The sequence below is a fragment of the Brassica napus genome, chromosome A10 (genome assembly GCF_020379485.1).
Source record: "Brassica napus cultivar Da-Ae chromosome A10, Da-Ae, whole genome shotgun sequence".
NCBI classification, from domain to species: domain Eukaryota; kingdom Viridiplantae; phylum Streptophyta; class Magnoliopsida; order Brassicales; family Brassicaceae; genus Brassica; species Brassica napus.
Window position 1 is genome coordinate 10,144,090 of NC_063443.1, and position 111,838 is coordinate 10,255,927.

At 35.8% G+C, this 111,838-nt stretch overlaps 21 protein-coding genes and 2 long non-coding RNA genes across 35 annotated transcripts; 9 read left to right on the top strand and 14 right to left on the bottom strand.

The window, feature by feature from the left end:
- Positions 1–8,521: 8,521 nt before the first annotated feature.
- LOC111198887 lies at positions 8,522–10,533 on the top strand. The gene is made up of 2 exons (XR_002653005.2): positions 8,522–10,117; positions 10,214–10,533. It is a non-coding gene; the product is annotated as an uncharacterized LOC111198887 (long non-coding RNA).
- A 545-nt stretch (positions 10,534–11,078) lies between these two features.
- On the bottom strand, positions 11,079–13,609 carry LOC111197952 (phenylalanine--tRNA ligase alpha subunit, cytoplasmic-like). 2 transcript variants are annotated; one of them, XM_048742857.1, is made up of 10 exons: positions 13,395–13,609; positions 13,097–13,311; positions 12,920–13,021; positions 12,747–12,837; positions 12,624–12,680; positions 12,485–12,540; positions 12,299–12,394; positions 12,122–12,206; positions 11,867–11,948; positions 11,079–11,663 (listed from the first exon to the last, which is right to left on the bottom strand). In XM_048742857.1, the coding sequence occupies exons 3-10, from the start codon at positions 12,988–12,990 to the stop codon at positions 11,503–11,505; spliced, it is 699 nt and encodes a 232-aa protein (XP_048598814.1). In that variant the 5' UTR covers positions 12,991–13,021; positions 13,097–13,311; positions 13,395–13,609; the 3' UTR covers positions 11,079–11,502. The 2 variants fall into 2 exon arrangements, with proteins under 2 accessions (XP_048598814.1, XP_013665782.1); XM_013810328.3 differs by having other exon boundaries at positions 11,079–11,696; positions 13,395–13,588.
- Positions 13,610–25,122: 11,513 nt separating this feature from the next.
- On the bottom strand, positions 25,123–25,945 carry LOC106370291. The gene is made up of 2 exons (XR_001274260.3): positions 25,522–25,945; positions 25,123–25,455 (listed from the first exon to the last, which is right to left on the bottom strand). It is a non-coding gene; the product is annotated as an uncharacterized LOC106370291 (long non-coding RNA).
- Positions 25,946–26,144: 199 nt separating this feature from the next.
- On the top strand, positions 26,145–28,356 carry LOC106371403 (pectinesterase QRT1). Its single transcript, XM_013811468.3, has 5 exons — positions 26,145–26,692; positions 26,996–27,191; positions 27,276–27,479; positions 27,562–27,797; positions 27,890–28,356. Exons 1-5 carry the CDS (start codon positions 26,331–26,333, stop codon positions 28,035–28,037), a joined length of 1,146 nt encoding a protein of 381 aa, XP_013666922.1. The 5' UTR covers positions 26,145–26,330; the 3' UTR covers positions 28,038–28,356.
- LOC106371402 lies at positions 28,151–31,610 on the bottom strand. The gene is made up of 6 exons (XM_013811467.3): positions 30,710–31,610; positions 30,500–30,591; positions 30,291–30,413; positions 29,395–30,171; positions 29,083–29,293; positions 28,151–28,982 (listed from the first exon to the last, which is right to left on the bottom strand). The coding sequence occupies exons 1-6, from the start codon at positions 31,002–31,004 to the stop codon at positions 28,501–28,503; spliced, it is 1,980 nt and encodes a 659-aa protein (XP_013666921.1). The 5' UTR covers positions 31,005–31,610; the 3' UTR covers positions 28,151–28,500.
- Positions 31,611–31,717: 107 nt separating this feature from the next.
- On the top strand, positions 31,718–33,788 carry BNAA10G09780D. The gene is made up of 6 exons (XM_013811466.3): positions 31,718–32,027; positions 32,318–32,672; positions 32,754–32,838; positions 32,927–33,013; positions 33,149–33,400; positions 33,491–33,788. Exons 1-6 carry the CDS (start codon positions 31,888–31,890, stop codon positions 33,565–33,567), a joined length of 996 nt encoding a protein of 331 aa, XP_013666920.1. The 5' UTR covers positions 31,718–31,887; the 3' UTR covers positions 33,568–33,788.
- Positions 33,789–34,083: 295 nt separating this feature from the next.
- LOC106369592 (protein RRP6-like 3) lies at positions 34,084–40,428 on the bottom strand. Its single transcript, XM_048742150.1, has 6 exons — positions 40,084–40,428; positions 35,697–35,783; positions 35,360–35,620; positions 35,032–35,267; positions 34,394–34,931; positions 34,084–34,323 (listed from the first exon to the last, which is right to left on the bottom strand). The coding sequence occupies exons 1-6, from the start codon at positions 40,426–40,428 to the stop codon at positions 34,084–34,086; spliced, it is 1,707 nt and encodes a 568-aa protein (XP_048598107.1).
- LOC106371398 (F-box only protein 8) lies at positions 39,774–46,351 on the bottom strand. 4 transcript variants are annotated; one of them, XR_001274531.3, is made up of 10 exons: positions 45,121–46,304; positions 41,552–41,642; positions 41,426–41,466; positions 41,298–41,350; positions 41,195–41,223; positions 40,973–41,097; positions 40,769–40,871; positions 40,606–40,694; positions 40,491–40,520; positions 39,774–40,409 (listed from the first exon to the last, which is right to left on the bottom strand). XR_001274531.3 is itself a non-coding variant. In XM_022687429.2 (1 exon), the coding sequence occupies exon 1, from the start codon at positions 46,109–46,111 to the stop codon at positions 44,912–44,914; it is 1,200 nt and encodes a 399-aa protein (XP_022543150.1). In that variant the 5' UTR covers positions 46,112–46,351; the 3' UTR covers positions 44,772–44,911. The 4 variants fall into 4 exon arrangements, 1 of the variants encoding a protein (XP_022543150.1); XR_001274530.3 differs by lacking the exon at positions 41,195–41,223; XR_001274528.3 differs by having other exon boundaries at positions 40,973–41,223.
- A 1,009-nt stretch (positions 46,352–47,360) lies between these two features.
- Positions 47,361–52,834, top strand: LOC106370288. Of its 4 annotated transcripts, none has more exons than XR_001274258.3 (9): positions 47,361–47,814; positions 47,923–51,102; positions 51,173–51,285; positions 51,394–51,445; positions 51,581–51,649; positions 51,837–51,893; positions 52,023–52,102; positions 52,192–52,379; positions 52,525–52,834. XR_001274258.3 is itself a non-coding variant. In XM_048742858.1 (8 exons), exon 1 carries the CDS (start codon positions 49,473–49,475, stop codon positions 49,776–49,778), a length of 306 nt encoding a protein of 101 aa, XP_048598815.1. In that variant the 5' UTR covers positions 49,339–49,472; the 3' UTR covers positions 49,779–51,102; positions 51,173–51,285; positions 51,394–51,445; positions 51,581–51,649; positions 51,837–51,893; positions 52,042–52,102; positions 52,192–52,379; positions 52,525–52,834. The 4 variants fall into 4 exon arrangements, 1 of the variants encoding a protein (XP_048598815.1); XR_001274256.3 differs by having other exon boundaries at positions 51,197–51,285; positions 52,042–52,102; XR_001274257.3 differs by lacking the exon at positions 51,173–51,285 and having other exon boundaries at positions 47,362–47,814; positions 51,316–51,445; positions 52,042–52,102.
- Positions 52,835–58,042: 5,208 nt separating this feature from the next.
- On the top strand, positions 58,043–59,820 carry LOC106371396 (two-pore potassium channel 1). Its single transcript, XM_013811461.3, has 3 exons — positions 58,043–58,189; positions 58,488–59,408; positions 59,487–59,820. Exons 2-3 carry the CDS (start codon positions 58,489–58,491, stop codon positions 59,638–59,640), a joined length of 1,074 nt encoding a protein of 357 aa, XP_013666915.1. The 5' UTR covers positions 58,043–58,189; position 58,488; the 3' UTR covers positions 59,641–59,820.
- Positions 59,821–59,833: 13 nt separating this feature from the next.
- BNAA10G09820D lies at positions 59,834–60,930 on the bottom strand. 2 transcript variants are annotated; one of them, XM_048742860.1, is made up of 3 exons: positions 60,619–60,930; positions 60,359–60,490; positions 59,834–60,269 (listed from the first exon to the last, which is right to left on the bottom strand). In XM_048742860.1, the coding sequence occupies exons 1-3, from the start codon at positions 60,628–60,630 to the stop codon at positions 59,997–59,999; spliced, it is 417 nt and encodes a 138-aa protein (XP_048598817.1). In that variant the 5' UTR covers positions 60,631–60,930; the 3' UTR covers positions 59,834–59,996. The 2 variants fall into 2 exon arrangements, with proteins under 2 accessions (XP_048598817.1, XP_013666916.1); XM_013811462.3 differs by having other exon boundaries at positions 60,359–60,456; positions 60,619–60,924.
- A 2,697-nt stretch (positions 60,931–63,627) lies between these two features.
- On the bottom strand, positions 63,628–64,861 carry LOC106369591 (pentatricopeptide repeat-containing protein At4g14850-like). The gene has a single exon (XM_048742859.1). The coding sequence runs from the start codon at positions 64,616–64,618 to the stop codon at positions 63,971–63,973; it is 648 nt and encodes a 215-aa protein (XP_048598816.1). The 5' UTR covers positions 64,619–64,861; the 3' UTR covers positions 63,628–63,970.
- A 15-nt stretch (positions 64,862–64,876) lies between these two features.
- LOC106371394 (heat stress transcription factor A-4a) lies at positions 64,877–65,518 on the bottom strand. The gene has a single exon (XM_013811460.3). The coding sequence runs from the start codon at positions 65,463–65,465 to the stop codon at positions 65,001–65,003; it is 465 nt and encodes a 154-aa protein (XP_013666914.1). The 5' UTR covers positions 65,466–65,518; the 3' UTR covers positions 64,877–65,000.
- A 1,573-nt stretch (positions 65,519–67,091) lies between these two features.
- Positions 67,092–72,505, top strand: LOC106370287. Its single transcript, XM_048742861.1, has one exon. It carries the CDS (start codon positions 70,119–70,121, stop codon positions 70,620–70,622), a length of 504 nt encoding a protein of 167 aa, XP_048598818.1. The 5' UTR covers positions 67,092–70,118; the 3' UTR covers positions 70,623–72,505.
- A 1,136-nt stretch (positions 72,506–73,641) lies between these two features.
- Positions 73,642–78,292, top strand: LOC106371393 (DEK domain-containing chromatin-associated protein 4). Of its 4 annotated transcripts, none has more exons than XM_022687432.2 (12): positions 73,642–73,825; positions 74,309–75,452; positions 75,539–75,572; positions 75,990–76,072; positions 76,250–76,309; positions 76,398–76,508; positions 76,590–76,670; positions 76,763–76,837; positions 76,944–77,451; positions 77,527–77,627; positions 77,708–77,738; positions 77,850–78,292. In XM_022687432.2, exons 2-12 carry the CDS (start codon positions 74,358–74,360, stop codon positions 78,002–78,004), a joined length of 2,334 nt encoding a protein of 777 aa, XP_022543153.1. In that variant the 5' UTR covers positions 73,642–73,825; positions 74,309–74,357; the 3' UTR covers positions 78,005–78,292. The 4 variants fall into 4 exon arrangements, with proteins under 4 accessions (XP_022543153.1, XP_022543152.1, XP_022543154.1 ...); XM_022687431.2 differs by having other exon boundaries at positions 73,743–73,879; XM_022687433.2 differs by having other exon boundaries at positions 73,777–73,931.
- A 575-nt stretch (positions 78,293–78,867) lies between these two features.
- LOC106371392 (cleavage and polyadenylation specificity factor subunit 6) lies at positions 78,868–81,786 on the bottom strand. Of its 2 annotated transcripts, XR_001274526.3 has the most exons (3): positions 79,531–81,786; positions 79,414–79,454; positions 78,868–79,240 (listed from the first exon to the last, which is right to left on the bottom strand). XR_001274526.3 is itself a non-coding variant. In XM_013811455.3 (2 exons), exon 1 carries the CDS (start codon positions 81,554–81,556, stop codon positions 79,544–79,546), a length of 2,013 nt encoding a protein of 670 aa, XP_013666909.1. In that variant the 5' UTR covers positions 81,557–81,783; the 3' UTR covers positions 78,868–79,240; positions 79,531–79,543. The 2 variants fall into 2 exon arrangements, 1 of the variants encoding a protein (XP_013666909.1); XM_013811455.3 differs by lacking the exon at positions 79,414–79,454 and having other exon boundaries at positions 79,531–81,783.
- A 603-nt stretch (positions 81,787–82,389) lies between these two features.
- On the bottom strand, positions 82,390–84,604 carry LOC106371391 (fasciclin-like arabinogalactan protein 1). Its single transcript, XM_013811454.3, has 2 exons — positions 83,899–84,604; positions 82,390–83,238 (listed from the first exon to the last, which is right to left on the bottom strand). Exons 1-2 carry the CDS (start codon positions 84,547–84,549, stop codon positions 82,609–82,611), a joined length of 1,281 nt encoding a protein of 426 aa, XP_013666908.1. The 5' UTR covers positions 84,550–84,604; the 3' UTR covers positions 82,390–82,608.
- Positions 84,605–89,540: 4,936 nt separating this feature from the next.
- Positions 89,541–92,272, bottom strand: LOC106401991 (pentatricopeptide repeat-containing protein At5g55740, chloroplastic). The gene has a single exon (XM_013842622.3). It carries the CDS (start codon positions 92,116–92,118, stop codon positions 89,644–89,646), a length of 2,475 nt encoding a protein of 824 aa, XP_013698076.1. The 5' UTR covers positions 92,119–92,272; the 3' UTR covers positions 89,541–89,643.
- Positions 92,273–92,565: 293 nt separating this feature from the next.
- Positions 92,566–93,205, bottom strand: LOC106401992 (chitin-binding lectin 1-like). Its single transcript, XM_013842623.2, has one exon. It carries the CDS (start codon positions 93,146–93,148, stop codon positions 92,678–92,680), a length of 471 nt encoding a protein of 156 aa, XP_013698077.1. The 5' UTR covers positions 93,149–93,205; the 3' UTR covers positions 92,566–92,677.
- On the bottom strand, positions 92,566–96,371 carry LOC106397812 (transcription termination factor MTEF18, mitochondrial-like). Its single transcript, XM_013838437.3, has 2 exons — positions 94,225–96,371; positions 92,566–93,797 (listed from the first exon to the last, which is right to left on the bottom strand). Exon 1 carries the CDS (start codon positions 96,138–96,140, stop codon positions 94,485–94,487), a length of 1,656 nt encoding a protein of 551 aa, XP_013693891.1. The 5' UTR covers positions 96,141–96,371; the 3' UTR covers positions 92,566–93,797; positions 94,225–94,484.
- Positions 96,372–96,507: 136 nt separating this feature from the next.
- Positions 96,508–98,502, bottom strand: LOC106399417 (nicotinamide/nicotinic acid mononucleotide adenylyltransferase). The gene is made up of 9 exons (XM_022692995.2): positions 98,337–98,502; positions 98,140–98,213; positions 97,794–97,879; positions 97,580–97,663; positions 97,401–97,485; positions 97,163–97,242; positions 96,962–97,063; positions 96,827–96,885; positions 96,508–96,746 (listed from the first exon to the last, which is right to left on the bottom strand). Exons 1-9 carry the CDS (start codon positions 98,384–98,386, stop codon positions 96,650–96,652), a joined length of 717 nt encoding a protein of 238 aa, XP_022548716.1. The 5' UTR covers positions 98,387–98,502; the 3' UTR covers positions 96,508–96,649.
- Positions 98,503–100,473: 1,971 nt separating this feature from the next.
- LOC106371386 (probable L-type lectin-domain containing receptor kinase S.7) lies at positions 100,474–104,253 on the top strand. The gene has a single exon (XM_013811450.3). The coding sequence runs from the start codon at positions 101,016–101,018 to the stop codon at positions 103,014–103,016; it is 2,001 nt and encodes a 666-aa protein (XP_013666904.1). The 5' UTR covers positions 100,474–101,015; the 3' UTR covers positions 103,017–104,253.
- Positions 104,254–104,406: 153 nt separating this feature from the next.
- On the top strand, positions 104,407–109,008 carry LOC106397311 (pentatricopeptide repeat-containing protein At5g55840-like). Its single transcript, XM_013837894.3, has 5 exons — positions 104,407–104,672; positions 104,767–108,086; positions 108,166–108,264; positions 108,358–108,537; positions 108,629–109,008. Exons 1-2 carry the CDS (start codon positions 104,507–104,509, stop codon positions 107,994–107,996), a joined length of 3,396 nt encoding a protein of 1,131 aa, XP_013693348.1. The 5' UTR covers positions 104,407–104,506; the 3' UTR covers positions 107,997–108,086; positions 108,166–108,264; positions 108,358–108,537; positions 108,629–109,008.
- Positions 109,009–111,838: the final 2,830 nt, after the last annotated feature.

The window sequence follows — 111,838 nt, forward strand, 5'->3', positions numbered from 1 at the left end:
TTTTTTTTAAAATTATTTTTATTTTTAAAAGTTAAAATTTTTAAAATTTAAAATTAAAATTAAAATTGAATAAAACATAAAACATTAAAACATAGTAGATAATATTAAAATTTAAATAAAACATTCAGAGTTTTTAGAAAAAAAAAAAAACTACTGGTCTGGAATGTTCGGGAACACCTCGTTCGGGTACATCCTCTTCATCATCTCCATCATCTGCTCGTTCAGCCTCTTCTGGGTCTCATAGCCCGCCTGTTGAGCTGCCATCTGGGTCTCCAACGCAGATATCCGATCATCCTTGTCCTTCAGCTGAGCCGTAAGAACTTCTGGATCAACATACGCCTGTGGTGCAGAAGAAGGAGCAGCCGACCAGGAGCGACGACCCAAACCGACCAAACGTCCCTTTTTCTTTGGAACCGACTGAAATATAAATAACCAAATTTAGATAATATAAATTGATGATAAAATAAAAATCAAGAAATAATTAAATTAAACTTAAAAAAAAATAAACTTACCGATTCAACGATTTCGTTGATTCGAACCCGAGAAAAGTTGGTCGAGACCGTCGAATCGTCATCATCGGTTTGAAGCTGAGACACTTCGTCATACACCTGAGTTTGGACCAGGTCGACCACGTCCCTCACAAGACCATCATCAATCTGGCCGGTCTTCTTGTTGGTATACGCCCTTTTCATAAGGACGAGATCATCAACCGGGTCGCCCTCATTTTCTTCCGCCTTGAAAAAAAATAAATTAGACAAACATTAGAAATTTGAAAAAATGCAAAAAAAATAAAATTCTGAAACTTAAATAATTAAAGGAAAAGTGGTTGAGCTTACCATGCGATCCGCCAGAGTGGCAATAGATTGAGCACCCAAGTTATGCTTGTAGATGCCCTTTCTTTTACGGTCGCTCCTGCGGTTGTTGGAGTTGGTGGAAGAAGTTTCTTTTGTCTCTTCTTTATCCCAATGCGCACACAACTCCTTCCAGACCGTGTCGTTCATCGACTTTGGGACCTTTTAATTTTTTTTAAAAAAAGTTTAATAATTTAAAAAATAGTTTAATAAATTAAAAATTGTTAATAAATTAAAAACTACCTTGTTTACTTCCCACTTCTTCTTCCACTCGTACATCTGCTTCCCATAGTTGTCCATAACTTTATGGACAAAATGGTGATAGATAGAGAGTGTATCATCGGAATTCCAGTTGAATTCTTGCTGAAATAGTTTAAAAATAGTTTTTAAGCACAAAAATATAATAGTTTAATAATTACAAAAATAAGTTTTAATAAATAAAAAATAGTTTAATAATTAAAAAAATAGTTTAATAATTAAAAAAATAGTTTTAATAATATTTAAAATGTCTAAAAAATATAGAAAATAGTTTAATAATTACAAAAAATAGTTTTAATAATATTTAAAATGTCTAATAAATATAGAAAATAGTTTAATAATTACAAAAAATAGTTTTAATAATATAAAAATATAATTTAAAAATTAGAATACTTACCGCAAACTGACGAAACCGCAGATGCTGCTTCTCGACAGGGAAGTGAGTGAAAGTCGGATGTCCCCTGTCGAGGGCCGAGTACATCATACGGTTGATCCATGCGCTGATCCCGTTCCCGGATCGGTTGAACCTAATAAAAAAAACAAATTATTAATAAAAAACAGTTTAAATAAAAAATAGTTTAAAAAATAAAAGTTTAAATTACCATGTTTGACCATGTCCATGTGGATACTCAGTGAGATAGGGAAGATGGTCACGACCGGGCTGTCGAACCAACTCTGCAACACTCATCACTCCCGGAGGACCGGGTGCAGCAGCGGGAGCAGGAGTGGGTGCAGCAGCGGGAGCGGGAGCAGCAGGAGCGAGTAATGGAGAGGGAGATGTATGGTATGAGCTGTGGGGCGAAACGGAATCCTGAACATGTCTGGAAGAACCCCGAGACTGGCTCCCCATACCACCCCGGCTACGACGCTGGCGAGGCCGGATCTGATCATCATTAGACCTGTAAATTAAAAAAAAACATATTTAAAAATTAGTTCTAATAATTTTAATTAAAAAAACAGTTTATAGATTTTAAAAATGTTTAATAAATATATAAATGAATTTAAAATGCAAAAAATAGATTTTATATACAAAAAACGTTTTATAACCACACAAAAAATGTTTTTAAATATTATATATATGATTTTTAATCTTAAAAAAAGTTTTATAGATTTTAAAAATGTTTAATAAATATATAAATGAATTTAAAATGCAAAAAATAGATTTTATATACAAAAAACGTTTTCAATATATATATATAATTTCAAATTCGATTTTTATAACCACAAAATTAATAAAAACTAAAAAAAAAAATTCAAATCAAGTGAAATACATAATCAAACTCGATTTTACACAAATCTACCATTCACCCTAACAAAATCTATAAATCTCATTCCAAAATCATCAAATCTACTTAAAAACCATACAAATCTAACCTAAAAGAGTGGGATAGGGTTTTTACATGATTATGGGGGAGGATTAGGGGAGATTCGCCAGAAAAACGCGAGAGAGAACGGTGGAGTCGCCGGAAATCGCGAGAGGAGAGACTGTGCGGCGCGGAGAGAAAGAGAGAAATGGGGAAGAAGATCGGGCTCGCCCTAATATTATGAGGCGTCCGACGGAAACTATCCGTCGGAATTTCCTCGGAAATATTTTATATTTCCGTCGGAATTTCCTCGGAATTCTTTGATTCAATTTTCCCGAAATATTTGGCGGCTTGGTTTACCCGGTTAAATGAAAATATTCCGACGAACCAGGATTCCTCGGAATACCCTCGGTAATCACCGAGGAAATTCTGAGGAACCAGGGTTTGGGGTTTTAAAACATCGATTATTTTCGCCGTATTTCATTTCTTATACAATTATAATGCATACCATTGAGGATTCTTTGTATAGATGATCATAAACCATGAAATAACACAATTTCAAAAATAATTGTAAGTATTCCCTTTACCGTTTATTAAAGTGTATAAGTGTTGCTCTTATGTTGTGTGGTTTTCGTTCATGCAATCGTAAAAGTGTTTGTTATTGGATAAAACACCAAAGTTCCTAGTTCCAAACATCATAATCTGGTTATGACACTTAATGAAGGTTATATACGTGTTATTCAATCCGTAAAACGTTGTTTTCGATTTAAAACCCCAAGGTATCCGAGGAAATTCCGAGGAAATTCCGAGGAACTTGGGGTTTTAAATCGAAAACATCTATTCCGAGGAAATTCCGAGGAAAACCTATCTGTCCTCGGAATTTCCTCGGTATTTATATTTAAAAAAAAAAAAAAAAGGTCTACGCTAGTCTGTTTCCGAGTCGTCATCACCAGATGAATCTGAATCTGGATCTTGGTGAAACTCTCCAATCACTGGTTCATCCTCTACGTGAACGGCGGCTTCCTCTCCGAAGTCGGTTAAATCGACTACAAGGCCAACTCCACCTAAATCTTCTGCTGCACTTAAGTTGCCGGATGTGCTTGGTTGTAGTGGGTCTTCCAGCTCAGAACTTCCCTGAACTCGGCCTCTCGGGTTGAGTCTTGTAACAGTAACCCATGGATCATCTCTGTTCCTTACCCGGGGGTACTTGATATAACAAACCTGATCGGCCTGAGAAGCAAGAATGAAAGGATCATAATATTGCAGCTTCCGTCTTGAATTTACTGATGTAACACCAAATGCATCTGTTCTCACACCTCGATCTGGAGTGTTGTCGTGCCAGTCACAATAGAAAACAGTACAGCGCAATCCAACCATGCCCAAATACTTGATTTCCAAAATCTCATTTATGTGTCCGTAGTATACATCATCTCCTGATGCAGAACAAACACCAGCATCGTAAGTCGTACTCGAACGTCTCCTCTTCTGAGTTGTGAATGCATATCCTCGAGTACAAAATCTCGGATATGACTTCACAACAAAGTTTGGTCCAACGACCATCTCGCGTATCCAATCGTCAAATGTTTCACCTCTGGCCAAACCATCACTCACATAAGTAAACATCCATCCACCAAATTCTCTCTGCTTCATTTCTTCTAGTTCGTCCTCTGTGGCGTATCTATATTCTAACCGCTTTTCTGCCATGAAAATCCTTTTATTGAAGAACATCTTCGCAGTTGGTGAGTAAATATGTTTGCAAATGACTGCGCTCCTGATCAGTAAGTCGACGGTCCTTTGGTTTTCCGCTAAGTCGTCCAACGTCTGTGAAAATGTCTGGAACCTTCCAATGATATGTTGCCCGTTCGCCTCTATCATCATGCCGAGCAGGTCTTCTGTTTTTGGTCTGAACTTCTGCTGGAAAGTAGTACTCGGCAAAGTTTGAAGTTTCTTCATTGATCATCTGTGCGACTATAGACCCTTCCACCCTACTTAAATTTTTCACCATCTTCTTCAAATGGAACATATACCGCTCATACAGATACATCCATCTATACTGCACAGGACCACCAAGTTCCAATTCTCTTACCAGGTGAATAACAAGATGCTCCATAACATCAAAAAATGAGGGAGGAAATATCTTCTCAAGGTTGCACTGAATCACAGCTATGTTAGTCTTCAAATTTTCAATACCTTCAAGAGTCACTGATCTTGTGCATAAATCGCGGAAGAAACCACTTATCCCTGCAATTGCTTCATGAACATTTCGTGGTAATAGTTCCTTGAAGGCAAACGGAAGGAGACGCTGCATCATTACATGGCAATCATGGCTTTTCAAGCCAGTAAACTTTCCTTCCTTTCTGTCGATACAGTTACGCAAATTAGATGCGTAACCGTCTGGAAATTCCACATCGTTTGAAATCCAATCAAAGAACGCATCCTTTCCCGCTGCATCAAGTCGGTATATGGGAAAAGGAGCCCTACCACTCTCATCAACATGAAGTTCTGAACGAGCACATATATCGACTAAATCCAGTCTTGACTTCAAATTATCCTTTGTTTTACCTTGAACATTAAGGATCGTGTTCATGAGATTGTCAAAAAAGTTCTTCTCGATATGCATGACATCTAAATTATGCCTTAGTAGATGATCCTCCCAGTATGGCAGATCCCAAAAAATACTTTTTTTGTGCCAGTTATGTAGGTTTCCAACACCATCTACCGGAAAATGCTCATGTCCACCGACGTCTGGCGTCCTTTCTGCACCAAAATCTCTAAGTTGTGTCTTCAAATCTTTCCCACGAATTTCCGGAGGTGGACTGTCAAACACCCTCTTGTTCTTCGTAAACAAATTCCTACTTCTACGATATGGATGATCTGGTGGTAGAAATCTCCTGTGACAGTCAAACCAACACGTTTTCCTTCCGTGTTTTAGTTGGAAAGCATCAGTGTTATCTTGACAATATGGACATGATAGCCTTCCATGCGTTGTCCATCCAGATAACATACCATATGCTGGAAAATCACTTATTGTCCACATTAGTACTGCCCGCATTTGAAAGTTTTCTTTATACGAAACATCGTATGTTTCAGCACCTTGAGTCCATAGTTGTTGCAACTCATATATCAGTGGCTGAAAAAACACATCAAGTGATCTCTTACGATGCTCTGGTCCGGGAACGAGAATCGAGAGAAACAAAAACTCTCGTCGCAAGCACAAGTTTGGGGGTAGGTTGTATGGTGTAAGAATGACTGGCCATAGAGAATACTGTCTTCCACTCTTGCCAAACGGGCTGAAACCATCAGTACATAATCCAAGGTAGACATTTCTTCTCTCATACGCAAAGTCGGGATACTTTGATTGGAAATGCTTCCACGCTTTTGCATCTGAAGGATGTCTGATCTCACCATCTGTTGAGTGCTCCGCATGCCATCTCATTGGTTGCGCTGTGCGTTCAGACAGATACAGCCTCTGCAACCTTTCCGTCAAAGGCAAATACCACATCCTTTTATATGGTACTGGAACTCTTCCACTCGTATCTTTATAACGAGGCTTCCCACAAAATTTGCATGAAACCCGCTGTTCATCCGCCCTCCAATAAATCATGCAGTTGTCTCTGCATACATCTATTACCTGATACGATAAACCAAGACCAGCTACGAGTTTCTGAACCTCGTAGTATGAGCCAGGAGCTACATTATCTTCGGGTAGAATACCTTTTACATAATCAGCAATCGCATCCACACAGTCTTCAGCCAAATTATAATCCGTCTTAATGCCCATCAATCTTGTAGCAGATGATAAAGCTGAATGACCATCTCTGCAACCTTCGTACAATGGTTGCTTTCCAGCATCCAACATATCATAAAATCTCCTAGCTTCGGCATTGGGTAAATCTTCCCCTCTAAAATGATCATTTACCATCTGCTCAGTACCTACACCGTAATCTACATCCGTTCTAATTGGATCTTCTATTCTAACCGCTGGCTGAGGTTCGCTAGTACTACCATGTTCATAATCAGTTTCTCCATGATGATACCAAATTTTGTAACTTCGTGTAAACCCACTCAAATATAGATGAGTCCAAACATCCCATTGTTTAATAACTTTTTTATTTTTACAATTAGAGCAAGGACATCTTAACATACCTGTTTTTGCTTCCGGTTGTCGGTGAACTAACCCCATGAATTCGGTTATACCTTGTTGGTATTCTTCCGTAAGCAATCTCGTGTTCGGATCCAAATGAGGGCGATCGAGCCAAGAACGAAAATAATTTGAAGAAGACATATTTTTTTATGAATCAAATTCTTGTGTAAAGAAAGTGAGAGGGAGGATGAAGATATGGAGTGAATGAAGAGGAAGAGGGGTGCTTGTATTTATAGTTGAAATCCTGCCGACGGTAAACGGCTAGTTCGTCGGAATTTCCTCGGAATTTTTAAAATCCCCCAACGGCTCTCCAACGGCTCTCTAACGTCTATAATATTTCTTCGGAATTCATCGGTTTTTTCCGAGGAATACTAGTTTCCTCGGTATTCCGTCGGAATATTCCGACGAGATGCATTTTCCTCGGAATTCCGTCGGAATATTCCGAGGAAATTCCGAGGAAGCCAAATTTTGTGTTTCCTCGGAATTGCCTCGGAAATCCCTCGGTATATTCCGAGGAATTCATTTTCCGTCGGAACGTCCGTCAGAATACCGCTGTTTTCTTGTAGTGCATACCTTACGATTTCAAATATGATAAAACACTACTTTATTAAACAAAGTTGACATATCCACTTCGATTCATGCATAACAGCCCATCGAACTGGTATATGCAAATCATGCATTTCTCTTTTCTTCCACCTACAAATAATAAACACGAACAACCAACTTTAAAGCTGCAACATTAAAATGTTATTAGAAATCATTCGAATTGTCATATAAAAAAGTTTTATGACAAAATTAAACAATACTTTTAGTATACACAAATCAGTAGAAAAAAGTTTTAGCCACATATGTTATTATTTAACATATAATTACTCAAAATTATAGTATAACAATGTACTACAATAATATGACTATAACCCATCAGGATCATATATATCAAATTTGACCACATGATATATTATTTTTTAAGAAATTAAATAAATTTATTCGAGACCACGGGTTTGTTTTTTTTTTTTTAACTTTGTTAGATTCAAATCATTTTTTATAAAGACTACTTCCAATAATAGTGGGCTCTTCGAGTTTTTACCGGATTATATCAGATTTTTAATTAACATTTTTTTTAAATCCGAACCAGATTATATACTGGGTACCAGGTATACTGTTTGATCACGGCTCCGAGTCGGATAGGAAAACGCTTCTTAAAATTCAAACATCATAACAAAAAACTCTTAAATTATTTTTTCTTATAAAATTTTATAAATTCATGCAAATTTTACCAAAATTGTCAACAAAAAAAGATACTCGTGCTTTGAAAACGGGTCAAAAAAATAGTACCTTTGAAATTGAAAATAGATAAAAATAGTATATATTGATGGTTATAACTATGATACAAATATGTAACAATAGAAACTCATTTTTAATTTAAAATAAGCAACTCATATCGTTACTACATTTCAATATTGAAAACACATTGTTCTTCAATATAGAATATATATATATATATATATATATATATATATACTATTAAATCACACATATAATCTTTAAATCTACTTCGAATAAATACCACAAATTGATATATTTTTGAAAAACATAAATTTGTAAGATTTGAAACAAAAGATAAAAGTATTTTTCCAATCAATATTGGATCAATAGGTGAAAAAACAAATCCGCACTTAAAAGTGCGGGTCAAAATCTAGTTTTTTTTTTTAATATTCTAGTTTGATTTTAATTTGGTATATTTATTTTCTTATTGTTCTACGTTTTTTATTTATAATTTTGTATTTTCTATATTTTGGTTTATTATTTGAGTTTATGATTATTTGTCAAAGCACAAAAAATCGTTTATAATTTATGAACTAGCAAAATTAAAAAATTAAAAAAATATATTGTATGTGACCAGTATAAAATTCATTGTTTAATAATATGACATTGCATTAAGAATTTATCAATTGAAGTGAAGATTTATCATTTTAATCATATTTTCAATCTAAACACTAAAATATATTTTTAAACACATAAACATGAATTCAATGAAAACTGCTTATTATTTTATAAAATTCATTGTAAACAACTTATTTGATTTTTTTTGTGAAGGTATTATTAAATAGAAATCATGTTTTTGGCGGAGTAACAAACATTATAGGTATTAAGACCAATTAGATGATTCTATTACATATTATAACTGTTTCCTCGAAAAAAATTGTAATCAATGAGTTATTTGAAGTTTTCTTCATTATATACTTTATAATATTCATTTAGAAGGTTTCTTAGGTTTACAGTAAGACGATCATAAGAATACACACAATCTCTCTCCCTCTAGAATGTCAAAGATGGGTTTTTATTACCAATTTCATGTTGCATACTCATAACATATTTATTCTTTTTGCTCTCTGCCTTGGAAGCATAAGGCGCTTTCTCCTATGTTACACATTCAAACAACAACAAAAATCTGTAGTTTTCTTCTTCCTTCCTATTATTTGAAGTATGAAGAAATCGAAATCAAATACAAGTGAGAGAAGTTCTGAAGATATTAGATTCATAAAACGGAAAAAGAAACCTATGATAGGTGCTCCTAAACGGGGCCAGCTTAACATAACCAGAGGCCCCAAGGCAGAAAGTTTTTTTGGGTCCCCTAACTAGTCGGTTTTAAAAATATTATGTTTCTTTGACTTTTCAACTCAGGCATAGCATCATTTAAGAATTTGTATTTGATTTTCTAGTTAAAAAAATCTGTAATATTATGTTTTTATACTATCCAAATCTAAACAAAACATGCTAAAAAAAAGAATGAAAGCCCTTAACATAACATGATTTGAAGCAGGCATGGGATGGTCGCATTAACCGACATCCCTCATAAAACGGCCCAGCTCATCGCTTTAGCGTTCGATTTTGTCTCCGGCCATGTCGAGAAGAGACGGCGGCTGCAAAAGTCAGAGGTAGAAAAACTGAAGATTATAGTTTTTTCGTTTGTTTTTTATTGCTATTAATATGTTGAAGGGTATTATTGTCTTTTGACCTGTTAATAAAAGTTATATTTCTGATATTTAGTTTGAGATACTATTTTGGAATGAAAATTGAAAAATGGTATTGACTAGAATTGCCCTTTTAAATAAAATTACTATATTATTATAGATATTGCCTTTTTGATAATAAGATAATTTGGAAATAAATATAAACAAAAAGTTAATAAAATATATTAATAATGATATTTTAATAATAAAATTAACTCAAATTGTAGTTATCTATAAGAATCAATACGAAAGTGACACATAAGATACTGACTTATCATATAATATTATACAGGTTTTCGAAAATAAAGTTAGTCAAAACAAATTTAGTTGCAGATCTTTTCCATTGACTACTACACGAAAGACATACCAATAATTTGAAAAATATATATATATATATATATATATATATATATGTTTATATGTATTGTTTTGATCATCATATAACAAAGGCAAACTTTTTGTGAAAAGAATTAATCATCACAATGTCGTCTTCCAGTTGCGCTATCTTTTGCATCATCTTCGTTTTGCTTTTTGGTTGTCTTGAAAGTAAGTACATATGCATGTTCTTTTAGGGTTTGTTCATCAACTTCATATCATTATCATTGTAATCACACTCATATCATTGCTTTAATTCTACAATAGGTAGAAACATGGAGGGGCTTGAGGAAAGCAAGATAGATTTACCAACGTGCTTTCCATCAACTTGTCTACCTGGAGACTTTAAATGTTATTGCTGCAATCTTGTAAAGGAGATCAGATTCTGTACACTTACCTACGATGTGTGTGCGGAGGACTGTCAGCCCAAAGCATAATTAATCAAGCAACCTCCTTCAAAGATTCAAGAATTATGAAGAGCATTAAATACATGTGTTCTTTGTAAAATGTGATCTTTAAAAAAAAATGTGTTCTTTGTGAGTCTGTATGATTAATAAAAATATAAGTGACTCCAATACTTATGCCTATTCTTTTCTCCAAATGATCTAAGCGAGATCACGTCCTTTACTTTTGGAGTTTGATGATTTGATTGCCGAACCATAACTTACAATCTCTAGAATTTAGACTTTAGTTTCATAGGACTACCATAGTACATTCACAATGCAGTATTACATTCACTAGATCTTTTATCCGCGCGTATGTTTGGTATAATTAAACTTTTATTTTATTAAGTAATTTATATTTATTTTAATAATCTATATTGTAATTTGTAAAGTGATTTTTGGCCTCTTAACTTTCATACTTAAAGTTAAAGCAACTAAAAAAGATTTATTATCATTAATAAATAAATAGATTTGTTAGTATATAATTAACAATTAATTAAAAAGAAATTTTATGGATTTGATAATTATAATTGTCTAAAAATAATTTATATTGTGTTATAAAGTCTTCATATCTCAAAATAAATAATTAGACTTGTTAATATATTATCATAAATTAAAATGATTTTTTATTTGGTAATTATCATTATATAAAAATAATTTATATTGTGTTATCCAAAATAATATTTTACATCATTATTTTCCTTAAATAAAAGAGATATATCTCTCTATATATATTGTATATAATTTTATATATACATAAGTGTTTTTAATATTGTTACACGATAAAGGATAATTTTATTATAATAAATGACTTTGTGATACGTAAACAATTTGATAATTATTTTTATACTAAATATTTCAAATGCATGAGTATTTTTAAATTGTATTTTACGTGATAAAAATAATTTTTCTATGATAAAAAAACTATGTATGTTTGATTTAATATTAAATATTCTGAACATATGAAAATAATTTATTCTAGTGATATTTGAAATGATAATATATTTATTTATATGCAATTATTGTGTTTGCAACCAATGTACCGTTGCAACAAAACTTTTTCTTGAGGTAATTAAGTATCTTGCTGTAAAAAAAACATGAACCTGTCCAAGTTCAGTCATGAACCAATGTACCGTTGCAACAAAACTCTTTCTTGAGGTCCTTAAGTATATTGCTGTAAATATACTCTTTTTTCAACCCTTGGACTGTTGTCAAGCTTTTCCTACCATTGCGCTGCTGCACACAGATGTGGACGTACTCCTTTGTTCCCGCACCTGAGTCCTCAGCATTCGCATCAGCAAACGGGTCAGCAGGTAATTAAAAAATAAACTGATTAGCAAATGATAAACATTAACCATAGCCCATGTTCCAAATATAAAAAAAACTGTAACCAAAGATCTAAGATAAGTCTTAAATGGACATATGAGGCAGATAAGCAGAGGTATTTTGATAGACTATGGATCAAAGTGGAACTTACCGAAGGCAGTAGGGACCTGGGAATCAAGTTCAGACATGAAACTTTGTTGATCTGATGGGCAAAAGGACAGAGAGGCTGAGACCTGAGCAAGAAGACCAATGTCATAATAAGAGTTTAACACACTCAGATGGGTACAAAACACCATGATATAAACAGAACAGTTAACCATCAAGTAAACTACATTTCACAATGAGCTACACAAAACACTAAGATACATTGTGCTTGAAGTAAACGATTTCAACAACTCCTGAGTACCTTAAGAAGGGGATGGAGATGGCCAGCATCAAGAGGTTGTCCCTTAGCATTGAAGTTATACTCCTTGAATTCCAACTCTTTCCAGCTGCATGTGAGTACCCATTTTTCTCTTACTTTTCCAATGCCAACAACATAATTAATACGTCTAGAAAACAAACATTAGGGATTAGTACTCACTTGTGTAAATTTTCTCGAGTCAAGTCAGTAGCGATAATCTTCCTTTTGGGAGCATAATTAGGACCTTTCTCAACATCAGAATATCCCGTCCATCCCCTAATAAGAAAGGAAAGGAGGTAAGCTTTAAAAACAATGTCTCCCAAAAGATAAAACAATTTACAAAAACGAAAAACCGCAGGTAGTTACTGTGCTACTAAGAGTTTCCTGGTTTTGAGAGAGCTGAGACTTTCTTTGTCAAGTTCCTGAAAGTGAGAAAGGCCAACTTAGTCTCATAAATTATAAAAAGCTGGATTAGATTCTACATAATAGTTCTGAATAAACAAACTAGTCCTTGTTGTATTTGTAGAAGAGACTCCTTCACTTTATCTTCAACATGTTGAACCTAAAACAAAAGATTACAAAGTCAACATCATGAATAAAAAGAAGCCAAAACAATTCAATTCAATACCTTCCTAGAGACTTGCTTTCCCATTGCAACCCACCTCTTTTTAGCAGCTTGTGTGCTTCCAATTTTGAAAACAGAAGGATCTAACTTTTTTCTGAAACAAACAAAAATAACAATCTTTAAGACACACACCAGTGAAAGATAAAAGAGATTATCAAAAGCATAGTAATCATTACCTCAAGATCATCCTTAGCCGAGAAAAAATGAATCTCCGGCGACCCTTCCACCGCATATTTCTTCCCGTCATCAGTCAAAACCAATGTCTCCCGTTTGAGCTCCTGCACATCAATGATTAATCACTAAACTCCACAACGCATAGATCCGTGATTATCAATCGAAAGTGGTGGTGATACCTTAGCTTCGATGTAGCGGAAACCTTGTAAGCTCTTGATGACGTTTTTTACTTCTTCGTGGTCGAGATTGTGCTCCGCTGCGAATTGACCGGAATCTAAGATTGATTCGTTGGTCTGCAGGAACCCTAGAATCGCGGCCTCCGACATAAATGAGATGGGTAAACAAATTGCTCATGAAGTTCTTAAACCTCTCATATTAATTTCAACTTCGTTACCTAAATTTTCAAAGAAAACAATCTAATAAGGATGACAATATAATCATCACTAAGAGGGAAAAATATCAAAATCCAGAGCATACCTTTGAGCCCAAGTTCGTAAATTAAAATTGATATTGAAATTGCTGCTTATCTGGGACCGAAGAGAATGTAAAGTTATAAAGAAATTCAGAGGGAGAGAGGCCTCATCTTGCCGTGTTCCGTCACAGGAGTTGATGAACTTAAAAATCAACTTCGTATTCGTTCATGGCCGTGTATGCGGAGTTGGTGGGATTTTAAAATTAAAATCCTTTGAGTATTATAAATTTTTGGACGGGGTTTGAGTCTCTTTCCGGGTCTGGTTAGGTTCGTAAGAAATTAAAAATATCCAAATAACCTATGGATTTAAAAAAAATCATTAAAATTGTATAAAAGAAAAAAAATTAAAATCAAAACTCGCGCGGATGCGGGGTCAAGCTCTAGTTTTTTTTTTATAATGCATATACTTAATATACGTATAACCACTAAATTAGTCTATAAAAATCAGATTTCATTTACATTTTTGGTCGTTCATTACATTGCAGTTGCACAAGACAATCATATACCTATGGCCCATTAAGTTAAGTCCAAAAATTTTTATATTTGTTTTTATAATACATGTACTTAACATAAAGAGAAATTTCCTGAGATAACCATTTTTAATTTTTTTTTTCTCACAAAAATAGTTTTCAATGAAGTAAATGACCAAAAGAGGTTTTATTAAAAGATAAAAATACATTTACACCGTAGGGTTAACTAATCTACACTTAGAGTTTAGAGTTAAGTTGTGAGGTTTTGAGGGCAAGATTTCAAAATTTTAAAAATTAAATTAAACTTTTCAAAATAAAAAGGGACTACAAATTAAATAGTTTTGAGAACTGTTTTTGTGACAAAAACTTAAAAAAAAATAGTTATTTGAGAGAATTGTCCTAATGTAAAAGACCTTTAAATATTTTCTGGTTTTATACCTATATAATTAAATGTTTGTTAACTGAAAAATCAATAAAGTAAAACTAATTTTTTAGAAATAAAATTACAATTATGTAACATAAACTAAATATTTAACCATGCGTCTGGCACGTATCACTCCCTAGTATTTGTTATTTACTATGTACGACATACAGTTAAGCGACCTATATAACTGACATCTCTAGTATTAAAAGTGAAATACCAATAAAAAATATCCCTTAGTTTTCAAAGTTATTTACATTATTATGCCACTGAGTAATTATGGAACTTACGTATTTTAATGTTTGTATTTTTCAGTTAGATTAATGTATTATCCTAAAATAAATAGTATCAACTAAATCATTGTTATCGAAATTATAGCTTTCCAAAAGACATGATTCACTTCTCTACTAAATCAATATCGAAATCATTCATTCTTATCGTAGGATCAAACCAAAAATATCATGACCCCAAGTCCTATGTTATATGCGCAGTCTACATCTTTCTTTCGATTCACACATATACTACACATATACTTTTTAAGATCCAATGTTCAGTCATGCCACATAGAGCTAGGCCTCAATAAGTCCAATGGTATCGCATGGATATATTATTTTCCTGAATGTTATATATGCAGTCTACAACTCTTTTTTTTCATATAAGTCATAAAGATATTAATTACCTCTAAAAAACTACATTTTATCATGTTTGTTGTACTTCTGATATTAGTTCGTTTTCATATCAAAACATAATATATTCTATTAAAACTGAAATAGAAAATAATACTTGCATATTTTTAAGTGGTTTCTTACCGATTTTCATTCTCTTTTTAACTAATTTTAATTACTTCATTTATTGTTTTTACTAATTAATTTGACATCATTTATTACGAATCATAAAACAATAATTACCTATTTTAAAGTATTTTACATATTATTTTCATTTTTTCACTCTTCTTAGCTACTTCGCTAATTGTATTAACTATAGTCTTTGAACATCATTTATCTTATGTGTTAAACCTAATAATTTTACAAGTTTGAATGAAATTGCTTCATTCGTGACAAGAATTCAAATCGGCTAACTATTTTTTTGTGTACATAATCAGTTAGACATAGACATCCAAGTTCATCCGAATATAAATCAATTTTATTTGGATATCGAGTTTTTGGATTTTAAAATTAAAATCCATTTGAGTATTATAAATTTTTGGACGGGGTTTGAGTCTCTTTCCGGGTCTGGTTAGGTTCATAAGAAATTAAAAATATCCAAATAACCTATGGATTTAAAAAAATCATTAAAATTGTATAAAAGAAAAAAAATCAAAATCAAAACTCGCGCGGGTGCGCAGATCAAGCTCTAGTTTATTTTTTATAATACATATACTTAATATATGTATAGCCACTAAATTAGTCTATAAAAATCAGATTTCATTTACATTTTTGATAGTTCATTACATTGCAGTTGCACAAGACAATCATATGCCTATGGCCCATTAAGTTAAGTCCAAAAATTTTGATATTTTTTTTTATAATACATATACTTAACATAAAGAGAAATTTCCGAAGATAATCATTTTTTTATCACAAAAATAGTTCTCAATGAGGTAAATGACCAAAAGAAGTTTTATTAAAGGATAAAAATACATTTACACCGTAGGGTTAACTAATCTGGACTTAGAGTTTAGAGTTAAGGTGTGAGGTTTTGAGGACAAGATTTCAAAATTTTAAAAACCAAAAATTAAAATTTTCAAAAGAAAAAGGGACTACAAATTAAATAGTTTTGAGAACTATTTTTGTGACAAAAACTTAAAAAAAAATAGATATTTGAGAGAATTGCCCTAATGTAAAAGACCTTTAAATATTTTCTGGTTTTATACCTATATAATTAAATGTTTATTAACTGAAAAATCAATAAAGTAAAACTAATTTTTTAGAAACAAAATTACAATTATGTAACATAAACTAAGTATTTAACTCTGGCGCGGATCATTATCTAGTATTTGTTATTTACTATGTACGACATACAGTTAAACGACCTATAACTGACATCTTATATTTTGTTACATTTACTTTATATATGAGGATAATGATGAGTTATAGATAATGATGTATTTAGAAGTTGGAGTTATCTAACTAGAAGTCGGTGATTATATTGTAGTATATAAACGTGAGAACACAAATCAATAAAGAACAACTTTCCCATTACTTGATTCTTAGATTTACATGGTATCAGAGCATCGATCTTAAAAGTGATTGTTCAAGGAATCGTTTTTGAGAAGATTCTAGCTTCACAATGGGAGATGCTGACGATGGGAAGCAAATGGTTGCAAAACCAAGTGAAACGATGGTGAAGATGTCGCCATATTCTTTGTTTAGCTCCGATAATCCGGGAGCGTTGATTACGTCTGTTCAATTGAAAGGGGATAACTACAATGAATGGGCGTTGGAGATGATGAATGCTCTTCGAGCTAAGAAGAAGATGGGGTTCGTTGATGGAACTCTACCAAAACCGACAGAAGATAGCTCTGACCTAGAATCGTGGTTGAGTGTCAATTCGATGATAGTAGGTTGGATCCGTTCTTCTATTGAGCCCAGAGTTAGGTCAACAGTGACGTTTATCACTGAAGCTCACAAATTGTGGGAGAATCTGAAGAAACGTTTCGAGGTTGGGAACAAGGTACGGGTTCATCAGCTGATGGAACAAGTGGCTTCGTGTCGCAAGAATGGACAAGCTGTGATAGATTATTACGGTCGTTTGGCGGTGATGTGGGAGGAACTGCAAAGCTATCGACCACCTCCGGCTTGTACTTGCTCTGCGGCGGCGGCGTATGAGAAAGAGAGAGAAGAAGAACGGGTTCATCAATTTATTATGGGTTTAGATGAGTCTCGTTTCGGTAACGTGGTAACTGCCATCATCGAAGCTGACGAGCTACCAGATTTGGGAAAAGTGTATGCCAAAGTAATAAGAGAAGAAGCTCGGTTGAATTCAGCAAAGGCGAGAGAAGTGGTTCCTCAAGAAGCTATTGGCTTTGTGGCTCGTCAACAGGTGTTAATGCAGAACGACGCAAGAGACACACGAGATTCTAATGGCTATGCGGTGAGAGCTGAGAACAGTAGTTCTAACTATGGGAACAGAGCAAGGGATCGTGTTTGCTCACACTGCAGTAAGACTGGTCATGAGAAGAATAATTGTTGGCAGATCATCGGGTATCCTGAGTGGATGAATGAGAGACGTGGAAGAGGATCAGGTCGAGGACGTGGTGGTTCAAACTCAAGAGGAGGAGGACGTGGTGCTGCGCATACAGCTCATGCAACGAATTCTCACGGAGCTGGTGGTTCTGATCTGACTCCAGAGCAGTGGAAGGCTATCACACAGATCATAAACGACGGAAAGACAAGTTCTCAGTCTGAGAAGCTTTCTGGTAAGAATCTTGGTGATGTAATTATAGATTCGGGAGCTTCGCATCATATGACAGGTGACGTTGGACAGCTGGTCAACGTGAGGAAGACTCTGCCGTGTATCGTCGGGTTCGCTGATGGTGGAACTTCGACATCAGTTCAAATGGGCGATATGATACTTACTGATCGTATCTCGCTCAAAGATGTGCTATTTGTGCCCCGATTGGATTGTACTTTGATCTCTGTATCAAAACTGTTGAAACACAGTAATTGTTTTGCGTTATTCACAGATACAATTTGTATTTTGCAGGACCGTTCTTCGAAGACTCTGATTGGAGCCGGTGAAGAACGTGGTGGGGTTTACTTCTTCAAGGATGTTAGAGTCGCACTTGCTAGCAGAGCAGATGGAAACAATGGTCAACTCTTGTGGAATCGGCGGCTTGGACATCCTGCATTTGGTGTTTTCTCTTCTTTACATGAGCTTTCTGGTGTTATGAATAAAGCTTGCTCTAGTCCTTGTGACGTGTGTTATAGAGCAAAGCAGACAAGAGATGTTTTTGGTGATAGTATTAATAAAACAAACAAGAGTTTTCAGATTATTCATGTTGACGTTTGGGGGCCTTATAGAGTGCCTGCATCGTGTGGAGCTGTCTATTTTCTCACGGTTGTAGATGATTTTACTAGAGCTGTGTGGACGTATCTGTTATTGGCTAAGTCTGAAGTGAAGAAGGTGATGCAGCGATTCTGCGTATATGCAGAGACTCAATTTGGTCACTCGGTACAGACAGTGAGAAGTGACAACGGGAAGGAGTTCATGTGTCTGGCAGAATTCTTTCAGGACAAGGGAATTGTTCATCAAACGTCGTGTGTAGACACTCCGCAGCAGAACGGTCGAGTCGAGAGAAAGCACAGGCACATCCTGAACGTGGCAAGGGCGTTGTTGTTTCAGTCAAAACTGCCTGTTAAGTTTTGGGGTGAGGCCATATCCACTGCAACGCATGTGATAAATATGACACCGTCGAGAATATTGAAAGGAAGCTCTCCATATGAGAAATTATTCGGTTTGAAGCCTTCTTATGAGTCACTGCGAGTATTTGGTTCACTTTGTTACGTTCACAGACGAGATAGAGACAAAGACAAGCTGGGAGAGAGAAGTAGGAGATGTGTCTTTGTCGGATATCCATTCGGGAAGAAGGCTTGGAGGGTCTATGATCTGGACAAAGAAGAGTTTGTTATATCAAGAGATGTCAGTTTTCATGAGAACGTTTTTCCTTATACGGAAAGTAACACTGACTTGGCGTATGAGAAGGAGATTACAAGGTCGCTAGATGAGGATTGGGTACTGAATGCAATAGTAGAAGACAGGGGGAGTGTGACACAACAAGTAGAAGAACTGTCACAATCGAGAGTAGAGCTCCCCGAAGTTGTTGCTACAGATGTCTCGACTAATGCGAGTGCTGTGGATCCTGCGCCTGGAAACAAACAAAACGGTGATGATGATCAATTGATGGGTACTGAAAAAGAAGCTGTGACGACGACAGAAGTTGTGACTGAACTAGGAAGAGGATGCCGAGAGAAGGTTCCTTCCACGAGGCTTCGCGACTATGTGAGCTACAATGCTCAATACTTGAAGAAACCCCATCACGACTTTGCTGCGCTTACCACACAGTCAGAGTCCTCGTCGACGGCTCGAGGTAATTCACAATATCCTCTTGCAGATTACATATCTGATGAATGTTTCTCTCCAGATCATAAAGCTTTTCTGGCTGCTGTAACGTGTGGGAGAGAACCGCGAAGCTACAAAGAAGCGATGCAACATGAGATTTGGCGTGATTCTATGAAAAAGGAGATAGGAGCGTTCGAGGAGAATAAGACTTTCAGTGTGGTCGACTTGCCACCGGGAAAGAAAGCTATTGGCAACATGTGGGTGTACAAATATAAGTACAATGCTGATGGGACGATGGAGAGACCGAAGTCTTGTTTAGTTGCACTGGGAAACAAGCAAGTGAAGGGAAGAGACTTTAAGGAGACGTTTGCGCCAGTTGCTAAGATGACTACAGTTCGAAGCTTATTGCGTGTGATAGCAGGAAAGGGATGGATTGTGCATCAGATGGATGTTCACAATGCCTTCTTGCACGGTGATCTTAAGGAGGAAGTGTACATGAAGTTACCACAGGGTTTTCAAGTGTCTGACCCTAACAAGGTGTGCAGGCTGCATAAAGCAGTGTATGGATTGAAACAGGCTCCGAGGTGCTGGTTCGCCAAGTTAACAGACGCTTTGAAGAAGTATGGGTTTAAGCAATCTTGCGCAGATTATTCCCTGTTTGTATATTCAAAGGGTGGAATCGATCTCAGAGTGCTTATATATGTTGATGACCTGCTAGTGTGTGGAAATAGTACGGAGAGAGTTGACAGATTTAAGAATTATCTGAGCAAGTGTTTTCATATGAAGGATCTAGGAAAGTTGAAATACTTTTTGGGAATAGAAGTTGGACGTGGTGGAGAAGGATTCATGCTTACTCAGAGAAAATATGCTTTAGATCTAATTGAAGACACTGGGTTACTTGGATCAAAACCAGCGGCTACTCCAATGGAACAACATCACAAACTCGCGTTAGACACAAGTCCCGTTCTTCGTGATGCAGAACGGTATCGAAGATTGGTGGGGCGGTTGATCTACTTGTCCATAACAAGGCCCGATATATCATATCCTGTTCACATTCTTTCACAGTTCATGAAGGCACCTAGAGAAGTGCAGTGGGAAGCTGCGTTACGAGTAGTGAGATATCTTAAAGGGACTGCAGGCCAAGGAATTCTAATCAGTTCAAATGAGGATCTCAGCTTGTCAGTTTATTGTGACGCAGACTGGTCGGCGTGTCCGGTTACCAGGAGGTCATTGAGTGCATATGTTGCTTTGGTTGGTGGGTCGCCTGTGTCTTGGAAAACAAAGAAACAGAAGGTGGTATCTCATTCGTCGGCAGAGGCGGAGTACAGATCCATGGCTCAGGCAACTCGAGAGATTAAATGGCTGCGGCGTTTGTTGTTTGATTTGGGAGCAAAGCAGCTGAAGCCATCAAAGTTGTTTTGTGATAGTAAGTCTGCGATTTACATAGCAGCTAATCCTGTTTTTCATGAGCGAACAAAACACATAGAATCAGATTGTCATCAGGTGCGAGACGCATTACAGGATGGTATCATCACAACGGTCCATGTTCGTACTCATGAACAAGTAGCAGATGTTCTTACCAAGGCGCTTGGACGTGTACAGTTTGAGACATTGTTGTTCAAGTTGGGAGTGAGAAATCTACACCTTCCCAACTTGAGGGGGAGTATAGGAGGATAATGATGAGTTATAGATAATGATGTATTTAGAAGTTGGAGTTATCTAACTAGAAGTCGGTGATTATATTGTAGTATATAAACGTGAGAACACAAATCAATAAAGAACAACTTTCCCATTACTTGATTCTTAGATTTACACTTTAACTAACGAAAAATTGGTTGATTTATGTAAAAGCCGTATTTTGTTATTTTGTGTGTTGAATTTTAATTAATTAAGTGTTATTGTATATATCATTTGTGCATATACTGATCGGAACTGTTAGATTCTGATATATGTATCGGTCGATTTCTCCTTTCTCTTAAATTCAACACCTGCAAGAACGAAAGGTGTGACTCCACCTGCAACCACCGGCGTAGCCACCTCTTGGCCAGGGGATCATATGACCCACATGGTTTTTGTAAAAAAATAAATTACTTGTTTTTTTTTTTTTTTTTCCGCCAAAATTTTATTTGATAAACGGGCCAAGCCCACAGTCTTACAAAAACCCAAAATAAGAACGGGCCAACTTAAAAAACACAACAGGCATAAGCCCAAAAGGGGTGAGCCCTAGGCCCAAATGGAGGTGATGTCGGCCTTCTTCCTTGCGAACCGCAGCATCACCTCCGCCTCGCTCACCATCGGAGAACCACCCACCGATTCATCGAGCCACACCGGAGCTCTTCCACTCCATACTCTCTTAACCACGACCGCCAAACTCTCGCATGCATCTAAATCGGAGAGAATCAATCGAAGCTTCGAAATCTCATCCACCATCGATCCGCACAACCTTCAAAGAGAAGGCTTCGCGCACACATCACTCCTTCCATCGGAGCGCTACACTCATCCTCCGACGAGGTCTCATCCACCGCAACCGCACCGAGAACACTTAACTAAACCATAAGAAGACAATCTAAAAGAGTGAAACTAAATCCTAGAGCGAACCAAGGAACCAGAGCCGGCGCGCAAGACACATGACGCCTTCACCCCCCGGAGACAAAGCCGGCAACGTTGGAACTGTAGGAGCCTCCACGTTCCGGAAGCTTAGCCGGCGTCGCAAAGCTAAAGAAGCCTTCACCAACCCGGTATCTTTATCGGCGATGTTAGAGCTACGGAAGCCTCCACATCCCGGAACAGACAGAACCTGAACTGAAGATCTGATAATCCTACATCCTCGCCGTGAATCCAGAGGAAGACGAGTTGCCAAGAGCGGAGCTCTTCCCGGGACAAAACCCTAACCCAGATCCACCAGCATGTCGGAGAGAATCACAGATCCGAACCTACCGCACGAAGAAATGAACGAAATGAGAAGGAAGAGAGCCACCGGCGCCGGCACGCGCTCAGACGCGCAGCCGGACGCCGGAGCTACCTTATACGCGATTCTCTCTGTGTGTGTATATAAAAATAAATTACTTGTTTACTGAGAAGAAAAATAGAGAAAAAGCTATAGTTTTAGCTTAATGACCCATGTAATAATTTTTATCATGAAATTGACCCTAGTGCTGCCCGCAACATCCATTCATTAGGAATAATCACAAGATTTACGAGCAGTAAATTAGTTAATTACTGACAGCTCCAACTATAATTTGCCACGTAATCTCCAAGTTTTCCCATCTCCGACTATATTTCGGAAACTACCTGTTTGAATCAGTCCAAGTCGACTGACTTTTGGTCGGGAATCGCGTCTTTGTATGAAGCTAAATCTCTTTAGAAGATTTGCTTTCATAATACTTGTCAAATGGATCTTAACTCAAGAATGAAGTGCACATTTTCACTAATTATCCAATGTACTTGAGCTTGTTCTTGATCAGAGGATACGGCCGCCCCATTCCCTGTAATCTCATTGGTTCCAAACAATGAAAACTTTTGTCGGAAATGGGCTGTAAGCCTGTAACTAGTGTAGATACGTATTTCTCCTTTAGTCAGAGACTATTATTACTCAAGGAACAAGTACGAGAAGAGAGAATGATCAAGGACAAAGGACAGAAGTATACTTTAGCTATCCACATTCGTCAAAACGATAGTGGCTAAATGAGCATTACGCGTCGTCGTTCAAACTGCATCCACGATTTAAGCCCACTGAGGTAATGACCCAACCCAATACAAGAAGTAATGCCCAAATAAGTTTATCAGTGTCGATGATGCCTATTGCCTACATATCATAATGATACCTTGCTACTTTAAATTTTTATAAATCACTCGATGTCATATAAAACATCTTTGCATTTGAGTATGAACACGTAAATCTTATGATTAAACGTAACTCTAAATATTGATTAACATTAACGTCAGAACTCAAGACCCCAAAATCATGTTTGCAATTTCATTCTTCTTTAATCACACCTCTAGTTAATTCTCTTCTGATTTGCCTTCATCTTTTCATGATTCATGATTGTTAATCTAATCTTTTAGGTACTACGATAAGAAGTTGCACTAACTTGATCTTACTATTATATATTTGTCCGCATTATCATACTCTGCTCATAAGTTCTTAATTTCTGCTATTAGTTCCTTCAGCTTTGGATCTTTATCATTCAAATTATTGGTTTCCCTTAAAACTGAGAAAAATAGTCAAATCCACAATATGTATTGTTTTCAATTTGATTATTTAATTTCTTAATCGAGCAAAAAGTATTCAAACCAAAATCAACCTGTAAACTGGACGACGCATCTCTAAACTACTCTAGTAACGTGGTACCATTTCAAAGCAACCAATTTTATACGACTATTCTTTCTCGACATTTAGAATATATTTGATCAACTATATGACATGTCAGAAGACAGTACAAGTACAAATAAATAACACTTAGAACACAACTAATTTCTCAGTTTGCATAGTAAAGAACTTTTTTTCTTCAAAAAAAAAAAAATCATACTGATCATAATATATTGATGTTTTAAAACTTAGTACATTAAAAAAATTAGTCAAGAAAACTTCGTACATAACTATTTTTGTTTTGTAACACTAGTAAATAACTATTTATCTTCTATTTTTTCTTTCTTTTTAAAAATACATAACTATTTATCTTTTGGATCCCAATCGGGTTTCGGTTTGATCCAATTGGATCTTGGTTTTTCAGATTTATCAAAATCAGTCTCATTCGGGTTATATGAAAGTTCGGTTTGGGTTCTATCGGATTCAGATAGGGGTTAGTAAATCTTCAAAAAACCGGTACAACCCGATGTACTTTTGGGTTCGGATCCCAATGGGTTCTTCGGTTTAAATGTACCTGATTTTTACATATTTTGTAACCAAAACATAAGTAAAATCGGTTTTCGGTTTTAAAATACATGATTTGTACCTATTTTGTAACCAAAACATAAGTAAATTGATTCAAAAATAAGAAAAGAACATCAAATGTGATCATTTAAAATCAAACAAAATGTAAACATAGTTATTGATAGATAGAAAACCAAATAAATGAATCATAAAACGAAATCCAAATTCTCATGAAATGAGAAACATTATTGAATAAAAACAAAGCCAAAATCTAAAAATTTCAAGCTTCAACCGCCACCTTCAATTATCAACATTCATGTAATAGATAATTATTTTAGATGTTCAATAATATTTTAGTGTACTTTGGATATATATTAGGAATTGAGATCATGTTTGGTTAAGTTCTTTTTTGGGATTTTGAATGTCTCAGGTTCTATCGAATATCCATTTAGGTTTGGGTTCAGTTCGGATAATACCCATAACCCGAAATATCGTAAAACAAGATTCATTCGGTATTTTTTTTGTTTTTAACGCTGATTTATTATGATCTTACAATTATGATATAAGAAAGATTACATAGACGATTCGACAACCGACAATACTACCTGCTTTATGAAGACTTATGCCTAACTGCATCACCTGAGCCGTTCTATGAAGATCCACGCCTGGCCAGATTTACTTGCACCATGTTGAAGATCCCTTGCAAGCCTTTCCCCTCTAGTCTGCATAATTGTTTAATAAACCGCTCTCTCCGGGACTTGAAACCTGGATTTCTTGTAATTTGCAATAAATTGCATAGTCTGGGATTCGAACCCCAGACCTAGATGTAGAAACCTTTAAACCTTAACCAATAGGCTACAGTGTTTCCACAAAATCCGGATTGGTTAGGATTCCGTTTATTTGCCCAGCCCTATTTAAAATCCGTTGTTACTCGGATAAATTAGGAGAAATATAACTCTAAATAAACATAAAATCATAACTATCAAAGACATGTATCCTTCTCGAGCATATGATTGTTGAATCCTAGTATATCACATTTAAATTACAAGACATGTATCCTTCTCGAGCATATATGATTGTTAACATATTATCTCTTTAAGAGCATGTCGACCCACATCAGCTCCCCACCGCGTTTGACATTTTTCGCCTCCCAGAACCGCAGAAGCCGAACCTCAACAGCGGATGAGCACTTGCCGGACTTGAGGTCTGAGAAGAAAACTCTCGGAGTAGACATGACAAAACTGAAGCAGAATCTATATAAGTAATAAGCAACAAAGATTGGATGAGTTGAGGATGAGAGAACTGACATCTATTTATACGTAAAAATCCCACCGCCTCTGAGACGCAAGGATCGCATTGAAAACACATCGTGGAGATACCAATCAAGGGGATTAAAGGCTGAACCGTTTCTCTGCGGAAGGAACCAGAAACGTCAAGCCAGTGCGGAGGCGACGACCTGCTGAACATGTGAATTAGGGTTAGTCATTTTGCAGAACATGGGCCTTTCTTCTAATGTAAACCGAAGCCCAAACGAAGAGGTCTCGTCTTAAACAAACTTAAGCCCGGGTTGGTGCACAAATGAGAACACGTGTTGTCTCTGTAAAGAAAGAGTTTCCACGTGGACACACATGAGAGACACCAACAATTTCTATATATATATATATATTTTTTTTTTCAAGATAAATAGTCTAAAGATTCTTTTAACTAAAGCAATATTTTCCGAAAATATATAAATTGACTATTACAAGATGATAATTACAGATGTTAAATGTAATAAAATTGAGGATAAATTTTAATTACAAAGATGATAGAGTTATATCTTATGAGGATTTAAGAGTTAAAAAGAAGAAGACAGAACAAAGAGAGGCTCCTCGTATTTAATAAACCCATCTTTCTCACACGACCTTTCACCTCTAAAGACTCTCCAACATAAAAATAAAACTTGCAAGGGAAAATATAAACGTAAACTTTGCCAAGTTTTCTTCTCTAACTCACACTCCCACGAAACCTTAAAACGTTTTTCCTCCACAACTCAGGAAAAAAAAAATACACTAACGTTTTTTGTTTGTGTTTGGTCTTCTGACTACAAGGTTTTTTTTTCTCACAGACATTCTCCATGAAAGACAAAGCCTTTGTTCCCGCGGTTTTATTGCTCTGTTTTTGGGTTCTGCTGAGTTCAGGGTCGTCGAGACTGTTGCAGAGTGATGATAAAGGTAATGAGTTGAAGAATTACATAAGCTGGGAAGACATGAGAGTTGTGGAAGAAGTTGGAAGAGAGAGGAGGAGCTCCAGCGTTAAGGTGAAGGATAATAATATGGTAAACCAAGAAAGTAATATGGCGACTGTAAACGCGAGCAGGGTGATCGTGGTTGATAAGAGAGGAAGAGGAGACTCTGTTACAGTTCAAGGAGCTGTTGATATGGTTCCCGATTCCAATTCTCAAAGAGTTAAAATCTTAATTCTTCCCGGCGTTTACAGGTAAAATCAAACAAATCTGATGAAACCGTGTTTTGATCAAAAATTAGAAACGTTTTATTTTATTTTTAAAATATAAATAAAAGCAGTTGAAGCTAAGTTCTTGGGTTAGTGGGGGTTATCTTACACATCAGCTACGTGGGGTAGTTTTTGTAATACAATCTCTCTCTCTCTACATCTTTTCCGAAATTCTCGGTTTTTATTATTATTACAGAATCTGTGTCTGTGTCATAATACTCTTTGTTTCACAAAAATTCTGTTTTTGTGTTATATAAAAAAAAAAACGTTATGTCTTGGTCGTTGCAGGGAGAAGGTGATAGTGCCGAGGACAAAACCGTACATATCCTTCATAGGCAATGAGAGTTACGCGGAGTACACAGTCATTACTTGGAGCGATAAGTCCTCAGACCCTTATAGCAATGGTACTGAACTCGGCACTTACAGAACCGCCACTGTTGCAATCGACTCTGATTTCTTCTGCGCCACTGCCATCACTTTCGAGGTCCTAAAACCATTCTATCTTGTGTTCTTCTTCTACATGCATTTTGAATTTATGTTCTTCAACGTTATGGATAATGAGTTGCAGAACACGGTGGTGGCAGAGGCGGGAGAGGAAGGGAAGCAAGCGGTTGCGCTAAGGGTAACAGGGGACAAGGCAATGTTCTATAAAGTCAGGGTTTTGGGATCACAAGACACTCTTAATGATGCAACTGGTTCTCACTACTTTTTCCAATGCCACATCCAAGGAAGTGTCGATTTCATCTTCGGCAACGCCAAGTCTCTTTACCAGGTATAATAAAACATCAATCCATCTTCAATCCTTTTATAGTATATAAAAAATGTACAATGTTTATCTGAGGAAAACATCACAGGACTGTGATATCCGCTCAACCGCAAGGAGATTTGGTGCGATCGCAGCTCACCATAGAAGTGAAGAGAGTGATGATACTGGTTTCTCCTTTGTGAACTGTGACATCGGTGGAACCGGGAAGGTTTACCTGGGGAGAGCTTGGGGTAACTACTCGACAACTGTTTATTCAAACTGTTACATTGCTGATATCATCACTCCTGTGGGCTGGAGTGACTGGGACGACACTGACAGGCAAAGGTAACTGAAGATCCTCAGCTACCAAACTAAAACCTGTTCTGTCTGAAAAACCAACAAAAAGACTGACTTCTTTTTTTTCTTTGTTTGTGCAGTAAGGTGCTGTTCGGGGAGTATAACTGCAGGGGAAGAGGAGCAGAGAGAAGAGGTCGAGTGCCGTGGTCAAGGAGTCTTACCCAAGATGAAGTGAAGCCTTTTCTTGGGAGGGAGTTCATATTTGGAGATCAATGGTTGAGACTCTAAAACACTTACTGACAAAGGGTACCGTTCAGCTAACAGGAGATGATGACCTAATCATACTTTTAATATACATTGTGTAATTAGTACTAAAACTGAGCGCAGAGAGAAACAGAATCTGCGTGCTTTTAAACTTTTATTAAAAGATTTGATTTTGGTTTTCAAGACGAGAGATTTCTTACAAGCTGGTTTATAAACCAAGTCACCAAATAATCCTATTCTAAGATCAGTTGAAAGCAAATGCAACCACCAAAATCATGCCTCCTCAATTTTTCTATACAACCTTTTACCTACTCGTCTCTCCTCAGCACCAACCAAGTCAAACCCACAATCACTTCGTTCTTTTCTTCTTCTGCAAACTATGTCAATATATATCTATACATAAAGAAAACACTAAAGTTTCCATAGACGTGGCACGTACCAGAATTACCATCATTATATATATAAGCTCATCTCAAGAAAGCATCTTTTACGATGTCACTAGCGTGGTAGTAGTTTTTGACAGTGTGAAGACTGTTTCTGATTTACGAGCTTTCTCATCATTACCGTTAACATCATCCTCGTTGTGGTCCTCCTGCACGGTATTAGTTTGGTTACTTCCAAGTCCAACCTCTTTATCCTCTTCTTTCGAAAGTATACTTTCATCATCATCATCATTCTTAACAACCCCATCATCTTTATGCTCTTTGTTCTGTTCTCCTAAAAGGGAAATGTCCAGTATATCGCCTTTAGGTTCTGCCTCCTCGACAATATCTTGCATTACAATGGGCTTTGCCTTGGCATCTTTTGAAAGAGTGGAAGACACGGAAAGCTTGGCTTCCGGGCTAATATCATCAGATGATACAAGAGAGAGTATTTCCGGTTTAGGATCGATGTCAATCCAGCAGTCTCCCACCCAGTCTCTGGAAATCCTAATATCCTTCCTCTGCACCGTTAAGCATAAGTTCTCACCTAACATCACGAAAACCAAAACACATGTCAGCCCTAAGAGAAAGATGGAGATAGACAACTAGTGAGTGAGAGATAACAATAGGAAAACACTAAATCATACCAGGGATATATATTTGCAAGTCCGGTTTGTCAGTGGCAATCACAACACCTTCCCACCAACCATCATTCCACCATGCATCAACAGCTTCACCAATTGTAGGATCAAAGTCAGCTGATTTAGCATCAGGAGGAGCAGGCCGGATTGTTGGGCGGTTGGAAGACCTCATACCAAGCTTATCAGGCATCGCAGGTTTCAAAGCTGGCACCCATTCCTACTCAAAACATGAGAAAGAGAAAAAAAAAACATTAGGAGACAACCAGAAGACTATATATCAAAATTTAAATAGGCAATGGCTGTGGAAGCATGATATACCTCAAGGTTTCCATATCCATCCTCGTCGTCTATATCATCATACTGGAGTTTAACCTGTTTCCTTGATACTTCCAGAACAGTGCACCTAAACCAGCAGCCTCTTATACCGCTATCTTGACACAGAAACTCTATTTTTGCATCGGCCTTGATAACTCCATTAGAACAATGATGTTTATGAGCCTTTGGGGAAGAAAGTCTTTTTCCCGAGGCATCAAGTTTGAGTCTTTTACATGAAGATTCATATGCTGTGAACAGATGATCAGACATCATTCTTCTTTGTTTTTTCTTGCTCCGCTCAGCGCCAACCATTACATTCTCACCCTCGCTCCACGGTTCATCTTCCTCTTTATTCATCCCACAGTCTACAGGACCAGACTCCATCGAACTTAAGCAAGACATTATCGGTTGGTCTAAATATCCACGCAATTTACTCAAGTCAAAAGGTTTAATTTTGTTGCTCCTGAATTGCCGATAGCACATGTGTACCCTTTCCAATAAAGAATTAGGAAAAGACGCTATACACTCCTCATAATGCTCACGGGTCAAGACAGTGGCAGGACCGTCAACACATTCAGCACTGATGACCTGTGAGTGAGGGGTGATGAAAACCTCTTTTGGGTGTGGGTTTTTGAGAGCAACTGCACCCTTCACTTCTTTTGTGCAGTGGAACCACCTCACTCTGACCTTTTTTAGGCCACGCTTGTCCTCATACATATCTTCAAGATACGCAACGTACCGGTCGTCCCCTTTGCTCATGACAAATACAAAAGAGTGCACCTGAAAATCCAAAAGAAGAAATACACCTTCAAGTGAGTAAACAGAGTTCCATCCATGCTCAAAAACTTAACAGATCCAAACACAATGACAAATCAACATATAGCGAACATTCAACTTACCCCTATAGTTGTCCCATTCCTACAGAATGATGGGTAATGTTTGAGCTGTTTGCCACACATCCAGGAAGCTCCTGACCACATAATATCCCAAATGTGAACCCTCAAGTTTATGGGAAGCCGGGCCTGTGAGAGAGATTCATCCATCAGTATTACAGGAGAGTAAAAATGCAGTGACTTATTGTCTAAAGCAATAAGCAGCTAAACATCACCTCTTCTGTTGCTTGAGCTCGCTGAGCAGCAAATCCATTGCTTGGAAATTCAGGAGACCCATTAGATTCCCCTGAATCACATTTTAGCGACTCTGTAATCAACAGTAAACAAGTTCTATAAATAACCGGTTACAAAGTTAGAAGAGACTCCCTCCTAGACCCAACAGAGAAAATTGTCACACATGGTACAAGATAAAGCTAGATACGTACTCGACCAGTTTCCTTGTGCATTTTGTTTAGACAGCATTGAAGTGAGCCAGTCGACAACCTCTCTCCTGGACCTCCATTTGAAGCCAGCATGGATCGAATTCTCGGGACCATAGAAACGCACAAAATCCTCAGAGACAACATAGAACATGTGTCTAACACTTCTCTCAGTCCCAACCACAGCTAAGATGGATTCACCAGCAGAATCTTTCAGGAAGTAATGAACAACACGGTTCCCTCTCTCCTGTGAGACAAAATGCTCTTTCCACTCCACAAAATGATGATCATTCTCGCACATATTGAACTAACTACTGGATGTTAACAGGCCTTGACGCCAGTTCATAGCCTTACCCCTAAAACGACCCAACAATAACCCTAAATCCCCTATGCCGTGGAAACCCTAAAGCAAACTTCTTTAAGCCCTTTTAATGCATAACAGCTAAATTGTCGACGTCTTTGTAAAGTTTCCAGCTTGGAGGGAAATCAAATAACCCGGACGAAGAAGAAGTTGGGATTAGAGAAAGCGGAGAAGAATCCAGTGAGTGGAGAGTCACGAAGATCTGCGGAGCGACCAGAGACGAAGCCGTGGAGACAGTGATCCAAGCTGGAGAGCGCCGCAAAACACCAAGATACGACTTTGACTGCGGTAATCAGCTGAAGCATGACGAATACGAAATGGGCATCTCACACGAGAAAAACAAAGGAAGATGATTAAGGGTTTAGTTCGTCGTGGAACAAACGTGTAATAGACAGCTCAGAAAAGCGGCGACAACACAAAAACGGCGATCGATTTCGAAGATCGGAAGAAGGGTGAAGAGGAAGGAACTGAGTTGTGATTAAGGTGAAGCTGAAGAAAATAGGGTATTCGTATTCCCATGGATGATCTCTCTCTCTCTCTCTCTGAAAGTTGCAGGCAAAAGCAGCTGCTTGTTGAAGAAAGAAGACATACTGGGCCTTTAATGGGCTTACAGAACTCTTTTCTTTCTAATCTCTTGTCTCTTTGGCTGTCCGAGAAACACAGAAGTTGTTTATAAACGTTTTTTATTTTCTCGAGAAAATTATTCTTTTAATGGATTAGAAAATCAATCTACAACTACAACTAAGCAAGCGTAGATTCACTCTTTCTTCTTCTTCTTCTTTTTGCTGATTGACCTTGGGGAGATTCGTTTAACCTTGTAATAATGGCGGGAATAGCTATAGTCTTAGATCTACTCAAGAAATCTCATAACAAACACGCTTTTCACTCATCGTCTTCTCTGTCTTCCGCCGCCGCCGTATCTGCTTTCGCCACTGCTCCCTTCGCGTCTAGGTTTCTCTTCGGGTATGTATCGTGTCTTGATTGATGCTCTCTTTCGATTTGTATTGACTAGATCGTGATGGATATGATGATTGGATTGATAAGTAGGATCTCTTCTGAGATTAGGATTGATCTTAAGCCTAGATTTTAGGTTTTGATTGAGCTGAAACAGCACTATAGCCCAACGTTACATCAACTACTAGTAGCCAAGATCATGTTTTGCAATCTAGTAGGATGTTATCAACGATGTTTGTAATCTATTTACAATCTCTTAATCTTGAACATGTGTTTCTCTTCTGTTAATGTTATTACAGTTCTTTTGAGCCTAGAGTTGCGTATTGTGATGCGGCAGCTGCAATAGATGATGATTACCTTGCTGCTGCTATACGAAAGATGTCTGCGGATACTTTGCAGCTTCAGACGCCTACATACATTCCTACTAGCTCTAAGGTTTACAATATCCAGCCAAAACCACTCTTCTCCGCCTTCGAGTTCAGGGCACTTGCGATGACCACAGTGAGATCCCTCCTCATGTTTTATCTGCCTCTTTTGGAGCCTAAACCGGCTTCAGAGGACGATGATGATTTCCTTAACAATGCCGCGGAAGAACGCCGTGGCGCAGACTTGATTGTTCCTCTTAAAAAGTCTGTCAAGCAAATTGCCCGTGAGGTTAGTATTTGTTTGTATCAAAGGGTGCTTCGTGGTGTCATGATTTTAACTGATGTTTTCGGGTATATATATGATCCACAGACCACAGTTGTGACTACTCGGAGAGTCCTTGAAAGGCTGGCTATTAGTTATGTCTCACAGCGTATGGCATGGAAGCTTCTAAAGGGTAACGTCATCTTCTATTACTTTGCTTTCCCCAACAACAAACTTGTCATCACATAATATTAATGTATAACATTGTGTACATATGATAGATGTGCCACAGTCTACTTTACGCAAGGCTGGGAGAGGGTGGCCCACACATGTATACATCTATAAAGTCAGCCAGACAACTCTTAGAGGTATGGTAACATATTCTTTGGACCGGGACCTTTCCATCAAAAGCTTGTTCTGCTTGAGATCGGTCATTGTTTAGTTTTTACCATAACTTTTTTAACGTGTACATAAATATGTTTGGTCATTGGATGTGTTTTCAGGACACTTCCTCGGGATTGCAGCATCGTGGACAGTTCAAGTAGGAATAGAAATCTACAGATGTGTTAACCGTTATGTTAAACCCAAACCCGAAGAAGAAGACGAGGAACAAGTGGAGATAGCAGAGCAAGCCAAGGATCTTGGAAACAAAGTTGTGGGTATCACAGTAAGATGTGGTGCTTCTTTAGTATTCGCTGCCATTGGAGCTGGTATCTGCTCTTGCCTCATGCGTCCCTCCACTGGACAATGGATCGGTAAGCCCCCGACACTGATAAATCTGGTGTAATGTCTCTTTTTTGGTTTGGAACAATGATTGATGTGTATGGTTTTTATATATAATGTAGGCTGCACGCTGGGGGACTTGGCTGGTCCGATGGTTGTTTCGATTTGCTTGCAGAAGACTCTTCAAGCTGATGGTTAACTTTATATGTGGAGATTGAATTCTTCAGCTTTGACCATCCAAAATGAAATCAAAAGGTTGCTTTTTCTGAATTTTTTCTACTGAGACCTTGAAAACGTTTTGATCAATACACTCGAATGATTCACAAATTGTACCTACTTTTGAGAACATCTGAATAAGGCAGGTGTTTATTTTTCACTGGATTTAATGTTAAATTTGTATATTATTTTCTTTTAGCTCCACATTATGTATGCTTGAAAGTAAATCTCTACATAACAGGTAATGAATGAACAAAAGCAAAAGTCTGGAGTAATCTCATCTATATACACTTAGTTCATGAGCACGAGCTGAAATGCTCACAGTCAAAGTCACAAACGACTCTTGACTAAACCAACCCAACCACAAAAAAAAAAAAAACATCCTTGTTAAGTGAGTTTTACATGCCCCAGTCATTAGGTAAATTTCTAGGATGAAGTCAAAGTCACAAACGACTAAACTAACCACAAAACAAAAGAAGACATCCTTGTGAAGTGAATGTTACATGCCCCACTCACTAGGTAAATTTGTAGGATGAAGATCGTTCACGAACTGTTGCCTCCATTCTTCACAAAACCTTTTAACTCCATCTTCTCCGGAGTTCTTTAACAGATTATCAATGATCTGTTTTTCTACACTTGTTTCATTTTTTTCTTCCTTAGAACTCATCAACCCAATCTTTCGAACTCCTTCCAAATCCTCGCGCGAAAGGTTGCTTCGGCCATAATGCCTCTCTACGATCTAACACCAATTGAAATTATCAAAGTTGGTTCATAAACTAAATGTTTCAGTGAAACTATTTGACACGTACCTCCATGTATTCCTCACGGCGAGATTCTGGGATGGTCGGCCTATCCAAAAGCGCTGCTGCAGCTCTTCGAATATTTACATGTTCTTTAGCTTCAACCATTTTCTGATGAGAAGGTTGGGAGACTTCATATCTTGAACTCATTGTTTTCTTGTAACGCTCTCCAGCTTCTAGAGCAATTTTCTGACACTTTTGACACAGCCACACCATATCACGAGACTGATCCATTTTAAGTGTCTCTGTGAAATATTTCCGGTATGATGGTGGTACTATCCGGTGACGATTCAATTCGATCCCTTCTTTGCCGCAACTATTACACAAATCCTTTTTCTTCTCAACTTTTTCAGGACCACCCAAAGTTTCAGTCTTCAACTGTAAAGCATATTCTCCATGAATTTGAGTCTGTTCTGCAAGCCCCATCTTCAGATACCATTGCCCTTTTCCATGGTTACACCGAAACTTCAACGTTCCATCACTCTCGTACACAGCAACGTCAGGCTTGCGTATAGGTATCTGTGATACCTTTGAAGTTTGTTTTCCACTTTTTTTTGACCAGAAGGGAAAAAGGAATGATTATGAAATTTCCCAGAAGAGAACAATTCAACAGATTAATCCCACACGTTCCATTCATACCCAGACACTTTTGAAGAATAAGTGGAAAAGCGGTCTCAAGAGCTACAGACTTGTCACTCATGATCTGGTTGAAGTAATCGTCATAATGACACAGGAAAATTACCGACACCTCATCAATTTTCCCCCCTCTTTGTTGATCAGCGGTTGATTTAAACACATCGTATGTGGTTGGAACTTTCCGAGCAAATTCAAGCATAACCTCATTAGATAACACAAATTCTCTGCTTTCATCGTGGATCCGTGCCTGAGAAAGAAACGGACATTAAATTAAAACTACAAAACTTATTTATGAAATTCTGAACTGAAACAATTAAAAAAAAAGCAAAGGAAACTAACCATCAGATCTCTCCATATACAAAGTTTCCAAGCACGTTCACGACAATCATATTGTTCCCGATTAGCTAATTTGAAATCTTCTTGTCCTTTGGCGTATAGTGTTAAGCACACTTTGTTGCACCTCCTAATACACTCATCATACTTTTTAAGTTCTTTGAGCTCGGCAGCCAAAACATCGGCAATCCAAAGCAAATATTGCGTATCCGTTCTTGCATATCGCAACATCTTTGGTGGGAGTGGTCGCTCTGTCCAATCACGAGTCTGCAGTGAAAGGTTTAGCATAGATAAGACGGATGATACAACTGAAAAAAACACACACACAATAAAATATACTCACCCGTAATGTTTTGTCTGTGTCTACATTACAAATAGTTTGTAGCAAACCCTCGAGTGATTTTTGAGGCTTTTCCAATACCAAACATGCCTGTAAAAAACCAAATTAGGAAACAGAGAAAACAGAGAAACTACATACATAAATAAAATTAAAAAATAAATAACAAACACAACAAATGTAAGAAATTTTCAAACAATCTAAGGTAATAATCATGATACCTAGTAGTGATCACTCTCTTCTTCACTGAAAATTTTCAAAACCTCTGTTTGTGAAACGCGTCGGAGGTGCAGACGTGAAGAAGAAGAAAGTAGCCGTTGGTTATTTTTTTTTATAATATTGTTCATATTTCTATTCTGATTAGTATAGTATGTTTGGGTACATTTACATTATTGGGCTTCGTTTAATTAGTTAATGCCCAAACATTTACATTATTGGGCTTCGTTTAATTAGTTAATGGGCTGGAAGGTGGTTTTGAGGGATTTGTATTCGTTTCCGTTTCTATTTCGTCGGCTGTTGGAGACAAATAACGGGAGGACATTGAAGCTACTTGAGGTTGAGATACGCCAGCTTTGCTCTGCTTCCTTTTTAATATCTGCTTGCTCGTATTATCTTGCATTTGTTCTTGTGTTGTGTGTTTTTGATTAACTGCAACTTTTTTCAAATGTAAATGTTTAAGCTTTGTTGAGGAAGCTTAGCTTTGTTTGTGAGCTGTAGGTTTTTACTTTGGGTATGTTGTTGTCATTTCAAGTAATGATGGTGATTTTGAGTAGTGAAGATGTGACATGTAACTTCTTGCGTTGTGGGTTTTTGATAAGGTCATATGTAATATTTAAGCTTTGTAAGTATGTTGTTGAGGAAGCTCAGTTTACTTATGAGCTAAGTAATATCACTTCAAGTAATGGTTTTTAGTGATCTTGAGTAGTAAAGATGCGACTTTTAACTTTTGTGAATCTCCGATTAACCATGTTCGTTTGACCTGATGGCATAACATGAAATTGGAATCTAGCCTGACATATTACTTCATTCGATAGTTTCTGAGTGTATGATACTTACCTGTACTTGCGTTAAACCTGCTAACATAAGTTTCATTATTGTTTACGTTTTTTTTAAGTTTAACTGTTGATGAGCAGGTGATGTTCATTGTCAGTTCCCAGACCGCTTGCGGTTGTTTGAGCATGGTGGATATCCTCTAGCTGCGAACGGGATTGGATCCGATGGTGCAGTTGGAAGTTGGAACTTCACTGATAAAAAAATGTACACCAAGTGTAGAAGCATCGAGAGTGCTTATTATAGGTCTCAGATCAATAAAGCATCATTGGAACTAACTATTCAAGCAGATGCAAAAGAGCGGTATCGGGCCCAACACCCTCACCTTTTTCGCTTGTAGCCTTGTTGGATATATAAAAGAAGCTCATCATAGCCACTTTGATTTGATGGAAAAAGAGTTATGGAGTAGGGCGAGCATTAGCGTTGCCTAGTTATGCAGGACGGGGCATCTTCAAGAGGACAAAGCACTATTATCGATAAGACCAAACAAAGTAATCTGGAGTTACTAAGAGTTGTTGGCTCCAGAGTGTCTCTGTCGAAAATGGGAGAAAGTTTCAAAAGACTGTGAGAGAGAGGATTCAGAATAAAGCTGGACAAAGTTGTGACTGGCAGAATTTATTGTGGGAGACATTTCACATCCAGAAATAGAGGAAATATATGCAAAGTTAGAGAAAGATAAATGAGGGAGTAGACACAGGTCCTGTTGCGGATTGAACAAGAGTAAAAGCAAGAAGTTGAATTGGAGAGGCATAGTGAGACATCCGCCAAACTAAAGCTTACTGTCTACTAATTAAGTTCATCAAACGGCAAGTAAAAGTAATGATTGCCATTCTGTAATTAAGTTACTGTCCTTGTATCTTTCAACGAGAGATATTGTTGTGAGAATTCCAAATGTTGTGTGATTCACAACATTTTGCAATTTACCATCTCAAACTCAAACCAACTGGAAAAAAAGAAAAATCATCTATTGGATTGTTCAAAGTTACACACTCTACTGGAGTTGAATCAAGACAAAAGCATATACTGATCCACCAGAAGACATTGCTTTGCTCAATTTTTTGGCCAAAGAAAAGAGTAGAGTAAACAGTATATACGATTTCCAAGGGAAAACAAGAGGAGTGCAATGAGGCTATACACACAATTATTACATACTAGGGCCGGCCCGCCCTACGGGCGGGATTATTTTTTAAAAATTATGGAAATAGTTAAAGTAAATATTCAATATAAATTATTATATTTTAAAACATACATATTAGTTAAATTCTGTATATATTATTGTATTTGAAGATTAAATATATTATGCCGTATTGATAACCAAAATTTTTTCATGGTGCCATCACATAATTTTTAGTAGTTTTCTCGAGTTGGATGAATCTAAAGAGTACCGTGAGGAAAAAGACGAACTTGTAATTATAGATTAAGTAAACATTTATAAGTAATTTTTTTATTAGGTCGGTTAATTATTAGTTGTGTAAACCGGAAAAAATAATATTAAAGTATCGTATCTTGATACGTTAAGCAGCTTAAATTTGATAAGTTTGGATTATCATCTTTTTTCCGTACTCAATATATATTATGTGTTGAAATTGAAAAAAATGACTATAAATTAATAAGCTGTTAAATTCTCACTGAAATTTTGTGATTGATGTTTAGATAATTATAACATAATACAAAAGAATACAAAAGCGTACGGAAAATATTTAACAACTAAATATTTATTATATTAAACTAAATAACTATTCAAAATTTGATCTAAATAGATGCATTGTAATTTTAATATCAATTGTTAATTAGTAAAACAATCACCGTTTCAATTTTTTATCTATATATATATAGTTTTCCATCAAAATATACGAACGACTATTTCTACTAAACAATAAATATTTATAAAAAATATGCAATCCATTATTTTTTTTTTAAAAATACTACTATTATTTTTTTAGTTATACGTACTTTTGATTAGTTTTTGTTGTATGGTTAATATTTTATGCGGTTATGTTATTCATCAGTTGTGTCGACTTATTTGAAATATATTTATTTATTTTCTGTGTAAATAAGGTAGTAAATACACATTAGGGACTTTGTATATGAAGCCAATTATTTAATTAATAGGGTCAGTTTTAATAGGATGTTTTTTCATCAGAACTGGAAATGTAGAACTGCAAGATAAGTTAGTGTCATATGTCGAACATGAATATGTTTTCATGAAAGAACATAATATTATTGAGTCATAGGCCATTAATCGATTTTGGATGTTTTTAGTTTTGGTTATGCTCTGATACCATGATAAATCTTAGTTTGGGATCAAAGTTAACTTGAATATTATTGAGAATGAAGCTTGGTATTTATACCAAGAGAAGTAATTCGAAAACAGGAAAACTTAAAGCCAAAACTATCTAGAAAAATAATAGAAAACCTTATCTAAATCATATTCATATGATTCCTAATTCACATAGAAATCCTACTCCAGTAGAATACATACAGTACTATGTTTAGCCATATCCATTTCTTGCTTGCTGGTGCAGACAGAAAGAATTACATAAAATGGTTTTCAATAGAATCAAAGCAGAGATGGAGCAAGTAAGAAGACTACAACACTGTTAGATTCACTGCTCAATTTTTATAAAAAGATAACTTGGGAGAATTAATCTAAAACAGTGTTATAGACCAGATCGTCAGATTCAAGCACATGTAAATGTAAAAGGCCACACTTTTATAGAATCATGTAGATGGGGGGTCATAAAACCAGTTATGACAGTCTATAGATGACAATCAGTTTACCATTAGGATCCAAAATTCCATTACAGCCTTGACCACAAAGGAATCCATAAGTTGGTACGATATTATTAACGGATAAAGAAACATTCTGTCATGGGAACATAAGAAACCATATTAATCTTTCAGAGAGAAAAATGCTAGCAAAAATCAATGTTTGTATTTTTTGAAAATTTGTGAAACCATATTATATTTATGCATAACCTGTTAGACAATGCTTCTACAACACCATATGCCCAGCAGGAACTACAGTGACCATAAACAAACCAAAAATGTTTTCATTGATCTGAGAAGGCACTTTTGAATATAAAAAACCAAGCAAACAAAGTTAGCTGGTCTTTAATGTGATAATCAAGGAGATAATTAGATACATGACATAAGAAGAGTCAGTATATCATCTTTTGAAGACAATGAAATAAAGACATAGGTATCGAAGTTAAGATTGACCTAGGATCCTTCAAATTGCACTGTGACCAAGCGGTTCTAGCATCAACATCATTTGGAACATTAAAGAACATGAATCTGTCTATAGTCAGCAAATAATGATATTATTCATGATGATACCTACGTTTGATGATGGAGTCATGGAGATCTTCTCATGTCCATACCCAGTGACGCTCTTATCAATTTTGGCACCCATAGAGGGGAAATCAAGCAAACTGTTAGCAATTCTGATGTGGGGCTTGAAGCTCGGCGACTCTAAAAGCTCTAGAAATGGAGACGGTGGCTCCCGAACTGGTGGAAGTCTCACACGACCTCTCTGACAACAAAGACTAAACTGCTTGCTCTCTTGGTTTGTCTGAACTCGAGGTGCTTCAGCATTCCAGAACAACGCTTTACAGGATGGACATGAGACCAACTCCCATTTGTCATATGTCTTGAGATCATTTTCACCTAGATATAACAAACGCATAATCGGTTAATTATGAAATTATAACCGAATCTTGAAACGGTCGTAAAGTGTGAGTGACATACGTGGTCTTTTTGAGCTTCCGGAAGTAGATGCTGTTGTATAATGTCAGATTCAGCTCATCAGGAAACAGAAATTTGTTTTTAAAATGCTATTAATAAGACACAGAATTTTATTTACCAGATGCCGATGAAGATCCAGCTATCTGGGCCCTTTTTTTCTCTTTACACAAATCTCCATTCGTAGCTGTCTGGCACTTCGAGCAGAATCTGCAGTTGTTATTTTGTTGATTGGCTGATATCTTAAATTTATTATTAGTTCGTGTAAAAGAATGCGACGATACCTTTAGCTATGCGGCGTTCTTGATTTATAGTAGTCAGAGTGTCTGATTCGGATAAGTTACCGTGTGAGAGAACCGGTCTGCGAAGATGATGCTGCAGGAGGCACTGATTAAATCAACTAAATTAGTTAGATATACCTCTATATATATATATATATATATATAGATCTATATATATATACACGTATACATTCACTTATTCTGTACCTGTAAGAGTAATTGGTCTTCCCATTTTGCGTTTCTTATTAGGTTGCTAGTTAGCTAAGAAACATCAAATTTCAGAGTACTCTTCTCAGGCTCAAAATCTCCCAGGAGATCTTCCACCAGATTATCTGCCCAGACAAAATTTAAACAATACACTGATGATTACTAATACAATCTCCTTAATCAAGAATTCAAAACAAAATCATCGGGTAAGCCTTCCCTGACCTTCCCTTAGCTTTAAACAAACTAAAACACTGAAAAAAACGAAGCAACTAATCAAAGACAAAGACATCAACAAAAAAAGTAATTTGATGCTTCTCTGGCTGACCTGTGTTCCCATGATTCATTACAATAAACTGAAACCGAGGTTCTTGTTTACTTCTGAAACAAAACAAAATCAGATTTTTAGAAGATAAAAGTCAACATCACGCATAGCTGAAGACCTAAAGTACTCACCTTTTGACAACAAACAAAGACCCTTCAACATCCTTACGACTCTGATTGAAAATAAGAAAACCACACAGATCAGTCAGTAACAAAGCATACATCAACAACCTCATACGATTAGTGATTGCAACTTACCCATTGACTGATCTCAATGTTGAATTCATAGAAGGTAGCATGAGCTGCTGTGATTAGGATCTCCTCATGAAAGGATCGATTCGCTGGAGACCTGTGAGATTAAAGAGGATAACTCCGTTATATGTATTGTTTCAGACAGTGAAGAAGAAGATGAAAGAGCGTATTAGAAACTTCAATCGCCATTAGCGCTGGAGACAGAAAAGAGACGAAGAAGAACCTAATGGAAAACGCCGTGTTTCATCAAGTATACCCTTATGGGCTAGAGAAAGAGATGATTTGGGCCCAACAAAATGCAAAGCCCGTGCGAATGCAGTGTTTTTAAAAGAATGAGACACGTGGCAGCGTTTTCTTCCTCCACTTAGTGACGTGGCATCACCAGGAGGGAGACAACATATTTTTATAGTAATAGACTAGGGAAAACCCGCCTTACAGGCGAGCAGCGAATGAATGAATAATATAAAAGTATCTTAAATTGTAATGAAAATGTGAAACTATAAACTATTATTAATTAAAATAACATACACTTTAATTATTTGTTTTGTTATTTTTATTAGAGAATTTTTTTCTAATCATTTTAAATAATTCGATGAAAATGATAATGGCTACATTTGATGTTTTAATATTTTTTTTTTACTTGGCTATGAAAATACGTTTACAATTAGGTATAAAAATTAGAAATAACTTTTTATAGTTGTTTCATTTCATTTATACATAATATTTAAATTATTTAGGACGATAAATATTTGTTATATTTAGTTCATCCATGATCTAAAATCCTTAGATTAAGATATTGAAATACTTTCACGTGACTATATAAAGTCTTATAATGGTGCTAATGATTTTCAAACGAATGTTTGGCATACATTCAATCGATGACTGAAAAACATTATTTTTGCTTTGAGTGCTGTTCGGATGATTTGATCAATATTGAAAATGGATTCAAACAATGTTATGTTTCAGCAGATTTTGATTTTTTTTCAAATATGCTATGATGGAATTTAAAATATCTCATTCATATAATATGAATTAATAATGTTAACTTATTTTCTCAACGCAATAATGTTAACTAAACAAATTTTAGAGAAAATTGACCGCTTGGCTCCCTTCTCTCCAACAGAAGGGTGATCTTGTTTGTTACTAAGAAAACTGGTCACTCAAGGAACATTCTTATCTTCTCTGGAAAGAGAGGAAAAACAGGTTACACTCATGCGTTGCTAAACCTCATGGTACTACCTTTGCTCACATTGACAGGCTCACCCGGAACATCCTTCACAAAGGTTCAACAAAGGATGTGCCAGTCTCCTTGCAGTCTGGTTAACTTATAGCTAATCCAAGTTTCTCGTACTTATTTTCACGTTTAGCTTCCTTTTTTTTGCCAACGAAGCTGTCTGCACCTAGCTTGTAACAAACATTTACTTCTGATAATATAATTTACATTTTATCCAAAAAAAATACATATAAGATATTTTACCCATGTGTGATCTCGGTTCTTCCCATCTCATGTTTGATGAACCCTTGCAACTATAAAGAATCAAAGCAAAGTTTAGTTACGCATTATATATACGATCTAAATCATAGACATGATGAGATGTAAAGATTATGAAACAAAACCTGGTGGTGGTGTCTAGTAACAGTAGCCCAGAAGATATTTTACTGAGACAGGGCTTATGTGAGATATGATTGCACAAAGAGAGAAGCTTTCTTTCCATCCCAATGAACATCAAATGCTTCTTGAACTTTGGGCAAATGTTTTCCTTGGATGTCACTAATGAGCTAAATAGAGATATACGTAATGAGAGGCTTATAAGATGATTAAGCTACAGTAAAAGCTTTTAGACTTTAAGTACGACCGCTGAATTCTCCAAGGTGCAGTAGGGAAAAACAAAATGATCAACTTTGGTAACGAGTGAGTACTACGGTTAGAACTACTTATCACAACTCACAAAATCCAATTGCATTGAACACTACTTATCACAACTCACAAAATCCAATTTCATTGAACGACAAACTTTAAAGCAAAAACTAAAGACCTGTTCAAGCTGCTGAGCCTGAATCCATTGCTCCGTAATTACTTCGGTGATCTAAAAATAATTAGAAACGTAGCTCAAAACAATAAGTTCATGACACATTTTGTCAGAGCAATTATATGAAAACTGAGTTACATACAAACCATATTAGAACCAAACTTTTTACCAAAAAAAAAAAATATTAGAACCAAACAGATTATATTTGATACCACAACAGCAAAAAACCTCAAAGCCAGACAAATCTGAGCAGCCGCACCTCCACCGTGGAAGAACACCGGCCGGTCCTCAAATCAAACCCGACGACATTAAGGGATGGATTTAGATCCATCGGGCAGGGATAATCATTCTGGTCCTGGGAGAGGTGAGAAGTACTGAAGAATTACCATAATACTGTAAATAAAACTTCTCTCGATATTAAGAACTGTAAGGATGATGCTAAAGGGAAGAAGGCATACCTTTTTATACAATCACCGCCTGGATGAAGGATAAGAATCATTGAATGCACGATCGTGGTTGTAGTGGACATGAAGAGTCAAGCTTTTTAGATTTGTAACTGTTCAGAGATTAAGAAGAGAGACCGAAACGACATAAACAGGCACTGACTTGACGTTTATAGAGGAAGTCACACGCCTTTTCAGAACCGCCATGGATGGCACACAAAAAAATTTACGCAGCGACGATGAATCCTAAGAATCAAATTCATGAAGAAGAGGGTAGAGAAAACAGGCTTTTTTGTTTGTTAGTCGGCCCAGAATAAAGCCCATCAAAGTGAAGTTTAAATGAAACGGTGTGTTTTGAATGTCCTTGACACGTGTCACGCTCTCAAAACACGAATTTCCTAGCTTGAATCCTATTTGGACAGCCTAGGAGGGATCCAAACCCTCTTTTATATATATAGATATGAAGATTATTGAAGTCAGTTATGTTGTAGGAAAAGGAAATATAATGAGTCACCTTCTCGCAAGCCGTGAGCTTAAAGTAGTTTAGACATAAAAACTAGCATCTTCAAACCTTGGTTTTAGATTTAAGAAGAACATGATATTATTTGCCCTTTTTTTTTTTTTGATTTCGTAAATGTTGAAAGAAAAACTTTGGTTTGTTTTTATGAATAAAGTTTGTTAATGCAGATTTGATAACAAAAAATACGCATAAAGGAAGAGATGGAAATAAACAAAGCCAATGAAGAGAGCAAAAGGCCAAGAAAGAAATATAACATATTAAATTCAAAGGGAAGTTACCTAGTTACAAAATAAATAAGTTTTAGCTAAACAAAGAGAAAGACGAAACAGGATGATCTGATCGAAGAATGCCGTCGTCATCCTAAAAAGCAGGATCAAGATTCGAGGTACTTGACATTCTCAGTCGGATCCATAAACTCCACGTCAAAAGATTTGAAAAAACTATCCATAGTAAACCAGTGATCCGGTATCCCACTGATTTCAACCTTTTTGAGATGATTGAGTTGGAAATCATAGCAGAGAAAGTAAAAGGGAGGAATCAAGTATTGTGGTACCAAGAGAACTTGACCTTTTAGAGTTGTACCTTTTGCCGTGAAAAAACAGTGAGTGACTAAATGCATTTGACAAGGCTGCAAAAACAGAGTCTTCCTTGACCATTCCTTGTTCCTCCAATGTTCCACAACCCACAGATCCACCAAGCCATTCTCTTTGAGCAAAGAGAAGTCAAAGACAGCTACTTTGCCACCGTAGTTTATTAGAGCCAACCTCTTCCCAGGGGGAGGAGGTAGTTTAATCATACTCAACTCTTCAGACCTGATGTCGAAACTCACAAGAACACAAGTCTGTGAAGAATCAGTGAAAGCCATATAATATAAAACATTGTTCATAGTCACTTGTTGACGGGAAGGATGGTGAGGAGTTCGAAAATCTTCTGCAACCCTTTTCCACGAACCACCAGCTTCTAGTACAAAGACCCAATGCTCTGAAATAGTCTCTGGGACACTTGCTAATTCTTCCTTTTCTTGTTCGTCTAGTCCTTGTCTAGAGAATAAGGCCGTAATTACGCAGAGTAGCTTGTACTGATCGCTGACTGGGTCGTGGCAGATAAAGTAGAGACTGAAATAATGGGGATATCCTTTGACAAAAGATTCTTGTATGCAAGGCAAGATGACAAGTTGTCTGGTGCTGGGGTTATAGATACGCGCCTCTGACTTCACCGTGAAGCAGATGAAGCCATGGAGAACGCGTAGTAAGTTGCCCACCATCCCACCACCGATGGTGAGGTCTTGGTGGAATTCTAAGGAGGAAGACGGACATGGACATGGACATGTGGTTGTTGGAGTGGATGATAGAAGTAGAGATTTTGTGTTTTCTAGGCGGTGCACTAACGACATGTAGAAACGAGGTTGCTGGGATTGGTACGTCAGGAAACGGTTGCAAAAGTGTGTCGACAAAGGGAGAGATGACCAGAACTTTGAGATGCACCTGAACCTCATCACCGATTTCGCAGGCAATCTCGCCGCTATTTCGATCATGAGATCCTCAGGAATCTCCCCTGTTTCCGAATCCTGCATCTTTCTCTCCACCTCCTCTTCCTGCAAATACTCAATTCACCCACCACTTTGATCTTAAACAAGTTTTGGAGATTCCAAGGAAACATATATATATATATATATATATATACAGATCTAGATCTATAGGAAAACCGAACTTAACTTTTTTTTTTTTTAATTTAGGGAAAAAAGAAGGACAAAGAAGAAAAAGGAAAGGAATATGTATTTCATACCAACTCTACCTGGTTTGGGGCTTTTGGCTTATCAATGAATTTAGACAAAAAATGCTCTACTTCCTCTATTTTAACTAGGCCTAGGATTGAACATTTTACCCGAATTCGAAGATCTGATCCAAAATCGTCTCGTAAAAATTCGATCCGGATAGTAATCAAACCGATCATTTTACTCTATTAAATCTTGTTATAGAGAACCTGCAAGTCTTGCATCTCACCTGGCTCAAATCCGAGATCGGATAGAATATCTGAAATATCCAAAATTTTTGGTATAGGTTAGGTGCATATAAGTGTTTCAATATATTTTTGGTATTATGGAATATTTTTTAAGTTTTGATTTTGGGTTTCAGGGTATGTTTTTGGGTTTTCTGATAAAATTTTAGATTTGTAAAAATATAATTCGGATAATCGAATAAAATTTCGGGTATTTTTCATATCTTCGGATCAGATTTTAAATAAAAAATTCAGATACTTTCGGATAATTAAATATTTTCAAGTATTTTTTGTGTGTTTTAGATATTTTTTGGGTTAGATCAGACAAGACCCTAACCGAATCTAATCTAAATCCAAACTGAATTCGAACCAAATAATTCTAATTATTCTATTAGATTTAATTATCTAAGATCCGAAAAGGATCCGGACCCGACAAGACTCGAATGCCAGGCTTAATTTTAACTTTCGATTTTTAGCTTTTTTTGTTAATATTTGATACATATCTATTCTAAACTTCTATTCATGTGTGATTTTTTAAATTTGGATCTTCTAGGAATTTTACTAAACATATTTTGTTTAATCTATAAATATATCAAATTTTAACCCTTAGTATAGATGAAACATTTGATTTTCTTTACCTTACATCAATCCAAACATTATATTGTAACCATCTATAGATCCATACGGTAGAGAACCGGCAGAGTTGTGGAACCGAAAATAAGAAAAACAGTTTATATTTTTGTTTGCATATACGTACCTAAACTTGGTTTGGAATATTTGTTTAAATTTTATGAAATCTAATAATTTATAAATTTTGTAATATTTAAATTTAATAATTAAATTTCTAAAAAGAAAAAAAAAATTAAGAACTTCATAAAGATTTTTTTACAAAACTAATTTCATTAGTAGGGATTCTAAAATTTATAAAATACACAAAAGATTATAAAATTAATTTTAAGAGCCCAGACTTTAAGCAATGGAGATGGTTTTTAGCACCAAGAAATCCGAGCTTCAGGCTTCAGCCATCTAAAACCATGAACCGAATCGAACCGATCTTGAAAAAAATCGAATCCGATTTTGGTTAAACCAAGTAGACAATGAACGCCGAAGCTTACATTTAACCCAAAACCCCTTTTCGCTGTTTAAAATCTGTGAAAATGTTCTTTATCTCTGGAGACGAAGAGAGGTAATAAGCAAAGCTCTCGCAATGACCGAAACTCCACGCCATCGAGTAGCTGCGTCGGAGATTTTCCTCCATTATCTGACTGTTCTCGCAAGGTACTGTCAAAACCTGCTTACCATCAAAGAAATGTGTTGTTCTTGAAATTCCTTTTGGTGTTGGAAGTGCTGGTAAAAGCCTGTTGATTATCATATGATGTGTAACAGGACTGGTGTGTATAGTTTACCTATAGGCAGAAAAAAGCTCATCTTAATGGGATTACAAGCACAAGAAGCTCTGGCATCATGCCACTGATGGTGATTATTCAGATATCAAGCAAGAATATATAGCAAGTCAAAGGGCAATTTGGCCTCTAGATTTGATAGGGTGGATGATGATCAACAGGGTAAAGTGCAACGACTCAGAGTTGGTGGTAGGCCCCCTGGGTCAGGTGATGGAACAGCCACAGTCTGCTACTGTCATGGACTGAGAAAGCTGGAATGTGGGGGAAAGCAGTCGTGCTTGGTGGAGTTGAACCTCCAGAGCAAAGTTTGTCACACAATGATGAGACTTGGATAAAACAGCTACAAGGAAGACTTCGGATTTACAGAAAACTTGGGTCAAACAGCCCGTGACCAAGTGTCAGAAGCTTTACTGCTTGCTTGGTCAGCTCTTTGAGGATGGATTTTCTGGTATCTGCGAAAGTTGATGGATCCTTGGAGAAGCTTTAGTCAATCTGGTGCATTTCAGCAAAAGTAAATCTATAGAGTGACACATTAGCTAAGCATTGGACAACAAGAAGTAGAGGTGCTGACATAGTGGCTAGGACTGTCATATCTGCACAATTGGTCGAGACTTTTTTTGCTCTATCCAAATGCCATGAGGAGTTGTGTTGTAATTTGTAAACAGAGTACTCACCTGGATCTCACTGTTTTCTTCTTCTTCTTTCTTTTTTTTTTTTGTCTGTTTCCCACTTGTTTGTAAGTTCAAGATTTAACATGTTATTTTCTTACCCAAACCGACTCTCTTTGGACGAATCATCTCGTACTCTTGAAATTCTCTCACAAATAGAAAACAAACAAAGAGGGTTAGGCATGCTCATGCGCTGAATTGGTAATGTGACTGGTGAAGTAATTTCACTAAAATATTAACTACACAATTATTTTATTGCTAACATGTCACTAATAAAGTTACAACATTTCACTAATTACTTTTAAGGATCAAATTAGTAATTTCCTCTCATAATAGTTGTGAGTTGTGACAACCAAAATTTTATTTGCAGTGTAAACGTAAAAGTTGGATAAATCCCATGATCATAGCTTAAAGGAGAGATATTTTCAATTGTAATGTTGTAAAGCGAGACACATCATCACCACGACCACAGAAACATGAAACTCATATGAATGGCTCCCAATAATTCGATTGTCTTAATTGTAAAAGGGGCCTCCCTCTTTAATATGTAATGCATTAAATACTTTCGCCTACTTCTTCTTCCTTCTCCTTGCACACCAAGCCACAATACACATTACACTCCAACCGTTTTAGTTTTGGCCCTACATAGAAAATCAATGCATCAGCATGTACCATCATTGGTCGATGCTAGTACAGCCACGGGGACTTTATATGTGTATAAATACGATTCCTTGGCCACCTTACTATAACCAATTCTCCAAGCTTCCCTTTGAGCTTGAGCTTCTTCTTCTTCTCCCTTCCTCTTGATTTTGATCTCAAAACCTCCTTTTTGTAAACACTTACAAGTTACAACCAACCAGACACAATGGGAATGAAATGCCTATTACCCCCGGCTCTCACTCAAATGTTTGGCTACCCTTCAAACCAAATCAATCAAACCAGCAACTTCGTAAACACCCACAACAAAATAAAGGTGATGGAGAGAGAGGAATTTCCAGGTGGGTTTCAAGTTCCTCTTCACTACCCTAAATACTCCAAGTCTGATTATGAAGCCATGGATGATCTTAGCCTTGACTTGCTCCTCAAACAATATGGAATCTCCTTCGAAGGATCTCTTGAAGACAAGAGGGTCTTTGCAATGGAGTCATTTCTCTGGCCAGATCAGCTTTAGAGTTTATTTATGTTTGGTGTTTGTATATTCAAGTCACATCTCCACCAACGTCCGATCCTATCATGAGCCTAAGATTAAATATTTTAGAATTATGATAAATCATGACATATATCAATCACTTTGTAATCAAGTTTGTGTATTATATGTTTATATTTGGGGGCTTTATATATACATGTATGAAAAACTTTTGAAGCATGTTATTTACACCTATGTATCACCATGATGAGTGCATTAACTAATAACATCTTTCTTGTTTTTAAGCCCTTTCTCAAGAAAAAGAAAAAAACATGAAACTAATACATCTTTCATGTATTATACATTCTAAAGATGTATGAAAAACTTTTGAAGCATGTTAGTTACACCTATGTATCACCATGATGAGTGCATTAACTAATAACATCTTTCTTGTTTTTAAGCCCTTTCTCAAAAAAAAAACATGAAACTAATACATCTTTCATGTATTATACATTCTAAAGATGTGATCTATCGACTTATGATAATCTAGTTATCTATTTTCTTAATCGGTCTAAACGCGGATTAATTTATGGACTACAACACATGAATACTGCACTCGACAAATGCTTACTATTAATAATTGTTTTGGTCAAGGATAAATCGATCTGACTGAAACTAGATTTATTAAAATATGTTAGGCATTACATCATTGATTCATTATAGACGTGGTTTAAGCGCAATAGTAAAGCTAAACTGCTTAAACACGGTATGCCAATATAATCATTTACGAATAATAAAAATAAAAATAAAAATAAAAATTTAAGTTGATAAATATAAAATATTTATCAACTACAGATAATATTATTTTGGTGTAAAATCTCTCGTATTAAAACATCTAATTATATAAAGTAGACCTCGACTCTCTTCTCCTCTTGCCACGTCACTAAATAGTGAAAGGAGGAGATGACACGTGTTGTTTCCTTGGCCGAGATTTCTTGCGTTTAGTTTCATTTTAAATGGGTTTCTCTTATTGGGCTTTTATGTCGTTATTAAGTTTTGTTAATGTTAAAATCAAATCTGATAGAGAGACTGATATCTTCTTCGTCAAAGTCGATATCAAAGATTAGGGTTCATCTTCTGCATCGATCTCTGCGGATCTACACCAACAATAGAGTTTCGGGATGTTGAGTGAGACGAATCGTCATGTATAATCTCTGTGTAAAGCTTCGATTGCGTCGTTTCGTCTTCGGTTCTAATTCTACGAAACGTTATGAAGTATTGATTCATAAACTTTAACAAACATCTTAACTCCATCGAACGACTTCAATCACGATTTCACATTCAATGTTACTTCTCCCCCTATAAAAAGGTCAGTCTTAATCACTTTAACACCACAGAAAACTTATTTAAAGTAACCTATCAATCCTTTTTATTTGAAGTCGGCCTATGGTCTTCCACCGTAGAGGTGCGACTGCTCAGATTTTTGGAAGCAAGGAGCTTCAAAAGCGGTGGCGAGCAGATAGGCGTGGTTATATTTCTCATGGATTCTAAGGTTATGTTGTTCCTGTCTTTGTATTTGCAGACCCTTGAACTAATTTTCCGACAATAACTCTGCGGCGGAGTTTCTTACAATTGTGGGGTTCAATAATGTATATTCCAGATATGGTTGCTTCTGTCGGGCCGGTGATGGATGTTCCTCCTCGCCATCTCATGTTAGTATTTGTGCTCTGCTCCTCACTTTCACGGGCTCGAACGTTGTGGTCAATGAATTTTCAATTGATTTGGATTCATTTGAGATATCGATATGTTTGTTCACGATTGGCGTTGTGATTCCTTTTTTTTCCTAGGGATTGGGGAGTAGTTTGATATAATATCGATGAGTGACATGGGTGAAGGAGTTCCCGAGATCGGAATGGGTACGTTGATTTGATTTTGATCTATAGAAACCTGATTTGATTTTGATCTGTAGAAACCGATCATGAATCACAGATGTTCTTCTTCGTTGATCACCTATCAATCATTATATGTACCTGATGTTACAGGATTGCTACCGTATTATCTTTGTAAAAGATTGATTTGAGATTTTTGTTTTAAATTGTGTAGATTACAAAACTGCCTCAGGTGTTAGCAGTTCTCTTGATCATCATTGAAAAAGGCAAGGTAAAATTAAACATTGATAATGAGAAAAGCTTCGCATCGACTATCAAATTATCTTTTTCAGGACTACTTTACTAACTTTAAAGATTTACTGAACTGTTTATAATGCACCAGAGTCTAACTTACCAGTAGATTGTTAATATTCCCTTAGGAGATGGATCTATGAGACGTGGTCAGGCCCTGGCGGTTAATGGGGAGAAAGCAATGGCCAGGTTAATGATTCTTATGTTTTACTCTAATTTTATGTCTGGTTGAACACGGGTTCATGTGCCTTCTAATGTTAATCCTAATTTGGTTGCAGGTAGAAGAGTTCCCAAAGGTTAACATAACGAAAACTACATGTTTGATTGTTCTCAATCATTCACCATGGTACAACAACTACGATTACTCTTAATGGAAGGTGAAACCATGAGAATCATGTATGAGCTGTGGTTTGCCAATCACAAAGTAGATGTTTTTTTTCTAAAGTCATGTCCACACATACGAGAGGTTAGTAAGAACACAAAACTTTAGCTCATTATGTTTCCTTTTAAACCATAGATCGGCTAGCAAGTATGCTATATAATGAAGGACTTATAATCATTGCAATCAACCTTTTTGATTAGATTTTTGATGTGTGCTATGATTTCTGCAGAATGACTGAGCCTCAGCTTAAGTACTCTGCCACAGAGAAGCAAGCTTTGGACACACTATAATCTCGATAAATAAATGGACCCATGCGCAGTATGGATAACACAGGAACAAGTTACGTTGTCGAGGCTGACCCCATGTGGTTTTACCTCAGGTTATGGCTTCCTGATGTTGATTCTCTTTCTTTTTTCTTGAAAACCTTAGAATAACAAAATAACAAAGTATCAAAATACAAGGTTAAGGTGAATATGTTTGTATGCATTATTATGGTTGAATAACGATGAATAAGCGCAACGTGGATTAGTATTTCTGTTTTTCCTTGAGTAAGCGCAAACAATAATCAGACAGTGTTGAAGAAGTCATAGGCTTTAGTGCGTTACGATCCACTGCAAGGTTACATTTTTACGCTAGGGGTCTTCATGTTAAAGATAATGGCAAGAACGTAAGCGTCACAATAGAGTGTGATCTTAGTCATGTTTCGTTTCCCTAAGAACCTTCGTGGTTGACATCAACAAATCCCAGTCGGCCGGACTTTGTTAAACTGATAATCACCTTTTTCTATAAATGATTAACTGAGATAAACTTTTAATCCTCATTCCAATCATTAGTTAAGTAACTTCATTATTTTGAAAATAATTACTATACAAAAATTCTTATTAGATTATATTTACTATATAATACTAAACTAAACTAATTTTTAAGAAATATATATATAAATGTTGATAAGCTTCATGGAAATTCACATATACCAACAAAAAACCTATGTTTCAGCTGAATTCATATTAAACAGGACATGTTTGGTAACCAAATAAAAAAAAAGCCACAAGCAAAAGTTATAAAACTATTACTCTTTCTTTTTTTGAACGCCACTATTAACCTCACAAAAGAATATAATAGTTAAGAGTATTAATTATTCATTTCCAAAATTTTAAGTTAATAAAAATACATATAATATCTATTATATCTACACAATATAAAATATTAAATATAATATATACATATATATCATCAACTTAATTAATAAAAACAAATAGGGCCAAATCAACATGATACACTATAAAAACCACGTTAACCTCACCCAAACTAAATAGTATTGTATATACATAAAACTCTTAATATAAATACAACCATCAAAAATCTAACTTAGATAATCTTAACATTTATAAATTATTCACGCCCATATATTCTTAAAAACCGCAAAGTTATTATATACACTGCTTTCAAATCATAACATAAAATACACGCAATGAAAATATACAACAATATAGTTATATTGATAATAATATCAATTACTTACATTCATCAAAACAAACTTAACACTATAAATTCTTACAATTCGGGATTAAAAAACCAACAATACTAATAACTCAGTCATCTTTGGTTATATAATTCAAATTTTGTGTACAAAATAATCATATTCACATCCAACATCATAAAAGAAAATTAACATAAAACTATATCTTTTATATAAACCGATCCATCAAATCCCGCGCGAAGCGCGAACCTCCCCTAGTAATTCTATATTTGGACCTACCATTTCTTTGGTAAGTTTTTAAATTAAATATACAGTTCTACTTTATAGTTAAACATACTTTAAATTAGTAATACTTCTTCTTTATACTACTATCTATGTTTCCAAACAATATTATAATTAATATTGCATCTAAACAATATTAAATATTAGATCTAATTTTTTTTAATAACTTTTTAACAACTTTTATTCAAATTATTAAATTGAAAAAACATCAAATAATTTATAAAAACAACGGAAACAAATATAACTTATTTTTGCAACTTTAGATACTACAAAAAAATATTTCAATCAATGCCAAATCAAATAAATTAACGGATTACTTTATTTATACTTTCTAAATAATGGTTATATCATTTATTTGAGTAACATAATAATTCAATAATAACAATTACATAATATATATATAAACACTATAACTACCTAGTACACTAAATATAATAAAAATAATAATTATGAAAAATGCTCAAAATATATATTATTTGAAGTAAAATGCTAAACATTAATTGTAAACAACAGATTTAAACCGATTATATTATGAACCAAATTATTAACAAGATAAATTACACAAAACAATTATTATAAACTTAATTAAGCTATATAAAAACGAGTAATGTGATCAAGACATTTTTATAGTTCTTAATTATTTTATATCTATCATTTTACTTATCAAAATTTTGTAGAAACGTCATATTTTCATAAATTGCAAAACAGTGAACTTTAAAATTTGGACTAAAAGGTGATAAATTATGAACCTATAATAATTTAAATCAAATTGGATTACATCTCGGTCGTCCATCAGTTTAGTCGGTTAGTTTTGGGGGTTAGTGATTTTTAAAGGTTTAGAATATTGCTTTATTTGAAAAACTAAACGAATTACCGAATCACCGAATTAACCGCTTTGACACGGATCATAGTCGAATTCAAAAGCACAAAGTAAAATGCAAAAATATTTTAAATATATAATATTTTTACAAATTAACAAAATACTTTTTAAGTTACTAGTGAAAATTTTATCATAAAATATTATGTACTTGCAAAACGCGGCTCAAAAGCTAATTTGGTGTTATAGTTAGAGATAAAAAAATATGATACTAAATCATAAAATTTGGTGTGATTTCAACATCTACACGTAAAACAAAAATTGTTGTTTTAACTTATCTTATTACAAATTTAGTATTTCAACGGTAAAAATGCTTCCTTTTCTTATGGTCAAGCGGTAAAAATGCTTAGTAGACAAAGTTTAATTAACTCTAACATCATGTATATCCCTATTATTTCAATAAGGTTTATAAGAGATTTTTTTTAGTATATTAGTGATCTCATATCTCTTATTTCATATAAGATATTCTTAAGCTTTATATATTTAAATATTTTCTTATATTTTTTCTTTATTGATGGCATTTTTTTTAGAAAACAAGAATAAGGATGTTTCAACGTCAACCTTTTTTTTTTGCAACAAACAACTTTTTTTTTTTTGAGAGGTAATTTAGATTACCTCCTCAACAACTAGTTGAGATTACACCAGACTGAACTGGGAAAGGTCATTCAACGTGTGGAAGAAAAAGCTGCACAGAGTCACTTCCGACGGACAAACACCAGATTATACTGGGAATGTCTCGAGAATTAATTATAATTCTCGGAAAGGGGTACCAATATGGAATCGAACCCTGGTGGAGAGTTGTAATTAAAGTGACACTCAAACAACTATTCTGTTACTCAAATTTGAGGTGATATAAGTAACTAGACTATAAAAGAACAATCAATAAAACAAAAAGATCTATCAAAAGAACGGGCGTTCCTAGCTAACGAATCAGCAATTTCATTTTGCGCCCTTGGGAAGTAGTTGATTTTGAAGTTCGAAAAACACATCTGGAGAATTTGAATGACCTCCAGCTCAGTTGTGAAATTTGGCCAAGCTTGTGGGTCCGCTATCATTGCAATCAGGTCTTTGCAATCTGTCTCAAATCTCTGACATGCCAAGTGATGTAACATGCTCTTCATTGCCCATCTTAACGCTTCCAGTTCAGAGTGTAGTATTGTCTCACGCCTTTTTAAGTTTCGTATCCCAATAAATTAGATTTTCCTATGATATCCTTCCACACCCATCAAATTCCACTAAATTGATCTGTGGAGGTCCATAAACCATCCACCATACAAATATTATCCAAACTTAAGGCTTGTGTTTCTTCAACAATTTGTGTTTGTGGAGGAACATGTATAGTATCATTTGCATTGTACCAGGCCTGACACTCACTCTCTGCATATCTGACTAGCTCCAATGAGTTCCTATCTATACTTTTGAATAGCTTATCATTTTTAACCTTCCAAATGTACCAAATTATTCAAGGATAATGATCTCTATCATCTTATGGCTCCATAATATTATTCTTCCTCCAAAATAGATGGTCCATGTTGGTGTATACCTCTTATTACTTCATTTTTTGGAGGGTATACTAAACCCCTCAAATAGTCCTTTTGAGTTTTTGTCACAAAAATAACTATGAAAAAATAAAATGGCTAACATAAGCCTTTTTATTTTGAAATTTTTAATTTTTATTTTATTTTTTTTAATTTGAAACTCTATTCCCAAAACCTCACATATTAACTCTAAACCCTAAATCTATATTAGCTAATCCTAGGATAAAAATACTGTTTACCTTTTAATAAAACTTATTTTGCTCATTTTTTCGTTGAATGCTATTTTTATGACAAAAACTTAAAAAGATTAAGGAATTTCTCAAAAAAAATGTCCCTTTCGAAATTTATATTAGTGTATACATTTTGACATTGACGAAATAAGAGTTGGCTAAGTCGTGGTGCAGCATTATGAAATAACATATTAATAAATGGAAATGGTTAGTTGTATACTTGTTTTATTAACTACGAGATAGTGAAAGGACATTGAGAATATTAGTTACAACTAGGTTAAGACCCGCGCCTTGCGCGGGATGAATATTATATATATATATTATTTTATATATTATATGTTTCTAACCTATTATGAAAAAATAAATATATATTGAATAATTAAAAAGTCAGTAACTATTACCTATATAATTAAGTTGGTGCAAACATATAAATAAATTTTATTAATCCAAAAGAATATTTTTTCTATTTGATATGGTATATAATTAAATTTAAATGATAGTAACATATATATAGTATATTTTAATATTAATATTTATTAAATGATGCTGTTTGCTCATGTTTTTTTTATCATTTGTATCTATTATAGCAAAAATTTTAAATTACTGATAACAAAATTTTGACGGTGGGATTAATAGTTTATGTAATTTAATAATGCTGTAGATTTAATAATGCTGTACCACAACTTAGCCAACTCAATTTATATTATTAACTTTTTTAATATGTTAGCCTTGAGAGGAATGCGGTACATAATTAACCGGATATGATACTACGGTTCTGATATATCATCGAGTTTGGATTGATTTTCGATTAATGCTAAGGATAATAAGATTATGGGCAATTCTCTCAAATAACTCCTCTTAAATTTTTGTTACAAAATAATCTTCAAAAAAATGATCAAAATATTTTTTTTTATTTTGAAATTTTTAATATTTATTTTCTATTTTTTACGATTTGAAACTTTATCCCTAAAATCTTACTCTTTAACTATAAATCTTATGTCTAGATTAGTTAATCCTATGGTAAATTTTTACCTTTTAATAAAATTTATTTTGACTATTTTCTTCACTAGGAGGACTACTTTTATAAGAATAACTAAAAATAGTTATCCTATCGAATTTCTCTAAAATGATTTGTTACGGAACTCTACTATATTAACTGTGTAGGCTGAAATCTAAATTAGTCTAAGAAAGAATCGAATCCAAACTGTTTAAAATTTTGCTCCAGACTAGTGGTTACTACCACTATTTGATTGAGATCGTTATTATTTATTTTCCAATTTCTTAATTTTATTAAACAAAATGACTATAAAATTTGAATAAACGTTTACTTATTAGATGAATATAGAAAATACGATGTACTGTAATGTAAAAAGTAGGAAGTTGAATATGAAAACCATTATACATAAGTCGTACGAACAAGAACTATAATTTCTGTGTGAAGTGGGAACATCACTGGAGAAAGATCGCGAGATCCAAGCAAAATCGCGGTAAGTCTCAAGTCTTCAGCTCCCCAGAGTTTCGGATTCTGGTCTGAAAATAGTCTTTGGTTTTAAAACATTATGTTTAATGTCTTGTCTCTTCCCACCCAAACAGCTTATCATTTCTTTGTTGATGGTGCCTTTTTTTTCTGTAGCTGTGACTCATTTTATGTCTTAGTTGTTTTACAGTTTCAGTATTTGTATTCGAACTGATACAGCTCCCACAGTTTATATATCATACATGAATGATTTATGTTTTAAAATCGATAACTGACTAAGAGGTTTGACTGATCTGGTTTGGTTATAGGATGTCATCAAGTGCCGATTCAGCTCGTGAGCCCTTGCTACCTAAGGAGCAGTTAGATCCCATGAACACAACAAAATCAAGAACAACCTCTTCAAGCAAAAGAAGACTGCGTCGCTCTAGAAGCGCTCCTCGCGGTGATTGTACGTACGACGACAACGATGTCAAAACCGATGAACCCCCTCTTCATCCCAGTCAACTGTTCAATCTAAACCCGAACCTCAGACGAGTCATCATGTTCTTGGCTTTATATCTCACCATCGGTACTCTCTGTTTCTACCTCGTGAGAAACCAGATCTCCGGTCACAAGACCAACGGTGTGTTGGATGCCGTCTACTTCTGTGTTGTCACCATGACAACCGTTGGATACGGTGACCTTGTCCCTAGTAGCTCTGCCTCGAGGCTCCTCGCTTGTGCCTTTGTCTTCTCAGGAATGGTCCTCGTGGGTCACCTTTTAAGCCGAGCGGCGGATTATCTAGTGGAGAAGCAAGAGACTTTGCTAGTCAGGGCTTTCCATTTGCGTCAAAGCTCTGGTGGTCCACTAGACATTCTCAAGGAGTTGCAAACTAACAAGCTGAGATACAAATGTTATGTCACGTTCATTGTCTTTGTAGTCCTCTTCCTTGCTGGTACTGTTTTCCTTGTAACGTTTGAGAAAATGCCTGTTATTGAAGCCTTCTACTGCGTTTGCTCCACGGTTACTACACTGGGTTATGGAGACAGAAGCTTTAACTCTGGAACAGGACGCCTTTTCGCTGTGATTTGGATCTTGACGAGTACTATATGTTTGGCTCAGTTTTTACTCTATGTAGCTGAGCTAAATGCAGAAACCAAACAGAGGGAGTTGGTGAAATGGGTTTTGACAAGGAGGATTACAAACAATGATCTTGAAGCAGCTGATCTTGATGAAGATAGAGTTGTGGAGTGAGACATTCTCTGATTTGATTCTCTCTTATGTTTTCTTCTTCTTCTTCTTATCTTTGTCTTTTGTGTGTGTTTCAGAGCTGCAGAGTTTATTGTATATAAGCTGAAAGAAATGGGGAAGATTGATGAGAAAGATGTAGCTGGGATCATGGAAGAGTTTGAGAACCTCGATTACGATGAATCTGGAAACCTGACCAATTCTGACATCGTTCTAGCTCAGATCCAAAGGTAAAGCAGAATCTTTGTCAAGTTACATACATGTATGCAAGCAACTACAAGAAGGAAAAGAGAGTGAACAGTTTTCTTTTGGAAGTGTTGTTTGTGTTCTGTTTGTGTTTTTGTACCGTAAGACTCACTCTATAACTGTTTTGTGATGTCTTGAGTGTATAATATACATGGATTTTTACACGTATACACACACTGTCTAAGCAAACGGGATCTTGCTATTGATCTGATATGGAACTCCTTAAGAACAAGCTGCAGACCAAACTAAGAGTCTTACATGTTTGTTTGATAATGATGATAGTTTTTATTGCATTGAAATCTCTGGGTATTGATACAAAAGGTTTACAAAGAGAAAAAGGAGCGTTACAGTTGTTGACGTTTCTCGAACTCAGACTCATGGCAATGTGGGTCAAGCCAGTCTCTTGAAACATCTTTTGAAACGTTACTTCCTTTCTCGACGCCGCCTACAAGCTCTCTCAAGTTAGCCACTTTGTTTTCTCGACCAGAGGCATTCATTTTCTGGTCTGCTTCCTTGAGTTTCAGCTTAAACCGCTGCTTCCTGCTCGATGTGTCTTGTAGCTGCGAGGGAGGAGCGCCTCCACGCGGTCCTAGGTAGATGTTATCTTCAGCTTTAATCTACAAAAACATAGAACAAGAGCTAGCTAACACCATTGAAACTACTCCTCTATTGATCTTTTTTAATATACAGAGGAGAGAAACCATACATTGACTTTAGGAGAAGAAGGTTTTGAGTTATCAGCTTCTGAATCATTAACCTTTTCCTTTTCAATCTCCAAGCTTGGAATCACAAACCCATCAGTGTCTGTCAACGGATCAAATGATCGATTCAACGTTCGCTACTGAAGAAAAAGATGCAGAGAGATTGTAACAATGCTCTGCTTTTTGTAATGGAGAATCACAAAGCAGAGATCTTTTGCTTGTGCGATCACATGATTTGGTTTTCAGAGAAAGGGAATAAACTTACCCCACTCATCATCGTTTTCTTCTTCCTCTTCCGGAGGCAGAGTCGTCGTCTGCGTTACACAAGTGTCCATTGAAGTAGATCGACCTTCAGTGGGATTCTCAGACAATAACTGATTTCTCTGCCTTTTTATTATTTAATTTATCAAATAATCTGTTTACTGATTCACCCTTGCTGGATTCTCCAGTGGAAACCCTAAAAATTGTAGAGCTTGGATGGAAAGGAGTTACTGTGTTGAGGATCCGGATCGGTGAGCCAACTTCTCACGTGCCCCTTCCCATATCTCTAGAGACAATTTCTTATGGGCCTATCAAATCTACTATACTCTCATTACTTTAAGGACGCGTATAATTTTTGAAACACTAGATTCTGACCCGCCTTTTTAAAGGACGCGTATAATTTTTGTTTTAATTTTTTTTGAAAAATTTAAATTTTTAAATTTGTGTTTTTGTAACTATATTTGTAACTAATATTAATTTAATTTAACTTTTGGTAACTATATTAAATATGTCAAGTTGTATAATATATACTTGTGCCATATATATTTCAGAAACTATTTTTAAACTTTATTTTAAAAGTTTGCAACATATTATATTTTTTTAGTAGTTACCTAACATAATTAATCAAGAATATTCGTATCAGAAAACTTGACCCAAAAATTAAAGTCTCATACTTATGTTTTAAAATTCGATCCGAATCCGCGGTTGAACCGGTAAACCTTGTGACCCAAGATAAATCTGGTTTGAGTTTTGTGGAAAAAACAATATCTAAAAATCCAATAAAATTGGCAAAAAACAATAAAACCCAGAACCCGGTTAAGTTGGCTCACTGGTTGAATCAATAGATAACGTTTACTTCTTCTTTTTAGTTTTTAATAATGTTTTTAAAATCTGCTTTGTATAATTTTTAATGAAGAAGTTAGGTTTTTCAGTTTTGTTATCGAAAATTTATTAACAGTGTTTTACTTTTGGTTTAATTGGATTTGAAGTTTAATTTTATGATTCACATTACACATATAAATATTTATGAATTTTTAAGTCTTGATATTTAAAAACCCAATAAACTGGCAAAAAATCACTAAAACCCGGAATCCGGTTAAACCAATGATTGAACCAACAAATAAATTTTAACTTTTTTAGTTATGTTTTAAAAATCTGTTTTGTATAATTTTTGATAAAGAAGTCAGGTTTTTCAGTTTTGTTATCGAAAGTTTATTAATAATGTTTTACTTTTGGTTTGCTTTGGATTTTAAGTTTAATTTTATTATTTACATTACACAAATAAATATTAATTAATTTTTAAGTTTTGATGTTTTTTGTTAGATGTTATCAATCTTAACTTGTTACAAAAATATTTAAATAATTTAAACTATTTTTGATATTTTGTACGTCAAATGAAAATAAAAATATAGAAACTACAGTTAAATATTTTCTAAATATTTTTTAAACATAAAATATATACATATCTAAACTATTATTTTATGTATTAATTGGAACAAACATCTATTAAAAAAAGAACATATTTACTTAGACTTGAATCAAGGTATTAATTAATAATTTAGCTAAATCAAATACACCAATGTTATGTATATACGTATATGTACATATGTGTTTTGTTTTGTCAACATACGTATATTAATACATTTTAGTTCACTTTAGTTCATTGGACGTAATATATTAATCTATATTTTGACATATTCGTATCCCTTTAAAATAGGACTTTTAGTGGTTATTGAATGTGGGGCAGTTATATTTTAGATGCAGTTATAGTTTACTTTATGCAGTTATATTTTAGATACAGTTATATTTTAATTTGGACACAACATGTATCAACTGGTCATGTTCCTAATTTAATAGTATTGATGAAAATCTGATTTTGCCATTTTCATTAACGAAACTATTTTTAATAAAAATTTCAAAATTTCAAATTTCAAATTTTCAAATTTTCAAAATTTCAACATTTCAAAATTTCAAATTATACGGTATAGTTTTACTTAGTTTTACTGAGTTATATTTCGTTCTACTGGGTAATAACAGAATTATACTGGTTATACTATGTTAGACTGAGTTATATTGAGTATTACTAAGTAAGTACTACTGAGTGGTACTACTAAGTGTAGTTATACCAAGTTATAATGAGTTATACTGTGTAAAACTGATTACAACTCGAGTTAGTTATACTGAGTTCTAATAGTTATACTGAGTTCTACTAAGTATTACTCAGTTCTACTAGGTATTACTGAGTTCTATATTGAGTTAGTTGTACAGAGAGTAATATCAAGTTATACTGAATGAAGGAACAAGAACAATAAGAACCCTAAATCATAAAATCCCATAAATATATTTAACAATCCTAAATTGAAAACATCTAAACAATAAAACCCCTAAAACCAAGTAGATCTTAAGAGATTCCGATCTCTTTTTCTGCTTTTGTCGCCTTCTTCGTCGTTACATCAAGTTGTATACGTCACCTTGAATCTGATTCGTTTTCGGATTTTCAGATCTAATCACAGATTCAACGATTGCTGCTACTGTTTTCATCATTTGCAGAGTTGTTGATTACGGTTTTCATCAACACCGGAGTTTCCATCGCCTGCAACAAATGGTAGAGAAGAAAGAGAGAGAGAGAGAGAGAAATAAAGAAAGGAGAAGAGGGAATCGCAGAAAACAAAGAGAGAGAGAAAAAAAGATAAAGAAGAGAGTTCACATAATCTGTCGGCGTCTTTCTTTTAGTATTAGGGTAAAGGGTAAAAGTGTAAATGACTTAATTTTTGAATTAAAAATAATTCAAAAGAATATTAAAAATAAACTGGGTCCTTGGAAAATTTGGTTATGAGACTTGGGGGGACCAGAAGATTTGTCTCGGATCCGGATTCGGTTTTTGCATTTGGCAAGGTGGAGAGGAGACTAATAAGAGCATTTCTTTATAATTATTAAACTAATTTTTTTTTTAGAATAGTTAAGGATCCTAATCAAAATAGTATGTCTAATGGTGTTTTCCAATTTGGAGTTATTAGCAATAAAAAAATATTAAATTTAAAAACATGTAAAATGTTTGGACACAATTTGGAGACGGACCAGAACCATGTGGTGCCATTTGATCAAATAACGCCAATGCCATATCAACCTGACCCTGATGAGCATATCCACCGATCAGTGAATTCATCGTCACTAAGTTCTTTTTAGGCATCTCACCGAAAGCTTGTTCAGAATCTTGTATACATCCGCATTTTCCATACATGTCAACTAGTGCACTTCCCACAAAGATAGTCCTTTCAGCGCAAGCTTTCACAGCGTGAGCATGAACCGATCTCCCCAACTCAAGACCTGCCATACCAGCACACGCACTCAGAGTGCTAGATCATAAAATCAAAAGTCTCAACAAACTCCTTCCTTGAACATAGGAACAACAAAGACGCCTTCTCGTTTTCATGATTCTGCACATACACCGCCACCAAGGAACACCAAGAAACATCATTTTTTGTCCCCATTTCAGCAAACACAGTCTCACTGCAGTGAATCTTCTTACACTTTCCATAGAAGTTGATCAACCCATTACACACTGACACAATTGTATCGAACCCACTACAAAACACAAGCACATGCAACTGCTCACCTAGACTAAGTAACAACTCATCTGAGCAAGCATTAAGGAAAGCGCAAAAAGTTATGGAATTGGGGTGTCCACCAATCTTCCTGAACTCAATAAAAGCTCCAACAGCTTCCCTAGGCCTTCCATCAGTGACAGAGTTAGATAAAAAAGCATTCCAAGTTGCAAGATTCCTGTGAGGAATTTCATCGAACATCTTGCGAGCATCACCCCTAAGCTTGGTCTTACAATACATATCAAAAGCACTACAGCCAACAAAGACATCAAGTAGACGTCCACACTTCACAGAAAGCCCATGAATCTGTTTCCCCGTAACTGACAACCGCAAAGAAGCCGCGGCTATGAAGGCGCAAGGGAAAGTGAAGTCGTTTGGGAAAACACCTTCTCGTCGCATTTCCAAGAACTCAAGCAACACGGAAGAGAAGTGACCGTTTTGAACTAGCCCGAACACGAGTGACGTCCAAGAGACGACGTTTCGGGAAGGAGTGAGGCGGAGAAGGAGTGAATTGTTTTTCTCTCCAAACGAAACACAATACCCTCCCCACCCAATGCCAAGCCGCCATATCTATAAAGATTTGGTCCTTAAAATTTTTATTTACGGACCAATCTTTAGTTAACTAAGTGTTTTTTTTTTTTTTATAAAATGCAGAGCGACTGAAAAGGCTTGATGAACATTATTCAAGACAGGAATAGATTACATAAAGACCTGCAACCGAAATATTTTAGCAAGCAAAGTATAGAAAGCAACTGATGACAAAGTTTTGTACTATAATGCATCACTCGTAGATTGTCTCCAGTGGCGTTATAGCTTTAGCTTTCTTTGATGATTTCTTTGATGATCTCTTAATTTTGTTGAACCTAATAGGTGCATATCTGCACCTCATCATCTGATCTCCCACAGAGATCTTCTTCTCTGCTCTTTCTCTACCTTTCTTCACCATATTCGAGACAGCTTGGTAACGCATCTTCGTCAAAAGCTCAGGTTTACCTCTCACGAAGTATTGCTCATGTCCGAATTCCAAGTGCTCAGACCCCTCAATTCTTACAAATCCATAGATTTCAATTTCGGTAATAAAGTGTGACAACTTGTAGTGAAGAAGTCTCGGAAGAATCTTTTCAACTAGCTCTTTCGGATCCCAGATGACAAAACTCTTGTTGCTTTTGCTCCATGAGATTATTGAATCCAGCGATGGATCATCCACCACCTCGTATATATCGCTGTAAAACGAACACATTCCCATCGCTCTTCAAACCTCGTAAAATAATCCAAGATCTGGAGACCAACCCTAATTTCAAGAGGACAAAGGTGTGTGGACCATACAATTATCTAATGTCTTTGGGCTCTTTTTGGGCTTGGATGGATTACAAACATATTCGGTTTGGATGGAATCCATCCAAAGTTAACTATTGGATGGAATTAAAATTATGTATTCAATAACAGCCCCTAAGTGTTTATATTGTTGTTATATTGCTAGTAACTTAGGATTAAGAGCTAAGGATTCCTCTTCGTCCCCGTTGCGGGTGCTCTAAAACTGCAACTAAAATGCTATTTTTTTACAAAAAGAAACCCAAAAAAGAGCTAAGAGTTTAGAATACATCATTCCATAATATTGCATCACACATGATATTATTCTAAAGGGAAATACACTATGATATTGATCTCCTATGATAGCACTAAAAAAATTTAAGTCACAAATATAGATTCTAAGGATCAAAATGACCAATATGATTCATTAAAGAGATAAATATATATTTATACCCCTAGGATTAAGGGGTGGGGATTTAAGATTGAGGTTTAATATTTTATAAAATAAAAATAATATTAAAAATTAAAAAAAATTTCAAAAAGTATTTTCGAATTATAAAAAGAAAATTTGAAAAATAAAATAAAAAAAAAATCAAAAAAAAATTTACAAAAAAGTTCGAATTTGAAAACATATAATCTAAACTATAAAAACAATATTATTTATTTTTATTTTTATTATTTTATTTTATTTTTTTATATGTAGGGTATTGAGGTCTTTTTACCTATTAAATGAAATATTTTGGTCATTTTTCTTCTTGTGGTCTATTTTTGTGATCAAAACTTGAAAAAATGTCTATTTAGGAGAATTACCCTATTCTAAAACTAAATAATATTGTATTTCCTATTTAATTATGCATTTTTTACTTTTAAAATAAATAGTTATATTTTTATTTATTGATCATATTACGATTAATATTAATTCAGTTTTAATTTTGAAAACAAAAAAATCCATTATTTTAATAAATTAATTATTTTATAGTTTATAAAAATCAAATTTAAGTTATTATACACAAAAATATAAACTTATGTATTTTACTATATTTTTGAAGAATGTTATAAAAATATCTATACTAATATTTATAAATTTAAAATACTAAAAAGTAGATGATTATACTTTTAATAAGATATAAAACTATAGAAATAATGCAATATATGCTATTTATTCATATAAAGATTCCGGTTAGTTGATGTTGTTATGTTTATAATTTATATGAAAAATATATTAACTTATTTTAATTATAAGAGTACTAAAATAAACTTTAACCATTGCTAAAGAATTTAAGAAATGGATTAGCTTATTTTCATTAGAAACATAACTATCTTTGTTTAGAATTTTAATTAACAAATTATATATCAATATATTTTGTTTGACATAAAATATATTTTTACAAAAAAAAAACGAAAATATTTTAAACCTACACATTACTGATTAAACTACATCATATAATTTTAAATAATTGTTCTATTATAAATAAATTATCTTAAAATTATTATTTTGAATTATCAGATCCTTAAGTAGATTTTTGTAGTTTTTCAGATAACTTTACAGTTTTGGATTAAATATTTCTTTCACACGAAGAAATGCAGAATATATTTTGCAACCAAAACAAATTTGTTCTTTTATTTATAAATTAAAATAAATATAATTCTTTAAAAATATATATTTTTTATAAATATATTTTTTAAAAAAATATATTTTTATAAATATCGTAAAACTAAAAATATATTTTAACATTATTTCTGATATAAATTTAAATATTTATATATATTCTGCATTATAGATTTTATGAATGAAAAGAATGTAATTCACTATTCCATTAATAATTTCAGTTTTTATTTCATTCATCATTTCATTTTTCTATTCCACAAATAGTTATACTTTTTATTCAGAATATTCCTTTTTAAAATAAGCAGTTACAACCTAACCTTTTGTTGGGAATTTTTTTTGGACACATTCATGGATTCTATTTAGTTACTTAGGCACGTATATCTTCATAGTCAATTTTTTATACTTTATAGAAGTCGTAGACGGCATGAGATAATTACTAGTAATCTAGTATCCATACTTTTAAGGGCTAGGTTGTCACTGATAAACTCAATAGGTTGAAAGTAAAAACGAAAAACAATTAACAAAACCTTCCACTCACAGCGATCGATTTTGGAGTAAACAAAGTGAATTTGGAGTGATGTTTTTTATTTTGTACATATCATCATGATTGCCATTGAAACAACCGTAATGAGGTCTTTTCAACCCAAGAAAGTTTGGATGAGACAAAGGTAAGTTCGGAAAAGTTAAAGTAACAACTGGATTAATTATGCGAGATTAATGGTCATACGCACTATTATTTCGAAGAAAGATATTAGAGAGAGAATTCCACATTGGAAATATGCAATAGATTTGAATAATATATAAGAGATTTGGACCACTCCACTTACCTTCAATTAGTTTTAAGTTGGAAGCCCTAAAAATTTTATCATGGTATCAGAGTGGACCTAACATCCTGGCTCATTAATTCGGCTAGACAGTGCTCCGATCATCCTATTAACTGATGACCCATAGAAAGTTCAGTTCCTTCGAGATTGCTAGAAAATAAAACATTGTCTCGAAAGAGGCATGATGGATTCTGCGAGATTAATGGTTATACATATTATTATATCGAAAGAAGATATTGGAAATATGTAAGAGACTTGAATAATACATAAAAGATTAGGACTATTCTAGTTACCGCCAATTAGTTTTAAATTGAAAATTCCAGAAAACTTATCACAATTCCTTAACTCGTTGAAGTTATAACATATAGAAAATGAAAAAGAAAATTATATCATATGCTGAATACTTGTAGCCACCTACATGAATCAAAGAAAGCGACCAAAAGATCGGCAAACTTATGAAAGGGTAACTTCTAGACAAAAGGTTAAACCATATTTTCATGTAGTCATATATTTCAATCAAACCTGGTCCCGTATTCTCCTCTACATCACCTCTCACATTCTATTAATGTTATTCAACATTTGCTTAAATAGATTGGTTAAGGAACAACGGTTTCAGATACGCGGTTACGGACGTTTGCGGATATGGATGGTTGTGGTTTAAAGTGTTATTAAACGATTTGTCCGATTGGTATCAGTTGTTAAAAATTGTTGACCGGTTAACTATCAAATGCAGCAGTGGTTAAAGATAAATTAACAATATTTATATTTTATATAATTGTAAAAATGTTAAAAATCATATTATTATAACAAATACAAATTTCTATTTATAGAATTATATTATTAAAATGTAAAATTATATAATATTTTTAAAAAAATTTATAATATAAACCAAAAAAAATATATATATATTAGTATTTCTATTATTTCAATTTAAAGTTATAATTGAATATTTTTCTTTTTATATTTATATAGTTTAAAAAAATTATCTTCCAGCAACCGTCCGTAACCGCAAACGCAAACGCTAGTTATAACCAACTTTTGAAATTTGGAGGTTTAAAACAATTTGAAGTGATTTATAGCGTTTTGTATAATTGTTGCAACACGCTAACAACTGTTACCAACCGTAAAAATAGTGTTTGCTGGTAATGAAAAAACCGGTCGTGCCCTAAAAAACTCTCATTTAATTTTTTTTGTTCCTTTTTTTATAAAAAAAAAAGATTTCTCTAAGCAACTAATGTACAAAAATATTTGTCACTTTATTTATTTACTGCTAGCTGATTTTAAATTGAAAACTAATAACAAAAAAATATTGAATCAGAAACAAATATACTGTCGGTAGGTATATGCTGTTTTACAATCACAGTTGTTATGCTGTTGGAGGTTATTGTTTATTTTGTATTAAAAATATTAGTATTAAAATATGATGTTTAAGTAAAAAACATAAAAACAAAAAGTTACTTTTTATAAAAAATATTAAATATAAAATTAAAGTAATTTAATTAACTATAAAATAAATTTTTAAAATATAACTAGTCACATGGTTTTTAATAAAGTTGTTAAAATAGAATTAAAAATATGAAAACTTTTGTAGATACAGTATATATTAATGATTTATATTTGAAGCACTAAAATATTTTTTAAAACATTACTTTTTTTTTGAAAAAGTGGAAAGAGTATAATCATTAACGATTTAAAACTAATCACCCTTAATTAATGGGCTTCACATGTCTTTACCAAATTCCTAAGCTTTTTCTGGAGCTAAGGAAATTAACATACATGCAGAAACCAAGGTCTTCTTCCTTTTCTCGAGAAAATTGGTTGCAGGTGTATTTATAAAGAGTTAAAAACCGGAGCTTTCTTGTTTGGTTCCTCTGACTTTTCCAGATCTCTCTCTCTCTTCTGAGACGTGTCTGAAACTTTTTCAAGAAATAATAGTATTCGTCTTGTTTACCCAAAAAAAAATAGTATTCGTCTTCCTTTATTATATATAAATATGCATCTTCTTTTAAGAGTGATACTCGGTTTAAACTTTAAAGATTTAAATCAGATAAATCTCAAAAGTCCATTAACTAACATCAATGGATAGCGTGACATTTTCAACTTCTTTTTAGCTCTGTTTTATTTTTTTGTCTTAAAATCAAGTTTCTGTGGAGTGATGAAAATGGTGGATAAAACTGATGAAGAAAAGCATTTTTCTTGGTGCTATTTTCTTTTACATCTGCCATTGCTGTTTGTTTTTGTAACAGTAATTCCATTTGTAGCTTTCCTCTGTTTCTTAAGCTTTTATGGATTCTCCTCTCTCCTAGTGACCATGGCAATCTTGTTCATATCTACTTTTGTTTTCCTTCTGAGATTTTTCAAAAAAAAAACAAGAGACTATTTGGTTGATCGATCTCAAAATGAAGTCGATGATACTGCTGATGCTGTTGCTAATGATAATTATGATATTGAGGAGGAGGATGAAGATGGTCTCATTGAGATTCTTCTTGTGAGTGAAGAAGCAGAGACTATAGAGGCAACGAGGAACACTAATCAGAGTCGACAGAGAATTAGGGTTGATGAAGATGAACAAGAAGAGATAGATGATGTGATTATGGAAGAAGATAACCTTATTGAGATTGATCTTTCCATTGGATCTATTAAAAGACGAAGTAAATGAAAGTTTCAATATTGTTTTTGTTTTTTCCTCAAATGTACAAAGGTAATCCAGCATTCTAATATTTTGGAGTTTTTTTTGTTTATTGGTGGTTGAGATTTAGGGTTTAATTTATGATTTATATCAAACTTTTAAAGCATCAATTTATCTTGACTAACCGTTTATAAATTTAACAGAGATTAGAGACGGAGATTAATCCCGTTAACTCAATCTGTTAACCATTATAATGGTGTTTTAAAAGTGGTTTAGTCAAAATATGTTAGAAGTTAAAATGGCTAGTCAAAATAAGTTGATGTTTTAAATGGTTCACCGGAAAGTTCATATTTTTTTTCAACCAAATTTAAAAGTTGGTGATTTAAGTGATAATTTTTTTGGACATTGGAATCTTTTTTTTTGGAACAGCCGAAGACACTAGAGTCTATTTTTCAAAAGATTTACCTTCTGATAAGAACAAATGTCAGAAGAAAAATACTTCGGTAGAACCGATAATTGCATTCCTTCAAGATTTCGTAAAAATACATACTTGCCACAGAAAAATAAGGCCAATAAATCATATCTTCAACATCACTTGGTAACTATTATAGTTCTAGGATGAGGAAACATTAACCATCCTAGTCTTGAGATTGACACTTTCCCAAATCGCTTTTGGATATATACAATCGAAGAACAAATGGTTTTGAGACTTAGTCTTCGAGCGACAAAAAGATTAGTAAGTTGAGCATCTCTCATCCCAAGCTAACAACATATCCAAAACTGGATTCTGCTCATGAGAAATAGGCAGTTACACATAGAATAAGTCTGTTATGAAAATTCAGATCTGATTGCATCATTTTGCATCACTTGAACCAGATCTTTTGTAAGTTTTAAATGATGCTGAGAATTGTATTTCAAACGTATTTTAAATATAAATTCCTGAATCCCTTCTGACTGACTGATCAAAATAATACTCACTAATGTTATATATACCAAATTAATTAATTCCTTTACAGTTATTTATTTGAATTATTAAATGATCGAATACATTTTAATTTATTTTGTTAAATAACTAATTTGTCAGATTCTACCACATTTAGTTAGATTCATGTATTTCCATTTAATATTTAATTATTATTTTGGATTTTTTTCCAATAGAAATTAATTATGTAAAATTTGTGTGTTTTAGGGATCAGATCTATCTGGATTTAGCAAGTATACTCTTTTTAATCATTTCTAATAAATTAATTAATTATTTTACTAAATTAGATAAACATTTACAGTTATTTATTTGAATGATCAAATACATTTTAAATTATTTTGTTATATAACTAATTTGTCAGATTCTACCACATTTAGTTAGATTCATATATTTCCATTTAATAATTATTATTTTAGATTTTTCCAATAGAAATTAACTACGTTATGTTTTTAGGGAACTATCTGGATTTAGAGACTATATTCTTTTTAACTATTTTTAATATTAAAATATTGTTAAATCAGAAAACATTATTTCCCTTTTAAATTTGTTTCAAATAATTTCTATATTTTATTGTTACTCAGATTATTGAATGATTGAATACATTTTGATTTATTTGGTTAGATAACTAATTTATTATATTCTACCATATGGATTATGTAATACATTCACATTATTATTTAGAAAATACCTAAGGGTAGCACTAAAAAAATTTTGATCACAAATATAGATTCTAAGAATCAAAATGATCAAAATGTTTCATTAAAGAAGTAAATATACATTTATATCCCTAGAGTTAACGGATGGAGATTTGAGATTGAGGTTTAAAATTTTATAAAATAAAAAATAAATCTTAAAATTTTGAAAATAAAAATGGGTAATTCTCCTAAATAGACATTTTTCAAGTTTTGGTCACAAAAATAGACCACAAGAAGGAAAATAACCAAAATGTTTCATTTAATAGGTAAAAAGACCCCAATACCCTACCTATATAAAAAAAAGAAAAATAAAAAATAAAAAATAGTTTTAGATTATATGTTTTCAAATTCAAACTTTTTAATAATCTTTTTTTTGAAATTTGATTTTCGAAAATTTTTATTTATTTTTTTTTCAAATTTTTGTTTGTAATTCGAAAATATTTTTTGAAACTATTTTTAAAATTTTTATTTTCATATTTTTAATATTATTTTTTATTTTATAAAGTTTTAAACCTCCATCTCAAATCTTCACCCATTGACTCTATGAATTAGTTAACCATAGAGATATAAATGTATATTTATATCTTTAATAAAACATTTTGGTCATTTTGATCTTTAGAATCTATATTTGTGACTAAAACTTTTTTAGTGATATCCTAGAGTATTTCCCAATAAAAAATTTAAAAATAGTTTCAAAAAGTATTTTGAATAACAAAAAGAAAATTTGAAAAAAAAATTAAAAAAAAAATTTCGAAAAAAAATTATAAAAAAATTCGAATTTGAAAACATATAATCTAAAACTATATAAAAATATTTTATTTTATTTTTTATAGTTTTTTTATTTTATTTTATATATATTTAGAGTATTAGGATCTTTTTACCTATTAAAATGAAGTTTTGAATGGTGACCAAAGAACGAAAGGGAACGCTGAATTCCTTATCATTCCCAAAAAAAAATCACCATTCAAAAGGAATAGTTTTTCCTTCTCGTTCTTTTCCATTCCTTTTTTTTAAGAGAAATATAGAACAAAAATATTCTTTGTTAAATTTGATAAGGAACAAGCATTCCTTTTCATTTCTGTAATTTTATTCATGTACGTTCGCTTTCTATTCATTTCTAGTGTTTCCGAAAAGGTCACCAGTTGGAGTCGAAATATTTTGGTCACTTTACTTTTCCTTGCAGTATACTTTTGTGACCAAAACTTAAAAATAGTCGAGAATTGTCCATATTATTTTTTTGTTACTATAAATTAAACAGGGGAAAATGCTTGTTTCTTTTCTTAAAATAGCAAAAACCAAATTATTTCATTATAAAAATATCGATTATGACTTCATTAAAAACAATTTATATACACGTAGTAGAGGATAATCTTAGACTAAACATTGTCCACCGATCCACGAGAGTACGTTAGACACACAATCTGAGCCGTCCATTAAGCTCACAGGTCCGACGTGGCAATGAAGTTAAAATCAGGTTTTGCGAGTGTGTTGGTATTTGTTCTGATTCGAACGAAAGTAGAGAGCTTGGAGAGGCACCCCTTTGGATAGCGAGCGAGGTGAGATTCCAAAGTCTTCTCCTTTTTGCCGAGCCTGCCTCTTTTCAACACTGTGTGAGCTTCTCTTGTGGGTTGATTTTATTGAAGTCGCGTTTAGGGTTTGTGTGTACGTTCTCTCTGATATGCGAATTTGATGTTTGAGATAGCTCTTTGAATAGTTGTTGTTTGGATCTTAATCTATGGTTTGGTTTTCCCCCAGAAAGTATTCAACTTTATGATAATTTGTGGATATATTCTTAGTTAGATTTGATCTGAATGATTAGCGGCGTTGAAAACTCAAAACACTTTTCTTTGCAGTTAAGCCCAGATGAAATGCATTGTTCCTTCTTTAAATGCTTTGTTTTGTGCATACATTCAGTTTCTTTGTGGGATTTGGAATTCATCTGGTGGTGATACCTGTTTTCGTTATGTAACCCTTCGTGTCTAGAAATATAATTACCTGCCCCCTTTTTTTTTTTAATCCTGAACTTGTATTTTCCACAGCCTTTTCGTGAAGTTTTGTATTGGAGATCTGCTGAACACTGAAATTACGATGGGGGAAGAAGATACAAAAGTCATTGTGGAGCCAACAGCAAATGGGACCAGTTCTCTTCCAAAGCCATCAGATGAAATCACTGGGAAACAGGCGGAGGAGAATGCTACTGTAAAAGAAACACAGGAAAACAAAAAAGCTGAGGATAATGGATCTGAGAAAATGGTGATAGATGATGACATCAAGCAAGATGAAGAGAAAGAGGTTTCAGATAAAGAAACGAAAGCTGAGACTGAGAAAGATGTCAACGGAGACAAGGAGCCAGCAGAGACTGCTGAAACAAACGAAGATAAGGGACAACCAGAAGCTGATCAAATGGATGAAGACACTGATGGCAAGAAGTTGGAAGCTGATGATGGTTTGTCTGGAGGTGCTACAGCGGAAGATACTGTGATGAAGGAATCCGTGGAGTCTGATGACAAGAGAGAGACAGACACAAAAGGTGCCGAAAATCAAGTGGTGAACAAGATAGATACAACTGAAGGAAGCCAAGATAAAACTGAGAAAGAATCAGAGGAAGAGAAGTTATTGGGTGGAGACGAGGGGGACAGTGTCGATGAGGTTGAAAAGAGGGATACAAGTAACAAAGAAGAGGCACCAAAGGAAAGGAATGAAGGCGAAATGGCTGAAGATGGGAAAGAGGAAAAACCAAACAAAGAAGAGGAAGTGAAGGAAGCGAACAAGGAAGAGGAAGACACAGATGTCAATGAGCCGAAAGAGGATGACGAAAAAATAGAGGCTAAGGGTGAGGATGGAAATGATATAGATGACAGCAAGGATGAGATTGAAGATAAAGAGGAGGAGACAAAGGACGAGAAGGAAGATGAAAAAGAAGAGAGCAATGATGAGAAAGAAGATGAAAAAGAAAAGAACAATGATGATAAGGAAGATGAAAATGAAGATAGCAAGAAGTCTAGCAAGCGAGGGAAAGGGAAGAATGAGAAAGCTCGCGGGAAGACAAAGAGTGAGGAAGAAAAGAAGGATGCTGAACCTGAGACTCCTTACTCTGATCGCCCTGTACGTGAGCGAAAGTCTGTTGAAAGGCTTGTTGCGGTGATTGATAAAGATTCTTCAAAGGAATTCCAAGTTGAAAAGGTTTGCCAATAGTTTCCCGTGTTTAGTCTCTAATCGATAGTGTATATTTGTTAGATCTGTTTATGAGTTACTTTTGGACATTCCAGGGAAAAGGAACACCTCTCAAAGATATCCCCAATGGTATGCTCATAATCCAAATAACTATTTCCTCTCAGCTTAATCTGTCATGATGTTGAACAGTCTTTTTGGCTTAGCTTTTCTCAGGAACATTGATAGAGCACATAGTCCCTTCCTATTAATGTTTTTCCCTTTGTGATTCTCTTTTTGATCAAATGGTGTCTGCAAGCCGTAGTACTGGGTGGTGTTGATTTCTAATTAAGATTTAGGATGTCTAGGCATGGTATTCTTATGTCTAATTTTCTGTTTTCCCTTTTACAATAAGTTTTTCTTTTGAGTTTAGTGATTGGAGCTGGTTTAAAAGCAAGAACGGCCAGGGATGTGAACTTGATTGTCATGGCCATGTTTTCTAATTAGTTAATTTGTTTCATCTGCTCAATCACTTGAACTGAACTTTATAAGTTATATGTTTCTCTGCAGTTGCTTACAAGATAGCAAGGAAGAAGTCTGAGGAAGTTTTCAAGCTTCTGCACACAATTCTATTTGGCGGGAGAAGAGGGAGAGTAAGCATCTCTTTGTACCATTTAATATATTGCCACCCGCCATTAGACGATGCATGTTCTTGTGGGGATTCTAGTGTAGTTTGAAATTCTTAGGAGTGGCATCCATTGTTATCCTCACGCTTACTGAGAGTCTGCTAATCATGTTTACACATGACTCGATTTTTCGTGCTTTGACAGGCTGCACAGGTTAAGGCAAACATATTGCGCTTTTCTGGTTACAAATGGCAAGGAGATGAGGTGGGCGGCATAACACTTTAGGCTTTTTCTACATATGCTCGTCTCGTTTTCCCTTGCGTAATATTTTACCTCAAATGATATATGGCAGGAAAAAGCAAAAGATAAAATAAAAGAAAAGCTTGACAAATGCAACAAGGAGAAGCTGCTGGAGTTTTGCGATCTCTTTGACATATCGGTTGCCAAGGCAACAACGAAAAAGGTTACTTCGGGTTTTAATGTCACCGTGTTCTTTCTAATGTAGTAAACTTGGCATCTGACTCGTAGTTTTCCTCACATACAGGAAGACATTGTTGCAAAGCTATTTAAGTTCTTGGAAAAACCTCATGCGACTACTGATGTTCCTGTTTATGAGAAAGAGAAGGTAACTTTGATGGTAGAAACGCTTTTTTCGCAGTTGAGTTTGAAATGTTCTTGAGCATATATCAATTTTGTTTTTCTTGTTCTGTTGTAAAGGGCGCAAAACGCAAAAGAACTCCTACGAAAAGTTCACATGCAGCTGGAAGTTCATCTTCTAAACGATCAGCAAAGGTATTATTCAATAGCTTGCAACTGGACGTCTGAGCCCTTGTGTTAAAAAAGGTGAAGACAATGTATGTGTCGGTTTAACTAATTTCGTTGTGTTTTTTTTTTGCAGAGCCAAAAAAAGACTGACAAAAAGAGCTTACCTCATTCTGATGATGAGTCTGAAGAAGAGAAAGAGGAAGAAGAAGAGGAGAGAGAGCATGAGACAGAGGAGGAAGATGAAAAGATTGATGAGGAGGAGGAGAATGAAAATGGGATTCCTGATCAATCGGATGATGAGGCCCCTCAACCTTCTGAAAGTGAGGAGAAAGTTGAATCTGAGGAGGACTCAGAGTCAGAGGAAGAAACTAAAAAGAAGAAACGTGGTTCTAGGACAGTATCTGGAAAGAAAGAATCGACAGCAGGGAAATCAAGAAGCAAGAAAGCTGCAGTCTCTACGAAATCCAGTCCACCCCCAACGAAAGTTACCCAAAAGCGTTCAGCAGGAAAAAGAAAGAAGAGTGATGACGACGACAGTGATACAAGTCCAAAGGCATCGTCCTCTAAGAGGAAGAAGACTGAAAAACCGGCCAAGGAGCAGTCCTCGGTTCCTTCAAAATCGGCATCAAAAGAGAAACCAGGTTTGCTCATACCCTCTTGTTTTTTTTCCGACATTGTTTTACCTGTGTCTGTTATTCTTGTTCATCTGCTAATAGGAAAAAGAGGCGGAAAAGGGAAAGACAAAACCAAGGAGCCTAGTGATGAAGAGTTGAAAAATGCAATTGTCGATATCTTGAAGGAAGTGGACTTTAACACGGTGAGGATTTTAACCATGAAACATCCTTTTCATGAAGCTACACTAATTGATCTAACAAATGCTTTTTCATTCTTTGACAGGCCACATTCACTGACATCCTCAATCGACTAGGTATGTGGACAGATGAGATCGTTCCTTAGCAGTTCTTTTCTTGATTGATGATAGTCCTGCGTATGGTTTTTATTGTTTTGTGTTACATGCATTGTTTTCACATGTTTTCAGCTGGGATGTTCAAACTGGATCTCACCTCAAGAAAATCATCGATAAAGCTGATGATTCAAGATGAGCTGACTAAGCTAGCAGATGAAGCCGAGAATGAGGTTGGAGAAGAAGATGCTGAGAAAGAGAAAGCTGGTGGAGAGGAGGTTAAGGCTTGATCACAAAGCATTTAAATCTAGTCTTAGCTACTATTTAATTTTCAAGGGGTCTCTGAGGCAAATATACCAGAGAATGTAATTTGTTGGTTGTTTTTGGTCGGGACTTGTGCTATAAACAGGAGTTCTTTTCTTATTTACTTTTGGTAGAGTCAGAGAGGAAGAAGCTGATGAGTAGTCTAAGGCAGTTTCGTGTGTGTACGATTTAAACATAAGCTCCTTCAGGTTTTATGCTTCACATAAAAACACCCTTGTGATTTTTGGGTTTTTCTAAAAGATATTTTGTGCATACTTCCCGAGCTTCTCTCATGTTGTTTCCTCTGTGCAATCTATTACTCCGCGTGTCTTGATTTGGTTTAGTGAGTTTGGGAGACCACAGACGTTGACATTAATAATCTTACAATAGCAAACAAAGACCAAGCTCGAATGTGACCCATTGATGGATTGCAGAGAAAGAAGGGACACAAGCAAAAACTTAAAGTAACCTATTCTAATGAATCAAGCAATGTCTCAAGTGAGCACCAGAAACAGAAAGAATTAACTTGGCCAGTGCTACTAAAGATAAAGGATCTGTATGCCATTGATGAGGATGTGTTTCGTATCAAAAGAAACTTAAAAAGATGAAGAACATGGATAACTGTGACGTTACATTTACTTATAGAAGCTATTAGACTTCCTCTACAACAACAAGAAAAAGATGATGTACTGCACCACTTTCGGAAATTCGAAAAACACAACCCACAAAGGATGCACATGCTGTTACATTTGCATGTATCCATGACCTCTAAGGCAGACGAAGGGCTTACAAATTCAGTGAAAACATACAATACAACTCAGATGGCTAAAACATGGAGAAACGAGATCAGTGACACTGGCCAAGATAACTATTTGGCTGCGACTAATACAACTACACAATCACAAATTCAGAAACAATTAGAATAAGAACAAGGACAAACGACAGGCCATAACATCACCACAATACACTGGTCTTAGAAGTTTCACATATAATAAAACTGGTAAAAGGTAAGGAGTCCTGAAACTTAAATAAGGCGAAACGTTTGCCAAGTTTTTTTCCAATTCTAAGTAACTAAGCTGAGTTGAAGAAGAGATTCACCAGTGAAAGACTTCTTTCTGTGACGAGTCGACTCTTCCTGGGGTCTTCTTTCTTCTTCTTTTTCTTCTTCTTCCATACGGCTTCAGAATTTTGTGGGAGCTCTCAAAGTCAATCTACCCATAACGCTACAAATTTAAGAAGACAACAGAAACCTTAGTCAGCAACGAAAAGGGGACTAAAGTATACAGTATACACCAAAATGGTAACTGTGTCAACTCGTGTTTTCGAAAATCTTTCTTCTAAGAAAGCATACACTAGTCTTTTAGACAATGGGACAATAACATGGTAAGACAGCTACCTTTTAGTATACAAACTAATCTGACCAGTAATTAGCAATGTCTGAAAGCAAAACATGAAAATGAATGATACAAATTTACATGAGGAATGAAAGATATCATTAGATTCAACTACTTACTTTTATGCAATAACTATTCAACTGTAAGCCGTCTTCTTTTCCCATAATCAGCATCCCTTGATCTTGAGCGATGGTTATCCTCCCGAGACAACCGTGACTTACTGTGCCCTCTGGATGATCGACCTCTGTTCCACTCATCATCATGCTCAGGTTCGTCCTTGTGTCTATTTCGATGATCACCACCATATCTTTCTCGTTCTTCTCTATGACGAACCTTCTCCCTGTCCATTTCTCTGTCACGATCCCTGGAACGTTCACGCTCCTTATGATGATGTTCCCTCTCACGCTCACGACCGGTGTCTCTATCATCACGATGCCTTCTCTCTGGCAAATCATAACCATGACCAACATCTTTCTCCCTCGGTATGTCCCTCTCATAACCAGCATATTTATCCTCACGATTCCTTCTATCAGATGAACCAGACCATTCCCTTTCTGAAGCCCTCTCTTTATCCTTTACATGATTCGGACGAGCCCCTCTATCGTGAGTAACCTCTCCATACTGATGATCCGATGCAGCTTCCTCCCCGTAACTCGATTCCGCAGCTCTGGCAGCACTCAAATCTTCACCACCACCACCCCATCCTCCACTATTAGGATCCCACATTCCCATATCAGCACCAGCATTAGGCATCATTCCCATTCCATTCATCGGCATCCCTCTACCGAAAAACGCTGGATTCACGTGAGGTGCCACTCCAGGTAATCCAACAGGAGGGAACGAGGGCAAAAGCCCAGGAAACGGTGGACCTGGAGCCCCAGGGAATCCTCCATACGTTCCCATTCTCCCCATGGGTCCACCAAAACCCTGTTCAAACCCTTGCCCCATCATTGGATGCATCATATTCATAGGAGGTCCCTGACCAAACCCACCACCTCCACCATTACCCATCAAACCTCTTCCACCCATCCCAGGCCTATTCCTCATTTGACCACCTGGTCCCCTACCACCCATTCCTTGAGCATTGCCTCTACCCCAGTTACCTCTACCGAATCCTCTATTTTCCCCACCTTGGAAATTCCCGCCGTTGTTGTTGTTGTTGTTGGTGGTGGCAATGACGGGTTTACTCGGAGGATCAGCAGGCCCTCCTCTCTTAGCTTGTGCAAGTGCAGCTTGCGCCTGTTGGCTTCTGTTCACCTGTGCCTCCCCCAGTCTCTTAACCATATACGGAGGGGCAATCTCAACAACACAAGGCCTCCCATTGAACTCATAACCATCCATCCCCTCTTTGCAAGCGGCAGCTGCCATAGGATCATAGAACTCCGCTTGACAATACCCTCTCGACTTCCCATTAGCTTTCTCATCGAAGAACCTAACCTCCTTCACTGTACCATACTTGCAAAGCTCTGCCTCAAGTTCAGCATCAGTTGTCCACCAATGCAAATCACCAATGAAAAGAGTAGTTACGCCACCACCACCACCACCACCACCGTTCCCCACACCAGGCATATGGATAATAGCTCCGTTCCCGACCATGTTACCACCAGGTCCATTAGCATTACCCAACACAGGTCTCATCAAATTCCCGTTATTTCCCAAGCTAGGCGGGGGTGGCAATACACCCTGAGAAAAGTTATTTCCTTTAGGAGCCTCCGCATCATTAGCCCTGGTAGGAGCTTGCCCTAGCTCAACTCTAAGCCCGCCTCCAGGTATCTGCTGGCTAACATCGCCTACCTTACGCTCTTGAGCTCCATATCCACTAGAAGCGACTACCACATCTGTAACACTTCCTCCTCCTCCTCCTCCTTCTCCTGCTTCTTCTTTGACAGCAACGCTCTCACCAACCAAACCAGGTGTCGAAATCTCAGCTTCTGGTGTACCTAAAACTGGTTCTTCACCCTCCGTTTTGACCTTCTCCTTCTCCTCGTCGGTCTTCCTCGCAGACTGAAGAAACCCATCTCCGACATTAACGTCGTTATAAAGATCATCGTAATCGTCGTCTTCCTCCGCCATAAAACCCTCGTCAGCGACGGCAGAGATCGCCTCGTTGCGATGGAACTGATCTCTCCCATCTCCCTCGTCCATCTTAAACAAAACAAAACAAAAAAGCTTATTCCTTTCAATCAAATTCTCAAAGCTTAAGCTCACTCTAACAAAAACAATCTCAGGGGCACAAAAGATTGCAGAATCTTCGTCTCCGGAAGCTAGAAACGGAGAGAGGGAGCACTCGCTAGAAACCCTAATCCGGTAGATTTGTGAAATTTCTAGGATTTTCTTATTAATATTAACATTTTTTTTTCTTTTCGTTTCGAGAAATGTGGAATGGAATCCAACTAATATCGCTAACGTACACAGCGTGGTAAGCGCATGATAAAGCCTTTGCGAATGAAGAAAACACGTGTACTGCGAGAACATTCGCTTGTTTCATGGGCTATAAGTACTCTTGATAATACCCATGGGCTCGCTTTTTAATGGGCTTACTTTAAGGACAAACGTAAACTACCTGTTGTTCAGCCTTTCGAAAATCTAATGAACGTCACGTCGTCTGAGCTTTCTAATGGCACGCAGTCCTTAAAAGGATGGATCCAAAACGCTCGTTGAGGAGGTAGAACATAGACAACAATAGGCACTTTACTAAACAAGCAAGACGAGGAAGATCATCTTAGTTCATAGTGGCGATTCATGTAACCTGACCAGACTAGCAAATAGCAATAAGTGGACCTATTTATCAAACGCAGAAGCACGACTAGGAATATTGTGACAACTCTAGTTTGGTCATTCTATATATTATTTAACTGTTGTTCTATAGGACTTTCATTTACAGTAAGTATACGTTGTTTACGTTTGATTTTTCCGAACTATATCTCATTTATGAACTAGTGGTATAAACTAGATGTAAGAGTATTACCGCAGAAGTATAAACTAGAAACTAGTGCTCAATTCCAACGGCCAACACCATTCATTACATCATCAACCAACACAAACACGTGAACAAAAAACACCCAAACAAAAAATTCCACCGACTAATTAATTTGACACCCAAACTTTTAAATGAAGGGACATTTAATAAACATCAATTACATCCCTCAAATCCATAAATAAAGATTCTAGAACAACGAACAAAAACATGAAGTGAACTACAGAAGCGAAGAAGAAGCAAACAAGCAGAACACGCTCACCACCAAACCAGCCGTAGCTCCTCCGACGATCCTAACCGCACTGGCTTCATCAGCAGTCGCATCATCCGCATCTCCATCAGGCCCTTCCGCAGGCGAATCCGAATCACCAAAAGAATCGTCAGGCGACGGTGCAGCCTTCTTCTTCTTCCCCTTCCCTTTCCCTTTAGCCGGTTTAGGAGAATCCGCAACATCTCCATCCTCCGGTGCCGGAGCAGGAGCCGGAGCTTCAACAGCCGAAGCCTTAAAGAGCTCCTTAGGCAGTAAAACCTTATCCGTAGCATAAATAGCCAAGGGCTGCTCGTCGATAATAGTATCAACGATCTGGACAGTGTTGATCCTTGTCCTGAGGGTAACTTTCTCTCCATCGTTCTGTACAGTGAGCTCGAACTTGTCGGCTCCGTCCGTGGCAAGTGTGTTCATCGGACCATTGTTGGATTTGAGCATGGCCATTGAGTAATAGGTGGGGACAGCGAGGAAGTCAAGGAAAGCTTCTTTCTTTGGAGCAGTCAAGTTCTTGTATTTGGGCAAGAAACCTTTCATTGCGTCATCTCCTGGACAGAACACTGTCATGCCTCCTTCTACACTCTCCTGTTACAACATTAACACAGTCCAAAACTCCAATTCAATCTCTTGAGATCAATTTGTCAACTACTTCAATTATAGTGGCTAGTGAGTTAGTGGGGAAAATTATTGCTACTTTTCATATTGAAAAGGTAAATCTTATAAATTCAAATTATAATAATTTAGAATCGTATAATGCTGCGATAATTGAGGTAATCAAGTCTATATGTTTGACTAAATATTTGTTCATTAGCTACCTAACACTGTCAACACCTTTTGACTTTTGTTGCAAAACCAACGGCTATAAGCCACAAGCAACAGAACAAGCACATGCATCTTTTCTAATTAAAGTTAAATTCCAACTTAACAACTGAAATAATTAGTACTAATTGGCGTATCGTCTCTAATTCGAGTAATTAGGGTTTAATCTGTGTAATTATTGTACCTGCCTCCTTTTGTTTTATTTAATTTTATGTATTTATAAGGTAACATGCATGTATTTCTTGATTAATTTTTTTTTAACTGGAAAACGGAAAAAACTATAAAGAAGTTAATTAATTGTAAAATCAGGGTTTTGAGTAGTGAATAAAATTAATTTAAACATTTATACAGCAGCATGCATCTAATAACTGGATAATTATTTGAATAATCATATTGAAAGTAATCATCAGGGTTTAGTAAGTGTACCTGGTAAGTTTTTGAAGCACCAGGGTTAGCGAGAAGCGTCTCAGCGAAAACTTTACAGCCATGAGCCGACATTATTCCGGTGAGATTCATCTCAGCCGGAGCTGGAGTCGGAGCCGACGCCGTTTCCGACGGTAAGACTTTGCTGATCTGAATAATGGAGATGTTGTACGGAACTTCTTCAACGGATTTGACGAAGAAGGACGACAGATCTCCGCCGTCGGGACCGAGTCCGACCTTACCGCCTCTCAGATCGGTTATGTTGACGAATCCGGTGGTTCCCGGAGCAGCTCCGGTGGCTTGGAAGAGAGTGGCGGCGAGAGCTGAGCCGTCGCGGATCTGGTGGATTTTCTTGGCGCCGAAGTAGTCGAGGAGGACGTGGAGGGAGAGGATGTTCTTGACGGTGGAGATTGGGTAGCCTTTCGAGGTTAAGGCGGACATGGCGGCGTTGTCGACGGCGAGGACGGTTATGGTTGTTCTCCGGTTGATTTCGCCGGCGAGGTGGGTTTGGGTGAGGAAGTGGTTGAAGGAGGAGAAAGAAGGGTGGCTTGCTAAGAGGCGCGTGACGTTGTGCGCGTGTGTTTCGACGGCGAGGAGGAGGAGGAGGATAGGGAGAATGTAGGAGATGGTTACTTCTCTCATCTTCTTCGCCATTGTTGAGACAGTGGAGAGAGAGAGAGAGAGTGAGCTCTGAGCTTTAAGAAGACGAAGATTGGGTTTACTTAAATGGACTTGGCTTGTGATGAAATTACCATTATGCCATTGGTATTTATTTAATATTTATTGCGAATTTAAACTTATGGGCTTGCAAGTTTGTGATTTGTGAGACCATGTCACACGCTGTGCTTCCACTCTTTCCACCTACTGTTTCTTTAAAATAGTATTTAATTGTTAGACCTTTTTAGAGACTATTTTATGTGGTTTGTGTCTTTGTGAATTGTGATGTAGTAATAGGAATGTATATATATAAGTAATATCTATATACGAAATTAAATATAAGATGGAAACACCAAAGTTTCATTTCTATTTGTCGATTTTAACCAGTATTAAGTAACAAACAAATTAAACATCAATATATACTTATATTAGATGAACAAATGATTAGTTTTTCAAATTTTTAGAGTTTAATTAGATATAATTGAAAATAAAATGTATTTGGGGGGGGGGGGGGGGGGAGGGGGGGGGAGGGGGGGGTTGGGGGGGGAGGGGATGCATTTGATATTTTGAAGCCTTGGTAAATTACAACACCCATGTCTAATGCTCCACTGTTCATATATATCACCATTAATTTGGCTAACAATGTTTATGATTTGTTCTCCTTTGTTGAGATCTTTCTAGCGTATCACAACTATCATGTGATGAAGGTGATGTTGCTTGTAAGTGTAGCTCAAAATAGAAATACCTTTTCAGACTAAAACACACACACACAATACAAATAATAATTATTATATGATCTAATTTCTTCTATCAAACATGACATGCTGAAACTTAAATTTCAAACATGTCACGTGGGAAGAGTATCTCTTCTTCATAAATTAAGGTATCAGAAAACTCGTTACTCCATCATTAATAAAATTTAAGACAATTTCACACGCATAGAATCTTCTTCTTAGTTTAATTTCCTAATATATCATAGTTGAAGTAGTAATATTCTTTAAATAATTGTAAAAGAAACATTTTATTTGCTCCTTAAAAAGCTCTGATTAGACTGTTTTCGGTAAAAGCTGCGTACGCCTTCTTAACCAAAGATGGACTGTTTTCGGTAAAAGCTGCGTACGCCTTCTTAACCAAAGACGCAGTTCCGAGACCAAATATGGAGGACCTATATAGTCGAGTGTGGCGTGTTACGGCACCAGAAAGGGTCAGAGTCTTCCTATGGTTAGTAACCCATCAAGTTATCATGACGAATATGGAGCGCAAAAGACGACACATAAGCGAGAATGGTACATGTCCACTATGCAAATCTGGTGATGAGACTATTCTCCATGTTCTTCGCGACTGCCCAGCGGCTGCAGGACTATGGAGGAAACTTGTGCTTCCAACTAGACAACAAAGATTCTTTAATCTAACCTTATTTGAATGGTTATATGAGAATCTCGCAAACGACAAGTCAGTCAACGGAGACCAATGGCCCTCTCTATTTGCGCTGACAGTGTGGTGGTGCTGGAAATGGAGGTGCGGTTATGTTTTTGGGGAGATAGGGAAGTGCCGGGATAGGGTGAGGTTTGTGAAAGACAAGGCTCAGGAAGTGATAAAAGCGAACAAGAAAGTAAGAGAGCCATCGGCCATTGGAGTACATGTCGAGAGGCAAATCGCATGGTTTGTACCGGAGAATGGATGGGTCAAGTTGAACACTGATGGAGCTTCTAGAGGGAACCCTGGTCTAGCTACGGCAGGTGGAGCTCTACGGGACGAAGAGGGAAAATGGATAGGTGGCTTCTCACTAAACATTGGTATATGTTCGGCTCCACTGGCAGAATTGTGGGGTGTATACTATGGCCTGTGTATAGCATGGGATAAGGGTATTCGCAAGCTTGAGGTGGAAGTCGACTCGAAGAGTGTGGTGGGTTTTCTTAAGACAGGGATTCATGATTCTCATCCCCTGTCCTTCCTAGTACGTTTGTGCTATGGCTTCGTATCAAGAGACTGGATAGTCAACTTTTCTCATGTGTATAGGGAGACTAATCGTCTAGCAGATGGATTAGCTAACTATGCGTTTTCTTTACAGTTTGGTTTACATTTCTTTGATTCTGTTCCAGAGCATGTTGCTCCTATTATGTTGGAGGATTTGAATGAGGTTGCGAGGACTCGGCAAATTTGCCCGTAGTCTGTTTTTATTTTATTAATAAAAGTAGGGGATCTTTTCCCCTGCATCCTACCAAAAAAAATAAAAAGCTCTGATTAGACGGAATCTGAGTCTTTAACTGGAGGCAGTGTCGGTGACAAAGCTAAAGTTGAAGATGCATCTTCCTTCAGGGGCACTTGAGGAATTAACCGATGGGTGGAACCAAGGTATTAATCAATATTCGTGCAACGTGGATGGTGGAGATCTGTTTTCAGATTCTCCACCGACAATCGGTCGGTCCATGTACAAAGCTGAACTTAACTGGGGTAAACTAGTTGTCTGAATATCTGATGCAACGGTTTATTGTCGCTTGTCAATTGTGTGATACGATGGTATTATTAGTTTGAGTTAAACTTTTGTGCACTATATAGTAATACTTTGTTTGGATATAGGAGTAATATTATTAGACAGCACAACATTTTTCTGTAGTCAACTGATATTATTTTATATATTAAAACAGAAATCACAACATTAATTCATATATTTTTTTTTTTAAATGAATCTAATGAACTTATTTCTAGAAAGTCATGTTATATTTAATATCTAATCTTATCATTTAAATTTTGGATATACTATAAATTTTTATTGGGCTATCAATAATTGGATTTAAACAATAGATGATCTATTGAATTTATAGATAGTATAAATTAAATAGATATAATTTAATATTGTAATGCTATACTTCCATATATTAGTTATTTAAATATTTATCGACGTTAACTTTTAAAATTATAAAGATTTTTTTTTAAATAACAAAAATCATATTATCTAACAATAATTAATTTTTACTACTTTAAACCAATGAAAAAAAATTTTAAACTATATAGTTTATTTTAAAAAAAAAATTTTAAAAAAACTAAATGTTTAATTATTTACTCGTTAATATAAATCTATGAAGCGAAAAGTTTAATTTTTAAAAAACTTTCTAAATTTATGAAATGTTATAATGTCTTTGAATATGACAATAAAAAAATATTTTACTAATCTTTATATATATAGTTACGACTTTAATAATGAAATAATAATCCGAAAATATATATATATAAGAAGATACAAATACATGTGAAAGTTTGAAATAATCTACTCAATGAAAAAAAATATACCGTAAACTTATTATGTTTTAAAAATTGATAGACACATATATATTATAATATATACCAATTTAAAATTGAAAACAAAATGTTTATATAAAAATAAATGAAAACAAAAAATCTGCGTGGTTACGCGGGTCGAGATCTAGTTATCATTAAAATTACATGATTTTAGATTGCATACTTTTGTGATTTAGTTCTAGCTTGGTTGGCCAATTCATCAGCCAAAATATTATATAGAAGAAACTACAACATTTTGTGGCTTTAACTGTATCATGCAAATAGATTATATAGGCATAATAACAATATTATGTAATTCTCCTTTATTTTGACTTTTTCTTGGGTTCACCCCCTAGGGACCAACCAATAGAAAGTTGTCATTTTAGATTTAATATCTTTTAATTAAGGAAACAAAATAACTTACCAAATTATATTATGCTTTTAAAATAAAAAATAAAAGATTAAATAAATAAAAATAACAATAGTTCTAAAAAAAGATTATTAAAAAAAAGTATTTGTTTTTAAAATTTAGAATTTAGTGTTTAAGATTTATAATTTAAAATTTATCCAAATGTTTAGTGTTTTTCCAAGGGTTTAGGGTTTACCTAAGAGTTTAAGGTTTACCCAAGGGTTTAGGGTTTTCCCAAGGGTTTAGGGTTTAGGATTAGAGTTTAGGGTTTAGTGTTTTGTTGACAACATGTTTAGTGTTTTTCCAAGTATTTAGGGTTTACCCAAGGATTTAGGGTTTACCCAAAAATTTCGAGTTTAGGATTTGAGTTTAGGGTTTAGTATTAGAGTTTAGGGTTTAGTGTTTTGTTGACAATATTAATTTTTTTTTTTAATTCATTTTTTATATATTATTTTTTTTATTTTTAAATTTTATTTTGAAAAGATAATATAATTTGCAAATTATTTAGTTTCCTTAATTAAAAGATATTAGATCTAAAATAACAATTTTCTATTAGTTGGTAAACCTAAAGGTTCACCTTGGGGGTAATAGGCCACATAAAGCACGAAGATCTTCACAAAGAGTTATATTAAAATAACCCAACTTCACATCTCAGAGTCTTAACTACCATTGTATTGGTGGTAGGGCTTCCGACCCTTTGAGTAGCTTTCTTCTATCATGTCCATATTAGATCCATCCTACTCCGTCTAGCATTTGCGGTGTTGTCCAGACATATACAAATAATGATCAGCATTGCTACAAAAATATAGATTTGGAAACCTATTTCCAGATGTTTGGTAGCAATGCAAAAGAATATTGTTCTCTTTATAGAGCTGTTACTTCTTTGTTTTTTGTTGATGCCTCCAACCATAAAGTAAGAAGATCAAGCAACACTTTGTTTATGATATCTGGTATTTACCATCTCTTGTTATTAAATATCAAATCATTTAGGTGCTTCCAAATTCACCATTCTAAAATGTACAACAACGTTAATTACACAAGTGTTATTTTTCTCGAGAAAATCAGATGAAGGATTACAGAGAGGCGTTAACACCCATATCTCCTTGCTAATTCTTCACTGAAAGAAAAGATTACTGGCAGCCTCTTCAACATCTCCACATTTTCATTGTAAGTAGTAGTACGCCGTTCTCCGGGATAAAACAACACACTGTTCTCGGGATAAAACAGATGCTACACAGAGTTTACAGGGTACTAACCATTCTGTGTATATAGACAACACAAAATAAGACAGACGACGATGTAATAACAATATTCATATAAATCTATTTTGTGAATTGCCTTTCCTCCTCAACTATTATGTCAATAGTTTGACCAACATTAGTGAATTTATCATACACAGAACATCATTTGGAATCGGAACGCATATCATTTAGTAACAAAGCTAACATCCTTCGTATCTCATTGTTCCTAAGATGTGTCTTATCATTGGCAACAAACACTTGGACTTCTTCTTCTTCCTCTCTTTTAACCCGAATCCAACTGCATCCAGGCTGTTTCTTCAACCCTTTAGCTTTCATCATCTCTCTCATCTTCACAACTTCATCCCAACTTCCTTCAACTGCATACGCGTTAGATATCGTCACATAGTTCCCGGAGTTATCAGGTTCTGATTCCAACAGCTGCTTTGATAAGTACTCTACAAGCTCAGTCTTATGTTCCTTGTTGCAAGTAGCTAACAAGGACTGGATCATTCTTGCATCTGGCTCGTATGGCATTTCCTCCATTAACCGTAAGGCTTTTTCTGTTTCTCCAGCTGATGCAAGAAGATCTACCATTAGTCCATAATGTTCCAAGCATGGTTTCACGCCATGCTTTGAAACCATATCAGAGAAAATTTCGATAGCTTGGTTAATATCTCCAGCGTGGTTACAAGCAGATAAGATGTTCGTGAATGTTATGTTGTCTGGTTTGATGCCCATATCGTCCAAGCTTCTGTATAACGCCATTGCTTCTTCCACGTTACCATACAACGCATAGGCCGAGATCATGGCATTGTAGAGAGGCAACTCGCTGAATAACTTTCTTCGGAAAACCTTCTCCGCTTTGCTTATATCTCCACATTTAGCATACATGTCAACCAAAGAAGTCTCGATAGAAACGGAAGAGGAATGCAGCCGATTTCTTATGATGTATCCATGTACTGATCTTCCGAAATGCAATGATGCTAGATTTGCGCAAGCAGAGAGTGCGACGGTGATGCTAAAGACATTTGGTCTCATCCCATATTCTTGCATCTTTCTCAGATAATGAATTGCCTCCTCACTGCAACCATTCTGTACCAAACCATTCATCATAGTGGTCCAAGAGACTATAGTCGGAACTATGCCTGAAGATTGCATCTGCAAGAACATTTCCTTGGCCTCATCTACCTGACCGTTCCTGAGAAGACTTAGAATGATCAAATTCCATGTTATCACATTTGGTGGTACACTCTCTAGCTGCATCTCATAGAACAATCTCAAAGCCTCTCCGCTAAGACCAGACTCTGCGTATGCTGCAAGTAATGTATTCCACAGTATCAAGTCCTTTTGTACCGTGGAATCAAACACTTTCTTAGCATCAACAATACTACCACACTTGGCATACATATCAACCGCGGTACTTGCTAAAACGATATCGGATTCAAAACTGTGTCTGATGCAATAACACTGCACCTCTTTCCCGAGTTTTGAGTTCTGAGTACGGGCAGCAGTCGACATTAACGTCGATAAAGTGACGCAATCGAACTTCAGCTTCTCTAGTCTCATCAACTTGCACATGCGGATAGCATCTTCCACCAGCCCTTGCTGAACATACCCGGAGATAAGCAGATTCCACGTCACCACATCTTTGCCAACCATTCGATCAAACACCATCTCAGCATACTCAACCAAACCAACCTTACAATAGAAATTCAATACCGACGTTCCAAGTATATTATCAAGCTCTAACCCATTCACAACAGCAAGGGCATGAGACTGTTTCCCCTCTTCAACCCCACCCATATTAGCAGAAGCAGACAAGCAAGTCGAGACAGTGACTCGAGTCGGCTCAACACCTTCCTCCCTCATATCACACATAAGCCGAATCGCTTCCTCGTTCATCCCGTTTTGCACATAACCAACCATCAATGCATTCCAAGCAACAACATTTCTCTCAGGAATTTCATCGAACACCTTCCTCGCATCATCCAAAACCCCGCACTTCCCGTACATATCCGCCAAGCTACTCGCCACGAACACACAATCGTCAAGACCAGATTTTGCCACGTACCCATGAACCCCTCTCCCAAACCCTCTCCACTGCAACGCACCGCACGCTTTGCAAACATTCGGAACCACGAAATTATCAGGAAAAATCTCATCTTTAAGCATCTCAACGAAACCCATCAAAGCTCCTTCGACGAGTCCCATCCTGCATTTCACGCCGATGATCGCCGCCCAAGAGAACACATTCCGAACCCTCAGTTTCGAGAAGAGAGCCTCAGCGATCTCCAGAGCATCGCATTTCGCGTAGAAGATCACCAGTTTGGTCTCGATGTACTCGTTTTTGGCGTAGAAGTCGCCGTTCTTCAAGATACGAGCGTGGATTTGCCGCCCCGTGTGGAAGTCTCTCTCGTAAACGCACCCTTGGAGGATTTCGCCGTATATCTCGGGACCGATACGTACGTTTCTGAAATCCATCTCCGTGACTAAGCTCAGAGCTTCTTTGATCTCGCCGTTCTTACATAGAGACGAAACGCTGTGAAAGTAAGGATTGCGAGGTTGTTCATCGTGAGGTTTTGTTGACACTGAATGTGGAAGTTTGATCGGGATAGTGCTGAAAGGAAGAGAAGCCATTCATGCCTCTCTGATAACCTCTGATGTCTGAAGATAACAGAGTAGAGTGATGATGATAGAGTCCACGTAATTAATATTCTTTTTTATCTTTATCAATTTTTTCCTCGTGAAGGATAGATCACCACCGTTGATTAGGCTTGATAGATTTTCACCTCGTGTGATCTAGAATGACGTGGACGGTTGTGAACTGTTTACCGCACAATGCACTGTGTATGTGTCTCAGCCGGTGTTTGATTTCATCTCGGTTTAGTTTTTGGTTGGAAAACTAATCAGACAATTATGATCATTTGCGAAATATATTTTAGATCGCAACATTTGAAAGCTACTGTTTCTATAAAATCATGGGATTGTCTGCCGCATGGCATAACACATGTCGTAAGTGCATGCCTCTTTCTACAAAATTTAAAATATATTTGCCTCTTTTCTTCACCTACAAGTCTAAAGTCAAACGTATAAAGCTTTTGATTTATTTATATTTTGTTCCTAGGTCTGAGATAACAACAAGAGAAAGAAGGTGGCTTTTGACAGAACTAATAGTTATCTAAACCTATGCATGCCTCTAGAATACAACAAAAGCACAAGATAACAAAAGCATCAAAGCGTAAACCGGCAAGGAACAAGAAGCATAGTAAGCTGCCGCTGCTACGGTTCCGCCACCTCCAGCTCCTTGGCCGCCACCGCTTTGGTCTCCTCCGCCGAGAGTACCGTAAGGATAAGGAGGAGTGTAAAAGTAAGGATACGGAGGAGAATAATACGTAGACTGTGGTGGTTGGTTGCAACAGCCTGTTGGAGAAACAGGAGGGCATTGAGAACGCGGCGGTGGGGGTGGTGAAGACGGCGAAGACGGTGAAGACGGTGGAGGAGGATTACCATATGGAGAGTAGCCTGAAGAGGAAGGTGGTTGAGGCGGTTGGTTACATGGGTAAGGAGAGCAGAGACCAGAGTTTGAATCCGAAGCTGAGTTTACATTGACAAAGCTGAGAAGGGATATATAAAAGATAATAGAGAAATAAGCTTGAAGAGACAACATGGTGATGACTTAGCTTGAGAAGATGAGTTTGGTCTTTGGTTTGCAAGATGAGATCAGTATTATAGTAAAAATAGCTGATTTATTTTCCTGTGTTTCGTATTATCTGCCGCATGGCATAACACATGTCGTAAGTTTTGGAGAAATTCTGAAGAAACGTTTGCTTACGTCTTTTTAATGGATGCAGACAAAAATGGTGTGTCATGTAATGAAGTGGATTTTTGTATAGCTGTACCAAACTCATCAAGAAAAGATGTGTTGTGGGTAACTTGAGTTTCAAGACGAGTGTGAAAAGATGTGTTCGATCCTAGTCAGTGACTTATGGACTACAAGGATCATCGAGTATGAGTATACTCATCTAAACCGGAGTCTACCAAAACTATCAACCATGATTAGAACTGAAGCAAAGAAAACACTAATGATACAATTATAATTTGATAGACAGAACCAAACCAAACCATGGTTTAAAGTTCAACATGTTATTCTCCAAAACTAAATACCCCAAAAAATCAAGAACATCGTCCAACTCGAGAGACAAATGTAGTTATCATCTTGGCTTTTGTTTTTGTCATTTTAAGCCCTTAGCTCAGGGAAACTTGAGTACCTCCATCTTCCGTCATGTAAATCGGCAATCCCCACGAGATAATGGATCCTAAAAGAAAAAAGAAACTGACATGATAAATCATTTTGACTGTAAGTAAAATCTTTTCTTAGATAAACTAAAAACTGAAGACTCCTGACTAAACCACAAAACAATCCATCACATAAACTTTATAAAAAAACATGACAATCAACAGACGAAATGAATTCTCCTGCAGAAAAACATCATTAGACTAACATCTCTTTTTTTGGTTAAGAGGAAAGAAAAAAAAAGAAGACTAACATATAACTTTCATCTAATCCAGAAAGAATAGCAATGTCATGTTGTGTAATATTCTTGAGAGGCTTTTCAAAAAAAAAAATATATAGAATGAGTAGAATCAAAGACAAAACTCGGTTCATATAACAAGAAAGCAGCATTTCCAAATGGTGCTCTAGGAGACTACATATATGTTCTAGGAATGTACTGGTTTGTTTACCTCCTCACAGATCCAAAAACACTGAGAGTGCGGCAAGGCGGGAGTAAAACCTAGCCACGGACTAGCATGACTTGTAGTAGCTTAGCTGCTCCAACTCTAATACTCAGGGTCATGATAATCTAATTTACTCCAATAATATTCAGCTCAAAAAAAGTTCTTCAAGGTCCCCAACTCGAAGCTACGAAGATTACATCAGATATGAAATCATATGGTGGATTTTGTTAATCTTGAACACAAAGGATCAAGGAAAATTAGTTGTTCTACACATAGAGAATCTGTTTCTTCAAATCCTCCCAGTGTTTAGGCCCATCAGGGTGGCGGTTTACATAGTGAGACACAAAATGTTGGTCCGAGCACCCAAGCAAACTGCTAATTGCCTTTACTTTACCTTCCATAAACGGAATCATCCCCAACCTGAGCTTCATCCGCTGGAGTGTAAACACTAGACACGAAGGGAAACTCACAAAGATCGAAAACGGATAACCAAGTTCGTTGACAATGTAGTTAATCTTCGCTTCCAGGAGATCAGATGCTTGACATAGGATCTGAGGGAAAGCGTTCACCATATTTCGGACATCCTTCTCATTCAGACCCAAACCCACAAGGAAATCGAATCTTTGTTGGAGTTCTGATCCTCTCCCACGGAACTTCTTGACAGCTCGCTCCATCTCCTCAGAGTTCTCCTCGTATCCGAGGTTGATCAAGAACTGTGTCTTCATCAACCTCGACGTTTCCTCTTCCCCTGTAGGAGGCAGTGGCTGCACCTTTAAACCCATAGTCCATTTTTTCATCACCTCTGGGTTTTCTTGGATGACTTGACAAAGCCGCCTAGTTCCAACGTTCAGTCTATCGAGTAAGGTTCTGGGTTTCTTCAAAGAACATGCACCAAGCCAAGAGGAGTGAGAACGAAAAATCTTACCAATCTCATCACACTCCATCTTGATCTTCTTCAGGAACAAGAAGCAATGCCTTAGATTCAAAACACATTTCTTCACCTCAGTTTCCGGGAACTTAAGAAAAAACGAAGAGAGTTCACTCTTAGATGACCCAAGCTTGGTTAGAAACCCAGCTAGAAACAGCGTCCACTCCCCTGAATCCTCGAAAACAAGTCTTGGATGTTTCTTCACTAACTCACGTAGCTCACTATCATTCACAAAGAGACCTCTAAGCAAGCTTAAGACCCGGTGCATAAACCTCCAATCATAAGACTCCTCCTCATCCTCTGACAAGTTCTCATTAACCCACTCAACACCAATCCCTATAGTTTTCAGAATCTCTAAAGCCTTACCCACTTCAACGTTCATATCCCCAACGAGTATCCTCGGGCTACACGCAATAATCCTCGATACAAACGACTTACTCAACCCCAAATCCTCGAAAGCTTTAATCTTTGAAGCTAAAAGCCCCGTCTCATACCCAAAAACTCCCCTAGCTTCCTTAAAGATCTTCCCCATCTGCTTCAACCCAATCCCATAGATCCAAAAAGTATTGTAATTCTCAAGCAAAAAAGCATCTTCATTCAAAAACATCTTATCACTAGGAAGCAGATGATTATACTCAGATGGCTTCAGGCCTAGACTCTCGAAGAAAGGCTCGAACTCGTTTATGGGGTGGAACCGTAGAAACCTAGTGATCGATAAAGCGATGTCAGCATCATCAGCGGGAGTGTCACAATCCAGCTTCTCTAAGAGATTATCGTTGAAAAGAGGCGCGTTCTTGCTCATACTCTCTGCGACCAGAAACTGTAACCCTCTCGTGATGTAGAAGTAATCTAACATCGCGGTCTGAGCCTTTCTCTGATTCTCGAGTCGTGTTCTAACACTCAGTTTCTCGCCGGTGCCGACGGTGGCGAAAGACCTCGGGTTAAAGGGTTTGAGAAGGGAGAAGAAGAATCTAGGTTTTCGAATTAGAGACATTACCTCCTTTCGAGTTCTCTCTGTTCTGAAAGAGACAGTAGACTAGGCCTGCGGTTTTGACCTGAACCGGACTAGAATAGACGGTAGTGTAGGCCTGCGGTTCATATTCGATTTATTAAGTTCTAAACCGATCGACACATTTCTAAAAAATATTTTGGTTTTTGATTCGGTTTGGAAAAAAAATCTATAAAATGTCGGTTCAGTTTGGTAATAAAAATGAAAATCAAATTAACCGAAACCAAATCACAATTCTTCGGGTTTAATTCGTCAGATTTTCAAATTAACCGAAAAATCGAACTAAACAAACCTGAGTAGAGAGTTTTTGTTTTTTTCTTTTATTTCTTTACTTTTATCGTGGAACTTTGGATAGAGATTTGATAATAATAATACAAAAATACTTATTTCAACAAATATATCTGATATGATTACATATGTTAATCACACAATTATCTGAAAAGCTTGTGTAAGTGATATTAATCTGGTGAAGAAATAATCCTTTTTAGCTTTTGTCATTCGAGCTCAGTGTAAAGTTGGTGTTGTTTGATATAATCTATTACTCCATCTTCAGTCAAGTACTTAACTGATAGTCCTCGCGAAATGCATTGCCTGTAAGAAGCAAGAGAAACCATTTTCTTATAGTGAAGAAATAATACTTCTTGAGGAGGATGAATAAACATCAAAACTACCTTAATCTACTTGAGCTAATCTGATTAGGAACAAAGTTGTTGACGATTCTAATGTTATCCTGCAAAAGAAACCGTACGTAATAGATTGACTGACTGATCCAGAGAAACCGAAACAAGAAACTCGGTAGTACTTACACGGGTTTCGTATAGGATTCTGTCACCAAAGATCATACTTTCAACATCTTGTCCTTCTCTACGGATGCACACAATGCCATAGTCTTTGCAAATGGCCTTTACCTTCCAAAACACAATCAATGGAAAAAAGAGCATAACTGTGAGTAGAGTCGACAAAATGAAATCTCGGTTTATATAACGATGCTGCCTTTGGTTTACTACCTGTTCAGGGATCCAAACACCGGGAGTGCAGAAAGATTGGAGTAAATCCGAGCCACACAGTAGCATGACTTTGAGAGATTCTAGCATTAGAAACCATACATTACAAATTTGAGTTTGTCAGTTCCGTAATAACTAGCACATATGATGTGATACATGGCATGAGACGATTCAGCAATTACCCAAAAATGAAAATGAAAAAAGGATGCTAAAAGCCACTTTTATTTTGCAGTTATCTTACCCTCGGGTACACGTCTATTTGTTGTAAGAAAAGTCTTGACCCTAGATAAAACCATCAAACTTCGTTGGTAGCTGTCTTGGGATGCCTAAAGAAACAGCTTTCACACAGTTTTGTAAGGACACAAAGCTTTGTTCCCCCTCCCTAAAGAAAACATATCAAAAGCTTTCCAGGGAGATTACCTCCCAAGGATCAACCATTATAAAGTCGGAGCTTTTGCAGGCTAGATTACACATCTTTAAACGATGCTCTGCGGATAAAAGTCCCTACACAAAGCCCTGATGATTTTATTTATTTGTAAAGGAGACTAAACAGTAAACAGAAGAGCCTAGAGAGCTAAAAAAAAAAAAAAGTTCTGGAAGAAACTGAAGACTTTCAAGGTTGCCAAAAGTATACCTTCTTCTCGTATGCATCATTTACAGGGGACATATAGCCTCCAAGAACATGAAATCCCTCCGAGTGTAATGCATCTCTTGCCAGCTCTAAACAAAACAAAAAGACAACTCATCAGTTTAATATAAGGCCACATATTACATTAGAGGGCAAGCAGTGAAAAACTTTGGTTAAATATGAATTTTCAAGAAACTTAAACCCTCAAAGCAAACATAATCAGATACTTGAGACTATAATCAATGTTCAATTTTTCCCCACTGAATCATAATGCCTAAAAATGTGCAAACTTCTCACATTGATAAGCATAGAAACATTGAATTCTAGAGTTGTTGTTATTGTAAGAACTCACCAAACATGCGTAAATGCATGAACGTAGGAGGGTTGAAACTCCCAGTTGCCACAAGCACTACACAAGCTTTGTCCCTGATTCAGACAATCGATCGATAAACAAAGTCGATACCATAAGTAAACCAACTATACAATTCACTGAGAGACAATTGAAGGGACAAGAAGTTGTTGAAATCAAGAACAAGCAACGTAATTTACTGAGGTTTTGATTCAGTAGATAGCTTATCGACTGGTAAGGAGACATCCATCGGAATTGATGATCGAATCTGAGATGATCACTCCGGCGAATGATCGAGAGAGAATGAAGAATAAATCGAAATTATGAAACGATGCCGTATATAATTGTTGTAGTTACGACGCCGTTTCAGTTGGGTTAAGTTGAGTCAAAACGCACCGTGTTGCCGTAGCGAGTTACGAGGGCTTTGTATGTGGAATTTTTATATTTTTTCATAGTGGGTTTTTTTTTGTTTTGAATGCTTTTTTTCGTAGTGATTTTAGCCCTTTTTTTCTTCTTGGAACGCTTTTTTTCATAGTGGTTAAAAATAAATTTTAAAAGGGAAAATGAAAGGAATGGGGGCAAAAAAAAAAAAAAAAGGAAAAGCGAAAATGTCAAAATGAAATCTTTATCCCCAAAATTTTGAAATTCAAATTAAAAAAATCCGTTGCTAATAGTGTCTCTCAAATCTCGAGAGTAGGTCGTTGTCGGCGATCTTTTCCGGCAGGGAGAATCCGGGGGGACGGCTAATGTAAAGATGGAAATTTTTTTTGTGCAGATCTTTGAGAGGAAGAGGCGAATCATCGAGCAGGTCAAGCAACAAGTAGATCTCTTTGACCAGCATAAACTACGAGGAGCCAAACTCAGTTTCTCAGCGACGGTACAACTCTGTGTTCAAGTTCCTTTTCTTTTTGCAGGAAATGAGGGAACAAAAACCTTAATAGCTTCAGCCCAAGTTCATAGGTTAGCTTGTGAATACACACTCTTTGTGCTTGCTTAACCTATTGTATCACATTATATTATTATCATATTAGAATCTGCCAAGATTCCTTTATGCTTTTGTAAGGATTACTGAATGGGTAATGTAATAATCAATTAGTCAGTCATCCCACTGACGTTCACATTCATACTTAACGGCTAGTTTCTATTTATATATAGATTCTTAGGTTCCGTGGATTCTCCTAGTGGAAAGAGCCAGGTGGTGCTGAAAGCAAGAGATTTGTACCTTTTCGATATAACCAAACTCTCACTACTAGTTTAATGTTAGAATACTCCACTTTTGTATCACACGATCCGTTGTTATATATTAAAGTAAAGCAGCTAAAGTTATAGAGTATGGTCATAGGTTATTTTAGCACTCACTATTGCACAAAACACTCAAAATGAAGATTAACTAGTGAAATATGTTTGCTGAGAGATGCATGTTGTGATCCAAGATGAGTCTAAAATGCTGTTAAAAAAACAGTAAACAGTCAAACCATAGTTGGTGAGTCAAATTTGACCTTGTCATTATTAATAGAGACAGGCAGATACATAAATAATGGATTTAAATGAAGTAAAAAGATAACATTCCATCGTATTCTATAATGCACGTGGTGGCGCCATATATCTTATATATTAAAATAGAAGTCACAACCTTGATTCATGTGTGATTTTTTTTAAAAATGGACCATTACTAGATATTATAGATTAATAATATAAAAATAGAAGTTATCATTCATTTATTACTAATAATATAGATTAATAATATATCATTCCTAATATAACAATGACTCCTAAAAATCCGGATTGGTTAACAAATTCACCTTGATTCATGTGTGATATTTTTATTTGGATCATCATTTAAATTTTTTATTAAATGTATTTCCTTAATACTAAATATATAATCTTTTAACTACTTAAATCATAATATAATTTTATATCTTTTAATTTAAAATATATATATATATATATATATATATATTTATTTTTTTTAACAAATGTGTTGAAAAACATTATAACAATATCTTAATTATCAAAAATTGTATATAAATAGTTGTAATTAGTAATGAAATTAATGTTATTATACATTAATATATATATATATACTCAGTTATCTTTTATAAACATTATATTTAACTAATTTTACTATTTTATAGTTATACCTATCATTTTAAAATAAAACATTGTATTTAACTAAATATTGTAAAATTATTTTAAACTGATAAATTAATATATTTTATTTTCAAACATTAAAAATTTATGCTAGAAATATAATATGTTGGTAGAACGGGTTAACATTAGTAAATTAGATAATTCATGTATAAAATTAACTTATCTTAAAATTTTATTGATATATATTTATAGTTATTATCTTAAATGAATAAACGTAAAAAAATATTGATAAAGAAAATCTAGCGATTTGAATTACGATCATGATCATAATAATTTAATAAAAATAATTTTAAAATATATATAATAAAAAATACCAAGTATATGTGATGATTAGAAGTAATAAATTAACTTACAGCATGAAAACTATCAAATTGTTATATTTAAAATAATTATATATAAATATTTAAATATATAAGTAACTTAAAAATATATTCTAATTATGTAAAATATATATTAACATGAAAATTAGTACCCGCACGGTTGTGCGGGTCCAAATCTAGTGTGCCATTAAAACGGTCAGTTTTGATTTTTGCGTCCACTTATCAGGCCCCACCCGACCCGCTCCTCAAACTCTTTCACACTTGACTTAACGAACCCTCATACGACGCCGTATACGGTTCCTTCCTGATGATAACCGTTGTTACAGCAAAATTACAAATATACCCTCGTCTTCTTCATCATATCAATTCGAATCCATTTTCCCACCACACTACCTCTCTCTCTCTCTAATGGCTTCTTCAAGAAAGCTTCTTGCTCTCTTCTTCTTCTTTATCTCAATAGCCAAACCAATCTTTGTCTCCTCCGATAACGTAAACTTCACATTCAAATCCTTCACCATCCGAAACCTCACGTTCCTCGGCGACTCCCACCTCCGAAACGGCGTCGTGGGACTAACACGCGAGCTAGGCGTACCCGACACGAGCTCTGGAACCGTAATCTACAACACACCAATCCGTTTCTACGATCCAGTCTCAAACACCACGGCGTCTTTCTCCACACACTTCTCCTTCTCCGTCCAAAACGTGAACCCAGACTCCTCCGGCGACGGGCTCTCCTTCTTCCTCTCCCACGACAACGACACCTTAGGAAGCCCCGGCGAGTTCTTGGGCCTCGTGAACTCCTCCCAGCCCATGAAGAACCGCTTCGTCGCGATCGAATTCGACACCAAACTCGATCCCAACTTCAACGACCCGAGCGGGAACCACGTCGGGCTAGACGTCGATAGCTTGAACTCGATCGCCACGTCGGATCCGTCGATCGATCTCAAATCCGGAAAATCGATTACGTCTTGGATCGATTACAAGAACGATATGCGATTATTAAACGTTTTCTTGAGCTACACTGATCCTATAGCTACAACGAAGAAGCCAGAGAAGCCTATTTTATCTGTAAACATCGATCTTGCTCCGTTCTTGAACGGAGAGATGTACGTAGGGTTCTCCGGTTCGACGGAAGGAAGCACTGAGATTCATCTCATCGAGAATTGGAGCTTCAAGACGTCTGGTTTTGTTCCGGTTAGATCGAAATCTAACCGTCCTCACAACGTTTCAGGTAGCTCTGTGGCTCCTGTGGCTATACCTAAGGGTGGAGGAAGACGTCAACGACACGGTCTCGCGATTGGGCTTGGGATCTCTTGTCCTGTCTTCTTCTGTTTAGCGCTCTTGGTGTTTGGTTACTTCACGTTGAAGAAGTTGAAAGGAGTTAAAGCGGAGAAGGAGCTCAAGACGGAGCTTATCACAGGCCTTAGAGAGTTTAGCTACAGAGAGCTTTACGCAGCCACGAAAGGGTTTCACTCGAGTCGTGTCATTGGGAGAGGAGCGTTTGGGAATGTGTACAGAGCTATGTTTGTTTCGTCGGGAACTATCTCTGCTGTGAAGAGATCGAGGCATAACTCGACGGAAGGGAGGACGGAGTTTTTAGCTGAGCTTTCGATTATTGCTTGCTTGCGGCACAAGAATCTTGTTCAGTTGCAGGGTTGGTGTAACGAGAAGGGAGAGTTGCTTCTTGTTTACGAGTTCATGCCTAACGGGAGTCTTGATAAGATTCTGTATCAGGAGTCGGAGACTGGAGCTGTGTCTCTTGACTGGTCGCATAGGTTGAACATAGCGATTGGTTTGGCTTCGGCTTTGTCTTATCTTCACCATGAGTGTGAGCAGCAAGTGGTTCACAGAGATATAAAGGCAAGCAACATAATGCTTGACATCAACTTCAACGCGAGGCTTGGGGACTTTGGTCTCGCTAGGCTTACTGAGCACGATAAAAGCCCTATCTCGACGTTGACAGCTGGTACGATGGGGTATCTCGCACCGGAGTATCTCCAGTACGGGACTGCGACTGAGATGACTGATGCGTTTAGCTACGGAGTGGTGATTCTTGAGATTGCTTGCGGGAGAAGGCCGATAGATAAAGAGCCTGAGAATCAAAAGACTGTGAACTTGGTGGATTGGGTTTGGAGATTGCACAGTGAAGGAAGAGTGCTTGATGCTGTGGATGAGAGGTTGAGAGGCGAGTTCGATGAGGAGATGATGAAGAAGCTGTTGCTGGTTGGGCTTAAGTGTGCTCATCCGGATAGTAATGAGCGACCTTCGATGAGACGTGTGCTACAGATACTGAACAATGAGGTTGAGCCTAGTCCGGTTCCGAAGATGAAACCAACGCTATCTTTCTCTATTGGGTTGATAAGTCTTGATGATATTGTTTCCAAAGATGATGGAGACAGCATCGTGTAGAAGTTCTTTTTAATTTCTTTCGTTTGATTTTTGTAACAAATGTGTGGCCTTTGGTTCAATGAGTTTATATTGAACGATTAGGTTTTTGTATTCATATAAACTCCATCTCAGAATCCAGTTCAAAAAGCTCGTTTATTCTTACAGAGTACTCAAGAGCCAAGTAAAAAAAAAAAAATATTAGTATCAGGGTATTTGAAATGGTTGAGTACAGAAGAATAAACATGACAAACCTTAGTTCTAAGTTGATGAAGAAGAGTGTGAAGTAGTTGTAGACATATATAGGTCTTGGTGGTCAGCATGTCTGTAGCCTGATGAAAGAAAAATAAACCGGTCTGGTTTGCATATCCCTGACGGAAAGAGAAGCTGTGCCTGTGAGTGAAGAAAACACCAAGTAACTTACCCTCTTTGATACTGAAGAAACCTTGTTGAAGAAAGTCATGTATACACACCACTAACGCTCACACGATCACATAACATCAGAATGATGATGGTGACAGAAGTAAAGAGAGCACACTCCCGACAAGGGCAAAACTTTATATTTGCTAATCCCGGCTTGTGCTCTCTTTCTTCTGTCAACATTTTCTCATCTTTCTTCTCAAGGAGGAAGAAGAAAGAAAGTGTGACGTGCTGCGTAAGTAAGGAGTGACGGTGAGTCTATGTCTATGAGCTACGAGTCTATGACTCTGATTTATAGTGGGGGAGAGAGGTTATTGGTTGTAACTTACAACCAGTGATAAAAGACGGAGACAGGCTATAGTGGGTCCATGAGAAAAGGAAGCTGAAAATGGCTCTGAGATTACTTGCAGTAATGAAACTGGAAGTTTCTACAGAATTAGAGATTCTCCTACCGCGTTCGCTTTCACATTAATTATTTTATGTTTCTTTTACGACTGATCTGATATTCAACTTTTACAGTTTTCATTTTTATAGATGTTTGAGAGTTTTATTAGGATACAACAAATTACCCATATCTCCAATTTCCCATTTCTAATCATAAGACTCGTCATGATATATCACATGAAGAAAAAAAATACAATGTTATTAATCCGACTTTGTTTGTTTGTTTGCAAGGTTACATGATATAATGTGCAATTTAATTTTAATTATTTGTTGCAATGTTTAAGGAAAGGAAACTCCTTAGAGGATGATAAAGAAATGCATAGTGTAATGTGTTACTCGTGAACAAGCGAGGCGTGAGACTCGGAAGTTGCTTTCACCTAATTGAACAAGCCAACACTTTAAGTTGTCATCGACATCTCACCTACTCTACGGCTCCTGCCGTTTAATCTCAACCGTTCGTTTACACCAAATCCTTTTAGGGGACCCACGTGTTTTGGGATTATACCAAAAAGCCCATTTAATACAAAACGGGCCTTTATAACTGGCCCAACTACGTTTCCAGCTTTTGCCACCGGCGGGGGCGAAAAACACAGGCGAAGGAAGGAAGGAGAAACATTTTGAACTGAACTGACCGGTAAGAAGAAGCAGCCATGTCCGGATTCTCGAGCTTATTTTCTCACAGAAACGAAGCAATCTCCCTATTGCGTCTCGGTTCTTCAAAACTCGGATGTTTCTCCCGAGTAGGGTTTTCTTCCGGCGTCGTAAAACAGTCCAAACGAGATGATTATGCTTCTCACGAACCATTTGGTGTCACTGGTGAGTTTCTTTTGCTGAATTCTCAATCTTTTCCTAAATATTTTTGATGGGTTTTGCTAAAGATTTGAACTTTTTTGGGTTTCTACGGAAACAGGACTTGATATGGAGAAGAGCATATACAACATTCTTACAATCGACCGTTGGGGATCTCTAAACCATATGGATTACAGACAGGCTCGTCTTAGACCAGTTCACGGGAAGCTAGCTTTGAAGTTTCTCAAATGGGTAGTTAAGCAGCCAGGTCTGGAGCCTGACCATCTCCTTCAACTGTTTTGTATCACTACGCATATACTTGTTAGAGCTAGAATGTACGACCCAGCAAGACACATCTTGAAGGAGCTGTCTTGGATGGGTGACAAACCAAGCTTTGTGTTTACTGCTTTGATGGCCACGTACAGGCTATGCAACTCAAACCCTGCTGTTTTCGACATCTTGATTCGTGTGTACATGAGAGAAGGAAGGATTCAAGATTCTCTGGAGGTATTTCGTTTGATGGGTCTTTACGGGTTCAACCCTTCTGTCTATACATGTAATGCAATGCTAGGTTCCATTGTAAAGAGTGATGGGGATGTGTCAGTCTGGTCTTTCTTGAAGGAAATGCTCAAGAGGAAGATTTGTCCCGACGTGGCTACCTTCAATATCCTAATCAATGCGCTCTGTGCTGAAGGGAACTTTAAAAAGTCGTGTTATCTAATGGAAAAGATGGAGAAGAGTGGTTATCCACCAACGATAGTTACATACAACACTGTGCTCCATTGGTATTGCAAAAAGGGAAGATTTAAAGCTGCTGAGGAGCTTATAGATCACATGAAGTCGAGAGGGGTTGACGCTGATGTGTGTACGTATAATATGATTATCCACGATTTGTGCAGAAACAGTAGAAGTGCCAAAGGCTATTTGTTGCTGAGGAAAATGAGGAAGAGGATGATTTACCCTAATGAAGTCACGTACAACACGCTGATTAGTGGTTTTTCTAATGAAGGAAAGGTTCTCATTGCTCGTCAGCTTTTGGATGAGATGTTAGCCTTTGGACTTTCCCCGAATCATGTTACTTTCAATGCTTTGATTGATGGATACATCAGTGAGGGAAACTTTAAAGAGGCTCTGAAGATGTTTTATATGATGGAAGCACAAGGCCTTGTTCCTACTGAAGTTAGCTATGGGGTAATTTTAGATGGGTTGTGCAAGCATGCAGAGTTTGATCTAGCGAGAGGCTTTTACATGAGAATGAAGAGAAATGGAATCTCTGTTGGGCGAATAACATACACTGGAATGATTGATGGGTTATGCAAGAATGGGTTATTGGATGAAGCTGTTGAGATGCTTAACGAAATGAGCAGAGATGGTGTTGATCCTGATATCGTCACATACTCAGCACTTATAAATGGATTTTGCAAGGTGGGGAGGTTTGAAACTGTTAAGGAGATAGTGTGTAGAATTTACCGAGCTGGTCTTAGTCCAAATGGCATCATATACTCAACGCTGATATACAATTACTGCAGGATGGGATTCTTAGAGGAAGCTTTAAGAATTTATGAAGCTATGATCCTTGAGGGCCATACTCCAGACCATTTCACGTTCAATGTACTTGTCTCTTCGCTATGTAAAGCTGGTAAAACGGATGAGGCGGAAGAGTTTATCCGTTGCATGACAAGTGATGGGGTTCTTCCTAACGCAGTTAGCTTTGATTGTCTTATCAACGAGTACGGAAGCTCCGGTGAAGCGCTAAAAGCATTCTCTATATTTGATGAGATGACCAAAGCAGGTCATCACCCAACTTTCTTCACATATGGTGGTCTTCTCAAGGGATTATGCAAAGGTGGGCATTTGAAAGAGGCAGAGAAGTTTCTGAGAAGCCTCCATGATGTTCCTGCAGCTGTTGACACTGTAATGTACAACACACTACTCACTGCAATGTGTAAATCAGGGAACTTGGACAAGGCTGTCTCTCTTTTTGGTGAGATGGTGAAGCGAAGCGTTCTACCTGACAGTTATACGTATACCAGTCTAATCTCTGGGTTGTGTAAGAAGGGGAAGACTGTTATTGCCACACTCTTTGCTAAGGAAGCTGAGGCTCGAGGTAATTTACTTCCCAACGAGGTGATGTATACATGTTTTGTGGATGGTATGTTCAAAGCTGGTCAGTGGGAAGCTGCTTTTCATTTCCGGGAGCAAATGGAGAAGCTTGGCCTTGCCCCTGATGCTGTCACAACAAACGTAATGATCGACGGTTACTCAAGGATGGGGAAAATAGAGAAGGCTAGTGACTTGCTTTCTGAAATGGAACCTAGTCTGACTACTTACAACATCCTCTTGCATGGGTACTCAAAGAGGAAAGACATACCAACGACCTTTAAGCTGTATAGATCCATGATACTGAACGGCGTTTTACCTGACAAGCTCACATGCCATTCTCTTATTCTCGGGATGTGTGAGTCCAACGCGTTGGAGATCGGTCTTAAAATCTTGAAGGCCTTTATATGCCGAGGTTTTGAAGTTGATAGGAGTACGTTCAACATGCTAATCTCCAAATGTTGTGCAAACGGAGAGATCAGCAAGGCTTTTGATCTAGTTAACGTCATGAACTTACTAGGAATCTCTCTTGACAAAACTACTTATGACGCCGTTGTAAGCGTCTTCAACCGAAACCACAGATTCCAGGAATCTCGCATGGTTCTGCACGCTATGTCGAAGCAAGGTTTATCTCCTGATTGCACCAAATACATCGGTCTGCTTAACGGTCTTTGCAGAGTGGGAGATATAAAGACTGCGTTTATGCTGAATGATGAGATGATAACGCTTAAGACATGTCCGGCTAACGTAGCTGAGAGTGCAATGGTGAGAGCGCTTGCAAAATGCGGTAAGACTGAAGAAGCTACTCTGCTTCTTCGTTCCATGCTGAAAAAGAAGTTGGTTCCGACTATCGCTAGTTTCACTACTCTAATGCACATGTTTTGCAAGAACGGTGACGTTACAGAGGCTCTGGAATTGAGAGCCGTCGTGAGAAACTGTGGCCTGAAGCTTGATCTCGTGTCGTACAATGTGTTGATTACTGGACTTTGTGCTAAAGGTGATATGGTAGCTGCGTTTAAGCTCTATGAAGAGATGAAGCAAGATGGGTTCTTAGCTAATGCGACTACTTACAAAGCTCTCATCAGTGGGATACTTTCCCTAGGTACCGCATTCTCAGGGACTGATATTATCATGGAAGATTTACTTGCAAGAGGATTCATAACATCCTTGAGCTCGTCTCAAGATTCACACACAACCTTGACAATGGTCATGGAGAAGCTGAAGGCCTTGCAGAGTCACAAGAAGGGATAAACATCAGAAGAACAAGTTTTAAGAGTAAAATCATATGATCCCTTTCCCTAAGGAATTTTAGCAAGAAGGCATCTGCTTCTCTGTAACACGGTTCGTTCTAAATCCTTATGGTTGTTTCTCTTTGGTTGCATATTTACGGCTCTCGTGTATTTTGTTTTCTGCTTACCAGGTGAAATTGCAGTTTATCACCGTGAAGAGCTGGATGTGCAGAGTAATTGTTCTCTAGAGGAACCAGCTAAAAAGCTCATTGAGCTTTGTCTGATTCACAGTATGCATCTTTACGTTGTTATTGACCTCTCTGGTTAGCAATTAAGTATGCAATCATAGTTAGACTTTTTGTTTTCTCTTGGTTCATTGACAGTTCTTGATGTGAGTGCCAACCAGTTCCAGAAGCTCAGGCACTTGAACTTGTGCTGTTATGCAGAACAAGACAAGCAAACAGTGAAGGGTCGACTTCATTGGCCTTTTTCTCTGACAAATACAACTCAAAACCATACCAAAAAAAGATCAGAAGTCTTAATTGAGTTTCTTTAAACTCCAGGTGTGTTGCTGTCTTTACTCCACTTGTGTTAAAGATCTTTATTTGTTTGGTATTTCTTGAACCTTTTTTTGTTTTTTTATTCTCTTTGCAGAGCAGGAAGAGGAACAAACTCTGAATAATAGCTGAACTGTGGTGGCAATTCATGTGCAACTTCACCTGTAAATCAGTCTGGACTCATTAAGATAATGAATCAAAATGGAAAATGGGTAATGAAATGCAGAAACAATGGTAGAAGCAAAAGGTTATTCTCCTGTGTTCTTTGAGGAATCTTTTGGTGAATATATTGTCGGAATAGAGACAGCGAGAGGAACTGGTTTGTTGTGTTAGGATGGTGTCTGATGGATCTTGATGCAGACAAGAATCTAACAGTTCGTCAGATTGCATCACTGGATTTGTTCCATTTTGCAGAACCACTCGTGAGCCTGTAACACAAATATTATTTATTAATATTAGCATATGCTTATCAATCCATAGATTGTCCATAGATTGTCCGTTAGTCTTCTAACAATGTTTATGACATGCTATGTCAATTTGCGTTTATATCAAATATTGTATAGAAATTGGTTGCAACCCTTCAGGAATAAACAAAACTAGATTTTAACCCGCGCACCCGCGCGGGTGTATTTTTCAAAAATATTTTGCTACTTGTTTTTTATGTTAATATTAGTGCTTGAAAAAAATCAAAATCTGAAGAACGAAACCGATCTTGATCTGAAAGTGTAATACCAAACCCGAACCAAAATTGATAGCAAAATATTTTGAAAAATATGTTAATATTTAATCTGCGCGCCTGCGCGAATGTATATTTTGAAAAATATGTTGATATTTGTTTTTCATGTAATTATTAGGGTTTGGCAAAATGAATCCGAGGAACAGACCCGATACCGATCCGAAAATATAGTACCAAACCCGAACATAAATTGATTAAATATTCAAATTATTCAAAGTTTTGTTATTTAGAGATCCAAATCAGATCCGAACCGAAGTATTCGGATACTTATATATTTAATTATATTTAGATTTAACGTATATAAAACATCAAGAATTATACTTTTAAATTGGTTTAAATACTTGAAAATATATATAGATAGTCAAAAGTAAATATCTGAAATAGTTAAGGTATACTCAAATCACCAAAAATACTTAAAATATTTATTGATTTTGTATCCAAAAATTTTAAATGCTAATTGATATGTTAAGCTTAGGTATTCTGACATATGTTATTTAAATTTATAGGAAATATATTATTTTATTTATAGATTTTGAGAAATTTAAAATATATAATGATTTAAAACTTTAAAAATAATTTAAATGGATCCAAACTCGAACCAAACCCGCAAAGGTCTGAATCACACTCAAACCAAAATTTAGAAACATCCTAATAGGACTGAAATCTTTGACCCCGAAAATCTGAAATGCAAATCGATCAGAACCAAACTCGTATGGGTAACCGAAAGTCCATCCCTAGTCATTATTATGTATCGTATATTGTCATCATATAATTAATCGTATTTTATATGTACTATCATATAAATAATTACATATATTATATTTTTAAAACTTAATATGAAATATAAAAACCATAATTTGAGTTTGTATTTCAAATTGGGCTTCGTATTGTATTTTTCTTATATATATGTTGACAACATTTTTTATAATGGTTATTGAAAAATAGTTTAGCAAAAATCCATTTTTGAATATATGTATATTTTTCAATCAATTTATGATATACATCAATTTTGAATTATTATTTTGATTTGAAATATGTATATAAAGTTTAAATTTTGTTTTATGGTTAGTTTAGAAAAAAAAGTTTTAGGTAATTAGATTGACTCATTTTAAAACTGGCTCAAATAGATAGTTTCTTATAATATGATGGACTTTCAATTTTTCTTAATAACATAAGCCCATTACTTTTTTGCTTAATAATACTATCCTTGTTTTCAAACAAAAGTAATGGTTATTGAAAAAGAGTTTAGTAAAATTTCATTTTTGAATATATGTATATTTTTCAATTAATTTATGATGTAATCAATTTTGAATTATTATTTTGATTTGAAATATGTATATAAAGTTTAAATTTTGTTTTATGGTTAGTTTGGAAAAAAAAGTTTAAATGATTTGACTCATTTTAAAACTGACCCAAATAGATAATTTCTTATAATATGATGGACTTTCAATTTTTCTTAATAACATAAGCCCATTACTTTTTTGCTAAATACTACTATCTTTATTTCCAAACAAAAGTAATATTTTTTTAAAAGACTACAATCCATGTTACCAAACACTCTTATTTTTTAAACTCATATACATGTTTCCAAACAATCTCATTTTGTAATTCAGTTTTAATAAGATAGATGTCACAACTTTACTAAACACACTAGGTAATAATCCGCGTCTTGCGCGAGATATGATTATTAGTTTCGTTATTTTTAATAAAAGTATATTAAATCTATTTAATCTGGATATTGATTTGGTTTAAAATTTTTTTTTTTGATTTTTAATCTTCTAAAATATTAAATTAATATTAATTTTAATTTTTTTCGGTTAAAATGTTTGATTTTTCAGTTTTTTCCGGTAAATACCAAAAATTTAATATTATTTGTTATTTTCATGTTATAAATTTTAGATAGTCGTTATGTCGAATCAATATTTTCATATTATAGTTTTTAAACAGATAATAGTTTAAGAAAAAGAAAAGAAAATTATTAAGAAAAATCATTTCATTATAATTTGGTCGGTAGTGAAAATAGTATTAAAAAAATATTTCAATTTTCAAAAAAATTAGATACTTCAGTTGTGGTGAATACTTAGTTAGAAGGTGCTCACATCAAGGTACACATGTATGTGTTTGTAAAAAGTATATAAAGAGATTGTTAATTAATATTAAATGACATTTTTGTTCAAAATAATACATGAAAAATAAAATTAAAATTAATTTAAAATAAAAAAACCTTGACATTAGTCATTTTTTCATATAAATAAAATAAAATTGTATCCGTAAATAGGGGTGAGCACATATCAAATATCTGGGTATTTGCAAGCATTCTTGTCGATTCGATCTTTAGCCACCTAGATATTCGGTGATTCGGATATCCGAAATGTTTTAGAATTTTAAAGAGTATCCGATTTGATCCGTAAATAAAATAAAATTTTAAAAATAATTGAAAAATTTAATAATAACATTTTATTACAAAAATAAAACATTATATAACCTTTTAAATTTCAGTACCTAATATACTAAATTAAATTCATAAAAATATTGTAAAATTGATATAAAGTATAATATATATAACATATA

Excerpts from the sequence above, each read along its gene's own strand:
- LOC111197952 (XM_013810328.3), bottom strand. The coding sequence starts at position 12,990 with ATGACGGGAAGAAATATGCGGTGGAAGGGTCGCCGGAGATTCATTTTT. Across the intron at positions 12,395-12,484 it reads AGGAAACTCTTAGTAGCACA|GGGATGGACGGGATATTCTG; the intron begins GTAACTACCTGC and ends CTTTCTTATTAG. Across the intron at positions 11,949-12,121 it reads ATCTCCATCCCCTTCTTAAG|GTCTCAGCCTCTCTGTCCTT; the intron begins GTACTCAGGAGT and ends CTTCTTGCTCAG.
- LOC106371403 (XM_013811468.3), top strand. The coding sequence starts at position 26,331 with ATGAAAGACAAAGCCTTTGTTCCCGCGGTTTTATTGCTCTGTTTTTGG. Across the intron at positions 26,693-26,995 it reads ATTCTTCCCGGCGTTTACAG|GGAGAAGGTGATAGTGCCGA; the intron begins GTAAAATCAAAC and ends TGGTCGTTGCAG. Across the intron at positions 27,480-27,561 it reads ACGCCAAGTCTCTTTACCAG|GACTGTGATATCCGCTCAAC; the intron begins GTATAATAAAAC and ends AAAACATCACAG.
- LOC106371402 (XM_013811467.3), bottom strand. The coding sequence starts at position 31,004 with ATGTGCGAGAATGATCATCATTTTGTGGAGTGGAAAGAGCATTTTGTC. Across the intron at positions 30,592-30,709 it reads TGCACAAGGAAACTGGTCGA|AGTCGCTAAAATGTGATTCA; the intron begins GTACGTATCTAG and ends TGTTGATTACAG. Across the intron at positions 29,294-29,394 it reads ATGGATATGGAAACCTTGAG|GAATGGGTGCCAGCTTTGAA; the intron begins GTATATCATGCT and ends TGTTTTGAGTAG.
- BNAA10G09780D (XM_013811466.3), top strand. The coding sequence starts at position 31,888 with ATGGCGGGAATAGCTATAGTCTTAGATCTACTCAAGAAATCTCATAAC. Across the intron at positions 32,673-32,753 it reads TCAAGCAAATTGCCCGTGAG|ACCACAGTTGTGACTACTCG; the intron begins GTTAGTATTTGT and ends TATGATCCACAG. Across the intron at positions 33,014-33,148 it reads CAGCCAGACAACTCTTAGAG|GACACTTCCTCGGGATTGCA; the intron begins GTATGGTAACAT and ends ATGTGTTTTCAG.
- LOC106369592 (XM_048742150.1), bottom strand. The coding sequence starts at position 40,428 with ATGCGTTTGTTATATCTAGGTGAAAATGATCTCAAGACATATGACAAA. Across the intron at positions 35,621-35,696 it reads ACACAGACAAAACATTACGG|ACTCGTGATTGGACAGAGCG; the intron begins GTGAGTATATTT and ends CTTTCACTGCAG. Across the intron at positions 35,268-35,359 it reads GTATATGGAGAGATCTGATG|GCACGGATCCACGATGAAAG; the intron begins GTTAGTTTCCTT and ends TTTCTTTCTCAG.
- LOC106371398 (XM_022687429.2), bottom strand. The coding sequence starts at position 46,111 with ATGCAGGATTCGGAAACAGGGGAGATTCCTGAGGATCTCATGATCGAA.
- LOC106370288 (XM_048742858.1), top strand. The coding sequence starts at position 49,473 with ATGGGAATGAAATGCCTATTACCCCCGGCTCTCACTCAAATGTTTGGC.
- LOC106371396 (XM_013811461.3), top strand. The coding sequence starts at position 58,489 with ATGTCATCAAGTGCCGATTCAGCTCGTGAGCCCTTGCTACCTAAGGAG. Across the intron at positions 59,409-59,486 it reads GATGAAGATAGAGTTGTGGA|AGCTGCAGAGTTTATTGTAT; the intron begins GTGAGACATTCT and ends TGTGTGTTTCAG.
- BNAA10G09820D (XM_013811462.3), bottom strand. The coding sequence starts at position 60,688 with ATGGACACTTGTGTAACGCAGACGACGACTCTGCCTCCGGAAGAGGAA. Across the intron at positions 60,457-60,618 it reads AGAAAACGATGATGAGTGGG|ACACTGATGGGTTTGTGATT; the intron begins GTAAGTTTATTC and ends ATCCGTTGACAG. Across the intron at positions 60,270-60,358 it reads CTTCTTCTCCTAAAGTCAAT|ATTAAAGCTGAAGATAACAT; the intron begins GTATGGTTTCTC and ends ATGTTTTTGTAG.
- LOC106369591 (XM_048742859.1), bottom strand. The coding sequence starts at position 64,618 with ATGCGACGAGAAGGTGTTTTCCCAAACGACTTCACTTTCCCTTGCGCC.
- LOC106371394 (XM_013811460.3), bottom strand. The coding sequence starts at position 65,465 with ATGGGAATGTGTTCGTTTTACAGCGATATATACGAGGTGGTGGATGAT.
- LOC106370287 (XM_048742861.1), top strand. The coding sequence starts at position 70,119 with ATGAAAATGGTGGATAAAACTGATGAAGAAAAGCATTTTTCTTGGTGC.
- LOC106371393 (XM_022687432.2), top strand. The coding sequence starts at position 74,358 with ATGGGGGAAGAAGATACAAAAGTCATTGTGGAGCCAACAGCAAATGGG. Across the intron at positions 75,573-75,989 it reads TCTCAAAGATATCCCCAATG|TTGCTTACAAGATAGCAAGG; the intron begins GTATGCTCATAA and ends GTTTCTCTGCAG. Across the intron at positions 77,452-77,526 it reads GGCATCAAAAGAGAAACCAG|GAAAAAGAGGCGGAAAAGGG; the intron begins GTTTGCTCATAC and ends ATCTGCTAATAG.
- LOC106371392 (XM_013811455.3), bottom strand. The coding sequence starts at position 81,556 with ATGGACGAGGGAGATGGGAGAGATCAGTTCCATCGCAACGAGGCGATC.
- LOC106371391 (XM_013811454.3), bottom strand. The coding sequence starts at position 84,549 with ATGGCGAAGAAGATGAGAGAAGTAACCATCTCCTACATTCTCCCTATC. Across the intron at positions 83,239-83,898 it reads GTGCTTCAAAAACTTACCAG|GAGAGTGTAGAAGGAGGCAT; the intron begins GTACACTTACTA and ends ATGTTGTAACAG.
- LOC106401991 (XM_013842622.3), bottom strand. The coding sequence starts at position 92,118 with ATGGCTTCTCTTCCTTTCAGCACTATCCCGATCAAACTTCCACATTCA.
- LOC106401992 (XM_013842623.2), bottom strand. The coding sequence starts at position 93,148 with ATGTTGTCTCTTCAAGCTTATTTCTCTATTATCTTTTATATATCCCTT.
- LOC106397812 (XM_013838437.3), bottom strand. The coding sequence starts at position 96,140 with ATGTCTCTAATTCGAAAACCTAGATTCTTCTTCTCCCTTCTCAAACCC.
- LOC106399417 (XM_022692995.2), bottom strand. The coding sequence starts at position 98,386 with ATGGATGTCTCCTTACCAGTCGATAAGCTATCTACTGAATCAAAACCT. Across the intron at positions 98,214-98,336 it reads TCTACTGAATCAAAACCTCA|GGACAAAGCTTGTGTAGTGC; the intron begins GTAAATTACGTT and ends TGTCTGAATCAG. Across the intron at positions 97,664-97,793 it reads ATGATGCATACGAGAAGAAG|GGACTTTTATCCGCAGAGCA; the intron begins GTATACTTTTGG and ends GGCTTTGTGTAG.
- LOC106371386 (XM_013811450.3), top strand. The coding sequence starts at position 101,016 with ATGGCTTCTTCAAGAAAGCTTCTTGCTCTCTTCTTCTTCTTTATCTCA.
- LOC106397311 (XM_013837894.3), top strand. The coding sequence starts at position 104,507 with ATGTCCGGATTCTCGAGCTTATTTTCTCACAGAAACGAAGCAATCTCC. Across the intron at positions 104,673-104,766 it reads CGAACCATTTGGTGTCACTG|GACTTGATATGGAGAAGAGC; the intron begins GTGAGTTTCTTT and ends CTACGGAAACAG.